At 39.0% G+C, this 144,179-nt stretch overlaps 2 protein-coding genes and 1 pseudogene across 2 annotated transcripts in view; 1 reads left to right on the forward strand and 2 right to left on the reverse strand.

The window, feature by feature from the left end:
- Positions 1-30,460: 30,460 nt before the first annotated feature.
- Positions 30,461-120,586, reverse strand: LOC130024623 (heme oxygenase 1-like). Its single transcript, XM_056115325.1, has 2 exons — positions 120,558-120,586; positions 30,461-30,851 (listed from the first exon to the last, which is right to left on the reverse strand). The coding sequence occupies exons 1-2, from the start codon at positions 120,584-120,586 to the stop codon at positions 30,461-30,463; spliced, it is 420 nt and encodes a 139-aa protein (XP_055971300.1).
- Positions 72,162-72,238, forward strand: LOC130024976 (uncharacterized; annotated as a pseudogene).
- Positions 120,587-137,923: 17,337 nt separating the features above from the next.
- Positions 137,924-144,179, reverse strand: part of WDR72 (WD repeat domain 72) — a 224,983-nt gene continuing 218,727 nt past the window's right edge. The window contains exons 19-20 of the mRNA XM_056115668.1: positions 143,460-143,564; positions 137,924-137,979 (exon numbers count right to left, since the gene is read on the reverse strand). Of these exons, the coding sequence (XP_055971643.1) occupies positions 137,924-137,979; positions 143,460-143,564 (161 nt within the window). The remainder of the gene's footprint in view (positions 137,980-143,459; positions 143,565-144,179) is intronic.

Below are 144,179 nucleotides of genomic sequence, written 5' to 3' on the forward strand. Positions count from 1 at the left end.
AGATCTCCAGCTAGGGAGTTACTAAGAATAGGCTTGGCTGTAACTCATAGGATGGGTTTTCCTACCATCTTATATAGGGCCTTTCCTTGTAAGGTTGTGTCTCCATTTGAGGATTCTGTGTTAATACAGGATTATACTCCCTACTCAGGGCTCCATTACTCCTACAGAACTCTACCACAAATGTACCCTCCTATATAGAATTCTACCCTAGTATAAGGTTCTACCTGCAATGTAGGGTTCTATTCCTATTGTAGAGTTCTGGCATCCCACACAGCAATTTATCTCTCCTTTGATAATTTAATGCTGCTGAGTAAGTTATTTCCAAAACGAGTGATTGCAAATATATTCCCAGTTATATTTTCAAGAACCTGTAGTTTGGATGAAGAATGATGAGTTCAAGTCCATCTCTATTCCAAATGACATCAACTTGGAATCTTGAATCATCTTGAAGCTCTTTCACTCACTCTCGATGCTGAGTGAAGCCTCCATTCTCTCTAAGATAAACTTCTCCATGAGTTCTCTGCACCTAGACTAATTTAGGTTCCTTCATTAAATGATGGTATACTTTCTAATAGTATAGCTAATGCCCCCTAAAAAGTATGGCACTTGAACTTACCTACCATCCTTCCTATCTTACTGTTGGTTGAAGTCATCATAAGTCCTGCCAGGACTTCATATTTAGTGAGATTTGGGTTAAATAAAATCATCAGATAACTAAATGTAATTGGAGATGTTGTTGCATGTAGGAAAATGCCATCTGTCATAATCTTTTTAATGACAAAGTTTACCTTCCGTGCAAACATATTATTCTTCCCAGAAAGCCTTCAAGTCTCATTTCATTGAGGCATCAGTTTCAAGACCAAACTTTCATCATCTGTATTAGATCACAATGAGCAGGTAGCTTTCCTAGTATAGTCTCCTTATTTTCAGCTCTTGGAGCATCATTCCCCTGGAAACAAAGCATTATGAATGAAAGAGATAAAATACCTCTTAGATGGGCATTTTTTCTACTTTTCTTGACATAGCTGGGGTAGCTCTAAGGCTAGGTTCTTGAGTCATATGCAGTATCATTCATTCACATCTCTTATGGGCGTCACTAGACATGGAGATGTGTTTCTCTTCAGTGGGTTTTCCCTGTGGCCCCATTGTCTAATGAATTTGGGCTTCCTTAAAGCATGAGGGTTGCTTTTCTCAAAACAAAACTTAAAACATGAGAAACCTGGAAGTGATTGTTTCTTTGTGAGCTGATATCACAAATCACACACAGAATCTCATTGTTTTCAACAGTCTCAGTGCTGTATGTGTTCAAGTGAGGAGGGTGAGAAGTGGCAGCAGCCTCATCATCACATTGTCAAGAAAGCGAAGTTGGGATGAAGATGTTCAGCTGTGGTCATTTAGGGAAACACAAATAGCTGGAATGGGCTGCTTTGTAAAACAGTGACATTTGAAGTGGGTCATTCATTTAAGTAAAGCTGAATGACCAACACTCCACCATGCTAATCAGAGAGAATTCTACCATAGCTACAAGGTATGAGGAAATTACCCCTGAGGCCTCTTTTGATTCTCAGATTCTATGCATTATATCAAGGTTAATTGAACCTAGGTAATCTGAAGATTTTATGGAGTTAAAGCATATCGCTATGTAAAGGTATACAAAAGGTATACGAAAAGGTACTGGAGAAAGGAATTCTATTGATAAATTGAAATTTGCAAAAATACAGTCAGGACAGCCTGTGTCCAAATGCTTGGACCCTGTCTGCTACCAAGTGTAAAGAGCATTGACCTTAGTTAAGGTTAAGATGTGCATTCAGCAGGCAAATGAGGAAAATTACAGCTTACACAGGAGTTTATATTAAGCCCTCAAAACAAAACAAGGGAATTTCAAAGCATGCATTACAAAAGGGCTTGTAGTTCTGCTATTCCAGAATATAGACACACATACAAAGCTATGAGACTTCAAACGAATAAAAGTTAAATATGACTGTGTTCAAAAAGACTTTACAAGCTATAGAGACATGTCAAAGTTGTTTATTGTGTTGAGACTTCTATCCATATAGAGTCTTTTTGTGTATAAAACTGAACTCTCTCCATATCTCTCCACACATGGATTGCTCAGCCCCTGGCAGATAGGCTTTCTGTAAAGTGGTTTGTTTCTCCGAACTTCCTGTAAGATCCTTTCTTAACTTTCTTCAGTCAATTGCTCAGTTTGGTTAAAATGTTGGCTCAGAACCAATAATTTTGTCAGTGGACTTCAGAGCATGTTGCTTCGAGTCTGCGTGTCGTCTCTTATCATATCCTCCTTGCATCAGTTACTCAACACCGGACACTCCTGCTGCCTGTCACTGGGCTAGCTTCCAGAACTATCCAGCATTGGGACAAAATTATACTGACGAATGAATAATTTAGTACTTTGTACTCTGCATATATTACCCATGGCACCAAATACAGGAATAACACAACAGTGAGCCTTTTGCTTAGAAAGTGTTTTTCCTGAGGGAAGCTAAACATTCAGGACAATTTATAGCTTCTTTGCATAGTAGATAAGTATCATAATAGTCTTTTAATAGATGACTCAACAGAAATACATACATTGTAAAGTCAATGTCAATGCAAATTATTACAACAGGTATAATTCAAGGGTCCTAACTCTCATCTAACTTTTACGACTAGATTATGTATAGTACTTAGTAGGTATTTAAAAATATCTATTGAGCTTTATTATATTATCATAGGCAATTACATAAAATGCAACTTCAAGGCATTTTTAAAAAATCCAATACTGACTTAAGATAAATCCATTCAACTGTTTTGAAAATCCCTGGCAGAATAATAACCATTATTTTTTTATCATTTGATTAAAAATGGCTGCCAGATAATGTCTCACCATAATTTTTAAAAATTTTTAAGTTATAATTATAATTGACCATGTTTTACTTGCTCTTATTAGTCTATTTTAAGATGTAAGAATAAAGCTATAGTGATAAGTATTTAGTTTTCATACCTGAAAGTTAAATATATTTTACAAAGTAGAAATATTCATCAGTCTATTTATTCACAGAACTATCTAGGGTGGGATAGATATTATTAACATTAAGTAGAGAAGACTCAAAAGATTATAAATGTTTCATTGGAAATTAGAGTCAGTTCTCTGACTCAAACACTGTATTACACTGTGATGTTAGCCTAGAAAATAATAACAAGGGACAAGAGACATAAGACATTGAGCAGAGAGCTTGTCTTGCATGTAGCTGACTCGGATCAGATTCCCAGCATTACAAATGGTGTCCCAAACCCTGACAAGAGTGACTCCTGAACATAGAACTAAGATAGGATAAGTCCTGAGCACTGCCAGGTATGACCCAGAAGTCAGATAAAAAAAATAATAACAACTACAATAATATTAACAATTTCTATTTAAGATTTTTTTTGTATTTTAGACTCTGTGCTCAATATTTTACTCACATTGTCTGATGTCATCTTCTGTGATTCCTTCGAAAGGAAACACTATTAGCATCATTTTACAAGTGAGTATATTCAGGCTGAGATGGCTTTGGCTACTTTGTGACAAAGTTCTAAGGTGAGGACTTAAAGGAGATAGAATTTTAAAACTGAACAAAAGTTTACCCTTTGCTATATAATTTCTATGCCAGATACCACAGACAGAACTGGAAGGGGGGAAGAGGAGTGAAAGAATTAGAATATTTAAAAAATAGCACTCTAAATTCTAAAATTAAGATTTAAAATGATATAAATGAAATTATGAATCCCGTGATGTTAAAGTAGCCACCCTGCATTCCCATTAGAGTTACACACCTGCTTATGTTCAAGTAGGAAAGAAAGGGATTCAAAGCGTATTTATATTTTATAAGATGAAATAGGTCGTTTTCATGCCTCACTCACTCAGTACTGTTCTCCTCCTGTCTCCTGGTAACACCTAAGTGTCTGTCTGCTCAAGGATATCATCTCACTTAGACAGACCAGCCTGTGTAACCTAGACTTTCCAGTTGTCTGGTTATCATTACTAATGTATTAGGATGCTCTCTAAGAATTTTTGTACCTCTTTCCAACCAGTGAACCAGAATTTTCCTATTATTCTTATTTCTAGAAATTTAGCCTCTTGTTCGATGTTATTTTTCTTCTGCCTCATGCTGCTCCATCACAGGCATTGCTGTTAATGGGAATAATAAAAAAATGTACACTTGTGTGTATGTATTCTATGTATTTCATATATATTATATATTGCATATATATTCTCTCTATATATATATCACAATCACGATCATCCTGTTGTTCATCGATTGCCTCAAGCAGGCACAGTAACGTCTCCTTCTTCCTTGCCCTGAGATTTTAAAAGAGCTATTTCAATGCTCTTTCAGGATTAGGAGGACGAGACCCATCATTGTTACTGGTATTTGGCATATTGAATACGATAGGGGAAGTTTGCCAGACTCTGCTGTGCGGGCAGGATACTTTTTGTAGCCTGCCAGGATCTCCAAAGGAAAAATAATAAAATGTCCGGGAGCTGGGTTTTATAGTCTCTGCGTCTTGGCCATTGATGGGACCAACCTCGCGCTGGCGGCAGCTGGTGGGTGTGATGCCTACCTACTGGAAGATGGAGGGTCTAGGTGGAGAAGGCCCAGTCCCAATCTGAGTAAGCTTGGAGACCTCAGCCCCGGGACCCGCATGCCTTGCTTCCTCTGCCAGTTCTTTCATGCATGAGGCCATCTGGACATGTGGAGAGTGGTCCCAGCATGGCCGTGGCTGGCTCCGGTGGTCCTCAGCTGCTGGGGCTCTGATTGGGGTGGGGGTGGAGAGAAATTAAACCCTCCCCCCTCCAAGGGGTCCCAGTGAGGACATCCAGGTGCGGGGGCAGGAGATTCTGATATATATATATATTCTATATGTATATATTCTCTATATACATATTCTATACATAGGTTACACCTAACACTACTCAGAGCTTACAACTGTCTGTGCTCAGGAATCATTGGCAGTACTTGAAATGGTGGGGAATCAAAAGTAGGTAGGCAGAATACGAGACAAGCCCCTGGAGAATTCTTAAGAAAGTTTTCACTACAGCTGATTCATCCTGATTTTCTTTAATTAGTCGAAATTTTTATAAATGTCATATGAGTCCATAAATTTAAGTCAGTCTGACTCTGAGAGGAAAACTTTTATACCTTGATCCAAGAATCAAGTCGAGCAACAAATAAACCAGATTCTCGTGTTCTGCCATTATAATACTCTGTCCACCTTAACTTCCTATTATAGTGAGAAAACATTAATTTTAGGAATAGGGCTTTTCACCTCTTCAAATGTCTGATATTTATATCACAGTCTCCATCAAAATTCTAATTTCTTTCTAGCACCATGTGATCAGCCCTCCCTCCTAGTTCCTCTCACCTAACCACGCTAACCATTTACTCTGCTCTCTCAATCATAAGAAATTTCTCATTTACTTCTTTTTGTTTTGTTTCTTTATATTCAGTAAAAATGTAAATCATAGGTCTTTTACTTTCTCCTTCAAATTTATTTCACTTCATATAATCACCTCACATTCCAGGTATGTTTCCACAAATGACAAGATTTAACTTTTTAAAAATTTATATGCCTGAATTGTATTATATTGTGAATGTATACTTAGCATTATTATTCTATTTTGTTATTGGGCACTTAAAATATTTCCATATCTTGGCTGTTGTAAACACTGTCACAATGAAAATAAATGTGCATGCATCTTTGATCTTTTATTAATTAAATAATTTCATTTACAGGGATTGACCAAGACTTCACACAGTAGGGTATCTGCTGAATCACACCTCTAGTTTATATATGTCTATTATAATTTGTGTTATCTTTTTTTTGTATTTCCTCTTACCAATAGGGGCTGTATTGCTTAGTGCTCAATGGGCCTGGAGCTGAGAGACGTGTCTGACAACACTCGGCCCAACACTGTGGCCCTTCTGGCTCAGTGCAACATTCAGTGCCTGGAGAAGCAGGAATGTGGGTCAGGGGCAGACAGTGCTAGGGAGTGAACTCAGAGATTTGCCAGGTATGTGCTACAACACTTGTGCCAAATCTCTCACACTTTTCTTTGTATAGAAACCAAATGTGGAATTGCTAGGTCATGAGGGGTTTTTGGTATTGTTAGATTTGTTCTTTTTTTTCCTCATTTATAAAATTTTGTTTATTTATTTTTAAATTTTATTGAATCACCGTAAGATAGTTACAAGATTTTATGTTTGGGTTACAATCACACAATGATCAAACACCCATCCCTTCACCAGTGCACATTCCCCACCACCAATCTCCCCAATATACCCCCCTTTTCTCACCCTCCCCCTGCCTCTATGGCAGACAACATTCCCCATACTCTCTCTCTCTCTACTTTGAGACATTATGATTTGCAACATAGACACTGAGAGGTTATCATGTTTGGTCCTTTATCTACTTTCTGCACACATCTCCCATCCCTACCGGTTCCTCAAGCCATCATTTTATTAGTGATCACTTCTCTATTCCAGCTGCCTTCTCCCCTTTGCTGATGAGGCAGGCTTCCACCTATGGAGCAAATTTCCTGTCCCATGTATCTACTATCCTTAGGTGTCAGCCTCATGTTATGTTGTTTTATACTCCACAAATGAGTGCAATACTTCTTTGTCTGACCCTCTCTTTCTGACTCACTTTGCTCAGCATGATACTCTCCATGTCTATCCATTTATAACCAAAGTTCATGACTTCATCTCTCCTGACAGCTGCATAGTATTCCAGATTCCTTCATTCTTCTACCATTAAAAGATGCCAGCAACCACAACATCCAAAAGGAGAGAGAGAACAAAATGGAACACCCTGCCACAGAGGCAGGGTGGGATGGGAGGGATGGGGGTGGGAGGGATATTATCCATGGTGGTGGAAAATGGGCACTGGTGGAGGAATGGGTATTTGATCATTGTATAATCAAAACTCAAGCACAAAAAATTATAAATCTACAACTGTACCTCATGGTGTATGGTGTTTCACTAATAAAAAAAAAAAAGATGCCAGCGGGGCTGGAGCAATAGCACAGAGGGCAGGGCGTTTGCTTTGTATACGGCTGACTCGAGTTCGATTCCCAGCATCCCATATGGTTCCCTGAGCACCGCCAGGAGTAATTCCTGAGTGCAGAGCCAGGAATAACCCCTGTGCATTGCCAGGTGTGACCCAAAAAGAAAAAAAATAGAAGATACCAGAAATCTGTGATCCAAAAGAGAATTCTTGTCTGATATGGTGGCAATTGAATCTTGTACTTCCAATAAATTTAGGCCTAAAGAATTATTAGGTGACAAATCTGTACTGTATTAAACCCCTAAGTTTGTATTAATTTGTCATAGCAATTCTGAGTATGCACTAACCCCATAAGCTAATTTAGTGACATTTATGCTTCACTACTGTCTAAGAGAGACTCACCAATATGTTTATGCATTTCCTCCCGACTCTTGTACCATACTGCTGTATAATTCTTGTTCTCTAACATGCCACTCACTGATTCTCTATTTCATTCTGTTCACAGAGCTCTCTGTACTGCCTATCGTAACACAAACAACCTCCCCTAGGTCCTCGCACTCCACTGAGTGCATTCTTTAATTTTTTGCATTACCTGTAAAATGGGCTGGAGCGATAGCACAGAGGGTAGGGTGTTTGCCTTGCATGTGGCAGACCCGGCCAGCCTGGGTTCAATCTTCCACCCATCTCGGAAAGTCTGGCAAACTACTGAGAGTATTTCACCCGCATGGCAAAGTCTGGCAAGCTCCCCGCATCCAATATGCCAAACACAGTAACAACAAGTCTCACCATGGAGATGTTACTGGGCCCACTCGAGCAAATCTATGAACAATGGGAGGACAGTGCTACAGTGCTACAGTGCTTTCCTGAAGACACCAACAACTCTAAAAGTGCTTTAAAAATTGTCTTTATTTTTCTTACATTCCAAATATCTCACTCCCAAATTGCACAGCTTCCCAGATATGATACTCATGTCTTTGTATAAAAGTTCCCATCCTCAAAAAAAAAATACTCATTTGACAAGAGTCAAATATCACTCTTTTAACCTCCTGATTTTAACTTCTTTTATTTACTAAAGATTTTAAACTGCGATCACTTAATTAAGTCTTTGGCCTGAGCTCTCCTATCATTTGAGGATTCTTAAGAATTCTTTGGAACCATTTGTCCTTGTCAGTCCATTTCTTGATCTCTTATAATCTAGTAACATTTACCACTCTTTCGCCATTCATTCCTGAGGGTAATCTGGGCCATTCCACCTCTGTTATTCTGCATTCAAATATCCAGGGGGAAAAGCGTGGGAAAATTTAAGGTAAAATTAAAGACAAAATGACCAGAATGTATTGCTTAGCCCCAAAATATCAGACTCCAAAGGAAACAGTTGTTCTGCCTTGTATGCTCTGCTTAGCACTGTCTGTAGCACTGGCCTCCTGTTGTTCATCGATATTGCTTGAGTGGGCACCAGTAATGTCTCATTGTGAGATTTGTTGTTACTGTTTTTGGCATATCGAATATGCCACAGGGAGCTTCTCAGGCACTACCGTGCGTGCAGGATACTCTTGATAGCTTGCCTGGCTATCTGAGAGGGATGGAGAAACCGAACCTGGTTCAGCGCATGCAAGGTAAATGTCCTACCCACTGAATTATCGCTCCAGCCCATGTTCTGCTTAGTGAAAGTCAATCATGTGTGCTCATGGCAGATACTAGCACTGTCTCTAATTACAAGTTCATTCCCAGTTTCCACCCCCAATCAATTACTATAAACTCCTTTTCCTATCACCTTCTATTTCTGAAGTCTGTTTTTACCTCTCTAGCTCCCATCCCTAGAAAGAATATTTCTTTATTCTGACCTATTATTATTGCATCTGACCTATAATCATTCTTTCCCTAACAAATAATCCCATACCTAACAAACCCAATCCCTTCCATTTTCATGGACATCTTTATTACATGTATGATAATCATGTTTCTTCTCTACTTAAAATTTCTCAAGAGCTTCCCATGGCTTGGGTATTAATGTTTCTCTTAATTTTTCCAATGACCCATTGCTGCTTACCTCGGTAACTTTACCTAGTTCAGATGCCAAATTATTCTTTCTCCCCATTCACCCAACACACATTCATCCTCATGTTGTCCTGACATACTTTGTTTTGAAAATTAATGTTTCCAACGGCTATTATCTCTAGCAATGTCTCACAACTTTATTTACTAGATGATGCAATATATCCTTCACTTGTTAGCTAAACTATTGCTTTTTCTAAAAAATCTTCCTCTGTTTCTCATCTTGCTCCTTTTTCTCATCATTGAGGAAGATTCCCTTTCCACAGAACAATCTGTACTTATGTCTACACTAACATTTGTTACACTCTACAGCAAGGGTCTCTTTAGTGACCTCTTCAGCCACTTTGTAAACTTGAAAAACCTTGACTTTTATTCTTAAAACTTAAAGTCTCAACGCATGAGTTAGCAATTTTTACCAAAGCAACAAAATACTTAACTATACCTTTATGCTCCTAAATCAATCCTCCCTTTCTTTTATATATGTACAAACCCCTTTACATAGAACAAAGAAGTTCCTACCCTTTCCAAATAAAAAAAAAATAACTTCTTTTTCTCTTGAAAAATATACTTCAAGATTCCCTTATGGTATATGCTTTACTGATGGTTGATAAACAACAAATAAACTCTCATAAATTGCTTACTGCTCTAAAATAAATTTATTATTTAATCACACAGATGCAATTTAAATTTTTATTGAAAAAATATAGTACCTATAAGAGCAAGATGTGTGAATCTGAAAACCTATAATAACTGCAATGCCTTTTAGACTTGAGAACAGTCCTCAGTTTGAGAACTCTTTAGTTAGAATACTACCAGGGGGGGGAAACACATTCTACTGCTAAAATTCTCTGATTCTGTTAGTTTTGGTAACTTCTATTCTCTAGACCAGAGACTCTTTTTTTCCTTTTTCCAAATTTTATTTTATTAAACCACTGTGAGTTACAGAGTTATTCATAGTTGTGTTTTTGACATACAATGTTCTAGCACTAATTCTGCCACCCGTCAACTTCCCCCCACCCATGTTCCCAGGCTCCCTCTCCTACATCCCCATCCATCACTCCAGCTCTGGCCTACCATCTTGATAGTCACCTTTCACAATTTGTTACTGAAATTTGGGTTTCATGATTTCAGTGTTGTTGACTCCGTGGTTTGGATAGTTAGCCCTATTATTCCTTAGTAGCACCAATGTACCTGATCCCCTTAACCCCTGCCCCAATTACTTCTAGATGACAGATTCTTACATTCACCAATTCAGCATTTTCTGAGTTGTGTATCATTTGGGATCTAATTGTTGATTGAGTAAATACTGATGTAAAATTTACATAATATTTTCTTCTTGGCAGCTGGAGTGATAGGATGATGGACAGGACACTTACTTTGCTTATGAGCACCTGGGTTCTATTCCTGAACTCCAAATAATCCCAAAAGCCCCACCAAAAGTAAGCCCTAAGCACAGAGCCAGGAGTAAGTCATGAGCACATCAGGTATGGTCCAAAACCATAACTAAATATCTATTTATCTATCTATATACATATACTCAGTGTATATATATACATCTCCAAGAAATATATATATATATATATATATATATATATTTCATGTTGTTTTCTTGGGGATGTCTCAGTCATAATAACTTATTTATTTATGAATCACCATGAGATACAGTTATAGACTTACAAACTTTCATGTTAATGTATGAGTCATACAATGATCAAATACCCATTTCCCCACCAGTGCCACCATAATCACCAATGATCCCAATATCACTCCCGCCACTCCCACCCCTTCCCAGCCTCTCCCTCTGGAACAGGCAACATTGCCTCTTACTCTCTCTCTTTTTGGGTGTTGTACTTTGCAATGCAATATTAAGCGGCCATCATGTTTGGTCCATAGTCTAATTTCAGCACACATCTTCCATCCCGAGCGGGCTCGCCAACCATCATTTACTTAGTGGTCCCTTCTCTCAGCTACTTTTCCTCCAAGCACATGCTACTCTCCATGTCCATCCACTTATATGCAAATTTTATGATTTCATCTCTTCTAACAGCTGCATGGTATTTCGTTGTGTAGATATACCAAAGTTTCTTTAACCAGTCATCTGTTCATATGTGTTCTGCTTTTTTCAGATTCTGGCTATTGTAAATAGTGCTACAGTAAACATACAAGTACAGGTGTCATTTCTACTGTATTTTTTGCATCTCTAGGATATATTCCTAGAAGTGGTATTTCTGGGTCAAATGGGAGCTCAATTTCTAGTTTCTTGAGAAATGTCCATATTGTTTTCCAAAAAGGCTGAACCAGTCATCATTCCCACCAGCAGTGAAGCAGAGTCCCTTTCTCCCCACATCCACGCCAATACCAGTTGCTTTTGTTCTTTTTGGATATGGTCCAGTTTCTGTGGTTTGAGATGATATCTATTGTTGTTTTGATCTGCATCTCCCTGATGGTTAGGATGAAGAGCATTTCTTCATGTGCCTTTTAGCCATTCGGATTTCTTCTTTGAGAAAATTTCTGTTCCTTTCATTGCCCCATTTGCATATAGGATTGGATGTTTTCTTGTAGAATTCAACCAAACCCTTGTATATCCTTGATATTAACCCCTAATCAGAAGGGTATTGGGTGAATATCTTTTCCCATCCTATTGATTGTCTTTGTATTCTGATCACTGTTTCTCTTGAGGTGCAGAAACTTCTTAGTTTAAAATAATCCCATTTGTTTATCTCTGCTTCCACTTGCTTGGCCAATGGCATTTCATCTTTGAAGATACATTTAGCTTCAATGTCATAGAGGACTTTGCTGACCTTTTCTTCAATATCCCTTATGGATTCTGATTTGATGTTGAGGTCTTTAATCCATTTTGATCTGACTTTTGTGTATGGTGTTAGGTAGAGGTCTGAGCCCATTTTTTTGTATGTAGTTGTTCAGTTTTGCCAGCACCATTTGTTAAAGAGGCTTTCCTTGCTCCACTTTTTATTTCTTACTCTCTTGTCAAAGATTAGATGATCATATATTTCAGGGTGTGTTTAAGGTATTCAATCCTATTCCATTGGTTTGCAGATCTGTCTTTGTTCCAATACCATGCTGTTTTAATTGTTATCACGTTGTAGTAGAGTTTAAGGTTGGGGAAGGTCATACCTCCCATATTTTTCCCCCAAGAACTGCTTTAGCTCTCCACGGAGGTGTGTGTGTGGGGGGGGGGGAGGGGGTGTTGTTCCATATCATTTCAAGAGTGTCTGATAAATTTTTTGCAGAATGTCATGGGTATCCTTATAGGGATCACATTGAATCTGTAAATGCTTTGGGAAGTATTGCCATTTTAACAATGCTAATTTTCCCAATCCATGAACAGGAGATATGTTTCCATTTCTTCGTGTCACGAGTCAAGAAATAGTAAAAGAGTCAAGAAATAGTAGGGACATGTTTTTTGGTATTACTTAACTCAACATCTTCAAAAGCTATTTGTCCAAAAAGGTGTTGAATCTCTCCCTATGGGTCACCTATTAACATATCAGAGAGCACTGATCTGAGCAGTTGACAAATACTTCACTTGTGGGTAGGGCATTATCAGCCAAGGGGACAAGAAGTTCAAAATAGCACTTAGCAACATAGCACTGTATCACTGTCCTCCCATTGTTCATCGATTTGCTCAAGTGGGCCCAGTAACATTGTTAGACTTGTTGTTACTGTGCTTGGCATATTAAATATGTCACAGGTAGCTTGCCAAGCTTTGCCATGTGGGCGAGAAACTCTCGGTAGCTTGCCAGGCTCTCCGAGAGGGGTAGATGAATCGAACTCGGGTTGGCCTGGTCTGCTGCGTTCAAGGCAAACTCCCTACCCACTGTGTTATCGCTGTTATTGCAGGCATGAAGTTTTCATCAGACTGAGGGCATCTATAAGTTTTTGATCTGGAGATGTGAGCACCCATACAAATGACATATTCACTGAACCAAATTTGGGATCCTAAAATATTTATTTGACTTTCTGGCTTACAATGCAGTTGCAAATGTTTCTTACCTAAAGATAAAACCATGTGCTACAATTTCTTAGATGCTGACTCCTAAGAAGTGCAATTCACACAAGGATTTTTATGCTACCCTAGAAGAGAGAAATACCACTACTCTAAGAGAATGGCATACTTATCTTTAACTGCAGTGGAGGGAACCTCCTGAACACATACCTGCATCTTTCTTGATATACCAGAAGTATTAATTTACTGAATTTGCTAGACTAAATATGAAGTGCCTCAACCATGTTTCTGGCTTAGCAGACAGCTCAATATCCAAGGGAGTCTGGACAGGAGATGAGGAAACTCTTCTGGGCATACTTGTAAGGTAAACAAATTGGAAAAAAGCCGCAACTCACCCTTGGGAAGGATTACACATGCTGGCATCCTCCAAATTGATTTACCTAGATCAGACCACATGTTAATGAGGCAAGCTAGTTACTATTCTAAATGTAGGGGACTTTCTCCTTAAAGAGGCGGTTCCAGAGATGCAAATGAATGTCACTCACTTGTGGCTTGTCATTAATTCTATATGACCAGTGTCTTCAGAAACATTTGTAATTGCTGTGACCTACACCTCACCAAAAAGGACATTCAAAACTTACAGCTCCCAAGAAAAGAAATAAGTTTTCTTAACCCTCTTACTTTCACCTCTAACAGAAAAGGAAAGGAACTCTCTTAGCTGACACAATGTAAGCACTTATATTTCTTCTGGGTGCAGACATTTCTGAGTACTCAAAGAATTTTTACCATTTGAAGGATCCCCTTGAAAACACCTCACTCACTTTTCAAAGCTGACTCCTCCATAACACTAAAACAACTCGTGCCAAGAATTACAAACTTGTAACAAGAGTTACAGATCTCAAGTTTATTGAAACAATAAATTAGAAAGAAAGATTTTTTTGGTGAATTCACACTAAAGATTAACATTATCTGCATCTAAAGCAATATTTATTGCTAAATTTATTTGATAAATCATACATAGTAATTTGAATAAATATCTAATAAGTATCCCTTATAGATAAAGGGATATATATGTTTACAAACCTGATAGTCAACACTTTTTGGTCTGTTACACATTTTCAACCTGCCATTGTAAGAGAAAGAAAGCTGGAGATATTGGAGATGTGTATGTGGCAACTCTAGATTGTTTATGTGCAATGTCTATGTGAGTGGCAGTATTTCAATAGATTCTTATGTTGGAACAAAACTAAAGCCTTACTTTCACATTTGTCACAAGAATATTCTTTAAGAGAATTTTTGACAAATTAAAGATCCAAAAACTATTCTTAGTTGAAAGGCCATATTTGATTTTTTTGAGGTGTATCTGTGTAGTGGGGAGAGGGTAGGGAGACAAACCCAACTGTGCTGAGCGTTTATTCCTAGCTCCACACTCAGGTATCAATCCTGGCAGTCGTGGGAGACCCTATGGAGTGTCACAAATCAAACCAGGGCCAGTTATCCTATAACTCCTGCCCTGAAGGGCCACGTTTGAATAGGCTAGCTTTTGTGCACTATTCATAGATGACTGACCTCATCTTTTAACCAAAACCTTTAACCTATTGCATACGTTTGATTTTCAAGTTCTTTATCAACAAGAGCTCGTTCCACCTGATTCAATGAGAAGGTCAGTGAAACAAAATTCATGAAGAACAGTTATCACTGTGAGTAAGTAATTATGGTATCTCAAATATATTTTGTCAGAGTTAAAAGAATATCCCAAGAAGAAAAACCAGTAGATATCAACATTGCTTTCCTAACAATGTGCATTCTGAGAAAGATTTTTTGTATTTTTGCAACTCTAGAGTTATTTATTTCCCAGAAGAAGGTATGCTTCGATTAAGAATGAATTGTGATTTTTTTTGCATATGGCAAATCAATATTTATCTTCACTGTTTTAAAAGAAAACCCTCCTAGTAAAACTTACTTCTTCTTAACACAAAGTTATATTTTACTTATTTATATCTGACCTCCTGGAAAATATATCAGAGTCCAGATTTCTGCTAATTCAAGAAGCACTGCTGTTTAAGATCAAGAGATTTTTTTTAAATCTTCTTTCTACAACCATTATAAGTTTTTCTATTGGCAAATCGAATGTCTGGCAATTTGGCTAGAAGCTTACAGTTTAACCCTGCGTGTATTGATTCAGGGAGAAGCCAAGGTCTCTAATTCTAAATATTTGTTGGTAAATGTTGCTCCATCAGCACTTGGAAATCAGTTTCCACCAGATTAGGTAAAGCCAGCTAACCAAACAAACCAGCAACCTGGATTCCAGCCAGAAAACAGCCTCTGCTCTTATTCTTATACTCCTGTGCTTGTGTCGGTTTGTTCCATTTTCCTATCCTCTTCTTCCTTCTGTTAAAAATTCATTGGGTGTGTAAAGCTATACCAATGAGTTTATGACTATGTTTCTAACAAGCTTTCTAAGAGTTGCTAGTTCATATAGGTGCTCATTCTTTGTAAAGGTCCCACCTCTGTGCACCTTAGTCCCTTGGATTGGTGGCTGGTAGCTCAAAGCAGCCCCCTGGAGTTTTCCTTTCATGGGAATATGAACACAAGTAGTGAAGTCATAGACTGACAGTGCTTTCTTAGAGTAAGTGTAGCTCTTTAAAGAAACATAACAATTCTTTGCCTTCACATCCATCTCTCTTGCCCCCAACCCACACCCCCAAAATGAGACAAGCCAGATGTTTGTGAAAACTGCCGTTTCCGCAATCAAAAGTACAACATTTACTATAGCTTTTATCAAAGATTTCAATTCCCCTCATCTTAAGGAAAATGACCCCTTTATTTTGTTGTGGACATAAAATTATGGCTCTGGGAAAATTGGAAGCATTTCTGTTGAAGGAAATCAATTTTCTCACTGCCATATATGATCAACATGTCACAGCCATCACCCAGATAATCATAGTAAAGTACAAGTAAAATGGTTGGTAATACAGCCTTTAAAGGTAGAAAGGGATAGAAGTAAGATAACACTAGCCTCCTCCCTCCCCCGCCCCCCCCACACACCTTTTAAGTATGTTTGCAAAAAGGACAAAAGAACAGAAAAACCTCTCTATGGGTTATTTTTGTTTCTTCACTTTCTTCCTCCACTCCCCACCCGCTTTCCTTTGCCAGCGCTCTCTAAAGTTGAAGGATTTTTATTTTGTATACTAATCCGGCCAAAGCATTAATGAAACTGTAGCAAGATGCGTTCTTCCTGGAAAAGAGTAAGCACTTTATGTGTAAACCACTCTGGCTCCTTTTCAATCATCCTGTTAATGGGTGACTAATTGTCAAAAGATGTGACAAGAGTGAGATGGCCCAAGAGTGTGTTTAGGTGGACAGCAACAGGGAAAGTACAGAAGCAGCTTCTTAATTTGGATCCTGCAAACAAAAGGAAACATCAGATCTGACCTCGCTGCTGGAGTGTTAATGGCTTTCTCCCCCTCGCCCCCTGCCACTTAGCATCTTTTGTGCCCCACCCTGGGAAGCTTCCCGGCAGAAGTATGCATTAGCAGAACTCTACAGTTACAAAATGCTGCTTACTACAGACAAGGAGAAAAAACCTTCAGAGTGATTTAATGTTCTTCAGACAAACACATCCACAGCCATAAAAGTGCCATTTTTTTTGTTTCAGAATCGTTTCTCGGTGAGGTTCTTGCTGGGACCACCAGCATAAAGCAGTATTGTCCCCAGCAAGCAAAAAAAAAAAAAAAAAAAGCAATGGATTCTTTCAAAGAAGATGTGGACATTATCTCTCTTTATGAGAAGGTAGCAGTACGCTGGAATATAGGAATACAGAACAGCAGTAATTCAGGCCCAAAACAGAACTAAAAAAGGACAGAAGAGTTTAACAAAATGTGAAATATTTAAAATGGAATCTTTTGCAGAAACAGCAAACAAAACCAAACCCAATTCACACAAAAGTAAATATGAAAAAAACAAAAGCCAATAATTTATTTTAGAGAAATGAGGGAGAGAAGAGAAGAAATTAACTAGGCTGAGGGAAAAAGTGCACCCTAAGGGAATCTCAGATATGCCCAATGTGTCTGCAGAAAGATGTTAATGGAAGTATTATTTATAATTGAAAATAAGCTACATTCTTAGCAATAAAGGATTTTAAAAGGTAAACTACAGCTTAGTTATTTTATAACATATTTTACAATGCCAGAAATACTAAATTGGAAAAACAAAATAGTGGCTAAAGAAATATGGAAAAGGTATATATCCTACACTCTCATATTTAGTAAAAAATGATAAATTGAAGAAACATTGTTGCGCCTAGTTGTTCTTCATTTTCTTTTGAAGTGATTGGTTATTGTATAATTAAAAAAAATTAAGTCCTATTAAAAACAGGAAGAAATGCTTGAGAGATAATACAACAGAGAGCATGCTTACACTGCTATATGGCCACTGGGGCCCATCAGATTCTCTGAGCACTTGCAGGAGTGATTCCTAAGTGCTTAACCAGAAGCAAGCAATGCTGGGTGTGGTCCCAAAACAAAACAAAAAGTTACACATAAACACATACATAATTAGCAATCTAGAGCATTTGCATGTGCCTTTTGGCCTTTTGTATTTCATCCTTGAGGAAACTTCTGTTTGTTTCTTCTCGCCATTTTTGATGGGGTTGGAGGTCTTTTTTATCTTTATTTTTTTATTTTTTATTAAGTTGTACCTGTATTCTATCTTGGATATTAATCCCTTATCCAATAGGGTATTATTACCCAATACCTAATGGGTTCATGGGGAATAATTGCAATCCCCGATCCTCATCACAAATGGGGTTCAACAGGTTACCCGCACCTGCTGGCGTAGGGTAGGAACACACTGAGCCCAAGCAATAGCACAGTGGTAGGGCGTTTGGCTTGCGCGCAGCTGGCCCAGCAGAGCCGGGTTCGATTCTTCTGCCCCTCTCAGAGAGCCCCGCAAGCTACCGAGAGTATCTCGCCTGCCCAGCAAAGCCTGGCAAGCTCCTCCTGATTTATTCAATATGCCAAACACAGTAACAACAAGTCTCACAATGGAGACATTACTGGGCCCGCTGGAGCAAATCGAGGAACAACCGGAGAACAGGACAGGACCTAATGGGTATTGCGTAAATATTTTTTCCCATTCTGTGGGCTGTCTCTGTATCTTTGTTTCTTTTGAGGTGCAGAAACTTCTTAGTAAAAACAGCAATGAAATATCCCCTTACACCATAGAGACTGACACACAACAAAAAGAATGAAAAACAACCAGCACTGCTGCAGAAAAGGAGAGAAAGGGACTCTCAGTTATTGTTGGTGGGAATGCCAACTGGTCCATCCTTTTTGGTAAATAATATGGGGTTTCCTCAAAAAAACTAGAAACTGAGCTTCTATATGAACCAGCAATACTACTTCTGGAAAGATCCCCAGGGTGCAAAAACACACAGCAGTAAAGACTTTATATGCATTGCAACACTGTTTACAATAGACAGTATCTGGAAATGGCCAGAGTACCCGAGTACAGACAACTGGATAAAGAAACTATTTTACATTTACACAATGGAATACTATGCTGCTGTTAGAAAAAAAAATAAAGTCATGAAATTCACTTGTAAATGGATGGACATGGAGAGTGTGATGCTGAGTGGAATGAGTCAGAAGGAGAGGGACAGACATAGAATGACTGCATTCATTTGTGGGATTAAAAAAAACCAAAACCCCCAAAAGGAGAGAGAACACCCAACACCCAAAAGGAGAGAGAGAACAAAAGGGAATGCCCTGCCACAGAGGCAGGGTGGAATGGGGGGGGATGGGGGTGGGAGGGATATTATCCATGGTGGTGGGAAACGGGCACTGGTGGAGGGATGGGTATTTGATCATTGTATAATTGAAACCCAAGCACAAAAAATTGTAAATCTACAACTGTACCTCATGGTGTTTCACAAAAAAAAAAAAAGTAATGTGACAAAACTGTCCCCAAGAACAGTCCCCAAAGTCCAGGAGTTGGAAGTTTGTTTCTTGGACTGGGGGAGAGAGCAGTTGAAACAGCAGTATTGCAAACCCTAATGCCCAAAGGGGCAGGGGGGGGGGGGAGAGAGAGAGAGAGAGAGAGAGAGAGAGAGAGAGAGAGAGAGAGCATGCCTGTCACAGAGGCAGGCAGGCTGGAGGGTAGGGGGTGGGGGAGGTGGCAAGATGGATATGGGGGATATAGGTGGTGGGAAACATACACTCGTGGAAGTATGGGTATCAGCGGAACATTGTATACCTGAAACCTCATCATAAGAGCTTCCTAAGTGTATCTCACCGTGATTCAATTTAAAAAGAAATACAAGAAATTCATAAAAAAAAAACTGCAAAAGGGATGTTACAATGAAATGCAATTGTATTGCAATTGCAGTATTACGGATGAAATAAGATGCTATTATTTTTTGTTTGTGGCTGCACACAGTAATGCTCAAGGTTTACTGCTGGCTCTGTACTTAGGAATCACTCCTGCAGTGGATGGAGAGCCATATACAGAGCTGGGCATAGAACCTGAGTAGTCTGCATACAAATCAAGTGTCTTACCCACTGTACTATCTTTCGGGCCTCTGTTTCAATTATATAGCAACTCATAGTGGTTTGGATGTTATATCAAATCAAAAGAGAAATAAGCCCTAACAAGCAATCTCCTGCCAGATTTTGTCAGAATTTGTTAATACCACATTTGTTTAGTCTTTAGATGGAAAATTGGGAATAAAATGATGAAGTGGACTCTTTTCAGCTCAAAGGAAACATCGATGCCTCTGCTCAGAACGGCTATGTCTCTGTGCCTTCTCAACTCAGTCTGCAAGTGGCTGTGAATGTCTGTGTTGCTGTGCTATGTTCAAGTGTGGAGCCTGATCTATCTCTGTTCATTTTATAGCCCTTCCTGAAAAGAATTTGTTTTTTTATATACCGGCTATTTAAATAATACACCTATGTCAATTTCTAATCATGTCACTATTTTTTAAATGAAGATTGTTTGAGATACTTATAGCCCAGTCCATCTCCTAATTAAATGATTGAAAATAGGTAAGTTGGCATGAAAGTTCTGCATCCCGAACTGCATGCTGAGACTAATGGTGGACATTTGGGTGTGTTTTGGCCCATTTAGCACTGAGACTTGTTTCTCCAGACAGCAGAATGAACCGTGTGTTGGGAGAGATCAAGCTCAGTGGTTTATTGGAGTGGAATGGTTGGGAGAGAGGTGTTCAAAGAACATTTCCTGTCAGTTAGTAAAAGCACATCAATAAAAATAAATCAATGCCCACTTGTTTTCTAGGAATCTGCTTCATATTCAGCAAAGACTCCTATTACGCTGCATTTATGATCAAGTAGCCCAGAGAAGATGTGTTTTGTGCTAGAGTGAAATATCTTAACTGACAAGATTTATCTGAGAACCGTAATCTCCCATTATGCACCCAAATGTAAAGCACAGATAAACCCAGCTATACCCAAATGAAAATATTATATGTTTTACTGGGAAGAGGGATTGTGAGGGAATTGCCTTGGATTGGATTGGATAACATAATTTTGATTCTTATTCATTGACTTTCTGCATGCCTTTAATTGTCTTCCCTTCTTAGAACCATTATTTCATTAATTGCAAAAAAAAAAAAAAAAAGAAGATTAAGCTAGGGTGAAATTAGATCAGGAGATTCTACATGGCATATACAATGCCACTCACTTTCCAGTACTCTACTAGACTTTCCTAATCATTTAGGATACTTTTCTGCTGAAACTGATTGAGGCCTCAAAAACCTTCATTTGACAGTGTTCCTGGAAATTATTATTAACTGATAACTTAAAATACAATGGATAAAACTTTGCCATTACAGGTCAAAATGTATTCCTAGTTCTCTGACCCTGGATGACCCCATCTGCTCTTTCGTGATATTCGACAAAAGAGAATAAAGGCCTCTTCCATTAGATATCTGGATTCTCAAGTCCATGGACTCTCTTGGGCTCCAGATCAACTTCGCTCCAAAATTACATCTAAGTGAATCTGTCTTTTAAGAATCATTGTGCTGAAAGTGCCAATTTAACCAGATGCTGTTTCCATTTTTAGAAAACCAATTTCTACCTAACACAATAGTAAGTCCTTCTTTGTCTGGCATAAGTACCTGTCATTCCCAGAGCAACTCTCCTATACACTATAGAAAGAAGACATACATCAATTCTTTTCAGTGTTAGGCAATATGTGCTAATTCATAATTTTAATGATTGTCATGCAATGTCAGCAAAGCTTTTATCTATAAATGTAAAAAAAAATTATTAAACCCTCTCCAAAGGTCCAACTTGTGTATTTCAAAATTCAATTGACTGGTGGCTTTATATCGTAAACTCTGAAAATATATATCACATTTCTTTTCTACAACCTCAAGTCAGCCAATCCCTCATTGGGTCTAGTCTTATTGTTTGAAGCCTCATTACTTGTTATTAGTTGGATTCATCTGCATCTCTGCATCTTATGATTTGCTTTCACGTTGTCACACAATGAAAGATACCTGCTTATCTTCTTTCTCTCCCAGCCCAGGATGAAGGTAAGGCGAATGAAGAAACTGGGAGGCGAAACTAAAGAGGCACGTTTTTCAGGGTTGTGTCCCTTTGTACCCCTTCACCCTCCATCTCTCACTTCCTTTATTTAACTTCTGGCCTTGCTTTCTGTATAACATATAAATGATATAACAATTTTTAACTGATTTTCAGTTTTGAAGGTTAATATCCAATGATCTAATTTTTTTCTTCCAGCCTTTGAAAGGTTAGCATTTTCCATTTCTGTAGTCATTCTTTTTTTTTTTGTCCCCGCATGACAGAACCTGGCAAGCTACTCATGACGTATTGGATATGCCAAAAACAGTAATAATAATGGGCCTCATTTTACTGACACTGAAAGAGCCCCCAATACACTATTGGTCTATGCTAGCACGCGACAAATGGAGGGACAAATGGAGATGTTACTGGTGCCCACTCGAGCAAATCGATGAACAACAGGACGACAAGTGATACAAGTGAAGTGATCCTTTTTTTGAACTCAAACAAATCTGAGTTTCAGTAAAGTTCTAATAAGAGAGTGCGAGTTAGATCTTGAGAACCTAAGCAGAATATTCTTTCTAATAAAATGAGACTATAAATCCCTTTTCTGTGCCCCAGTCTAAGGCATGCTCCTTCTCTCTTCAAACTCCACATTTTAATTAACGCTTCAGTTATAATTTGTTCTACAATTTTCATATATTTATCCATTCATTTGTTTTGTATCTCTTTATTTCTCTCCTCCCATGCATTATACTTGCTTTCTTAAGAGAATAGATGATTCTTGGGATATGGAAAAATTTTTTAGAAAATTTCTTGTTTATGGAGCCTAAATTTGCCACTGGACTTTGCTACTGCCAGATTTACATGATAGCAAAGTTTTAATAGATGAGGAAATGGAGATATAAAGAACTTTGATGAAAATTAGCATTTATTGAGGACATCGATGTTGCAAACAAATTAGCATGCAACATTTCCACGCATTTCATAACAACCCAATGAGCTAGTGATTATTATTCACGCTTTAATGTTGATAAAAGGAAACTTTGTGGCAGACCACATTTAAATGTCAGGGTCATGAATTAAAACCTAGGTCTGAGGGACTGGAGTGATAGCACAGTGGGTAGTGCGTTTGCCTTGCACACGGCTAATTCGGGTTCGATTCCCAGCATCCCATATGGTCCCCTGAGCACAGCCAGGAGTAAGTCCTGAGTGCAGAGCCAGGAGTAACCCCTGTGCATCACCAGGTGTGACTCAAAAAGAAAAAAAATTCCTAGGTCTGACTCCTATTGTACATCTCAGTACAATAGTCCAGGACAACAGAACCATTGAGGAGTCAAGTTAAAAGCTGGGTTTAACAGCCCTGACTACACTAGTGCCCCCCTTCATTGCTGTTACCTGCTTTTTACTTTCACAAAATATTATAGACATATAATAATGGGCTGGAGTGATAGTACAGTGGGTACGGCATTTGCCTTGCACACGGCCAACTTGGATGACCTGAGTTCGATTCCTCTGCCCCTCTCGGAGAGCCCGGCAAGCTACCAAGAGTATCTCGCCTGCATGGCAAAGCCTGGCAAGCTGCTCGTGACGTATTCGATATACCAAACACAGTAACAATAAAGTCTCACAATGGGGACATTACTGGGCCCGCTCGAGAAAATTGATGAACAACTGGAGGACAGTGACAGTGATATAATAATATTTTCTTTTTAAGTGAAATATTACATTAAGAATAATTTTAGTTCATGTTTGCCATCATGATTGACACATCATACTTGAAATTAAAGCCCAAGTAGATGTATTTCCAGCCTCAATACCTGTTACTCTTTGTTATGGAATGGCTATAATACAATTAGGGAATGGGGTTATAAAGAATGTACAGTGTAACCATTATGTTTGTGCACTGCAGGTTCATAAGCACAATATAGTCAAGAGGTGGTGAGTTTCTAAGAGTGTAAGGAAAGTGTAGTGAAGGAAAAGGATAGCACAGGGAGAGCAAATAAGCAACAGAACCAAGTTATGCCTGTATTCACTCATATGGGCCTTTAGCCCAGAATTCTGAGCATTTGATCAAGACTGGGTCTAGTTAGGGACATGTTCAACACACTCAATTTTAAACAATTTTTAAAGTCTAGGGAGATAGTACAGGGGTTAAGAACAATCTTGGATCCAGCCAACTCAAGTTCAACCCAAGTTCATTATGCAGCAAGGCAAATGGTCACCTGAAAACTGCCAGGAGTAATTCGTGAAAGAGTTGGATGTTGCACCCCCACCCCAGCTCCCAGAGCTCCAGAAGAGAATTTCAAAAAACCTGGAAGTTCTAATTCTTGGATGAGCAAGCCTCAGCAAAATATTTGACACTAAGGATCCTCTATCAGCTCAGTGCTAAACAGATTTAATTTTAATATCTTTCTTCCCTAGAGTTGTTGTGAGGGGTACAATGAAATCATACAGCACAAGAACTGAATAGCCATTAATTATTCTTGAAAAGAAAGTAAGGACAGGGACTGGGGAGATAGCAGAGTGGGTAGGGCTTTTGCTTTGCACACGGCCAATTCAGGTTCGATTCCCATCATCCCATATGGTCCCCTGAGCACAGCCAGGAGTAACTCCGGAGTTCATGAGCCAGGAGTAAGCCCTGTGCATTGCCGGGTGTGACCCAAAAAGCAAAAAAAAAAAAAAAAAAAAAAAAAAAAAGAAAAGGAGGACAGAGACTTTTTTAATTCCCCCATCACAAAATCACTCAAAAAAAGAAAACTTGTGTGTTTAAAAGTTCAATATCCCTCCCACAAACCTTTACTTTTCTGAGTTTAACCAGAATAATTCTGAACTTTTACAGTTGTTAATGACTATTTTAGACAAAAGCTATTGGATTTGGAATCAGCTAGATCTCTAAATTTGTGTTATATTAAATTTTGTCTAGATTTGCATTATAATTTCTGCCATTTAATTGGAGCTTTGGTATATTGCTTAACCTTCAGAGCTTCAGTTACCTTGTTTATAAAATGAAATAATATTACTTGCACTAAAAAATAATTGTGAGAGTAAAGGAAAACAAGACACCAGAATCATTCAGTGAAGACTCATTGTAGTAATCCCGGCTAAACAGATCTTAGGCCAGCTGTGAGCAGGGCAGAGAAAGGAAGCATTTGGTCGTGACACTGCACTTTGAGCTTGTCCTGTCAGCATGGCCACTGTGCTAGCGGCTGTTTACTGAACTCTCATGGACTGACTTCGCTTTGTCCTTGGCTACTTCCTAGTCCTTGTGCAATACCTCTTGGTCGGAGGCTTGATCCCTGCAGATCACAGAACCTGATCACAGCAGAAGTGGTTATGCTTTAACTCTCTTTTGTACTCAAAGTTATGAGCCATCAAATGGAAAGAAACTGACAGGACAAGGGTAGGGGTCAGAGGAGGAGACTCTCAGAGTTCCTGTTCTACCTGATCCTTAGCATTTGAATCAATAATTATGGATTGCCTGAGCAGATAAATAGGACATATCCCCTGCCTCAGGCAACTTAGAGCCTGATGATGCAGTGACTAAGATTTGATTTACATAAATACACAAAACTTAGTTGGACATAGCCAGTGACACCTTAAAAAAAGTATGAGCTAATGTGTAGATACCAACTTTAAGAAAAATACAAGCATGTTTATTTTTAAAATGTCCCTTTGAATTTGAAAGGGAAAAAATAGATAGTCCATTGAGGAAGAATAGAATTAAAAGCTAAGAGCATATGTGAATTTTGACTTGTATGTGTGTATAACTTTTACTAAAATATATATAAATATGATAAACAAGATATTTGGTGTAGTGTACACATACTTATACATAAACATATATATGCATGTGTACATATATGCATGTAAACATACCGTAGCTGTAGAGCTCGGTGAGCTTTAACCAGTTGGCCATACTTCTACAACCAAAATCAAGATCAAGAAAGAATCTTTCCATATTCAGAAGCTACATACCATATCTCTTCTAGTCCTTACCCCAAGTAACCAAAGTGTTGCAATGACTTACTTTTAAAATAAAATCTGTAGGGTCCAGAGTGATAGTATAATGGGTAAGGTGCTTAACATATGGTCTCCTGAGCCCACCAGGAGTGATCCCTGAACAAAGAGGTTAAGTATAAGCCCTGAGCAGAGCTGGGTATACACCAAGAAAAAAAAAAGATAGGTGTACTTTACACAAATAGAATCATATAGCATAGTATATAGTGTTCGAAGATACTTTCCCATCAAATTTCAATTCATTGTTTGATGGTTACTTTATTAAAGCTGATCCATTCTGAAGCTTAGACTTAGTATAAAGAATTCCCACATCAACATAAAAACCAGGAAGATATTGGCAATTTAGTGGTGGATGTGATATAATAACATTGTACTTCTAAAACATACAGCCACTTATAATCTTCGAACCCTATTGCCTAAAGCATACTACTTTTTATGTCTCCAATTTTTCTACACAGGATTATTCCTTCATACCTGGATATCCCAACCATGGAGTCTACACTTAAGAATGTGAATTCATTCATTAGAAAATGCTTTATTTGCTTGAGGCCAGGTATTTGCTTCCCAGCAACACAGCTTAAGTAAATGCCCAACTCAGACAGTCAACAATACTGTCTCAAAATCTTTCGTTCTGACATATTATCACACATTTGTCATTTGAGAACTGCATATGCACATATGTCCATAAATATTTGGTCTTGGTAGACCCAGATTGACCTGCTTCAGAATTGGGGGGAGGAGGGATATCTTATCTCTGTCCTTGGAAAACATAACAATTAAATGAAGGGAAAGTTTGAATGTGGCCTTTGAGAGACTTTGTTTCCATGAAACAAAAATCATTTTGCTCTAGTCAATCAATAACTTTGCGTGGTAAATGTGAATCTTAGGCTCAGAAAGAGGTTATCAGCCATAACATTTCTTAACACTTTCATAATGTTATCAGGAATTAAAAGGTAACATTTATCAAATATTTACAAGGTGCGTGGGACAGAGTACAGTGTAAACATAGGAATCTGATAATATCCAAGTTGCAGTTTTCAAAGAGATGCAAAAAAAAATCCAAAAATGTTTGCTCATCAATGATGTATTCTCCATCATGTAAAAATTTAACTACTGACATGCTCTAATGACACATGGAATGATCACACACAAGGAGGGACATAACTTCAGTGAAAGGTCAGCATCAACACAGATGAAAGAGATAATGTTAGGCAAGTGCCAACCAGGAAGGACACATTTCCAAATTAACACAGAAAAATATTATATAATGTAAAATATGAGGAAAATAATATTTATTTTAATTAATGATGTATGAAAAAGCATGTACTGAAACATACAAATAAGGAATTGTCTGATATTCCTGGGGTCTGGTTATTTTCTTTTCATTGTCTATCAAGTCTTTTATTCAGAATCTATGGGAGAAGGTATTTGATTTCTCTTTGTTCCTTCTTAGGGACTGGAGCAATAGTACAGTGGTAGGGCGTTTGGGTTCAATTCTTCCGCCCCTCTCAGAGAGCCCGGCAAGCTACCAAGAGTATCTCGCCGTCCCGACAAAACCTGGCAAGCTCCCCGTGATGTATTCTATATGCCAAACACAGTTATAACAAGTCTCACAATGGAGACGTTACTGGGCCCGCTTGAGCAACTCGATGAACAATGGGAGGACAGTGCTAGTGCTACAGTCCTATAATTGTTCCTTCTTATATCTGGGTTCCCTGGCCTCTATAAATGCCTCCCTAATTATTCTACTAATTAATTATGGCAAAGAAGGAGGAGAAAGAAAAAAGAAGCTAGGAGGCAACAACTTAAAGTAGAACAATAGTTTGCAAAGAAGAGTCACACAACTTAATAACCAAATCTTCACATCTTTTCTCTCCCTGAATGGAACATCATGGTCTCACGATACTCCAATTCACTGCTATTTCTACAGTTCTTAACCTCTGTACCAGGACATGGTTAGGACTATAGGGCATTTGTTATTAAAGCCAGCATAGTTTGAGGATTTAGAACAATGAGATAACACTTTGTTAAGAAGAAAATAAAGTATATTTTTGTAGTAGAGCATTTGTTTATTTTTCAGAGTTGACAATGTTTTACATCGTGATTTTCTTAGTCTAAAATATGAGAATTGTATCAAATTCTACCATGATGGTACAGATTTAAACCTGCATTCAAGATTTTATTGAAAAATTTCTTCTTAAAATATAAGTGAGGATTTTTATCAAGTATGAGACAAGGAATTGAGGGGCATAGAGAATCAAAATTTGAATATCAGGAGACATTATGCTTCTATAAAACACTATGTGTATCTTTAAAAATCAGTATTTTGTTGTATATTATAGACATTTCAAATTTTATAATGTGATTTGTTTATTTGCCTTGCATACATGACTACTGAAATAAAGAATATAAGAAGTTTTTTAAATTAAATTGCACAATATAAATCACATACCAACTTTAAACATTGAATCTTTAATTGATATTCACCCAGAATAAATATGGGTGGAAAAAAAGCAAAGCTTTAAAACAAATTGACTTACTGCCCCAGGCACCCAAGCATATTTTCCCAACTCTAGATTTGTTCCCTCCAGGATACTACTGCCAAAATGATCAATACCAGGTCCCAAAATAACAATTTATTTTGCCCAAAGGACATCATGTCCCCAGTCTCCTCACCAGATGAATTGGCACAATTACATCCTTCTTTCTTGCTTTCTCCCTCAGGATATCCTGGGTGTCAGGGCTTTACATGTTATGATGATTCAGTGCAAAAAATCTGCTAAGAGAAAGGACAGGGCTACAAACATCTTCTTAGAATCTTCAGTTCAAACTGATGGGGCGAAACACAAATCCTCCATTGGTTTTCTCCCTTCAAAACTTCACTGCCCCTGAGGCACAGCCACAGATCAAGTGGAGAGCTAAATCCTTTCTTGACTCCTGACACAAATGTATTGGCATTAACCAACAAAGACACCAAATTAGCCAATTTCAAGCAGTCTTCCACCTGCCCCTTTCCCCTCTAGAGTTAGTGACTTAAAGACCATTGTGCAAATACCACTTTAATTTATTGAGAGTTCTCCCTCTGAAACAATAGGATGGAGAGGGAAATGTACACTTATTTCTGCTTTAGGAAAAAAAACTTTTCAACATAATTTCTTCATGACCATCTCTTATTTGTTTTGCTTCTTTTGCCCTAAATCTCTCTTCTCTTAAATCTGTGGTAAAATTTGCACAGAATTGGCTTTTTAAATGATGATTTTTCCTGAGTTGGGTTGACTGAATTATGCATGAAAAAATCCTTTCACCAGGAAACCCCAAAGCTCACCAAAGGGATATTGAGAAGCAAGTGTATTTCTGCTGCAGAAGTTTTTCTTAATGGAACTAAACTCAAGGTGAGATCTTAACAAAGAACTGGGAAAATGAAAGAGGTCTGGGGACCATTTCCTCAGATGCTCAATATTCTGGGGCTGGAGGCCTCCACTACCCACTGCCAACAATTATCATGGTTACTATAATCCGCAAACAGGTTGGCGAATAACCAGTGCTTTCTACTATCAAGAGTATCAAAACCATATTAACTGCTGCCATTTTAAAACAAAAATGTTATTACATGGTAGAAGAGGTCTGGAGAAAAGAAAAGGATGAAGGAAATCATTCTCAACACAAATTTAAAAACTAGCATTTATATTAGAATATTACAGTAGTTCTTTAAGACTAATTAGCATCTTATTTGTTAATATTTTTAAAAAACAGAAATAGGCCATGCCACATTTATTCACTGTACATCATTGGAATACCTACCAATAAAGAAGTACATAGCTTCTATTGCAATATAAATTGTGTGTGTGCATTTTAAAGCCACCTCTGATAATGGCTCAGGTATCACTTCTAGTAGGGCTCAGGGGAATATATGTAGTGCAGGGGTTTGAATCCAGATTGACCACATGCAAGTACCCTACCTACTGTATATTTTAATGAGAATTAATTAGAATTAGTTTGAAGAGTTGCTTTCATTCTCTTTTGAGTTTTTGTGCATTAATTTGTTCAGCAATAATTATTGAATACCAAATCTATATACCCAATGTGGCAGTGAGCCAAAGAACCATAGCAAGCCAAAGAACTATCCCTACTTCTCTATGCACTTGATATAAAGAATGTTAATCATTGAGTTATACAAATAAACATAAAAGTATAAAGACTTCTGGTTGCAAAGACATGGGGTTATTTAAATTGATGGTAGTTGTGTTGAACTAATTAGGAAGATCAGGGAATACTTACTTGAGGAAATGTCCATTGAGTATAAATATGAAGAGTATTCATTAAAACTAAGTGGGAAATAACACACTGGAATGTCAATGGGAGCAGCATGGCTCACTCAAATATCTGAAGGTGTCGCTGAATTGGAAGTAGTATGTCAGGGAGGAAGATGTGGCATAAATAAACTTTTGGGAACAGGATTATGTGGACCTTCATTGCAGGTCATATAGAGGCTTGGGCTTTATTCAAGGAGTACTGAAGAATCACTGAAGGATTTTTATACAGAATAAGGGGTAGGATAGGATAGGGTAGGAGAGGATGGGATAGAGTAGGTTAGGATAGGAAAGAAGATGTGATGTTCTATATGACATAGTCTTATCATGGGGGTTTCTTTGGCTTTATCACATTGATGCTGGCATAAACAGGCAAATTATCAATCTATGCTTTAAAGATATTATAACTAGCCTTTTTACAGATAAATATCCCAAGACAAGTTGACTAAGTGGTTTTAGTTGATAGTTGTAGATAAAATCCTCTCTACAATAGAAGGTATTTTTTTAAAACTTTTTATTTTTTAGGCCAGGCCGTCGCTGTCGCCCAGCAGGTCCAGCACCTTCTGCGTGATCTTGCGCAGGGTCTGGCCCCCGGACAGGTCGCCCAGGTAGCGCGTGTAGGCGTGGGCCACCAGCAGCTCGGGCTCCCGGTGCCCCACCTCATGCAGGCGACGCACATAGTGCCGGGTGGCCGGGGAGGGGGCCATGGCCTCTCGCCAGTCGAGGCCGTACCAGAAGGCCAGGGTGCGTCGCAGGGCCGGGCCGCGGTGCAGCTCCTCGGGGAAGTAGAGGGGTTTGAAGGCAGGGTGGTCCTTGTTGCACTCGATCTCCTCCTCCAGGGCCTCGTAGATGTGGTACAGTGAGGCCATCACTAGCTTAAAGCCCCTGGCAATCTCCTGCCCCCGCGCCTGGCTATTCCTCGCCAGGGCCCCTTGGAGGGGAGCGGGTTGAGCTTTCCTCCCCGCCCCGACCAGGGCCCCGGCAGCCAAAGACCTCCAGGACCAGCCACCACCATGCTGAGACCACTCTCCGCACACCTGAAGGTACTGGCAGAGGGACAAAGCCAAGTGGGTTCCGGGGCCGAGATCTCCAAGCCTACTCGGATTGGAGTCGAGCATCCTCCACCCAGATCCTCCAAATTCCAGTAGGCAGGGGTCACACCCACCAACTGGCCCCCTGGCGCCATGTAATCCCATCAGCGGCCAAGACTCAGAGACTATAAAAACCAGCTCCCGGAACCACGCGGCCACATTTGCGGCCACGCGACATCTTATTATGACATCTCACTCCTACTTTGGACAAACTGGCAGGCTACCGAATGTAGCCTGCCCACACGGCAGTCTGGCAAACTCCCTGTGGCATATCCAATATGCCAAATACCAGTAACAATGATGGGTCTCATTCTCCTAAAGAGCCTTGAATATAATCTCAGGGTTAGGATGAAAGAGATGTTACTGGGGCCTGCTCGAGGCAATCGATGAATAACAGGATGATTTTTTTTTATTTTTTAATGAATCACCATGAGATATAGTTACAGATTTACAAACTTTTGTGCTTACATTTCAGTTATACAATGAAAGAACATACAAAGAAGAACAGAAAACTGGGTTTTAGAGGTTAGTTCAATCAGCATTCATTATGGAACAATGAAATAATTGATAATTATGAGGCAAATCAGATCCAGGTTTTTTCCCTGACTTATTATATAATTCTAGTGAAGCCTATGTAGCTTTCGCCCTTCCCTTTAGAATACCTTCTATTAGAGTAAAAGGGAATGCACCTGTCACAGAGGCGGGGGGGGGGGGGGGGGGAGGGCAGGGAAAATGAGAAAATTGGTGGAGAATGGGCACTGGTGGAGGGATGGGAACTCGATCATTATATGACTGAAATGTAAGCACAAAAGTTTGTAAGTCTGTAACTGTATCTCACGGTGAATCATTTAAAAACAAAAAGTTTTTAAAAAATACCTTCTATTTTATTGTAGAGAGGATTTTATCTACAACTATCAACTAAAACCACTTAGTCAACTTGTCTTGGGATATTTATCTGTTAAAAGGCTAGTTAAAATATCTAGCTTTTCCTCATGGAATTGCTTATTTTATGTTTAATCTGAATCAATCTAAATCAATAGGTGTGAATTTGACTTGTATACTAGAATACATCTGGTGTAAAGAATAATTTTTGTAAACACTGGCTTCACCAAGACAATAATTAGTAATATAAATAGAAGAACAAAATAGAGGCAGGGTTAAGGAAGGAAGTGGGGTGACTTTATCCTAGTAGTGATTGACTATATATCAATCAATCCACATGACAAAGTTTCCTCCTACTCTTTATTTGTTATGATAATGATAATGATAAGAGGATAACTATAATATTCAAACTTATGAAAGCATAGAGTAGAAAGATGGTTAATAGCTTTTTTAAGATGAAGGATTCCTAGCAATCTACAGTTCAGCATAATGCCTATTGTTAGCAAAACCATGTTGCACATTTAAGAATTTTTTCCATAGTGGATGTTAAGTGTTTTCCTCTTTCTTATCAGTTCTAATAGATTAGTACTCTGCCATTGTCATTTTATGTGACTTTAATTACTACTTAGACCCAAATATAGTCATATTCAAAGTTAGGATTCAGATGGGAGTGATAGTTCAGTATTGGTTCTAGTTACATAATATTTTTATTTTTAAATTTTTCTTCAGAGGACAGTGTTTGTTTTAAAATGATTTTATATATGAGATAAAGTGCTTTATAATAATAGCAGTGCTTATGTTTTAGGAGCATAATGTTATAGCAACGTACCCAAATCCTACACTTCCCATTTTTGATATCCTAAATTTGGTCAAAAGTTTAAATTTTTCTATTTATTATACAAGGATTAAATAAGAAACATGCTGTTTTTGGAAAGCAAAAATAAAACCTCCCTCTTTCATATAATATAGAAAGTAAAATCGCAAGAATTCAAAATTATTTTTTCATTTAACCATTCCTACACCTGTTGGTGATCACAAGCTAAAAACTTTAAACTTCATGCCACCAGGTACCACTTTGGTAGCTGCTGATATTTTGAGATATTTTTGCTGTAAGTACTTTACCATTTTTAAGGTATTTTAATTAGCTTTAGTTAATCTATTATACACAAAATGATTTATTTTTAAAATGAACTGGAAGGACATAATGAAACAAAAATTTGATAACTAAATTAAAGTTTTTTTCTTTTTTCTTTTTGTTTTTGTTTTTGGGCCACACCTGGTGAGACATGCTCCCGGGTTACTCCTGGTTCTGCACTCAGGGATCAGGCAGTTTTGCGGGGAGCAAACCCACATTAGCCATGTGAAAGGCAAGTGTCCTATCCTCTGCATTATTTCTCTGGCAATTTTTTCCCTTTTCTGCTGCAATTTAGTCGTCCTCATACAGGTATGAGTCTATAAATATGTTGGATGCAAGTTTGTAAATAAGTGTTTGTTTCTACGCTGTTATATGTTCTTGGCATGTCATATGTCTTTCATCGAAGTAACTGAAACCAGGATCTCTTTCACCTCCAATTTTTGCATTTTGAAATAAGAAATGAACTCTTGGAAGGAAGCTCTATGGTAACGTGAACAGTAGCTGACCAGAACAGTTGCTGACCAAAGCACTATGGTACGTGAACAGTTGCTGAAACTCTAATGTGGTAATATACTTAATGTTTCAGTGTTTCTGTTAAGTTTACCTTTTATTTGATAAATTTGATAGAGAGCATTAGATAAATAAGAGAAAAAGCCATTATATCCTCATTAACTGGAGAATTGATCACTAATGTTCTTGAAGATTATTGTGATTCACTAGTTACCTCTTTTAAAATTGGCATAACCTGGTAAATTTGGGGGTTTTAATGATTGGAAGAGACGGCCATACTCCCTGAAGGATTTGCACATCGGTATGTTCTCATTTACTAGAGTAGTTTGCAATCGGATTCAACACTATTAAGTCACAATTCAAGGGAATCTTTGCATAATATTTACAACCAAATCAGCATACAGTATTGTTATCTTGTTGTACTTAAGATGGCTAGTTCTGCTTTCACTTCGTAGACCAAATTTGAAACAAAATTGTCAAAGCAAACATAACTAATTATTTTTACCATTCATGGAAAAATGTTTCATGGTATGTGGCAAAAGTATCAGTGGTGGGTATGCTCTAGCATTGAACTTAAAGCAAATTAACCAGACACAGCTGTCTGTGCCTCAGTCTCTGGCCTGGCCGGATCTTGGGTACAGTGAGAGGAGACTCTCAGCTGAGGTAGGAAGCTCTGAAGGGGAATGTGGGGAGCATGTTCTTCCTATGCCAAGGTACTGTCAAGGCAGAGGCTCTGGTAAAACTCTTTGAGTAGCTAGAAGCTAAATTTTACCCAAGGGTACCCAGTTTTGAGAGGAAATGCAGAGAAAGAGGGTTTTCATGGAGAATTTCTCCAAGTCATTCAAGGTTGATTTTTGCAATATTTTGTTCCTAACACAGCGGGTAGGGCATCTACCCATGTTTGATTCCTCCTTCCCTCTCGGAGAGCCCGGCAAGCTACCGAGAGAATCCCACCCACATGGCAGAGCCTGGCAAGCTCCCCATGGCATATTCAATATGCCAAAAACAGTAACAACAAGTCTCACAATGAAGAAGTTACTGGTGCCCACTTGAGCAAATCAATGAACAACGGGAGGACTGTGCTACAGTGTAGTGCTACAGTCTACACAGAGAAGTCTTAATATTCTTTTTAAAAGCAATTTTCATAGGCTTGATTTTCTCTATTTTTTTCTTTCTTTTTATATTTTGGGAATCAGACCTGACTGTGCTCTAGATTTACTATTCACTCTGCACTCAGGGATTAATCCTGACTGTGCTTGGAGGACCTTATATGGTCCTTGAATCAAACCAAGCTTCGGTACATGTAAAGCAAACACTTTACCCCACTGCACTATCTCTCTGGCACCCTAACTTGATTTATTTAATAACTTAATTCTCCAATTAATTTCTCCATACCTGTGTAATATTTGGGGAAAACGTTTGCAATTGATGCAACAGACTTCCATAAAGTGTCATAAAAGGGGAATCTATAACTTGTTATGAGAATGCATCGGTTGAATGGTTCATTAAATACCATTTTCATCTTTCTATTCCATATTTCTAGATCCAGTTTAGATATCTGGAAACTGACTTGCCCTTTGAATGATAAGAAGAAAACATGAATATCATTCTATCAATCTGAGTTTGTGTACCAACTGTTCTGCAGTAGAATGGTAAATCAAAGTTAGACCTGAATTCAACAGCTTATATTTCAATAGGTTAACATGTTCTCTCTTAAATTCATCACTAACAGAAAGCTATTTTAATGAAATATGGCTACTAGTGAGTAAATATCTCATGAGATTCTAACGCATCATTTTCCCTTTAATTATTCTCAGATCCAAATTTAATTGAATAGTTTATCTGCACTTGGAGAATTTAGATAAATTAAATAATTTATTATGTATAATATTCTACAAAGATTATATTATTTCCATGTTACAAGTGAGAAAACAAGTCTAGAGAAATTAATGATGATGCCAATTTTATCTATACGATCTATAAATCCACTAAGGACTATGTCTATATATGTTTGTGTTACAACTACACTTCATAGATCTGTCTGCTTGGTATTACTTGTCAAATTACTTAAAAGTAATAATCAAATCTTATAATTCTGTGTTTTTACACTTACGACAACACACATAAGAGTGAGTTATCACTTATTATTCACTAACAGAATTATTTTTATTTATTGCAAAGAAGTTAGTATTGAAACATGGACAATCTTTGCAATATCCATTTGGATATTTCTATTCAAAAATAGAAACAAGAATAACTGAAGAGTTGCTCCCCTCTGCCCTCTCCTCTCTGGAAAGAAAGATGGCAGCCACATGGGAGCCTTGTGGAGAGCAGGTATGAGCCGGGGGTGGGGGCGCGACTGAAACCTCATGGGACGGGGTACGTTCTGGCCCGTCCTTTACGCCCTACCGAGGTCACCAGTTGCCCCCCACGAGCGGCTCTCTGGCACAGCCATGACTCCTGAGCACAGAAACCAATCTCTTAATTATCTGACTCTCAGTAGAAATACTTCCAGGGTTAATAAGTAAAATAGCAGAAATCCAAAACCGCGTGGCCGCAATAGCGGCCATGCGACATCACGACATCATTTAATTCTTGAACCCAGCTGTAGAAAGCAAATCATTTTACAATGCTTTTTCAGTATGGCTGATTTGGGGGGGGGGTAAATGCTAAATAATAATGGTGCAACTTTTATCGAAACAATGAAGCTAGTCAAAGTAGAGAGAGTGTTAACTAGAATTCATCTGCCCCACAGGCATTGGGGGGGGGTTTATTGGGGGTTCTTCGTGGTGAAAAATAAGTACTGGTGAAGGGAAATATGTTTGATGATTGCATGACTGAGACCTAAACCTGAAAGCTTTGTAACTTTTCCCACAGCGATTCAATAAATAAATAAATAAATTTTAAAAAAAGAATAACTGAAGAAAAAAATTTCACAAAATAATAACTAGGGAGTCCTTGGAGTCAAAGAGAAAGTACAGCAGGTAGGAAGCTTGCCTTGTATGCAGCCCACCTGGGTTTAATCCCAGGCACCTAATCTGGCCCCCTGAGCCCACCAGGAGTGATCCCTGGGCACAGAACTGGAGATCGATCACCAGGTCTAGCTAAGACAAACAAACAAAAAAGTAAAAAGAGAAAGAATTAGAGAGTTTTTTCTACCATCTCCCCCAAGAATCTGGGCTCCTAGTATTCTCAAGATTCCTGTCTCTAGGAGTGTTTCCTGAACACAGAGCCAGGACTAAGACCTTGGCAACACTGGGAGTGACCCAACCATCCCCTTGTTGCGGGTAGCAGCCAGATGCATCATGTATCCTTTCTGTGAAGCTTGAATTGTTTCTTGGGTTTCTAAGACTCTATCTCACACCTCACAGAACAGGTACTCATACTTATTGAAGGAACCCAAAGCCAGGGGTAACTGTGGCGTCCCTAGGCACTTTGTGCTAATTTACCTCACATCTAGCTCCATCCACCAATCCCTCAGAAAAACTTTCACACCATGATAGTGATAGTAAAACTCAGATAACCCCAAATTAGGAGAATATAAATTAGAAATATAGAATTAAAAGTGACAAAACCAAAAAGTTTTGTAGGTGAAATTTAAAAAAAAAATTCTCAATGAAAGTGAAACAGACAGACATGTAGATAAGGAAGTTCACCTCCTGCCCCCATGGCAATGAATTCTTGGGGAGGTAATAAAACCAACTAGCCCTAAGGCTGCTAAAAAACCCACCCTGTGAGCACATGAACAAAGGCTTTATCTGCTGCCAGCACTGACCCAGAGAAGGCTGGAGGAAAGGAATTTCAAATAAAACCATCCACTGCTCCCAACTCTACCCCTAAGCAACCACTCAAGCAACAGATTCTTACCTAAGTAGAAAGCGCTGTGTGGGTCAGCTTGGGAAAAACCTATAAAAGACAACTTGAACAAAGGAAGTACATGTTGCCCAAGCTCATGTGCTGCCTGTGGTCATGTGTTGCTGCTGAGCTCATGTGATGCCTGAGCTCGTTTGTCACCAGAGTTTATTTGTTTCCACATCTCCCCTCTTGAGACATGCACTTTCATATTCCCGTATCTAATGTTGGGATATGTGCTAGGGCTCCCTCTCCACTCTGGATAAGCCCTTGCTCTCTGCTAAGCACATTATTTTCCCTTCCATCTTTCCTTCCTTCCTTCCTTCCTTCCTTCCTTCCTTCCTTCCTTCCTTCCTTCCTCCCTCCCTCCCTGCCTCCCTCCCTCCCTCCCTCCCTCCCTCCCTCCCTCCTTCCTTCCTTCCTTCCTTCCTTCCTTCCTTCCTTCCTTCCTTCCTACCTCCTCTCCTCTCTCCCTTCCTCCCTCCCTTCCTTCCTTTCTGCACACCCCACCACAGACACACACACACACACACACACACACACACACACACACACACACACACCCTTTCTCAAAATTTTCAAATAAAATCTTTTTACTTCACTGCTCCTCCTAAAATTCGTTTCTTTGAGGGAAATGAGAAAGGCCCAAAAGATTTTGGTAAGGTCTAGGACTGAGTTTCCTTTCATGCAAAGAACAATTCCTCCCTCCAGCTTGAGTCCACAGTTCTCTGATAAATTGGGTGGTGGAAATTAAGCCTTCTGCAGTGAAGAACAAGTGGATGTCAGGTGAGATGTGATGGCTGCTTACTGGGGAGGGGCGTGAGGACCATGCCATGGTCCTCATTGCAGACTTAAACAGTTCTAGATTTCCCACCCGTTCCCCAGGTAACTAGGTTAATAGCCACCTATCTCCTTCCCACTACACATAAATCACCCAGGACCCCACCAGCATTAAAAGGACTCAGCAGCAGAGATCCTGAGAAAGATTGGTGAACTCTGGGATGAAACGGTGTAAGCCTCTAGGAAACAACAGAAGACAGAAAAATGTCTCAAAATAAATAAACAGCACACCAGAGAACTGTTGAATGAGTTCAAATGGAATAGTGTAAACACTGTGGGCATCTCTGAGAAACAGGAAGGTAAATTCAATGAAGAATCACAAGTCAAAGAAATCATCGAAATCTTACAGAGTTGAGGAGCACATGGAGTCAGATTCAAAGGGCCCTAGAGATACTAGTCAAAACAGACACCAATAAAAACACTCCAAGACACATAGTAATCAGAGTCATGAAAGCAAAGACAGAAACAGAATATTGAAAGTAAGATAAAAGAAGAGACTTATATACAAAGAACCTAACATAAGATTCACTTGATCACTCGACTTTCCGTTAGTGGTCGATTAGCTCGAGCGGGCGACAGTAACATCTCCATTTGTCCCTGTAGCCCAATGGCGTCTGTTCGCTCTAGGAACATGAAGAGCCTCAAACCGTTCGTTTATGATCTTGATGAAGAAGTCTGACCATCTGGTAGGTGGGTGGCCATGTGGTCTTTTGACATCCCGTGGAATCCAGTTGGTAACAGCTCTAGACCAGTGGTCATCTTTAAATCTCATTACATGACCAGCCCATCTGATTTTTGACATCTTGGCAAACGAGACAGCATCCCTGATTCTTGATCGTCGATGGCTGTCAGAACTCCAGATTCTTTCTCTCATTTGAGTGAAACGTGATATTCCAAACATAGATCTTTCAATTCCTCTTTGGGAGACCCGAATAGTTTTCTCATCCTGTTTGCTTAGGGCCCAGGTCTCTGAGGCATATGTTAATGCAGGAAGAACAGTGGAATCAAAGAGATGTGCCCGGACCTGAAGGTTCTTCATCCTCTTAGCTATTTCTTCGACGCTCTTGAAGGCATTCCAAGCCACTCTCTTCCTCCTGTGCAGCTCGGGTGCCAGGTCATTTGTCATGTTGACTTCTCGACCTAGGTACACATAGCTGTTGCATTCAGAGATGGTCGTTCCATTGAGAGCGAATGGGGTGTCAGGAACGAGGCTGTTTCTCATAAACATTGTCTTCGTAAGATTCTGCTGCAGTCCGACCTTTCCACACTCACGGTCGAAGTCGGCCAGCATTTGTACCGCTTGGCTAATGTTTGGTGTTATTAAAATAATGTCATCAGCAAAACGGAGGTGGTGTAGTTGCCGACCATCTATCTTCACTCCCATTCCTTCCCATCCCAGTCGTCGCATGATGTCCTCGAGGGTGGCACTGAAGAGTTTTGGTGAAATAGTATCACCCTGCCGAACCCCTCTCTTGACATCAATGATTACTTCTTTGTAGAATGGTGAGATCCTAGTAGTGACTCCGTAACACAACTCACGGAGGATCTTGATGTATTGAGCTTGAATGCCCTGATTGGCGAGGGCTTCAATGACCGCTTCTGTCTCAACAGAATCAAAGGCCTTCTTTAAATCAATGAACGTTAGACAAAGCGGCATCTTGAACTCCTGAGAAACGTCAATGAGCTTGGTTATGGTGTGGATATGGTCGATGGTGCTGAATTCTTTGCGGAACCCAGCTTGCTCGCATGGTTGTCCTTCATCTAGTGTTCTGCTAATCCTATTTAGGATGACTCGAGTGAACAACTTATAGATGACAGACAATAGGCAGATCAGGCTATAGTTGCCAATGTCATGGATGTCTCCCTTCTTGAACAGTCGTACAGTCCTGCTGGTTTTCCATTGGGACGAAACCTTGCATTCAGACAGGTAGCATGTGAAGGGCTGAGCCAGTGTATTGATGAGTAATGACGGCAGGTTCTTCAGGTGTTCAGGTCTCACCTTTTCTGGGCCAGGTGCTGTTCGTTTCTTTACTGATGAGATGGCGTGCCATATTTTGGAAGGGAGAACATTGGGAATGACATATCCATCCTGTGGAATTTGGTATGTCGGCAAGTGGACATGGCTATCGAAGAGATGTAAGTAGAAGTCATGGATAATATTCTCCATTGCCGTTCGGGAGGATGTGATAGATCCATCAGGATGTCGGAGGGCAGTCATCTTGGTCTTGTAGTTGGCGAAGGACAGGCAGGCGTTACGAATACTTTTCCCGGCTTCTGTCGCATCTACCAGCACTTCTGCTCTTCTCTCTTTGAGGTCTTCCTTGATCGCATCTCTGCACTGCTTTGCGAGCTCGAACGTCAGCTTGCGGTTACCTGAGGCATGCACCAAACCACATTGGCGAATAAGCTCAAGAGTTTTTGAAGACAGGCGGATTTTTTGTGGCTATCTCTCTCTTGGCATTCCTTGCACAATCATGGAGGTGCTGAACCAGTCGATTGTATTCCTCGTCAATGTTGTCAACAATGGCATCTTCCTATGTTGCCGCTATAGTGCCAAAGAGCTCCCAGTTGGTGGTCGTTCTGGGAGTTCTCTTAAACTTTGCAGCCCTTTCTCCCCACTCTGTGAAGTAGAATTTTGCATGAAGGAGACAGTGGTCCGATCCCGTTCGGAATTTTGGGACAACAGTGACATCGGTCAGGCAAAACTGTCGATTGAATATGATGTGGTCTATTTCGTTGTGGAATCGTCCACCAGGAGACTCCCATGTCCAACGTTTAGATTCGGCCTTCTGGAACTGTGAGTTAGCATGGATGGTCTTGGTTGACATGATGAACTCAGAGAGTCTCTCACCCTGCTCATTCCAATCTAGGCCATGGGTCCCGATGTGAAGTTCTTCAGCTGATCTTCTCGGTCCTATCTTGGCATTAAAATCACCCACAATGATCTTGTAGAAGGTGTGGTCTTCTTTATAGAACTTCTCCAGCTCCATGTAGAACTTCTCGATTTCTCCTTCATAATAATTAGATGTTGGTGCATAGAGAACAAAGATAGAAACTGCAGGCAGTGAGCCACATCTATTCAAATGTAAACGTCCGATTCGGGTTGTAGGCATTCGAATGAATCAATGCTCATCGCCAAGTTTGTGTTGACAAGGACAGCGATGCCTCCAACACCTCTTTTATCGCATTTTCTGAGGATCAATTCTTCTCCAGTGTTGAAAACTGCATGATGAGATTGGTGCCTTCTTGTCTCAGTAAGACCAATGATGTCGTACTTGTACCATCAGGTCCTCAATGGATGCATCTGATGCTAACGTATGTGCATTGAAAGTACAGACTATCATTTTTGTCTTCCTTCGTTGTGGCAGCCTAGTTTGGCCTTGAGATTTTATCAGCCTCTCCTTTCTCATCCTTCTTAATGCTGCCATGTTGGTGAAGACTTCAGGGTCAGGTGAATGAGAACCATTGTAATTATTGGTTTTGGCATATCTAATACACAACGGATAGCTTGCCAGGCTCTGCTGTGTGGCCAGAATACTCTTGGTAGCTTGCCAGGCTTTCCGAGAGGGAAAGAGTCTTTTGGGGCAACCTCTAATCGCCCTCGTAGGTGTTACCATATTTTAACCCGATCAAATATGATACAACAATTCCGGAAGATGGGTATTTAGTGTCTTACAATGTGTCGTGCATAAGATTCAAAGTAGATTTATCAAGTGAAGGACAGAAGAAAATGGTGGACTGTAGTAAAAACTATTTTTAATATACTCAATTAAGGGAATGCCTCACCAATAATATTCTACTCAGAGAGATTATTTTTCATATTTGAAAGAATGATACAAAGTTTCAAGGACAAGAAATAACTTTGGAACTTCCAAGCCTTGAAGTGTGTGTGTGTGTGCGGGGGGGTGGGGGGGGGTTGGTGGGGTGGTATAGAATCACCATGAGATACAGTTACAAAGTTTTCATATTTATGTTGCAGTCATACAATGATCCATCAGCCATTCCTCTCCCTCCTCCAGTGCACATTTAGAAGCATTAAAGGGGCTTCTAAGAGCAGAGGTGGAGGAGCGTGGCCTCCGGGGTCTGTGCCAAGCAAGCAGCCACAGTGTCCTGGTAGAGTGTCCTGGTAGTCTCTTTCTCGACTAAGGTGCTCACATGAGCACCTAAGAAAGAGGGGATTCCTGCAGTTTTAGAAATGCCCTGGAAGTAGAGCTCTAAGCCAGGACTGGAACCAACGTGGGCCCTTCCACCAAAAGTACAGTGAGGAGAGGGAGGGGCATGGCCTCCGGGGCAGCCACAGAAAATTTCCCCTTTCATAGAACTTTGGACTCATATCTCAATCTCTGTTACCTAATTTTTACGATGACAGCCTTTCTATCCCAACCACATTAGACCAACAGTCTACTAGACTATTCCCATCAAAATACTCCCTAAGCTCACCAAAATAATGGTGAACACAAGAATCTGAACAAGCCTAATGTAAAAAAATACATCCCCTTAAGCTGCACTAGAGGCCCCACATAAGCCACACAGAGCACCAAAGAGGAAGTTAGTATTCTTGAAGGGGGAAAAAGGAGACCACCATTGATGAAGCTCAACCAGAATCCTCTCTTGCAGTAAGGGAGGGGGGCACTGATAGTGAACTTGAGTGATCCAACTCCATGCTACTGCAGCAACATGAAGAAAAGGTGCAGATCTCCCCTATGGGGACTGTATGAAGAAAAGAGCCCTAAAGCTCAATTACAATCACAAGAGGGAATACCCGCATATACAATCTCTCTGATAAAGAATTCAGAGCTAAAATGTTGAGGATATTTAATATGCTCAAAGAAATGGCAGAATGGACATCCAGAAATTAAAGGAAGACTTGAAATAAATAGTGGAACAGACAACCAATAAAATACAGGAAGAAATGAGAGCAGAAATACAAAAAATACACACAGAAGTGTCAAAATAAAGAATTCAGTCAATAAAATTAAAAACTCAGTGGGTGACATCAACAGTAGGATGCCAGCAGCCAAAGACAGAATCCGTGAGCTTGAAGATGAGCTGCAGAAAGCAAACAGACAACAGCAAACAATGAAAAAATACCTCGAAATAGGACAAGGGCCAGTAAGATACCTAGGGCATGAATTCAAGAGGAACAACATAAAAATCATGAGTACCAGAAAGACAGAGAGGCAACCCCAATGAAGTAGTAACATAAAGATATCATTGCTGAGAAGTTTCCAGGACTGGGTAATGCAGGCATCCAAATCCAAGAAGCCTGGCAGGTGCCAGAAAAAAGAGACCCTAATAAAAAGACTCTGAGACATATCATAATCAGAGTGACAAATACCACATATAGAAACACAATACTGCAAGCGGCAAGGTCAAAGAAAGGAAAGCACATCCAAAGAGCATCTCTTAGATTTACAGAAGGCTTATCAGAGAAAACCATCCAAGCCTGAAGACAATGGTGGGATATAGTAAAACTCAATGAAATGAACACCTCATCAAGAGTACTTTATCTGACTAGAAACTCATTCAGTCTCAACGGAATGATACACTATTTCATTGATAAATAACAACTCAGAAACTTCCTAGATTCAAAAACAAACCTTAAAAGAAGTACAGAATGGATACGGTAAGACAAGACAAAGCCTACAAACACAACAAACCTCTACAGAAAGATGGTACCAAGCCCCATGACAATAATCTCTCTCAATGTCAGTCGTCTAAATGCACCAATTAAAAGACACAGAATGGTAAAATGTACTAACGAAAAAACTGAAGCCAACATTCTATTGCCTACAAGAAACATATCTGAACAGTCAGAGCAAACAAACCCAAAGTCAAAGGATGTAAAACAATCCTTCAAGCAAACAACGTCTCAAAATAGCCGGAGTGGCCATACTAGTATCCAACCAACTAGATTTCAGGCTGAAAAAAGATTAGAAGGGACATAGAAGGGATATTTTTTTACATCAAGGGATATGAAAATCTGGAAGAAATCACACTTCTAAAAATATACATACCCAATGAGGGACCAGCATAATACTTAAAACAACTGCTAATACACTTCAAGGAGGACATTAGTAGAAACACAGTAGTAGTTGGAGACTTCAACACTGCCTTATCACCTCTTGATAGATCAACAAGATTAAAGCTCAGCAAGGAAGTACTGGATTTGATGGAAGAAATGGAAAATAGAGGGCTAATAGATGTATAAAGGGCCTTCTATCCCCCCCACCCCCAAACCAAATACACATTCTTTCCAGTGCACATGGAACATTTTCCAAGATAGAACATATACTGGGCCATAAAACCTACCTCAATAGATTCAGGAAGATATAAATTGTATCAACTATTTTTTTCAGACCATGATATACTGAATAGTAGTTAATAATGTACAAAAATGGAGAATCAAATCAAAGAAGAAAGTGATATGAAAAAACCATCCCATTCACAATCATGCCTCAGAAAATTAAGTACCTCGGAATCAGCTTAATTAAGGAGGTAAAAGAAAACCTGTACAAAGAAAACTACAAAATGCTACTTCAAGACATAAAAGAAGACATGAGGAAATAGAAACATATCCCCTGTTCATGGATTGGGAGAATAACATTGTCAAAAATGATAGTACTCCCCAACGCATTATACAGATTCAATGTGATGACCACTATAAGAATATCTATGATGTTTTTCAAATAAATTAATCAAAAACTCCTGAAATTCATTGAAAACAATAAATCCCCATGAATAGATAAAGCAATTATTGGGGGGAAAAGATGGGAGACATCACCTTCCCCAGCTTCAAACTGTACTACAAAGTGGTAATAATTAAAACAGCATGGTACTGGAATAAAGACAGATCCATTGACCAGTGAATTTGGGTTGAATATACTTACACACATCCTCAAATATGTGATCATTTAATCTTTAATAAGGGAGCAAGAAACACAAATTGGAGCAAGGAAAGCCTCTTTACCAAGTGTTCCTGGCAAAACTGAACAACTATGTGTAATAAAACGGGCTCAGATTTTTACCTAACACCATGAAAAAAGTCAGATCAAAATTGATTGAAAACCTCAATTTCAGACCATAATTCATAAGACACATTGAAAAAAAGGTCTGCAAAAACCTCCACGACATTGAAGCTAACGGTATCTTCAAAGATGACACGCTACTGACCAAGTAAGTGGAAGCAAAGAAAACAAGTGGGATTATCTTAAACTAAGAAGATTCTGATCTCGAAAGAAACAGTGATCAGAATCAAAGACAGCATATGGAATTGGAAAGGATATTCACCCAATATTCTTCTTATAAGGGGTTAATATCAAAGCTATACAAGGCATTGGTTGAACTCTAGAGAAAAAAACATCCAATCCCATGAGAAAGTGGGGTAAAGAAATTAACAGAAACTTTCTCAAAGAAGAAATCATAATTATCAAAGGGCACATAAAAATGTTATTCATCACTAACCATCATGGAGATATAGATTAAAACAACAATGAGATATCATCTCATACCACAGAGACTGGCACACACCCAAAAGAACAAAAACAACCAGTGTTGGTGTGGATGTGGGAGAAAGGGATTCTCCCTCACTGCTGGTGTGAAAACACAGCAGAAACATCATCTTCACCATCTGCAATATAATGTTCACTGAAATACTATTCATCACAACCAGAATTATCAAAACAACCTTAGTGCGCAAGAACAGATGAATAAGCAAAAAAAGGAAAAGAAAAAAGAAAAAACAATGGCACATCTACACAACAGAATACTATACAGATGTTCAAAAAAATTAAGTCATGAAATTTGCCTATAAATGAATGAACATGGAGAGTATCATACTGAATAAAATGAGTCAAAATGAGTGACACAGATGTAGAATAACTGCATTCATTTGTCATATACATATAAATAATATATGGTAGTAGAATAATATTCATAGTCAGGGAAAACAGGAGCTAAGAAAGCTGGTCAATGGTTGGAACTAATTACAAGTGTTTGTGGGGCTGAGGGTAGGTAAGATAGAGAAGAGACCAGTATGACTATAATAGCAGGGAATGATCATGCTGGATAAGAACTGAGGGTTAAAAGTAGGTGAAGGGATATTTGGGAGATAAATAGAGAAACAGACAGGAAGACAGAAAGAAATACACACAGAGAGGGGGAGAGAGAGAGAGAGAGAGAGAGAGAGAGAGAGAGAGAGAGACAGAGACAGAGACAGAGACAGAGAGACAGAGAGCAGAGAGACAGGCATGGGGTGGTGGGGGGGAGTGATGGGAGGGAACCTGGGGACACTGGTGCTGAGAAATGTACACTGGTGGAGGGAGAGTTGTTGGGATATTGCATGACTGAAGTAAAATCATGAACATCTTTGTAAGGGCCTCTCTCACAGTGATTCAATAAAAAAGTAAAAAAAAAGAAAGTGTTCTTAAGGTGCCTGCCATACAGGCAGGCTGGGGATGGAACGTGCAGGAGGAAAACTGAGGACATTGGTGGTGGGAAATGTACACTGGTGGAGGGATGGGTGTTGGAACATTGTATAACTGAAACCTGATAATAAACATCTTTGTAAATATGTATCTTATGGTGATTCAATTTTAAAAAAAACAATTTAAAAAAATAAAAAGAAATAAAGTAAAGAAGCTTCTACTAAAGACAAGAAAAACCTCAGAAACATGTAAAATATCTAAAAATTATCTCAATGAATTTTTTCATCTCAATAATCTAACCTAATATAATGGCCTGAAAATCACCAATCAAGAGACAAAGAGTGGCAGAATTGAACACATCATTAAACCCAAATTTCAGCTACTTACAAGAGACACATCTGGATAGTCAGGCTCAAAATCAAAGGCTAAAAATAATCTTCCAAGTTAATAATTTGCTTTAAAAAGGCTGGAGTGATGACACTTACATAGACAATGTAAACTTCAACATTAAGAGACAATGAGGGTAATTTCTTAATAACCAAGTGATCTCTATATCATGAAGAACTCACACTCCGAAATATTTATGTATCTAAATATGGACTATCAAAATATTTAGAACAATTGTAGTAGACCTGAGACACGCTACTGATAGCAACACAAAAGTGTTCATTACTGTAACATTCCTTGGTTACTGCTGCATAGACGAAGACAGAAAATCTCAACTATGAAACACTGGTTTTGGGAATATGAAGTTAAAGAGACGGGCCTGGCAGACATATCATTCTCTCTTTAGTCCCTCAAAATCAAATACATATTTTTCTGCAGTACACATGGAGCATTCTTCAAGATAGATCACATGCTGGGTCAAAAAAAACTTCATAAAAAGAAAAAAGATAGAAATTATATCAAGAAAATAGAAATTACATCAACTATTCTCTTAGACCACATTGCTTTAAAAATGGAAATGAGCCACAAAGAGAAACTGAGGAAAACTCAAACACTTAGAAATTAACTACCCATGGGTTAAAGAGGAAATCAGTCAAGAAATCAAAATATTTTTGGAAACAAATGAGAATAAGATAAGAGTCGATAGAACACATGGGACACAGCAAAGGTGGTATTATAAAGGAAATTCACAGCAATGTAGCACTCAGTTGAAAGCAAGAAAGGGCCCATATAAATAACCTAACTCATAGTTTAAGCTGCTAGATAAAAATGAACAAAGGGACCCAAACCAAGCAGAAGGTAGAAAATAATTAAACTTAGAGCAGAAATCACTGAAATGGAAACTGAAAAAAAACAATTCAAAAGATCAATGAACCAAGAGCTGTTTTATTAAAAGAATAAACAAGATTGACAAACCATTAGCTAGGTTCAGAAAAAAAAGAGAGAAAACTCTATTAAACCGAATCAGAAATGAAAGGAAGATGTCACAACAAATACTGGAGAAATTCAAAGAATCATCAGGGATTATTATTGAAATCTTTATGCCATGAAATTGGACAGCCTAAAATAAATGGACACTTTTTTGGACTCTTATAACCTTCCAAGTCTGAACCAAAAGGAAAAACACCTGAGAAAACAATTACTGTGAAGAAAATTGAAATGGTAATCAAATATCTCCTCCCAAAACAAAAGTCCAGGCCCAGATCCGTTGTCTTGCACCTTCTTCTAAACTATTAAAGTTAGTTTATACAGTCATTTTGAGGCTCTTCCAGAAAGTCAAACAAACAGGAATCCTCCCAAACTATTTCTAAGAGACAAATATTACCTTATACTAAAAGCACACAGAAATGGCACTAAAACAGAAAAAATATATCCCCGAGAAACATAGATGCTTAATATCCTTAAAAATATCAGCAAACCAAATACATCAGAGTCATACACATGACTAAGAATAATTAATCCTAGGAATGCAAGGATAGTTTAACACATGTCAGTCAATTAATGCAACATATCATATTAATACAAAAAATGAACATATAAATAAATGCCCAAAAATCATTTGATAAGATCTGATTCCCTTTTATGATAGACTATAAATAATGGGAATAGAGGTAACTTTCCTCAATATAGTTAAAGCCATTTACCACAAACCCACAACTAATATCATATTCACCAGTGAAAACCTGAAATCCTTCCCTCTAAAAGACAGAGCATAAGAGAAAGTTTCCCATTCTCACCACTATTGTTTAGTGCACTATTCAAAATACTTGGTGTAGAAATTAGGTAAGAAATTAATATTAAGGGTCTCCAGGTTGGAAAAAAAGTCAAATCATCACTATTTGCATATAGCATGATATTATACTAAGAAAGTCCTAAAATACCAAAAGGAAAACTCTTAGAAACAATAAACTTGTACAGTAACAGGCAGATAGAAAAATAAACAAGCAGAAATCTATGGTGTTCCTCTGTGTAAACAATGAAATAGAAGAGGAATATTTTAAAAATTTCATTCACAATTGTGCCTTGAAAATAATTGAATATCTGAGAATAGGCTTAACAAAGGAGGTAAAATATTCATTTAAATAAAACTATAAAATTACTACTGAAACACAGAAAAGACACAGGTTACTTCAAATCCCTTGTTCATGGACTGAAAGGACTAATATCATCAAAATGACAATTGTACCCTATATAGATTTAATGCATAAAAATAAAATACCCATGACATTTTTTTAATACAGATAAAATGCTGTTAAAGTTTAGATACAGACCCTCATGGCTGATCTTTACAGGTTCATCCTGCGCCACCCACCCCCAGTCTGCAAAAGAATAAATCTGCTGAAAAACCCAGGTATGCGGGACCCATGACTAAAAATGCCAGGACTCAAGGGGTCAGGGCTGGGCTACCCATTCCTACTTCCCAGCCTTTCCAGTGTCCTGGCTGTCCCACCCACAAACTCTCTTTGGGTGCCATTTAAGCGCAGTAGCAACCATGATCCAGAGACTCACAAATGAATTTCGGAATTGAACACCTCACCGCAGAGATGTCTCTGTATCCCAATTAGTTAAAATTTTGGAATTCCAGGAGCATCTCATACTTTTTTTCTACTTTTTTTTTGTTGAATCGCTGTGAGATAGACCCTTACAGACATCCCAAACTATTCATAACAGTGCAATGCAAAATAAATTATCTAGCATCTACCTGTGGGCCAGGCTTGAGTGGTGGTGGACAAATTCGAAATAATGGTCGTGAGAGGGTGTAATGGTGGTGGGATTGGTGTTGAAATATGGAATGTAATCAATTATTGCGAACAACTTTTCAAAAATAAGATTAAAAAATTAAACTAAATTAATTAAAATAATTAAAAAAAATTAAATTAAACTAGGGCTGGAGCGATAGCACAGCTGTAGGGCGTTTGCCTTAGAAGCGGCCAACATGGCCGACCCGAGTTCGATTCCTCCGCCCCTCTTGGAGAGCCCCGCAAGCTACCGAGAGTATCTCGCTGGCAAGGCAGAGCCTGGCAAGCTACCCATGACGTATTCGATATGCCAAACACAGTAACAACAAGTCTCATGATGGAGACATTACTGGGCCCGCTCGAGCAAATCGATGAACAACAGGAGGACCGTGATACCATGAAACTAAATTATATGCAGTTATAGCACACCGAGTAGGGCATTTGCCTTGCACTATGGCTGTCCCGGCCAATCCAGGTTCGATTCCTTCACCCCTCTCAGAGAGTCTGGCAAGCTACCGAGAATAGTATCTTGCCTGCACAGCAAAGCCTGGCAAGCTCTCCATGGCGTATTCGATAAGCCAAACACAGTAACAACAAAATCTCACAATGGAGACGTTATTGGGCCCACTCGAGCAAATTGATGAACAACAGGAGGACAGTTACAGTGCTATAACTGTCCCCAATAGCCAAAAGCAATCCTAAGAGAAAAACAAAATGGGGGTTTTTCTTTTCTGAACTATGAATTATGCTATGAAATTATAATAGTAATCAAGACAGTGTGTTATTGGAATAAAGACTCAAATACTAATGGAATAGAATTAAGAGCCCAGATATAAATCCTCAGGTATATGACAGCTAAACTTTAACAAAGGATCTAAAAGTATAAAGGTAAGCAAGGAACCATCTTTAACAATTAGTATTTGTGGGACTCAAACAAAAGTACAGCAGGTAAAGCACTTGCCTTGGTATGGCTGACACAGGTTTGAGCCCTGATATCCTATATTATCCTCTGAGCACCACTAGACGTAATTCCTGAGTGTCGAGACAGGAGTAAACCCAGAGCATCACCAGGTGTGGCCAACCCCCCATCCTCAAATTGGTATTTGGAAAACCAGCCCATCACCTGTGAAAACAAACTCAGACCCTTGTCTCTCAATATGCATAATATTTAATTTAAAATGAATGAAGATATCAGAGTTGAATCCATAAGTTATACTAAGAAAAACAAGAGAAATTCTTCATGGCATTGCTAGAGGTGTCGTCAATGATTCAATGCCATTGACTAAACAAATGGAAGCAAAGATGAAGAACTGGGACTACATCAAATAAAAAGTTTACAATAAAAAAGTACAATAAAAAGCATGGCTGCAATAAAAGATACCTTATAAACAGGGAAAGAATATTTTCCCAGCATTCATCTCACAAGGATGGATGATGTTAACAAAGGGTTCACGTCCAACATATATAAAGCTCTTGTATAACTTAACAAGAAAAAAAATATCAACCCCATCAAAAACTGAGGAGTAATGAACAGACAATTCCTCAAAGAAGACATACAGATGGCCAAAAGGTATACAAAAATGTTCTGTATCATTAACAATCAGGGAAACACAAATCAAAACAATGAGATATCACTTCACACCAGTGATGGCACACATAAAAAAGAACAAAAACAACCAGTGTTGACCCGGATGTGCAGTTAAAAGAACCCTCATCCACTGCTGGTGGAAATGTCAATGAGTTCAGTCTTTCTGGAAAACAATATGGATGTTTATCAAAAAACTAAGAGCTTCCATTTGACCCAGCAAATCCACTTTTTGGCATTTAAACAAAAGGCTCCAAAACTCTATTCAGAAATGCTATTTGAATTCTTATGTTCATTACTGCACTATTTATAATAACAAATCTGGAAGCAATCCACATATCTAAAACAGAGGTGTGGACACAGAAAGTCACATACATATGTATATATATATACACATATGCACATATATTTATATGTAATGAAATAATACGTGATTAAAGACAATATGAAATCATGCAATTTGTTGCTACATGATTAGAACTGTAAAGTATCATGATGAGTGAAATTAGCTGCATGTAGAGAGACAGATGCAGAATGATCTCTCATATGTGTGATATAAAGAAAGGGATAAGTAATAGAATAAAGCAACATACTCTGAAAACTGGTCTACAGAATATGCTTAATATGTTGGACAGATGGGGATAGGGGTTATTGATAGAGGGGAAAACTGAGAGGGGGTGAAACTCTCTGGTTGTGTTGGAGCATTGCATGTGTGAAACCCTATAATTGACAATATTGTAATTCACAAGACAAAATTTCAAAGAAAAAATTAAAATACATTTTAAAGAACTAGAATTAGGTCATACAAATGAACAACAACAACCAAAAATAAAATGATTCTAAGTCAATTCTTTCATAAACACCCTTGTTCTGCACATCCTCTGTTAATTGAGATTTATATCCTGCCATGGAGCAATCTATCTGTCCCATGTATCTACTATCCTTAGGTGTCAGCCTCATGTTATATTGTTTGATACTCCACAAATGAGTGCAGTCCTTCTATGTCTGTTTCTCTCTTTCTGACTCATTTCACTTAGAATGATACTCTCCACGTCTATCCATTTGTAAGCAAAATTCATGACTTCATCTCTCCTGACAGATGCATAGTATTCCATTGTGTAGATGTATCAAAGTTTCTTTAACCAGTCATCTGCTCTAGAGCACTTGCGTTGTTTCCAGATTTTGGCTATTGTGAACAGTGCTTCAATGAACATATAGGTACAGATGTCATTTCTACTGTGCTTTTTTGCATCCTCATAATATATTCCCAGAAGTGGTATTGCGCATTCATATGGAAGCTCAATTTCTAGTTTTTGAAGGACTGTCCATATTGTTTTCCAGAAAGGCTGGACTAGTGGGAATTCCCACCAACAGTGAAAGAGTGTCCCTTTTCCCCCACATCCACGCCAGCACTGATTGCTTTTGTTCTTTTGAATGTGTGCCGGTCTCTGTGGTGTGAGATGATATCTTGTTGTTTTGATTTCCGTCTCCCTGATGACTAGCAATGTGGAGCATTTTTTCATGTGCCTTATGGCCATTTGTATTTCTTTTTTGAGGAAACTTCTGTTCATTTCTTCTCCCCATTTTTTATGCAGTTGGAGGTTTTTTTCTTGTACAATTCTACTAGTGTCTTATTTATCCTGTGTATTATTAATTCCTTATCAGATGGGTATTGGGTAAATATTCTTTCCTGTTGGAGGGTTCTTTCTGTACTTTGGTCACTGTTTCTTTTGAAGTGCAGAAGCTTCTTAGTTTGATGTACCTCATGAGCAAAGGGGATAAGGCATCTGTAATAGAAAAGGGATCTCTAATAAAATGATGGCTGGAGGAATCGGTCGGAATAAGAGATGTGTGCAGAAATTAGATAAAGGATCAAACATGATAACCTATCAGTGTCTGTATTGCAAACCATGATGCCCAAAAGTAGAGAGAGATTATGAGGAATAATGTCTGCCATGGAGGCAGGAGGAGGGTGGGAATGGGAGGGGGTAAACCAGGGATATTGGTGGTGGGGAATGTGCACTGGTGGAGGGATGGATGTTTGATCATTGTGTGATTCTAACCCAAACATGAAAGCTTGTAACTTTCTCACTGTGATACAATAAAAATAAAAAAGATTTATATCCTGTTTCCTAAATAAGTGGGGTGTCCTTCTTATCATCCACCTTCCTTTGTGAAAGACAAATTTTTATGATCATCTTATAACACCACTCTTGTTCTTATAAAATATATTACAAAGCAGAAATCTTTCACTGGAGGTGACAAAGTCTGACCCCCATTTTAATATTTAGTGATTATCGGTTCAGATTAAGCACCAGGGTAGTATTCAAAAGGCTGCGACTTTTCCTTCAATTTCATGTTGTAGACTGAAAACAAGGTTAGGTTGTTCTCCTTCCGTTCTTTGTAGAAAGAGAAATGATCACTCAAATGATGACAAGTGTTATGTTCATTCTGAAAGTGTTATGTCTGAAGAAGTAAAAATAACTTGACCAGGAGAATGATGAATGTAGGGGCTGGTACCTCATTTCCATTCTCTCATTGCTTCATGAACAGTATATCAATTGCTGTCTATTTTCCAATCACTTCTGTATTAGTAACTAAATTATTCATATTTTCCAAAAAAATCAAACAATTCTACATAATATTGAATACATTAATTATATTAGACATTTTATTTGTAATGCCATATTAGTAAATATTGTTGAAGTGTAATTATTTATATAGGAATTCGTTCATATGATTATGGTGGTCAAAATAATGTGTTTTTTAGGCCAGAGAGATAGTGCAGTAGGTAGGGTGCTTGCCTCCCATGCAGCCGACCAAGGATTCAATCCCTGGTACCATTTATGGTCCACTGAGCCCTACCAGAAGTGATCCTTGAGTGAAGAACCAGAAGTAAGACCTGAGCACTACTGGGGTATCCGTAAAACCAAAAACACAAACCAAAAACAAAACAAAAGGAATGCCCTTTGCAAGCTTAAAATCAGAATTAGTATACTTCCCAGTAGTATGATTTAATCCAAATACAGAGATTGGAAAACGGTGAGAGTAGATCCATGTCCCAGTGCAAGTGTAGCTTCCCTTCCTCCATATTTTTGTTACATTCAGTTTCCAATGGACTACTGATGTGCATCCACACTGGCCAGATTCATCTGATATACTCAGTTCAAATTTAAATACTAAACTCTTCTAGAAACTTTCTCACACACATGTGAAGTAATAATTGTTTTCTGGTCATTGACCCAATCCTTGTCGACAGATAGAATTACTCATCACAATAATATTTCCTCATTGATTCTGAAATATGAGAATATTTACTCCAAAGGAGTGTAGGGATCAATATCCATCTCTCCATCAAAATATTAGAAACAATGAAATTTGCTGCTATGTGGTTGGATCTGAAAAGTGTCATGCTGAGTGAAATTGGGGACAGACACAGAATGATCCCTCTCCTATGTGGGATATAAATAAACAATGTAGGGGTACAACAAATGGAAACAGGTAAATACAATTGAAAACTGGTATTCATTAAGGATCTTATAACAGGGAACACCACTGTAGCATTGTCCTCCCGTTGTTCATCAATTTGCTAGAGAGGACACCAGTAACGTCTCCATTGTGAGACTTGTTACTGTGTTTGGCATATCGAATATGCCACAGGGAGCTTGCCAGGCTCTGCCGTGTGGGCAGGATACTCTCGATAGCTTGCGGGGCTCTCTGAGAGGGACGGAGGAATTGAACCAGGTAGTTCGCGTGGAAGGCAAATGCCCTACCCACTGTGCTTAACAGGGAATAGAGTGGTAAAGACCCCAGGGACACTGGTGGGAAGAAGTGGATATCTGGGTGGAGGCTGTGTCACTGGAATAGTTCATGAAGCCTTACAAATAACAATTTGTGAACTGTGGTGCCAACCATGAATAAATGAATAAGTAAAAACAAAATTAAATTAAGTTTAAAAATTAAAAATTTGTAAAATCTCAAAGATCTTCCCTTGTTGAAATCACAGCAGCCAGTTGGTGTGGCTAGACAACAGAAATTTCACCTACTGCTAAAGTATTTCGAAGAAATAACTTCAAGTTACTTCAGACAAGACCTAGACTTGTAGAAGTGAAAAACTACATGTCCTAGATTGCCCTGTCAGTGTTTCCTAACCTTTTTTCTGATCAAGGCCTCCTTCCTATGTTGTTTATGGCTCTGAATGCCCTGTCATACACATGAACCCCTAATCTCTTGACATGGGCTTCCATTTGTGTGATTTTCACCCATGTCCCTCTTTGAATACTGTGGAGGATGCTGTATGGTTCCTGATTGAAAAGGCTGATCAAGTCTACCTACGAGACAATTTACTTGACTTTCTGAGTTCTCCTTCCTCTTAGAAGTGAGGACTTAAGACATTGCATTAAAATTACTTGTTCATAATATGTTCTTTTTTGACTTTTTTTTTACATAGTGATGATTACATAGTTTATTTTATTGGTAATAAAAATTCAGATTGATGCTCCTATTTCAGTAAGATTCATTTGGGACTATTTTGTTTCTCTCCAGCCTGAACCTCTCCTGGGTTTTTCCAATTACTATGCTCAAACCTGCCTGTTATGTCCTTCTCTCCTAACAGCAGTAGACAGGTAAGGCCATGGCTATGATTCAAAGGACTGGAGCCAAGGACCTGTAACTTGTTCCAAACCAACGGTGGTCCACAGAACACCATTCCTGAGTTTCCAACTGTCAGGTCTACCTGTGTGGGTGAAATAGTCTGAGAGAGATCTCCCAGCATAGCTGAGTATAACCTCTTGGGGAAAAAAAGGATAGTTCTTGAGAGTGAGGAGAGTTTATTGCTAAAGATCTGGTGTTTCCTCTTCCACAGAAGCTGTCACTTCTTATTTCTTTATGATTATTTTTAAGATCTATGATGATTTTTGTGAAAGAGGCTGAGGAAGAGTGGCAAATGTAGGAGAGAGAAAAGAGGAACAGGTTATTATCTTCTAGAGAAAAATGCGTTTTAGGTGTCAGGAGTTGACAGGAAAAAACACACAGACATTCATGGCAAAAGACTTGATGGAAGCTTAAGGGACTAATCCTGATGCTCACTTTATTTACTTTTAAATGGGATGTCAGATATGAAGAATAAACAGCCTTTGCTGAATCCAGAGTTATAAGCACTTATTTGTCTAGATAAAGAACAGAAAAGAAATATCGTGTGCTGTAGCCCATAAGTCATCTTCATGGCTTTTTCAGGTAAACTATCAAGGATTTTTACAGTTCAACTCAGTGGAACACAAACTGGTAAACTGAGAGGTTTATGACCAAAGAAGCAGTTCAGAACTGACATCCAGTTCCAACTTATCTGAAGTGAATGCCTCAGTTCCATACATAAGTGCCTTATTAGAGAATGTCCATGAGAAGGGCACCCTGCATCAGATGCTTTGAGAAAGTAGTATATCCAAGCAATTGGTCTCAACCTTTCAAAGCACTGTTTAAAAAAATTATACCTCTGTTAAAGCAGAATAATATAAATATATTTTATATAATATTACTCTGCTAATATATATTACTCATTTAATATATTATAATATGCATATATTCATCCATATTGTGTATATGTGTATATACATGTATTGCTTTGCTGGGCTGGAGCGATAGCACAGCAGGTAGGGCATTTGCCTTGCACACGGCCAACCCAGTTTTGGTTCCTCCACCCCTCTCAGAGAGCCCAGCAAGCCACTGAGAGTATCTCACCTGCATGGCAGAGCCTGGCAAACTCCCTGTGGTGTATTCAATATGCCAAAAACAGTAACAACAAGTCTCACAATTTGTTGTGAGATATTATTGGTGCCTGCTCAAGCAAATTGATGAAACGATGGGAGGACAGTGCTACAGTGCTACATATATTACTTTGCTAATATAGTTAGCAATGTATACTTTTATTACTCTGATTCAGATTTTCAGTTTGTATCGAAACTTGATGTCATCTTGATGGCAATATTATATGTCTGTATATATATATATGTTATTTCTGATAACACACATGAATGAACAGTTTTGAGCTCATCACCAGCGCCATCTGGAAAATAAGACATCATTATGTGTCCAGTTCTTCTGATTTTCTACGCGTTGGCAAATGAGACAGTGTCCCTGATTCTTGAGTGTTGATGGACGTCTGAACTTTGGATTCTTTCTCTCATTTGAGTGAGTGTGATACTCCAAGCATAGCTCTTTTGATTCCTCTTTGGGAGACCCAAATAGCGTTCTCATCTTGTTTTTGAAGGGCCCAGGTCTCTGAGGTGTATGTTAATGCAGGGAGAACAGTGGAATCAAAGAGATGTGCCCAGAGCTGGAGTTTCTTCATCCTCTTAGCTATTTCTGCGATGCTCTTGAAGATGTTCCAAGCCGCTCTGTTCCTCCTGCACAACTCAGGTGCCAGGTCATTAGTCATGTTGACTTCTCAACCTAGGTACACATAACTGTTGCATTCAGAAATGGTCGTTCCATTGAGAGAAAATGGAAGGTCAGGAACAAGACTGTTTCTCATGAACATTGTCTTTGTGAGATTCAGCTGTAATCCAACCTTTCCATACTCACGATCAAAGTCAGTCAGCATTTGTGCCGCTTGAATAATATTTGGTGTTATTAAAATGATGTCATCAGCAAAGCGGAGGTGGTGTAGTTCCCAACCGTCTATCTTTACTCCCATTCCTTCCCTTTCCAGTCATCGCATGACATTCTCGAGAGTGGCACTGAAAAGTTCGGTGAAATAGTATCACCCTGCCGAACCCCTCTCTTGACATGGATGATCATTCCTTGTAGAATGGTGAGATCCTGGTAGTGAATCTGTAATCCAACTCATGGAGGATCCTGATGTATTGAGTTTGAATGCCCTGTTCTGCTAGGGCTTTGATGACCGTTTCCATCTCAACAGAATCAAAGGCCTTCTTTAAGTCAATGAACATTAGACAGAGCAGCATCTTGAACTCCTGAGAAACCTCAATGAGCTTGGTTATTGTGTCGATATGGTCGATGGTGCTGAATCCTTTTCAGAACCTGGCTTGCTTGCATGGTTGTCCTTTATCTAGTGTTCTGCCAATCCTATTCAGATGAGTCGAGTGAAGAGCTTGTAGATGACAGACAATAGGCAGATCGGGCGATAGTTGCCAATGTCGTGGATGTCTCCCTTCTTGTATAGTAGTACAGTCCTGCTGGTTTTCCTTTGGGATGGATCTTGCATTCAGACAGGTAGCGTGTGAAGAGCTGACTCAGTGTATTGATGACTACTGATGGTAGGTTCTTCAAGTGTTCAGGTCTGATCTTGTCTGGGTCAGCTGCTCTTTGTTTCTTTACCAATGAAATGGTATGTTGGATTTTGGAAGGGAGAACACTGGGAACGACATATCCATCCTGTGGAGTTTGGTATGTTGGCAGGTGGACCTGGCTATTGAAGAGATCTAAGTAGCAGTCATGGATAATCTTCTCCAGTGCCCTTTTGGAAGATGTGATAGATCCATCAGGATGTCGAAGAGCTGTTATGTTGATCTTATAGTTGGTGAAGGACAGGCGGGCACTACGAATGCTTTTGTTGGATTCTGCCACATCTGCCAGCACTGCTGATCTTCTCTCTTTGAGGTCTTCCTTTATTGCTTCTTTGCGAGCTCAGACGTTCTCTTGTGGTTGCCTGAGGCATGCGCCAAGCCACATTGGTGAATAAACTCAAGAGTTTTCGAAGACAGCCTTTTTTTTTCTGGTTATCTCTCTCTCTTGGCGTTCCTCACACAATCATGGAGGTGCTGAATCAGTCAATCATATTCATCGTCAACGTTGTCAACGACGGCATCTTCCCATGTTGCTGCAACAGAGCCAAAGAGCTCCCAGTTGGTGGACGTTCTGGGAGTTCTCTTCTTAAACTTTGCAGTCCTTTCTTCCCGCTCTGTGAAGTAGAATTTTGAATGAAGGAGACAGTGGTCCGATCCTGTCGATCCTGTTTGGAATTTTGGGACAACAGCGACATTGGTCAGGCAAAAACCGTCAATTGAATATGATGTGGTCAATTTCGTTGTGGAACCATCCACCAGGAGACTCCCATGTCCAACATTTAAATATGACCTTCTGGAACTGTGAATTACCATGGATGGTCTTGGTCGACCTGATAAACTCAGACAGTCTGTCACCCTGTTTGTTCCATTCTAGGCCATGGGTCCTGATGTGGAGTTCTTCAGCTGATCTTCTCGGTCCTATCTTGGCATTAAAATCACCGACAATGATCTTGTAGAAGGTGTGATCTTCTTTATAGAACTTCTCAAGCTTCATGTAGAACTTCTCAATTTCTCCTTCATCATAATTGGATGTTGGTGTGTAGACAACGAAGATAGAAACTGCCTGCAGTGAGCCACATCTACTCAAGTGTAATTGTCCAATTTTGGTTGTTAGGCATTCAAATGAATCAATGCTCATGGCTAAGTTTGTTTTGACAAGGAAACAGACATCACCGATGCCTCCTTTTTTGCATGTTCCTAGGAACAGTTCTTCTCCAGTGTCAAAAATGGCATGATGTGATTGATACCTTCTCGCCTCGGTCAGACCATTGATGTCGTACTTGATTTTTAGAGTTCTCGATGGATGCATCTGATGCCAGCATATGTGCATTGAAAATACAGACAGTCATTTTTGTCTTTCTTCGTTTTGGAGCCTAGTTCGGCTTTGAGATTTTTTTCAGCCTCTCCTTCTACATCCTTCTCAACGCTGCCATATTGGTGACTCCTCAGGGTCAGGGGAATGAGATCCATTGTATTTACTGGATTTAGTATATCAAATACACCACACCACGCATGGCTTGCCAGGCTCTGCTGTGCGGGTGGGATTCTCTTGGTAATCTGAAAACACAAATAAACTTTACAGGTGTTCCTATTCAGACATATGTGCTGCTATGATACTCTCAGTAGCCTCTCGGGGTCTCTGAGAGCAAGAACTAGAGAACAAGAAGTCATGCGGCCGCTGCACATTTCCGGGAGCTTGGTGTTAATAGTCTCTGGATCAATTAATTAATCCAAGAAATTAAATGGTAAAAAGTTAGATATGTGGGAGCCACACCCACAAATCACCTCCTGTTGGGCTATACAAGCTTATTTATTGGCCTTATTTCAGAGACCCATAGATAAATCTCGAAAGAGATCAAATGCAATAGTTAGTCTTCGACCCAAGCATGTCTGAACAGACTGGAGTAAATAAGAAGGGGGCCATTTAGCCTGTTGGCTTGCCCAAGCAGAGCCCCCAGCAGCCACTTGCTTCCACAATCCAAAATCACCACCGTACCACAGCCTGACTCCACCATCTCAGTACAGACCTCACTAAAACATAATCTGCTGAAAATTCTGCTATGTGGGTTTTGTGACTGAAATCTCCAGGCTTTCTCAGGATTGGGATTGGCTACCTCTCCTCACGTCTCTTTACTTCTGGAAGCCTCAGCAGTCACATCCACACTCCAAAGCTTCCGCCAAATTGAATAGCTACTCCAGCCTTACCGTCCCTCTAAAAATACTGAATGCCCTGAACAAACATCATGACCTCTCAGCACCTGTATTTCAAATCATAATACATAAAAGGAAAAGGAGAGAGAGAGAAAGAGGGAAAGTGTCTTCCATATAGAAGGCTGGGGGTGGGGGGTTGGGAGTTGGGGAATGGTGATGGGGAAATAGGGGACATTGGTGGTGGGAAATATACACTGGTAGACGTATGGGTGTTGGATCATTGTGTGACTGAAACTCTATTATGAAAGCTTTGTAATGGTCTATCTCACAGATATTCAATTAAAAAATTAAAATAAAAGTAATGTGGAGTTCATGCCCAATCAGCATAATTAGCTGAATAAATAATAATAACAATGATAAATCACACTAAGGCCCTCCCGTTGATCGTCGATTTGCTCGAGCGGGCCCAGTAACGTCTCCATTGGAGACTTTGTTGTTACTGTGTCTGGCATATCGAATACTCTCGGTAGCTTGCCGGGCTCTCCGAGAGGGGCGGAGGAATCGAACTCAGGTCGGCCATGTTGGCTGCGTGCAAGGCAGACGCCCTACCCGCTGTGCTATCGCTCCTATTACATCAATATTTTTAAATTAAATTATCACTACATTCAAAAAAGTACAACTTTATGTTCCCACTTCATGAACAACTCTACTATTATTAAACTGGAGACCCTAGAAGAAATAGATTTCTAGAAGCATGTAACTTCCCAAAACTAAATAAGGAGGAAGAAGAAAACCTGGGCAGGCCAATCACAAGCAAGGAAATTGAAACAGTAATTAAGAATCTCCCCCCAAGAATTGTCTGCCATAGAGGCAGGGGGGATGTGATGGGGAGGGGGGATACTAGGGACATTATAGAGGCAGGGGGAAGAGTGGTATGGGGAGGGGGGATACTGGGGACATTGGTGGTGGAAAATGTGCACTGATGGAGGGATGGGTGTTCGATCATCGTATGACTGAAAGTCAAACATGAAAGCTTTGTAATTTATCTCAACTTGTGTGGCATAAACGGAACCTTCCCAAATTTGTTTCACCAACCTCCCCCTTCTCAAAATAAAAAAATTTTACTCAGAAAATCCAGAAACATATTTTAGATATTGAAGTATATATTTTGCATGTGGCCAACCCCAATTTGATTACTGGCACTACATGGTCCCGAAAGGTACAGGTGTAGCCCTAGAACCCCTCTAGTATTAGTATCATGGACTGGGCAATCCCCAGCACTGCATAGACCAAAAGCACCACATATTAGAGCCCTACATTAAACCACTGACCCAGTGGGCAGAGCATTGATGGAAGGTTTGGAAGTTCCCCAAAAAAGTATTACTGTGCACTCTCCTGAAAATATACCTTATTTACAAATAAAAATACAGAGATAAATATATATTCTTTTCTGTATTTCTACTTATATCTTACAACATAGTAAAGATGTAAAAAAATCAGCTTGAAAATATAAAATAATTTCTAAAAATCAGCTGTAGTCATATTGATATTACAGAAAGATGATGAATAATAATATTAAAGTAAAAATAATAACATTAAAAATAATCAACTAGATTGATGAACATGCATTGCCATCAATCTGTTGATATTTAGCTCTAGTTTTGTCAGTAGCAGTCTTTTTTGTTATTGTTGCTTTCTGGGTCACACCCAGAAATGCTCAGGGGTTACTTCTGGCAGTGCTTGGAGACCATATGGGATGCTAGGGATTGAACCTGGGTCAGCTGTGTGTAAGGCAAACATCCTACCGTCTCTGTGCTGTCACTCCAGCCCCAATCAGTAGCAATCTTTAAATCACTATGATTATTTGAAGTTGGTTTCTTATTTTAGTAAATAGGTTTGTGACTGCACTGAACACATATACCACTAAATATGATGGAAGGAATGCAGTTTTAAAATTTCTGTACCGATGCCCTATCGAGGCCACAAGTTGGCCCCCATGAGCGGCTCTTTGGCACGGCCATGGCACCAGAAGCACACAGACCTAATCCAGAGCCCTGCAGCTTGCAGCAGAAATGTGAATGGACTATGCATTAAACTATGGCTCCATGCCCCCCTGGGAGGGAAAAGGTGTCTGTCTCTTCCACCCACCCCCCACACACACACCGGCGGCATGGTGGCCGCCACCTCAGAGCTTATTGAAAAACCAGATATGAGCTGGTGGTGAAGGGGCAACTGCAGCCTCATGGGATGCGGGGCGGAATCGGCTCATCCTTCACACCCTACTGAGGCCACGAGTTGCCTCCCACAAGCTGCTCTCCAGTATGGCCATGGCACCAGAGGCACAGAAACCAATCTTGTAATTATCTGGCTTTTGGCAGAAATCCCTCCAGACGTAATTAGTAAAATATCAGATATCCAAAATCATGTGGCCACAATAGACATCATATGGATTTCATAACCAGCAATAAAAACCAAATTATTTCACAATGCCTTTTCAGCAGTTCTGATTGTTGAGGGGAAATTCCAAACAATAATTGTGCATCTTTTGTTGAAATTATGAATGCAATCAAAGTAAAGAGAGAGTTAATTAGAAATCATCTGCCTCACAGGCATTGGGAGGGGTTGGAGGGGGGTATATTTGGGTTCTTGGTGGTGAAAAATAATTACTGGTGAAGGGAAGGGTGTTTGATCATTGTATGACCAAGACTTAAACCTGAAAGCTTTGTAACTTTTCTCAAGGTGTTTCAAAAAATAAATTTAACAAAAATAAAAATAAAAACATTTACGCCCCCCAAAAATAAATAAAATTTCTTTACCATAATTCACTATAAACTAAAGGTATCTCATTTTACAGATGACTTCTGTAGCCTTATTTGAACTTACAATCCTTCATTTGTAGTTACTTCTACAGTTCTTTTGAATTTGAAAATTCTTCTTTGTATGTTTTTGAGAAAGTTCAACACACAATCATGTAAATTCAATTTAAGATTATCTTTATTTTTATTTATTTTTTAAAAAAATTTTATTAGTGACTCACCACGTTGGCAGTGTGCAAGGCAAAAGCCCTACCCACTGTGCTATTGCTCCAGTCCGAGTTCAATTCCTCCTTCTCTCTCCGAGAGCCCAGCAAGCTACCGAGAGTATTTTGCCCACATAGCAAAGCCTGGCAAGCTACCTGTGGTGTATTAGGTATGCCAAACACAGTAACAAGTCTTATAATGTTACTGGGCCCACTCGAGCTAATCAATAAACAACAGGAGGACAGTGACGGTGACAGTGATAGTGAATCACCATGACTTGCAGTTACAGACTTACAAACATTGTGCTTGCACCTCAGTCATACAATGATTCAGTACCCATCCCTCCACCAGTGCCCATTCTCCACCACCAATGTTCCCAGCATCCCTCCCACCACCCCCACTCTGTCCCCTCCACCCCACCCCACCCCACCTCTGTGGCAGGGCATTCCCTTTTGTTCTCTCTCTCCTATTTGGCTTGCAATAGAGGCACCAAGTGGCCATCATGTTCGGTCTATAGTTTACTTTCAGCCTGCATCTCCTATCCCGAATGGGCACTGCTAGCATCCTTTACTTGGTGCTCCCTTCTCTATCTGAGCTGCCTTTTCCCCCAGCATGTGAGGAAGGCTTCTAAGCTGTGGAGTAATCCTCCTGGTACTTTTCTTTATTATTCTTGGGTGTTAGCTCCCATTCTTTATATTTCACAAATGAGTGGAATCTTTCTATGTCTGTCCTTCTCTTTCTGACTCATTTCACTTAATATGATACTTTCCATTGTGATTGAAGTCAGAATAGAAAGCCTCCAAGGACTGGTAATAGTTATATGTCTTCATTCTATTTTTAATACTCAATTGGATAAATTCCTCTTATCTTAAATTTCATCTAACAGAAGTTTTGCACAAATGACAAAATTACACCTTTTGTTTTGATTTATTCAGTTCATCACTTGGAGCTATAGATTTATTCTATTAAATTTAGTAAATGTCTGTGAAATAAGCTGTATAATATTTGAAATTAATCAAGCTGGCTCATAAAGTTTCATGTCTGTTTTCTAAAGAACTTTAACACAGAGTCGGTTTATAAAATAGCCAGATAGCACACTTTGATAGCTAACAAACTTTTGTATGTAACAATAAGGGATTGAGTTTATCATTATTTCCATATTGAACGTAACATTAAAACAACCTGTCATTAAATAAACTTCTTCTGGTTTTGTTGATTTCTTTAATGAAATGACATAATGAACATAATGACCTCTAGAGGCATTAATTCAGATTTTTCTACTGAATGTTGATTAAGACATAGTATACACAGAATGCATTCAGAACCACTTAAATAAAAACAAACATAGTAAACCCCTATAACATCCTATCATGATTGGAACACCATCAGTAGCAACTAACAAGATGATTTTTAGAGGAATTTTGTTTTCCTTTAAAAATATCTTCTGGGAGCTAAAGAGATAGTACAATGGTAAGGCACTTGCTTTACATGCAGCCAACCATTTTGATCCCTTGGCACTGCAGTCTGCCATGAATAATCCTGAGTGCAGAGCCAGGTCTAGCCTGGAGCACAGTTTTATGTGGTCCAACCCCCAAAATTAGTAAATAAAAATTTTAAAAGATTAGAACTAATACAGTATGTGTAACATCTATTCTCTTATCAGTTTGCAAATATTTAGCAAATAATAAGATTTCACAATTTTTTCTTTTAAGAACTGTAAGGGCTGGAGCGATAGCACAGTGGTAGGGTGTTCGCCTTACAAGCGGCCAACATGGCCGACCCGAGTTCGATTCCTCCGCCCCTCTCGGAGAGCCCGGCAAGCTACCGAGAGTATTCGATATGCCAGACACAGTAACAACAAAGTCTCCAATGGAGACGTTACTGGGCCCGCTCGAGCAAATCGAAGATCAACGGGAGGGCCTTTACCTTTACCTTTTAAGAACTGTAAATATGTTAAAATAGTACTTTCTTTCCTGAAAAAAATGATTTATCAAGCTGTATCAGTGCTTGATAAATTCATATTTAAATTCATATTACTGTAATGAGTCTTCAGCATCCTGAGCCATTTCATCAATTCTTCTTTGAACTATATTATTACTCAAAGAAAATAATTTGTTAATATTAGATACTGGATACTATATGTTTGTATAACGTAGTGCTATGACCTCATTGTAACTAATAGAATTTGTTTTTTTGAGAATAGTATGCAGTTTTCCCAATCTAGCAATTAGTAATAAGATGTAAGAAGCAAACAATCCATCATCACCTCGTTTAGATTCTATTGAAAAGAATTTTGCCAATGTTGGCTGTTACAAAAATTTTTAAGTTCTTAAAACTTAGTTAAATCCATATAAGCATGAGATTTTTTCAAATGTCCTTGTAGTTCTGAAGACTGCACAGGCAAATAAGGCATATCAGTAATGTGAGTAATGTGACTAATTCTATGCCTGTCTACTTATCTTTGGCTTTTATCTTCTGTTGCTAAAAAGTATATCTTGAGGTAGCTTTCAGATAGAACTTTCTAAATTCATACCTCAAGTTATTTATTGTCTTGGGATTTATAGGTGACTGAATAAAGATCTAATTTAAATATTCAGTACTATATTGTCTACATTTTCTCCCTAGATTTAAATAATTTTGAATATTATATACGTTTAAAATTTTTTATCTATTGTAATGAGCATGCAAAATAATCAAGTTATAATTGAAAAGATAAAATTTTCCTCATCTGAACCAACTTTTTGTAATAGTTGGTATTGGTTGTAATATCATATATGTAGTAATTTTGTGTATAAAATGACAAAAAGAAATGCTAATAACATTAGTAAACTTGGTTGTGTTCTTTGCCCAGCATTATGTACTTTATGTTAAATTCTAAAGTATCAAACTAAATTTCTCAAAGAGTTATTTTAAAAAATACATCACTGTACAATGAAAATAAGTGAAATTTAGATTTAGTTTGCCTTTGCTTAAATAACTATTTCCTTTACTTAAATAACTATTTATTATTAACAAACATCTTATTTACTAATTAAATTAACACATGACTTGGTAAAGGTAAAGGTAAAGGCCCTCCCGTTGATCGTCGATTTGCTCGAGCGGGCCCAGTAACGTCTCCATTGGAGACTTTGTTGTTACTGTGTCTGGCATATTGAATACTCTCGGTAGCTTGCCGGGCTCTCCGAGAGGGGCGGAGGAATCGAACTCTGGTCGGCCATGTTGGCCGCTTGTAAGGTGAACGCCCTACCCGCTGTGCTATTGCTCCAGCCCACATGATTTGGTATATACATTTAAATATTAAAGTTAACAGTTATTTGTAAGTCTACAATTGTACCTCATGGTGTTTCACTAATAAAAATTTTAAAAATGAGTTAACATTTATTTTAAAATTTAATTCCTCTGTTTTTTATAAAAATATGACAAATATATGGAAGGTATACCTCAAATAGTTTTATATTAGCACATGCCTGCTATGATTTTATTATAAGCAAGCACTAGAGCACAAATATATGTGATGGATATTTATGAAAATGTGTAAAAATATTCACAAAAAATTGCTATTTTATTGAAACAACAATAATACAATTTTCTTTGATTGTGGCTTCTAGTCTATAAAGATCAAAGTCATCAAATAAGAGTTAAAATTTTTGCCACTTACTGAACTGCACAATTTTTAACAACCTTTCCTATAATTCAGAAACTCTCTAGATTTCATTCATGTCACTTGCTTGTAGTATCACACTGTAAACAAATCAAACATACAGAATCTTTATGGAGGACTACGGACAGTGTATAATATACTCACTTGCCAACACTTTCTTTTTAAGAACCGTGGGCTGACTTGATCACTGAGTGGTTATAGCTTCCATTTTACGTGTTTATTTGGAAAATAATCACTATGATTAATTTGGTATTATATAACGGAATGTGTCTGAGTGTTTTTTCAAAATTTCTTCTCTTTCTTTATGCCTCCACTTCCCTCTGTTTTTAGTTCGTTGCCCATCTCACCTCAAACATCACAGCACTTCAGGTAGTGATATCATCAAATTTGGGAAGCACTGCAGTAGAAAGTGGCATGCTGAGTGAAGTAAGCAGGAAGATGCATACCTATAACCTTATTCAGAAGTGGCATACAAAGAAACCAAGAAAGGAAATTGTCTACAGCAGTTGTAATCAGGGCTTACGTCTGTTTCTGTTCTCAGGGTTCACTTTGATATTTCTTGGATCATATGTGGTCGTGGGGGATCCAACGCAGGTCAGCTGAGTTCAAGCAAGTACCTTATCTTCAGTAGTATCTCTCTGGCCCCAGATCTGGCATTCTAAAATTTATTTTTAAGGAACACAGTATTCCAACACCAGTCTCACCAAAGGTGTCAAATTCTCTCCATCAATGACCCCCAGGTTCCTTCCCACACCCCAGCCTGCATCCTTAACAGACTTACATTGAAGATAGATATTATATACTTTATGTCTCATGATCAAAGTTTCTCTGGCTTTGTGGTTTAGAGATATAAATATACCTTACCTCTACATCATTGATGTGCCCAAGGTCCCTGTCCTCTGGCACCTTTTTATCTTAATCTCCCTACTCGAATTTTTTCTTCCTAGGGTCAAAGGTAATATAGATATCCCCCCTTTTGATACATTGTGTTCTCTTATCCTGTTATTCTATATATCACAAATACATATGCACACATATATGTGTGTATATATACACACCACACCTCCATCTGTCAATGCTCACCTATTGTTGGACACCTGGGTTGGTTCTGTATCCTACCTACTGCACTACGTGTTGCAATTAATAATTGTGAGCATATGTACTTTTAAATTCATGATTTTCTGTCTTGGGAGTAGATAGATAAGAAGTGGAATTGCTTGGTTGTATGACAGCTCCAGTCTAACTTTTCTGAGGAATCTCCATAGGGGGGATCCTATAGGGGCTGAGTCAGACAACATTCTCACCAGGAGTGGGTGAGAGGGAGATGGCATCCTTCTGTTTTAATATAACAAATTTGTGGGTATAGTAGAGAAATCAGTGGTAAGAATTGGGAATAGTTAAAAATTAATTTAAATTTTTATTATGAGAAAAACTGTTGAGAAATACTGAGGAAAAAACTGTTGAGAAAGACTGAATTCTCTGCAGCTATAATCTGGAGTTAAAGCACCAATGGAAAAGGGAAAGAAAGATCACCATAGAATAGCACACATGTAAAACCTTAATGAACAAAGAAAATGTAAAACAATTTTACCAAATTTCTGACTCTCAGAAAGTTAATATCATGACCTATTACCTATTTCCTATTACCTGTTAAAAGATTAGAAGTTCTCTCTCTCCTATTGGGTGTTCCCCAGATGAATGCAATCTTTCTATGTCTATCTCTTTCTTTCTGAGTCATTTCGCTTAACATGATACTTTCCATGTAGTACCACTTGTATATAAATTTCATGACTTCATCTTTTCTAACAGCTACATAGTACTCCATTGTGTAAATGTACCAAAGTTTCTTTAGCCAGTCATCTGTTCTCGGGCACTCAGGTTTTTTCCAGATTCTGGCTCTTGTAAAGAGTGTTGCAATGAACAAACAAGTGCAGATGTCACTTCGACTATCTTTTTGCCTCTCTGGTATATATTCCCAGGAGTGGTATTGCTGGTCAAATGGGAGCTCAATTTCTAATTTTTTGAGAATCATCCATACTGTTTTCCAAAAGGGCTGAACCAGTCAGCATTCCCACCAGCAGCGAAGGAGTGTCCCTTTCTCGCCACATCTGTGCCAGCACCAGTTGCTTTTGTTCTTGTGGATGTGGGCCAGTCTCTGGGGTGTGAAATGATATCTCATTGTGGTTTTCATCTGCATTCCCCTGATGATTAATGATGTGGAGTATTTTCTCATGTGCCTTTTAGCCATTAGGATTTCTTCAAAAAAATCGCCCCATTTTTTGATGGGGTTGGATGTTTTCTTCTTGTGGAGTTCAACCAGTACTTTATATATCCTTGATATCAACCCCTTGTCGCATGTGTATTCGGCGAATATCTTTTCCCATTCTGTAGACTGTCTCTGTATTTTGGTCACTGTTTCTTTGGAGGTGCAGAAGCTTCTTAGTTTAAGATGGTCCCATTTATCTATCTCTGTTTTCACTTGCTTGGCCAGTGGCGTGACACCTTTGAAGATACCATTAGCTTCAATGACATGGAGGGTTTTGCCAGCTTTGTCTTCAATGTACCTTATGGATTCTGGTCTGATGTTGAGATCTTTAATCCACTTTGATCGTACTTTTGTACATGGCATTAGGCAGAGATCTGAGCCCACTTTTTTGCATGTAGCCATCCAGTTTTGCCAGCACAATTTGTTAAAGAGACTTTCCTTGCTCCATTTCACTTTTCTTGCCCCCTTATAAAAGATTAGATGGTAGTTTGCTTGGGGGGAGATGTCAGTATATTCAACCCTGTTCCATTGGTCTACAGCTCTGCCTTTGTTCCAGTACCATGCTGTTTTAATTATTACTTCTTTGTAGTAGAGTTTGAAGTTAGGGAGGTTGATTCCTCCCATTTTCTTTTTCCCAAGAATTGCTTTAGCTATATACAGTCTACAACTGTACTTCATGGTGTCTCACTAAAAAAAAATTTAAAAAAACCACCTTCTACTGAGCTTGGACCAACAGGATATAAATAGACTTTGCCTACAGGGGAAAAAAAAGATTATAAGTATACATATGTATAAGTTCCAATGGACATTCCTTTCTTGCTAACCTATTAACATATACTTTAAATAGTGTAATGGAAAAAAACTGGAACACAGAGCCAAAAATTCTCATTTCCTCAGACTGTAACCTTGCTGATTATTAACTGTTTGCTTAGTAATCCATATATTCATTCAACCATTACAACAAACATTTCTGAGGGCCTATTTTTGTTCAAGTGTTTATGTGAATTTAAGCAACTCATCTTATACCTCTGGGACTCAGATTACTTTTTACAACAAAGGGGATAGCAATATCCATATTGATAATCATATAAGGCCTCACAGAGAGTCAGAGATGAGAGAGTAAAAAGTAATCGAGCTAAAGATCCTTTTTTCTAGAAAATGAACAGAAGTTTAAACTGATTCTAAGAAATGTGGTCATGAGTTTCTCACTCCTGCTTCAGAAGTAGGCCTTTGATCTTCCTAGTCCCTGTGGAAACCACAAGCAGCATTCAGTTATCACTTCTTTTTATGCACTTTAGGACTATCCTCCTATTGTTCATTGATTTGTTCGAGTGAGCATTATTAACGTCTCACAACAAATTGTGAGACCTGTTACTGGTTTTTTTTTTTTTTGGCATATTGAATACATCACAGGTAGCTTGCCAGGCTTTGCCATGCAGGCGAGATACTCTTGGTAGCTTGCTGGGCTCTCTGAGAGGGGCAGAGGAATCGAACCCGGATTGGTCGCATGCAAGGCAAACGGCCCTATCTGCTATGCTATCGCTCCAGCCCATTTCTTTTTTTAAAGCACACTATATGTGGTTCATTATTTCTTGAAAATGGTTAAATATCCATTGAGATTACCAAGCTACATTTATTTCCTTACCCAATTAAACAGAAAATATCAGGTTTCAGAATGTGTCACCCAAAACAGAATCCTCTGTTCATATAACAGAAGCAGATGGCAGAGGAGGCCACAGCAAACTGTTCCTTGGAGCAGCCAACCTTTTGCAAAGCACAGAAAACCTTAAAAAGTTATACCCAGGCTGATTCAGGGTATACTCTCCTGATTCAACATGCTTTAGGAAGATGTTCTCAAGTTCTTCACTTCAAGACAGAAGAACTGGGTTTTTTGCTTTGTTTTGTTTTGTTTTCCCTCAAAAACGACATGTTGGGTAATTTTTTACTCAACTAAGTAACAGAGAAATATGAGCATATATATATATATATATATATATATATATATATATCTTGCCCAGGAATGGAAGAAGTTTAATTCTCTTACTTTATGATCAGGTGACTGTTTTAAAAATGAGTGAGTTTAAATTCATAACTGCTTCTCTTTCTCCACTAGCTTAGCTTCTCATGCCAAGATAATCTTACTTTTTCATGTAAAGGGCCATTCAGCATATAAGGGAAAAAGTCCAATATGGGTACTGCTAGTTTCCTATTCAGGAAAGTTTATGTCCAGGATGAGGGAGCTAAGTGGTCTCAAGGCTGATTCTCAGGGTGCTCATGGGCTTAAAGACATTGGTTGTTTTAGAACAGTATGACTAGCTTTGTGCTGTGGTATTATTGTAGCCAGTGAGGTTTTTCTGAGGTGTGATTATTGCTAATAAAACAGTATGACCTGCCTGAGCCATGGTGGCCCCTGCCAAGTCTCAGTGCACTGGAATAGAGACCCCATGAGGACCAGGAAAAGAATGACATCTGCTGGGGTCTGCAAATATCAGAGCAGGTTTCCAGTTCCAGATTTTAGTTTGAAACTACTAAACCATGCATCCAGCTCTCCTCTGTCCACAAGACAGGACAGAAACCCAAACAAACTAGCGTCAGGTATCCATGCGACAGAAAGTAGAGTGGCCTATTGACTATTCTGTAGAAGACAAGGGTCTCTTGAAACTCAAGTGCCTCTATCACAAAGGAAATCAGAGTCCAAGTCTAAACAGAGCTGAGAATTATTTCAGGAACTGTTCTGATTGGGACATGTTTGCCTTTTGTGAGAAGAAAAGACAGCTTTCCTTTTGTGAAGACAAAACCCTACTCAAAGAGAAAATGAGCAGGGCAGGAGTCTATTGTCTAGGCATATCTGACACCGGCTGTTTCTCAGGGTTCTATCTGTAAGGAATCTAGCACAGAATCTGGACATCAACAGCTGTCAAGAGTGCTATTTAGTGGGCTTCAATAAGTAAGCTTGATGGGCTTCTGATAAGGAATTAATATCCACGATATATAAGACACTAGTAGAATTATACAAGAAAAAAACCTCCAACCCCATCAAAAAATGGGGACAAGAAATGAACAGAAGCTTCCTCAAAAAAATACAAATGGCCAAAAGGCACGTGAAAAAATGCTCCACATCACTAGTCATCAGGGAGATACAAGTCAAAATAACAATGAGAGATCATCTCATACCACAGAGACTGGCACACATTCAAAAGAACAAAAGCAACCAGTGCTGGTGTGGATGTGGGGGAAAAGGGACACTCTTTCACTCTTGGTAGGAATGCCCACTATCCAGACTTTCTGGAAAACAATATGGACAGTCCTTCAAAAACTAGAAATTGAGCTTCCATATGACCCCATAATACCACTTCTGGGAATATATCCTGAGGATGCAAAAAAGCACAGTAAAAATGACATCTGTACCTATGTGTTCATTTCAGCACTGTTCACAATAGTCAAAATCTGGAAACAACCCAAGTGCCCAAGAACAGACGACTGGTTAAAGAAACTTTGATACATCTACACAATGGAATACCATGTAGCTATTAGGAGAGATAAAGTCATTAAATTTGCTTATAATTTAATGGAGAATATCATGCTATTTGAAATGAGTCAAAAAGAGAAGGACAGACATAGAAGGAATGCACCTATTTGTGGAGTATAAAATAACATGAATCTGACACCCAACAACAGTAGATGTAAGGGTCAGGAAGATTACTGCATAGCTGGAAGCCTGCCTCATGAGCAAAGGAGAGAAGACAACTGGAATAGAGAAGGGATCACTAAGAAAGTGTTGGTTGGATGAATCGTTCGGGATGGGAGATGTGTGCCGAAATCAGATAGAGGACCAAACATAATAACCTCTGAGTATCTGCATTGCAAACCATAATGCCCAAAAGTAGAGAGAGAGTATGGGGGAAATTGTCTGCCATGGAGGCAGGGGGAGGTGGGAAAGGTGAGGGCATACTGAGGAGACTTGTGGTGGAGAATGTGCACTGGTGGAGGGATGGGTGTTTGATCATTGTGTGATTGCAACTCAGACATGAAAGCTTGTAACTACATCTCATGGTGAATCAGTAAAACAACACAAAAAAAAAAAACTTTTAAAGAGAGTGCTATTTGGGGGGCCCAGAGAAGTAGTACAGTGGATAAGACTCTTGCCTTCAATGAATATTGACCTCAGTTTGATCCCCAGCCATTCAGAGATCCCTGCCAGTAGTACTTGGGGCCCAGACCATTTCCTGGTGATTCTCTGCTCTCTAGTGAGGGGTTACATTTTTGTGTTCAATCAGCCTGTGTTGATGTGCTGGGGGCTAGTGAGTGGTGCCTGGAAAAAAAGGAGTCATTGTAGGAGCAGGAAACTAATGCAAATTTAGGTTGTACTTACTACGCCTGAGATATTGTTTCCCAGTTCTCTTTCCCCTCAATTAAAGAAAATAAGAGGTGTTTTCACTTCCAAGTTACTGAGAGTATCTCGCCCGCACAGCAAAGCCTGGCAAGCTACCTGTGATGTATTAGATATGCCAAACACAGTAACAACTGCCACAATGGAGATGTAACTGGGCCCGCTCGAGCAAATTGATGAACAACGGGAGAACAGTGACAGTGACAGTGACAACTGTTTTCGATATATCATTATTTTTCATTTTTTATTAAAGAACTATGTTTTGCAAAGTTATTAATAGTTGCATTTTAGGCATAGGGTATTTCAACACCAATCCCCCTGCCAGTCAACTTCCCTCTGTCAGTGTTCCCAGATTTCCTCCCCCTTCCCACCTGCCAACCTGACAGTCATATTGCAAAGTTTTAGTGGCCGCAGCTTAGATCTCATGTTTTCAGTTTTGCTGAGTCTGTGTTTTGGATATATGGCTGTATCTCTCTATCTCTCTCCCACATCACCGCCCTGATGCCTGTAACCCATTACTTCCTGTTTTCTTCTACCTCTTGATTTATTTCCTCCTCTGCCCTCTTCTCTAAACACTGGGGTCAGGGGTGATATATACCTTCCCCTTTACTACCGTACATTTCCTCATCCATTATTCTATATTCCACAGATAAGTGAGATCATCCTGTGCTTATATTTCTTCTGGCTTACTTCATTCAACATATCTTCCAGTTCCAGCCATGTTACAGCAATTGCATGATTTCATCATTCCTTGCAACTACATGGTTTTCCATAATCCATGCAGTGCATATGCACTACATTTCCATAATTCATTCATCTGTCATTGTATACCTATAGTAATTCCATATCTTAACAATTGTGCTGAGTGCAGCAAGGAATAACGGTTCCTATATTACCTTTTGAGAGAATGTTTTTATGTCCTTGGTGTAGGTGACAAATGTGGAATTGTTGGATCATATGACAGTTCAATTCTAAGTTTACTGAGAACTCTCCATACTGTTTTCCACGGGGGTTGTATCAGACAACATTCTCAGCAGCAGTGGATGAGTTTCTTTTACCCCGTATCCCTATCAACACAAATTGCATCTACTTTTTTTGATAACAGGCTGGAGTGATAGCACAGTGGGTAGGGCATTTACTTTGCATGCAGCCGACCCAGCCAACCCAGGTTCGATTCCTTCGTCCCTCTCAGAGAGCCCGGCAAGCTACCAAGAGTATCTCGCCCGCACGGCAAAGCCTGGCAAGCTACCTGTGACATATCCGATATGCCAAACACAGTAACCAGTGTCACAATGGAGACGTTACTGGGTCCGCTTGAGTAAAATCAATGAACAATGGGAGGACAGTGACAGTGACAGTGATTTTTGATAATGGGCCATTCCCACTGGTGTGATTCCCAATGATGTCTCATTGTTGTATTGATTTGGATTTCTTTGACGATAAGTGATGCTGAGCATTTTTTCCTGTGCCTACTGGCTATTTGCCTGTCTTCCTCTGATAAGTGTCTATTCATTTCCTCTTCCCATTTTGTGATAGAGTTTTTGAATCTTTTTTATATCAAATGTTTTTTTTAAAAAGACATAATCATGTGATATAATTTTAACCACATGAGTAAGATGTCAGTGTGCCTATAAGGTCATATAATTGCCTCACATTCAATGCTGTGTTTTCCTATATCTGGCATTGAACTGTATTGTGGTCTGTTTGAAAGGTAAGTACTTTGAAGCAACCTTAATAGAAATACAATATTTGAAATGTATATCAATCGGGGCTGGATTAGGCCACATCATATTTCAAACATACTGTTAGTTCAGAACAATGATAAATGAACTTTGTGTCCAGTGGTTCATACCTCCACTAGTAGAAAAGAGGGACTTTGGCCTGGGGATGAAGCAATGTAGGGAGAACATGATAACTTGACTTCACCTTCGGAAAGACTGTCAGGGAGGAATCAGATTAGACTCACTTTATGTTCTCCTCCAGGGCTGAACTGGGGTCAGTGGAAGTCACAGAGAGGCAGAGTGGGGTTCCTTGGAAGGAAGGGCTTTCTAAATTATTAAATCACTTGACCTTGGAGAGATTTGCCTCAGGAGATAGGGCTCTCCTAGGTATCAGGAATGTGAACACAAAGGTTAAGCTACATTAGCAAAGCTGTCACTATAGTTGTTCGAGCACTGGAAGGAAATAATATCTCAGAAAACTTTACTCCAGTTGTTTTTGGGTACTCATGCTTTCCTCATGGTAAAGCAGTGTTCTTAGAATTTTTTGGTTTCAGACTATAGAGATGATATAGATGCATATGTGTAAACCATTGTTTTTTAACCAACTTCACCTGCTAACAGGAATTTATGGTGTCTGAAAAATCTCTCTGTGCTTATTCTTAATTACTTATATTCTTCATTTAGGTAGAAGGTAGTTATCCCACAGTGAAAATATAGATATTCTTGAATTTTTTTCATAAATTCTTGAGACCTAAAATAAATGAATCAGTTGCTCTTCTCCTTATAAAGGGTTTTATATTTTTAGATTAGTTTTAGATTCAAAGCAAAAATAAGATCAGTATGTAGAGGTTCCCCACGTACCTTCCCGCCTTCCCCACATATGCATAACCAGCCTCTCCATTATCAAATAGTAATAAATTTGTTATAATTGATGGACTTATGCTGACACATCAGAATTTCCAGAAGCCTATTGTTCAAATTAATGTTCTCTCTTGGTCTTTCACATTCTACGGGCTTGGATAAATGTATAATAATATACATCCATCACAATATTTTTGTACTTTTTATAGAAAGCGTGATGCCATTCTGATGAGGGTTGCTGATAATGGGCCAGGAAATGTAGATGTAAGGGCAGGGAACATATGGGAATATCTGTGCTTCTCTTTTTATTCTGCCATAAACCCCAAAATTAGGTTGAATGAAGTTTCTCTGTATTTTAAGATATTTTTAAAGGGACAAAAATACTGCCAGTTTTCTGAGAAGGGAAGTGTACTGTTTTCATGAATTTTTCATTTTAACAACAAAAAAAGAAATGGCCCACTCAGACTTTATAAATGAGTGTAATGTAAAAAAATATTTTAAAAATATTGATAGAACTTGAGGGAAAAGTTGTACAAGAGGCTGCCAATAAAAGAGGGTGCTGTCATCTCTTTGAAAAAGAAAGAGGCAAGAGCAATTTCAAAAGACCACTAAGAATCTCCATCATGAAAAGATTAAGTGCCTGAAAAGTCCTATCTGGTAGAGAATCCAAGCCAAGTTACCCTGATATGGAGGGATGGAACCAAGAGAAAATACACATCTCTACATTTTTCAATTTTTCCGCATGATCAGGAACAACTAGAAATTATTGGACAAGATATTCACATGGTTACTCTCATAAGGCATAGTGTAGAAAGGAGGAGAGTGGATTGTAGACAGAACAAATGCACAGAACTGTCTTACAGCACCAAACTATGGAAGCAACTTGCTATCTGTGTAGCCTGAAATGCACCACTTCGAGCATTTATTTAGCTAAGACTTATAATTGGCTCTAAATTAGGGCAAAGTTAATCATTATTTTAAAGTTTGATTGTCATGTTTTGAGAACTAGAACTATGTTATTAATAATATTTCACTGGAAATTGTTTGAATTCACTAAAGGTAGAATTTTGTAATAGGAGTTTTTGCTTCTTAAGAGATTTTTAAATCATTTGTTTCACCAAATGCTTTCTCAGAACTGAATGAATCCTCCACTTAAGGCAGCACTGGGCTTCTTCTGATATGTTTCTTCCAATCTATCTGGTCCTGTCTTTTACATGAAATCTGTAATTATATCTTCTATTTCCATTCAGAACTTTCATATCCAATAAGACAGATCATTGAAATCTTCCATTTTACATTAGTAAGAAAGAGAGCTTTAATATTAAATTTGCAGTGTAGCCCATAATACACTGCCAATAGAAAACACACTCTCTTGCTGGGATACGAAATGACATGATGTTGGGGAAAATCAATGAGGTTACTAGTGGAGAAAGGGGGATGGGCTAGCTGGTCATCCCAGATTCTGTGCACATGCTTCCCCTCCTCACCCAAGAGAAATGATCAGAAAGCTAGTTAGCCTGGTATTTAAACACAAATTCATCTGTAATTTGGTGCTTTTCAATGGAGGCTTTCAAAGCTCAATTTCAGTTTCATCACCAAGTGGAATTTCAAAGTTACTTAAAAATAACAGGTTTGCTCTTGAAAAGTCAAGGTAGAAAGTGATGCCTAAATTCCCTCTCCTCACTTACTCTGCTGTGGACATTGAGCCTATTCCAGAGTGAGGAGCATGCTTAGTTTTGATGGAAACCTGGTAAATCTCCTGTGAGAATTACTTTGCTACAGCCCACTATTCACCTTTGCAGAAAGGTCAGAATCTCACTGAGAAATTTGTAGAACTAAAAGCACAAGATATGTAGAAAATAATAGACTATTAGACTTTATAGAATGAAATATTTATTCATTTACTTAACCATCTGAAAACTCAAACATACATTTGAATACAAATAAGCCCTTCAAGAACATGAAAATAGCCTCAGAATCACATATTTTGATTCAGAATTTGTTTAATTTTGAATATAGAAGAGTTTTCCTTTGCCATGCATCTGGTCAGATAGTTGAATTAGACAAGTAAGAGGAAAAATACATGTTGTGCTGTCTCAAACTATAGTTGCAGATGATCATTTGAAAAGAAATTGTACCCAACAATTACCATAAATTCGTCTGTTTTGAGGACCAAGTGGGAAGAAGGCATTTAAGTAATTACACTCTATACAATCTCTTATATTAAGATGAGGATTTCAGAGATATTAACTAGTGCTTTACCATCACTGTCACTGTCCTCCCGTTGACCATCGATTTGCTCAAGCGGGCCCAGTAACATTGTGAGACTTGTTGTTACTGTGTTTGGCTTATAGAAAACAGTAGCATGGTCAGCTTGCCAGGCTTTGCTGTGCATGCGAGATATGCTTGGTAGCTTGCCAGGTTCTCCAACAGGGGTGAAGGAATCAAATTTAGGTCGGCCAGGTTGGCCGCATCAAGGCAAACACCCTACCCACTGGACTATCACTCCAGCCCTCTTTACCATCATTAATGAAAATATATACACTCAAAAATAATTAAATAGTTTTTAATTTGACTCACCCACTGGCCCTGCTCTACAGATTCACAGCTAAATCTCCAAGATGTGTGCCATGCAGCTAAAATTCATGGACACAATGGTTCCTGTGGCTGAAAACTCTGGGGTGCCATTGGGAGGTGGACCAGCTAGAACCTGCCCTGCCAAAGCCTGGGAAGCCTCACTCACACCCCACTGTAGCATCCATACCAAGGGTTGACTCCACCATTTCACTAATGGCCCAGACCATGGACTCCGAACTCTTTAGACTGTGAGGCCATGTGTGTGGCCACGGGGCACCTCCTAATTCCTCAATACTGAAATTCCAGTTGGAGCAACCCAAATTAGATGGGAAAGTAACATACAAGCTGATTAAACTAAACAAACAAAAAACAGTAACACAGAAGGCTCAACTAGCAACCAATAGCCTAGTATATTCTTAGAAAATAACTAATAACCCTATAATAAGATATAACAATTTTCACTGTATCACTGTATCACTGTAATCCTGTTGTTCTATTTACTCGAGCAGGTTCCAGTAATGTCTCTATTCATCCCAGCCCTGAGATTTTAGCAGCCTCTCCTTACTCATCTTTTCCAACAATTGGAGGTTCCTTCAGAGTCAAGGAAATAAGATCTGTGTAGTTACTGGTTTTGGCATATTGAATATGCCATGGGGAGCTTGTCAGGCTCTGCTCTGCCCGTGCGAGCGGGATACTCTCAGTAACTTGCCGGGCTCTCTGATTTGTTGCCGACTGTCTGAACTCCATCAAACATGGTGTGGTAATTATGGAAAATGGGTGGGAAGTGTCTTATGATGTGTCCAGAAAGTGGCCTGGAGCATGGCAGTTGGTTGGGTAGTGGAGGTTGGCTGCTGGGGCTGGGTCCCTTCGGGCAGAGAGGGCTCTAGCCTACCTCCTTCTGGGGTACCCCAAGTGAAAACAGCCTGGCATGGAGTCCAGGTGGCATGGTTATGAGGGCCTCATTTTATACTCCCACCTGGTAGTATAAGCCCCCCCAAAAAAAAAGAAAAAAAATTTTTTTTCACACAAAAAAGAATTTTTATACTTATAGATTTTAATGTTAAATCTATGTTATCCGATAAATTACAACTCTCTAATAGTATCAATATTTGTGTTTTTTGTCTACATAAAAAGGATAATAAAATTTTAAAAAATTGAATATAGACGTTACTGGGCCCGCTCGAACAAATCGATGATCAACGGGAGGGCCTTTACCTTTTACCTTTACCTTATAGTCCTGAGTTCCAAAGGTACCGATTTCAAGCAACTCAAGCACACATAGCAGAGGAATCCTCTATGGAATTACAAGAGGCTCCAACGACAGATATGCAGGATAGATGAGCTTTGAGAAATGGAACTGCATAGATACTAATATGGTGAACACATTATAGCTGCAAGGAATCAGAAAAAAAGGATGAGGGAGGTAACAGAGAACACTTAAGTGGCGCAGATATCCAACTCTATTCCCATCCAGTGAATTGGGAAGCAAGTGACCGAAAACAGGAAGTTCAAGTCACAGCACTGGCCTTTGTCTCTCTTGCTGCTCTCAGTAGAGCTGGAGGAAGCCATTTCTGAGGGGAGTCCTATCGATCCCATACCAATAGCAAATTTATAACTGACAGATACTTGCTTGCCAAGCCAATATTGAGCAGTTTCCAAGCCACTGTTGACTACTACCTGGTAGATCACCTCTTCCAAAGTGTTTTTTAGTTATCAAAGACCTCAAGCTGGATGCATGGACATTCAACTCCTGAAGGAAAATGTAATGCTGGAATTCTCAGCTGCCAATTAAGTCTAAACCACCACACAGGTTATCTATCTGCACAAAGACATGTGAATACAGTGAAGATGAGGTAATGCCAAGGAACAGACACATAGATTCCCCAACTGCCACCAGGCCCATCAACTATAAGTGCTGTTTCAGCATGGGGCATTTATGATCTGAAGACAAGGCCCCCGAGGAACAGATAAGAAGTATCATCACTCAGGTCATCTAGATTTCAATTCAAATGCACTGCCAGACACCGGCCACTCTGGTCCATGTACCAGGTCTATTGGACCCCAGTATATGACTTCTACAGAGTATGTGCAATCACAAATGCCCTGTGAGTATACAGACCCACATAATCTCAGGACCACAGTACTGACAATATTTTATAAGTACAAGCCCTGGTCATCACTCAAGTTAACTTGTATTCGAATCCACTCTTCCCCTCATGTAGCACTAGGCATAATGAAGAAATGGAGAATTTTATCCTTTTGAGTGAAGGGAAACACAAGCCTAGGAAGGTATTCAAACACATCAGAGCATTCAAAGTTCCCCCAAGAGAGACTTCTGAACAATTCTATCACAGTTTAGTAAAATGGAAAACCTGGTTGAAGAGAAAGCAAGAAAAATATCTCAAAAGAGGAAAATAATAAGCTAAAGAGTCTATCAAATGAAGAAAAAAAAGAACTTAGAAATTGAGTGAAAGAAGCCAAAAATGGAATTAGTGACCTCAATAACAAGGCAGATTAAATCATAAAAAGGAAGAGTATGGGGGCTGGAGTAATAGTACAGTGAATAGGGCATTTGCTTTACACATGGTTCAATCCCTGGCATTCCATATGATCTCCCAAGCACTGCTAGGAGTAATTCCTGAGTACAGAACCAGGAGTAACCTGAGTATGCCAGGGGTGACCTCAACAGCCCAACAGGAATAAAAGAGTAAAAGAGAAAAAATAAGAAAACAAAAGAGATTTATGAAATAGCATGAAAAGGAACAAAATTCACATGATGGGAATTCCAGAAGGATAGAAAAAAGAGAAAGGGAAAGAGATGGTAAATCAATAGCTTAGAATTTCCCTCATTTAAGAACACATGTACCTTAATCCAAGAAATCAAAATTCTCCAAATAAAATACACCCAAAAAGAATATCAAGACTCATTGTAATTATATGCAAAAATCCAAGAGAAATAGTCTCCCAAAAACTGCCTAAAAGAGAGCAAAGATTAGCCTAAGATTTCTCAACTGAACCTCTACAGAACGAATGGAATGGTATGCTTTAGACAAAGTCTTGAATGAAAAGAACTTCCAAAAAATAATCCTTAATTAGATATTCACTGCAATTTGAAGGAATGATAACATTTCCAGCCAATCAGAGCTAAAGGTATTTGGTTCTTGTAATCCATACTGTAAGAAACAGTAAATGGAGTTTAATAAAAGGCCAAGAGGATCAGAAAGAGATAATCTAATATGCTCTGTATGTTAGAGGCCTGAAAACCTCCAGATCTCAACCACAGTCATACTCAAGGCTGCACTTCACAGGTTCGAAAGAGCCTCACCCATGAGAGGACCTGCAGAAAAACCCAGGTATGCAGGACCCATGACCAAAACCTCCAACGTTGCTTGGATCAGGACTAGGCCTCCTCCCCACAACTCCCAAGTTTTCTAGTAGCTTGGCAGTCATGCCACAAACTGCCCCGGCGCCATGTAATCTCATCAATGGCTAAAAAGGGAATGGCATAGGTCTTACCCATGAGTGAATCTGCTCTATTATAATATTCTAAATTTCAGAATTCCTGGAGCAACCTCTTATACTCTATCCCATTAGTGTACCAAAAGTAGCACACATTTGTTTGGATTCAGCATACTTGCTTGCAATCTCTTATACAAGGGCTTAACCAACTCCAGGATGAAATACAACAATCTTCACACACTTTCCTCTTATGGTGGTAGGGAGGTATATGGTAGTGGGATTGTTGTTTGAATATGAAATGTAATAAATGTGAACGACTTGATAATAATATAATTAATTAATTTGCTCGAGCGGGCCCAGTAACGTCTCCATTGGAGACTTTATTGTTACTGTGTCTGGCATATCGAATACTCTCGGTAGCTTGCCGGGCTCTCCGAGAGGGGTGGAGGAATCGAACTCGGGTCGGCCATGTTGGCCACTTGTAAGGCGAATGCCCTACCCGCTGTGCTATCGCTAAAAATTGGAAGTAAATGTGAACTTTAGATGTAGTCTACACGGTAATCTTACAGCAAAAAAAAAAAATAGAAAACGTTAACTGAAGAGTGATTTCCACACAAGAGGCTGATATTAAAGGGCAAGCAAAGCAAATTAGAAAAAGCCATAGAAACAAACTGCAAAAACACCCCAAATCACATGATTTATCTAAATGATTTACTCAATGTTAGTGGATTGAACTCCCCAATCAAAAGGCATCAGATTGGCTGAATGGATTAAGAAACAAAAATCTAACATTCTATTGAAAACAACAGATGCTTTTGAAGTTTAATGATTATCAGAGGCTCAGGCAAATGGTAGCCTGGGAATAAAAAAGCAGGGAAGAGCATACAAATATCAGAAAAAAATAAAGCACAAACTATAAAGATAATAAGACACAGGAATAATGCTGCATATTAGTTAAAGGATCAAGAGGACTAATCAACATTTATGTACTCAATAAAGGGAAACAAAGTTCTTAAAACAACAACTTATAGACCTAAGGAGAGATAGCAAAAAAAAACACAAAATAATAGTAGGAGATGTTAACACCCCACTTTCATCATCGGACAGATCTTCCAGACAGAAAATCAATAAGGAAACAACAGTATTAAATGAGGAAGTGGAAGGACTGGGATTAACAGATCTGTACAGAGCTCACCAGCCACAAAACTTTAATACACAGTCTTCTCTGGGAACTCTTTCCAGGACACTTGTTGGAACACAAAACAAGTATCCATAAAGTCACAAAATTTAAAAATCATTTCAAGTTTCTTTTTTTAGACCAGAGGTTATGCAGGTAGAAATTAACTTTAAAAGGAAAACCAAATGAGGCTCATATGTTCAAAGAACAACCAATGGGTCAAAGATAAAATCAAAGAAGAAAAATAAACAAACAAGAGTAACCACAGAAGCTATCAGAATCTAGTTGACGCAGCTAAAGCAAAACCAGGTGGGAAAAATCAGTGATATCTGTTCATCACAACACAGGTTTACATAAGGAAACAAGGAAAAGCTCAAATAAATAACTTAAACTCACACTTTAAGAGACAATAAAAAAGAATGACAAATAATATTCAAAGTAGAAAAGATAAAATAAAATTTAGAGGAAAATAAGTGATACAAAAATTTAAAAACCATAAAGGGCTAATACAAAAGTGTGTTCTTTAATGAACAAACAAACTGTTAAAGCCTTTAGCTAGACTCAAAACAAAGAAAAAAGAGAGGTACTGAAGAGACAGTGGATAGGGCACTTAACCTGAGTTCGATCTCAAGCATCCCATATGGTCTCCCCACACATTGCCAGCAGTAATTCTTGAGAATTACCCCTGAGTATTGTCAGGTGTGGCACAAAAGCAAACCAAAGGAAAGAGGAAAAACACTGGGAGGGGAAGTTAGCTCAGTGGGTATAGTTCAAAGATAGCATGTAAGAGCATGTAAACAGGAGGCCCAGACTCAACCCTTCTCATTGCCCTGAGTACAAAAGACAGCCAACCCCGAACACTAAGTTAAGAGTATTTCCTGTGCACTTGCAGTGTGACTCCAAAGTAAAACACAAAAATAAAATAGAGAAAATTCTAATAAGTAGTGTCAGAAATGAAAGGGAAGAATTTAAAACAGATACCATAGAAACACATAAGTTTCATAAGGATTTTATGTGTTTCAAAAGGATCATAAGTTATTGCTATGAACAATTTTATACCACTAAATTGGAGAACCTAGAGGAAATGGATTAAGCTTTAGAATTGTAAAATTTCCCATGACTGAATCACCAGGAAATAGAAAACCTAAACGATCAATTACTGTAAGAAAATTGAAAGAGTAATAAAAAAAAATCTGCTCCAAAATAAAGGTCAGGTCCAGATCGGTTTATAACCTTTACAACCAAACTTTCAAAGAGGACTTACTCTATCAAACCCTCAAAGAAGATCTCTTCTTTTCAAGGTTTTCCAGAGAAATCAAAGAAAGAGGAATTCTTCCTAAGAGTTTCTATGAGGTGTATATATCCCTAATACTAACAAAACTATTATAAAAATGAAAATTACATATTTTAGACTAATTTCTTTCATTTCTTCTCATTTCTTTATCACATTTTTTCTTCGTTATTTTCTTCATCACAATTCTGCTTAAATTCTCTTGACTTCTGTTGCTGTTAATACATTTCTTCAAATATAAATATCAGTTGCTTTATGTGGTCTTTCATTAGATGCATATCTGTTTAAGAGGGACACAAGGCAGGGGATAGAAGAAATGGGGCCACTCTGAAGGAAAGTGAGGTGTTGAAACACTGACTGTATAAAATATCATCATTAACGGTATTGTAAATCATGGCACCCACAAATTTTTAAATGTTAAATAAATTTATTGATCATTAAGTAATGCCCATTCCTGTCCCTTATTTATGTTGAAGTCTGTTGTCAGATATAAATATTAACACCCAAACCCTTTTTAAAAATTAATTTATTTTTAAATTTTACTTTGTCTATAGCTTCATTGCTGAGAGTAATACATTGACCTTTTTCTCTGATCTCATATCTTCTATCAGTTTTTTTTTAATTGAATTACCATGAGTTACAGTTACAAAGCTTTAACAATTGGCTTTCAGTTACAAAGCTTTCACAATCAGGTTTTAGTCATACAATGCTCCAACATCCATCCCTCCACCAGTGTACATTTGGTATCGCCAATATCCCCAGTATATCCCTCTCATCCCCAACCCCCACCCCCATCCTGCCTCTATGGCAGGCACTTTTTTTTTCTTTTTTGGGTCACACCCCACGATGCACAGGGGATACTCCTGGCTCATGCACTCAGGAATTACCCCTGGCGGTGCTCAGGGAACCATATGGGATGCTGGGAATCAAACCCGCATCAGCCGCGTGCAAGGCAAATGCCCTACCCGCTGTGCAATTGCTCCAGTCCCCATGGCACTTTTCTTCTCTCTCTCTCTCTCTCTCTCTCTCTCTCTCTCTCTCTCTCTCTCTCTCTCTCTCTCCCCCCTCCCCTTCTGGCTATTATGCTTTACAATACAGATACTGAGAGGCCATCATGTTTCGTTCTTTACCCACTTTCAGGACACATTTTCTGTTGAGAGCATTCCCTTCCAACCATCATTGTCGTTATGGTACCTTCTCTATCCCAAATGCCCTCTCCTTCAGCCCTTTGGGCAGACTTCCAACCATGAATCAAGGACCTTGTTTCTACTGTCCTTGAGTGTTAGTCTTATACTAAGTTACTTTTATATCCCACAAATGAATGTAGTCATTCTATGTTCTGTACTTCTTCTGACTCATTGCACTGGGCATGGTACTCTCCATGTTTATCCATTCATAAGCAAATTTCATGACTTCGGTTTTTCTTTTTCTTTTTTGCCTTTTGGGTCACACCCAGTGATGCACAGGGGTCACTCCTGGCTTTGCACTCAGAAATTATCCCTGGAAGTGCTCACGGGACCATATAGGATGCTGGGAATCAAACCTGGGTCAACCATATGCAAGGCAAATGCCCTACCCGCTGTGATATTACTCCAGCCCCAACTTCAGTTTTTCTAACAGCTGAATAATAATACATGGCATAAATGCACCATAGTTTCTTTAACCAATATTCCATTATGTAGATGTACCATAGTCTCTTTAACCAGTGATATGGAACTGTCAGGACCTCAGGTTCCTGAGTTCTTGCTATTGTGAATAGGGCTAGAATGAAAGTGCAGATGTTATTTCTGCTGCGTGGTTTTGCACTCCAGGGACATATTCCCAGATATAGTATTGCTGGTTCATATAGAAGCTTAATTTCTAGTATTTTTAGCAATGCTCATATGGGTTTTCAAAAAAGGTTGCATTGTCAGCATTCCCACAAACAATAAATGAGAGTTCCTTTCTCTCCACATCATGCCAGCACTGGTATATTTAATCACTGTAAGATACTAAGTTCAAAGTTGTTCATGATTGGTTTCAGTCATGCAATGTTCCATCACTTGTCCTTCACCAGTGTACATTTCCCACCTCCAGTGTCCCCCATTTTCTTCCTGCCCCCTATCCCCCAGCATGCCTCTGTGGCAGGCACTTTTCTTCTCTCTTTCTCTTTCTCTCTCTCTGTCTTTCTCTCTCAGTCTCTCTCTGTCTCTCTGTCTTTCTCTTTTTCTCTCTTTTCTTTTGAGCATTCTGGTTTTCAATCACTTCACTTTATCATGTGACATCCCTTTACTCATAGATTTGCTCGAGTGGGTGCCCTTAATGTCTCCATTCGACCCTGTCACATGCTAATATAGCCCAATGGCGTCTGCTAGTTCTAGGAACAAGAACAGCCTCAAACCAATCCTTCAGAGTCTAGACAAAGAAGTCTGACCATCTAATAAGTGGACGGCCACGCGATCTTTTGATGTCCTGTGAAATCCAGTCAGTAATGACTCTATTCCAGAGGTCATCTCTAAATCGCATTACGTATCCAGCCCATTTGATTTTCGATGCATTGGCAAATGAGACAGCGTCCCTAATTCTTAACCATCTACAGAGGTCGGAATTCCGGATTCTTTTTCTCATTAGAGTGAAGCATGATTCTCCAAGCATAGCTCTTTCGATTCCTCTTTGGGAGACCCTAATAGCGTTCTCATCCTGTTTTCGTAGGGCCAGGTCTCTGAGGTGTATGTTAATGCAGGAAGAACAGTGGAATCGAAGAGTTGTGCCCGGAGCCGGAGGTTCTTCGTCCTCTTAGCTATTTCTTCGATGCTCCTGAAGGCATTCCAAGCCGCTCTCTTCCTCCTGTGCAACTCAGGTGCCAGGTCATTCGTCATGTTGATTTCTCGACCTAGGTACATATAACTGTTGCATTCAGAGATGTTCGTTCCATTGAGAGTGAATGGAACATCAGGAATGAGACCGTTACTGACAAACATTGTCTTCATGAGATTCAGCTGTAGTTTGACCTTTCCACACACATGGTCGAAGTCAGCCAGCATTTGTGCTGCTTGGCTGATGTTTGGTGTTATAAGAACTATGTCATCAGCAAAGCAGAGGTAGTGCAGTTGCTGACTGTCTACCTTCACTCCCATTCATTCCCATTCCAGTCACCACATGACGTTCTCGAGGGTGGCACTGAAGAGTTTTGATGAAATGATATCACCCTGCCGAACCCCTCTCTTGATGTCAATGATCACCTCCCTGTAGAATGGTGAGATCCTGGTAGTGACTCCACAATACAGCTCACGGAGGATCCTGATGTACTGAGTTTGAATGCCCTGTTTGGCTAAGGCCTCAATGACTGCTTCAGTCTCAACAGAATCAAAGGCCTTCTTTAAATCAATGAACGTTAGACAGAGCGCCATACTGAACTCCTGAGAACCCTCAATGAGCTTGTTTATCGTGTGGATATGGTCAATTGAGCTGAATCTTTTTCTGAAACTGGCTTGCTCTCCTTATCAACCATCTTGGTTGTCCTTATCTAGTGTTCTGCCAATCCTATTCAGGATGACTCGAGTACACAGCTTGTAGACAACAGACAACAGGCAGATTGGGCAATAGTTGCCAATGTCATGGATGTCTCACTTCTTGTATAGTAGTACAGTCCTGCTGGTTTTCCATTCGGACGGATCCTTGCATTTAGACAGGTAGTGTGTGAAGAGCCGAGTCAGTGTATTGATGAGTACTGATGGCAGGTTCTTCACGTGTTCGGGTCTGAACTTGTCTGGGCTGGGTGCTGTTCATTTCTTTACCGACACAATGGCATGTCGGATTTCGGAAGGGAGAACGTTGGGAACGACATATCCATCCTACAGAATTTGGTATGTGGGAGGTGGATGTAGTTATCGAAGAGATACGAGTAGAAGTCATGAACAATCTTCTCTATTGCCCATCTGGAAGATATGACAGATCCATCAGGACATCGGAGGGCAGTCATCTTGGTCTTGTAGTTGGCAAAGGACAGACAGGCATTGTGAATGCTTTTCCCAGCTTCTGACACGAATCTGCCAGCACTGCTGCTCTTCTCTCTTTGATGTCTTCCTTTATCGCTTCTATTCACTGCTTTGCAAGTTTGGACGTTCACTAGCGGTTGCCTGAGGCTTGCACCAAGTCACGTTGGCGAATGAACTCGAGAGTTTTCGAAGACAGGTGTCTTTCTGTGGCTATGTCTCTCAGCATTCTTCACACAATCATGGAGTTGCTGAACCAGTCAATTGTATTCCTCATCAATGTTGTCAACGACGGCATCTTCCCATGCTTCTGCAATAATGCCAAAGAGCTCCCAGTTGGTGGTTGTTCTGGGAGTTCTCTTCTTAAACTTTGCAGCTCTTTCTCCCCGCTCTGTGGAATAAAATTTAGCATGAAGGAGTCGGTTGTCAGATCCCATTTGGAATTTTGGGACAACAGCAACATAAGTCAGGCAAGACCGTTGATTAAAAATGATGTGGTCAATTTCGTTCTGGAACCATTCACCAGGAGACTCCCATGTCCAACGTTTAGATTCCGCCTTCTGGAATTTTGATTTACCATGGATGGTCTTGGTCGACATGATGAACTCAGACAGTCTCTCACCCTGTTTGTTCCATTGTAGGTCATGGGTCCCGATGTGGAGTTCTTCGGCTGATCTTCTCTTGGCATTAAATTCACCAACAATGTTTTTGTAGAAGGTGTGTTTTTCTTTATAGAACTTCTCCAGCTCCATGTAGAACTTCTCAATTTCTCCTTCAACATAATTAGATGTTGGTGCGTAGACAATGAAGATAGAACCTTCCAGCAGTGAGCCACATCTATTCAAGTGTTATTGTCTGATTCGGGTTGTTAGGCATTCGAATGAATCAATGTTTATGGCCAAGTTTGTGTTGACAAGGACACTGACATCACCAACGTCTCTTTTGTTGCATGTTCTGAAGAACAGTTTTTCGTCAGTGTCGAAAATGGCATGATGTGATTGATGCCTTCTCATCTCAGTCAGACCAATGATGTCATACTTGATCTTTTGCGTTTGCACCATCAGGTCCTCAATGGATGCCTCCGATGCCAGTGTATGTGCATTGAAAGTAGACAGTCATTTTTGTCCTTCTTTGTTTTGGAAGCCTATGTTGGCCCTAAGATTTTATCAGCCTTTCCTGGCTCATCCTTCTTAATGCTCCCTTATTGGGGGCTCTTTCAGGGTCAGGGGGATGAGACCCGTTGTATTTACTGTTTTTGGCATATCGAATACACCATGGATAGCTTGCCAGGCTCTGCCGTGTGGGAAGAACACTCTCCGTAACTTGCCAGGCTCTCCGAGAGTGATAGAGGCTTTTAGGGTGGCCTCTAATCGTCGTTGCAGGTGTTTGCATGGTTCAAACCATATTTGAACCCCATCAAATATGGTGTGGTAATCTTGTATTAAGTGTTTTATGATGTGTCATGCAGCTGTGCGTGATCCTGAAAGCATCCTGGAGTGTGTCAGTGGCTGTGTAGTGGAGGTAGTGGAGGTAATGGAGGTCTGCTGAGCCTGGAGTCAAAGGTCACAGAATTCTGCTTCCCTGGCTTTGTGGGGCTTCACCTGTGCGTGAGTCTTGGCCCAAGTGTCCAGAAAGAATCCTGGAGTGAGTCAGCAGCTGGGTAGTGGAGATAGTTTTCAATACAAGAGCTAAATATCATGTTTCTCCCTTTACCCACTTTCAGCATTCGAGCCCTTCTAAGCCCTTCTAAAGCAAACGTTTACCTATTTGTTGTCTAGCCTATGTCTTTGATCCTATGTTTATCATGTTTGCTCGAATGTGTCTCTTACACTAATTTGTGCCCGTATGTTCATAGTAGCACTATTCACAACAGCGAAGATCTTCATAAAGCACAAGTATCCAAGGACAGATGACTTAATAACAAAATTATGGTATATGTACACAGTGACATACAACTCATCTATAAGAAAAGATGAAATCATGCAATTTGTTGCTTTGTTGATGGAAATGCAGGTCATACTGATGAAAGAAACCATTCAAGTTAATACTCAGAATGATATTTCTATGTGGGATATAAAGAAGCATGTAGCACTGTAGCACTGTCCTCCTGTTATTCATCAATTTGCCCGAGTGGGCCCAGTAACATTGTGAGGCTTATTGTTACTGTGTTTGGCATATCGAATACATCACGGGTAGCTTTCCAGGCTTTGCTGTGCAGGCAAGATACCCTCGACACCTTGCCAAGCTCTCTGAGGGGGGTGGAGGAATCGAACTCTGGTGGGCCACGTCAGCAGCATGCAGCCCTACTCGCTGAATAGCAAATAGTCAAAGGCAATAGAACATGAGAAATGGTCTACAGACTGAATTTACCATGAACAGGGTTAGATGGGAAAGGACCTTAGAACATTGATGAAAGAAATAGGACACCTGGTATTGGAATTTTGTGCATATGAAACTCTATTATTAATTGCACTGTAAATCAAGTCCATCATTGATTTAAGATTTCTCAATAGAAATTTTTTATAGGGGTCAGAGAGATAGGGATATACAATGGATAAGATGCTTGCCTTGCACATGGCTGATAGAGGTTTGATCCGTGGCACCTCATATCTTCCCCCAGAACTGCTAGGAGTGATCTTTGAGCACAGAGCCAGAAATAAGCCCTGAGAACTGCTGGGTGTAGCTGCAATTGTTGGGGTTGGACTGAGCCATCAAGATAAGCCCATATAGACTGCACCATACAACGAGTAGGACCGTGAAAATGGGCGAGATTTCTCGTGTGTCCTGACTGGTTTGGATAAAACTGAACATTTTTTCCTTTAAACTGCCTTCAGTAAATAATCTCATAAATTTCAGTATATTGAAAGAGGCAGTTTTCCTTTTCTCACAAGCCTGGCTGGTCTTTGACATGCAGATCTCAGGTGGAGCTCAGCCTGATCTTTGACATGTAGATTCCAGACTCCAGCCCAGCCTAGTCTTTGGGATGCAAATCCAAGTGCTTATAGCCCAAGAAAGGTTTAGGTTTCAGTTTTGTACCTTTTTCCATAGGCCTAAATCCACTGGCCTGCAAACACAAGGAAACAATACATGCCATGCCTGCCTTAATGTGTTTTCTGTAACTTCTTTTGATAATATCACTGTATTGGGCCCTTTAGATGTAAGATGATCAATAAAAGGAAACCTCAGGACGCTCTGCCTTTTGTCACAGGATCAGGGAGAGTCCAGTGATCCTCCATGAAATAATTTCTCTTGAGTTCCTTATATCAGCACCTCCGACTGAACAAACTTTCACTCAACATGCAAAAAAAAAAAAAACCCTGGGAAAAAAGAAGAATCATAAATCAACATATCTATGAAAATACATGCTAAGGTCCTCAAAAAGAAAAAAATCCTCTTAGTAAAACAAAATTCAACAAAACATCTAAAGGATCTATTATCATGGATGAGAAAGATTCATTATAGGCTGATTCAGATACAGAAATTAATCAATGTGGTACACTACATCAATTAAAGGGAAGGTAAAATCACTGATCATAGCGCTAGATTTAGCACCCATTTATGTAAAATTTCTCAACAAAGAACAGAGTGATAGTATAGGCAATAAGACACTTGCCTTACAGGGAGCCAGCCCCCATTCAGTTTCTAACAATTCATATGGTTCTCCCAGCACCACTAAGAGTGATTCCCCTATACACTGAGCCAGGAATAAGCTTTAAACACTGGCAATTTTGCCACAAACAACTATGATTAGTACAAGTTAGGAATGTTTACTTCCACAACTATTACTCAATATGAAAGAATCCATATTAGGGCATCAAATTTTTGTGTACTTTAGCTAACTTGCAACATTGCTTTCTGTAAAACTGCTTGGCTGCTTTGCACCTGGGGGAGAGGGGACTTGCAAAGTGAACAGGGCATAACTTCTTTCTACAAGATTCCGGTGTATTTACTGTCCCTGAAATGTATTGTCTCAGTAAAGCACCCTGCAGATTTGGGTAAAGGCTAACTCAGGATGCTGGTGGTTGGGGAAATTGCCCTTTCCTGGAATGTATTGTCTCACTAAAGCACCCTGCAGATTTGGGTAACACAAAACGAGGATGGTAAAGGGAGATTACCTAAGGCTTAATGATTCCAGCTATAACCTTGCTTGTGCTGACAATCGATGTACCTAAATACTGATCTTTGAATCTATAGGCTAAGGAGTGAGGTACTTTTAAATGGATTGGTTAAGAAAGTATATGTTGTTACAAATCTATTGGCTATGAAATGCGCGGGCTTTGCTGTAACGGCCAGTGAAGGCCTATATAAGATCCCCTTTGAAGAAGTTCGGGGCTCTCAGCCACTGCCCATTTTTGGGGTATGCTGCGGAGCCCCAGCATGCTGGTCTAAATAAACCCCGTTTTTACTCCTGCAGGAATTGTGTCTATCTGGTCTCTCCGCGCCTCCCAGGGCCAGGGAACTCCCGATCCCAACAAATAAAGTAGTGAAAGTCCTATAAATCACAAGAAAAAGGAAAAAAAAAAGAAGTTAAAAGGGATTCAAATTGGTTTATATATCCTTGATATCAACCCCTTGTCAGATGGGTATTGGACAAATATCCTTTTCTATTCTGTAGACTGTTTTGTCACTGTTTCTTTCTTTTTTTAATTAATTTATTGAATCACCATGAGAAAAGTTCAAAGCTTTCAGGTTTAAGTTTCGGTCATCACTTCACTTAATCACTTAACTTCCCGTAAGTCATTGATTTGCTCGAGCGGGCGCCAGTAACGTCTCCATTTGTCCCTGTCGCGTGCTAGTGTAGCCCAAAGGCATCTGTTTGCTCTGGGAACATGAAGAACCTCAGACCAATCATTCATGATCTTGATGAAGAAGTCTGACCATCTGGTAGGTGGGTGGCCATGCGGTCTTTTGACATCCCGTGGGATCCAGTCGGTAACAGCTCTAGTCCAGCGGTCATCTTTAAATCTCATTATGTGGCCAGCCCATCTGATTTTTGACACCCTGGCAAACAAGACAGCGTCCCTGATTCTTGATTGTTGATGGATGTCAGAACTCCGGATTCTTTCTCTCATTTGAGTGAAACGTGATATTCCAAGTATAGCTCTTTCAATTCCTCCTTGGGAGACCCTAATAGCATTCTCATCCTGTTTACATAGGGCCCAGGTCTCTGAGGCATATGTTAATGCAGGAAGAACAGTGGAATCAAAGAGATGTGCCCAGAGCTGGAGGTTCTTTGTCCTCTTAGCTATTTCTTCGACGTTCTTGAAGGTGTTCCAAGCCACTCTCTTCCTCCTGCGCAGCTTGGGTGCCAGGTCATTTGTCATGTTGACTTCTCGACCTAGGTACACATAGCTGTTGCATTCGGAGATGGTCGTTCCGTTGAGAGCGAATGGGGCATCAGGAACAAGGCTGTTTCTCATAAACATTGTCTTCAAAAGATTCAGCTGTAGTCCTACCTTTCCACACTCATGGTCAAAGTAGGCCAGCATTTGTGCCGCTTGGCTGATGTTTGGTGTTATTAAAACAATGTCATCAGCAAAGCAGAGGTGGTGTAGTTGCCGACCATCTATCTTCACTCCCATTCCTTCCCATTCCAGTCGTCGCATGATGTTCTCAAGGGTGGCACTGAAGAGTTTCAGTGAAATGGTATCACCGTGCCGAACCCCTCTCTTGACATCAATGATTACTTCTTTGTAGAATGGTGAGATCCCCGTCTTCGAAAACTCTTGAGCTTATTCGCCAACATGGTTTGGCGCATGCCTCAGGCAACTGCAAGCTAACGTCCAAGCTCACAAAGCAGTGCAGAGATGCGATCAAGGAAGACCTCAAAGAGAGAAGAGCAGAAGTGCTGGTAGATGCGGCAGAAGCCAGGAAAAGTATTCATAACGCCCGCCTGTCCTTCGCCAACTACAAGACCAAGATGACTGCCCTCCGACATCCTGATGGATCCATCACATGCTCCAGAACGGAAATGGAGAAGATTATCCATGACTTCTACTCAAATCTCTTCGATAGCCATGTCCACTTGCCGACATACCAAATTCCACAAGTCTCGGTCTTACAATGATCAAACACTCTTCCCCTCACCAGTAACTATTTTTAACCACCAAGAATCCAAATATACCCCCCTCCCACCTCTCCAGATGCCTGTGAGGCAGATGATTTCTACTTACCTCTCTCTCTACTTTGAATACATTCATTATTTAGACAAAATATACACCTTTATATTGTTTGGATTCCCCCCCCCCCGCCAACAATCAGAACTGCTGAAAATGCATTGTGAAATAATTTATTTTCTATTGCTGCCTGTGAAAACCCTTTGATATCACAGCCACGTGATTCTGGATTTCTGATACTTTTTTAATTAAATCTGGAGGGATTTCTGCCAAGAGCCGGATAATTATGAGATTGGTTTTTGTGCATCTGATGCCATGGCCATGCCAGAGAGTTACTCATGGGGGGCAACTCATGGCCTCGGTTGGGTGTGAAGGAAAAGCAAGCTCCGCCCCCCTTCCCATGAGGCTGCAATTGCCCCATCACTGCTAGCTCATACCTGGCTTTCCAGTAATCTCTGAGGTGGCGACCATCATGCTCACAGGGAGGGAAAAGATGGAAGAGACAGACACTCTTTCCCTCCCGGGGGACGGGGGGGGGCAGATCGCTGGAGTTTAATGCATAGTCCATTCACATTTCTGCTGCAAGCTGCTGGGCTCTGGATTATTCCATGTGCTTCTGGTGTCATGGTTGTGCCAGAGAGCCACTCGTGGGGGGCAACTCATGGCCTTGGTTGGGCCACTGTTTCTTTTGAGGTACAGAAGCTTCTTAGTTTAAGATAGTCCCTTTGTCTATCTCTGTTTTCACTTGCTTGACCAGTGGCATGTTATCTTTGAATATACTGTTAGCTTCAGTGTCGTGGAGGGTTTTGCCAACCTTGTCTTATGGATTTTGGTCTGATGTTGAGGTCTTTAACCCATTTTGATCTTACTTTTGTAGATGGTGTTAGTCAGAGATCTGAGCCCATTTTTTTGCACGTGGCTGTCCAGTTTTGCCAGCACAATTTGTTAAAGAAGCTTTCCTTGCTCCACTTCCTATTTCTTGCTCCCTTATCAAAGCAGAAAACATCCAAACCCATCAAAAATGGGGTGATGAAATGAAAAAAAACTTTCTCAAAGAAGAAATCCGAATGGCAAAAAGGCACATGAGAAAATTCTCTACATCACTAATCATCAAGGAGATGCAGATCAAAACAACAATGAGGTATCATCTCACACCACAGAGACTGACCCAATCCTAAGGAACAAAAGCAACGAGTGTTCGTGCGGATGTGGCGAGAAAGGGACCCTCCTTCACTGCTGGTGGGAATGCCGACTGGTTTAGCCCTTTTGGAAAACAGTATGGACGATTCTCAAAAAATTAGAAATTGAGCTCCCATTTGACCCAATAATACCACTCCTGGGAATATATCCCGGAGAGGCAAAAAATGGTACAGTCAAAATGACGTCTGCACTTCTATGTTCATTGCTGCACTACTCACAATAGCCAAAATCTGGAAAAAAAAACCCAAGTGCCCAAGAACAGATGACTGGTTAAAGAAACTTTGGTACATCTACACAATGGAGTACTATGTAACTGTTAGAAAAGATGAAGTCATGAAATTTACATACAAGTGGTACTACATGGAAAATATCATGCTAAGTGAAATGAGTCAGAAAGAGAGGGACAGACATCATCTGGGGAATATAAAATAACAAAATAGGAGACTAACACCCAAGAATAGCCAAGATAAGTACCAGGAGTTTCACTCTGTGGCTTGGAGGCCAGCCGCACATGCTGGGGGAAAAGGCAGCTCAGATAGAGAAGGGAGCACCAAATAGAGGGTGTTGGGAGGATCCTCCTAGGATGGGAGATGCATGCTGAAAGTAGACTATAGACCGAAAATGATTGCCACTCAGTGTCTCTTTTGCAAACCACAGCACCCAAAAGGATAGAGAGAGAGAACAAAAGGGAATGCCCTGCCACAGAGACAGGTGGGATGAGAGGATATGGGGGTGGAAGGGATACTGGAATCATTGGTGGTGGAGAATGGGCACTGGTGGAGGGATGGGTACTAGATCACTGTATAACTGAAACCCAAGCAAAAAAATTTGTAAGTCTAGAACTGTACCTCATGGTGTTTCACTAAAAAAAAAAATTTAAAAATAAACAAATAAATAAATAAATGGATTCAAATTGGAAAAGAAAAATTTTACCAATTATTATTTGCGAGATATAAAAAGTATGTTTATAAAAATCTTTATATACAGTACCAGTATCGCTGGAGCGATAGCACAGCGGTAGGGCGTTCGCCTTACAAGCGGCCAACATGGCCGACCCGAGTTCGATTCCTCCTCCCCTCTCGGAGAGCCCGGCAAGCTACCGAGAGTATTCGATATGCCAGACACAGTAACAACAAAGTCTCCAATGGAGACGTTACTGGGCCCGCTCAAGCAAATCTACAATCAACGGGAGGGCCTTTACCTTTTTACCTTACAGTACCAGAAAGATAGTACAGTAACTCCTACCTTGCACATTGTTAACCAATGTTTGAACCCCCAAACTCCATAGCATCCCCTGAACCCTGTTCAGGAGTGTTCCCTGAGTTCAGAGCCAGGAGCAAGCCCTGAACACAGCCAAGTATGGCCCCCAAACGAAATTTAGAAATCAAAATAAATCTGTGTTTATAAGAACTATATGAATACAACAAGCTAGAAGATAATTTAATTTAAATTTATATCTTATTTAAAATTATGTCCATAAGCATCAGTTACCTAGGAATCAACTTCACAAAGGACAAAAGGCATCCACTGGAAAATATGAGCCATATTAAAAGAAACAGATGATGACATAAGAAAGTATAAAATAGTCTATTTTATATACTGTAATAAAATCATTAAAATGATCATCCTATCAAATCATTATAGAGATTCAATAAAATTCCTATCAAAATTCCCATGTAATTCTTTAAGAACATTAAACAAATGCTATTAAAATTTTTATGAAATCAGAAAGCTCCCAATTAGTCAAATCAATTCTGAGGGGTGGGGATGTGTATTGGAAGGGAGGCAGTGTGGGAAGTATTACATTTCCTGACTTAATACCAGAAATCCATAGTAACAAAAATTATGTGTAGTAGAATAAAATTGGTATTTCAAAGCAACTGAATAAAACTGGGAGCTGAGTAAACCCTTTGATAAATGGATAGTCAATTTACAACAAATTTACAACAGTAACATTAAGTGGAGGAAGTAAGCCTCTTCAACAAATGGTACTGGGAGAACTAAGTAGCTCATACATAAAAATGCAATTGGACCCCATCTCTCACACACAGAAGTTCATTCAAAACAGATCACAGTATCAGATATTAGACCCAAATCACTAAAACTCTTTGAGAAAAACAAGTGACATGATATTGACTTCAAAGTTTTCTTTAATTATTTTACTCTAACGACAAAGAAAAGGAAAGGAAAATGAACACATGGAACTAAACCAAAACAAACTTCTCCACTACAAAACATATAACTAAAATAAAAAGCACATCTTACTGAAAATATTCACACGTCATACATATGATTAATGGCAACATATAAAGCACACACAAAACTCAACAAGCAAAGAATCTCATCAAAAATGGGGAGAAAATCGAACAGATACTTAAAGATTAACAGACTTATAACAAACTTCATCATCACTAATTATCAGGGAAACATAAATGCAAATGACAATAAGATAACACGTCACATTGCTGATAATGATTTGGAGAAATCAATCAAAAGAACATTTTCAATTTAAATAGTGAAAAATTACCTATTGGTCTAATAACGGGGTTGAGGAAAAGGAGAATTCAGAATATAATGTATTTTATCCCAATCTTGTACCACTATATCTTGGGAGACAGCTTATTCAGTTTCTTTACAATAGAGTTGGCTTGAAAAGCAACATAAAACCTTCACTATATCATGTGCATTTTGTACATTTTACAATGTTTTGGTAATAAAAATATGGAAAGGGTTTGTCACAGTGTGAAGATGACAAATGATTGTATATAAATTCACTCTAATGTTTCAGGAGGGAACGGAAACAGAAAATGGTATATGGTGGTCATAGGTTCTCTAAAATTCTTGCACCACTTGACAAATAAGATCAGAAATTGCTCTGTTTACTCCTTTTCCCCAAAGTTGCTCCTTATCAAGAGAAGAAAACATAACAAAAAAGTTAGCAATGAACAAAGAACAGAATTTCTGCATTTTGATGTGTAGATTTCCTTTCAAAATCTTAAAGATGTAGTCAGGGCAGAGATGGGGCAATTTGGGGGTAATCTGTCATATTTGTTATATGGGAGTAAAACACCAAAAGTCTCATTATGGCTCAAGACGTTCCTTATTAAAAAATTAATATTTAATATTTAGTATAGTACAATGATACAATACTGCCTTATATCTGCAGTACTAATACACCGTGCCCACAGCAGAGAGGCAGGATCATTTTGATTTAGTTTTATTTAGTTTTCACCGGGGCACTCCAGATGGAGCAGGTGCAGTCTCCCCTCCTACTCCAGATGGAATCCTGGTGACCAAGAGCTTCCACAAGCAAGGCCCAGGTAGGTGGGTTCCAAGCACAGCGGGTAGGGCGTTCGCCTTACAAGCGGCCAACATGGCCGACCCGAGTTCAATTCCTCCGTCCCTCTCGGAGAGCCCGGCAAGCTACCGAGAGTATTCGATATGCCAGACACAGTAACAACAAAGTCTCCAATGGAGACGTTACTGGGCCCGCTCAAGCAAATCGACGATCAACAGGAGGGCCTTTACCTTTACCTTTACCTTTACCTTTATTTAGTTTTAAACAATGATTTTAATGGTGTTGATGTATACAGTTACTTCACAACACCATCAACAAAGTGCTTTCCACCACTGTCTCTCTATTTCTTCCAGTCCATTTCTTCATCAACACCTTCACATTGCCCCTTCTCTATTTGGTATTCTTTTTTATTTAATTTAGGTCCAAGGGTTTTTATTATTTGATACTGTCTGTTATCTTGTTTTGTTCCTCCATGTAACAAAGATGAATGGGATCATGTAGTATCCCATTGTCTTTCTTTTTCTGATTTATTTTGCTTAACCAGATAGCCTCCAGTTCCAGCCAAGTTTAGCAAATTACATTATTTCAATCTTATAACTGCAGAGCATGCTTAATCACTTAATCACTTAACTTCCCGTTAGTCATCGATTTGCTCGAGCGGGCACCAGTAACGTCTCCATTTGTCCCTGTTGCGTGCTAGTGTAGCCCAATGGCATCTGTTCGCTCCGGGAACATGAAGGGCCTCAAACCGATCGTTCATGATCTTGATGAAGAAGTCTGACCATCTGGAAGGTGGGCGGCCACGCGGTCTTTTGACATCCCCTGGAATCCAGTCGGTAACAGCTCTAGTCCAGCGGTCGTCTTTAAATCTCATTACGTGACCAGCCCATCTGATTTTCGACACCTTGGCAAATGAGACAGCGTCCCTGATTCTTGATCGTCAACGGATGTCAGAACTCCGGATTCTTTCTCTCATTTGAGTGAAACGTGATATTCCTAGCATAGCTCTTTCTATTCTTCTTTGGGAGACCTGAATAGCGTTCTCATCTTGTTTGCACAGGGCCCAGGTCTCTGAGGCATATGTTAATGCAGGAAGAACAGTGGAATCAAAGAGATGTGCCCGGAGCCAGAGGTTCTTCGTCCTCTTAGCTATTTCTTCGACGTTCTTGAAGGCATTCCAAGCCGCTCTCTTCCTCCTGCGCAGCTCGGGTGCCAGGACACTACTTCCACTACCCAGCCGTCACCACACTCCAGGACGCTTTCCGGACCCGCGTGGCAGCTCCGGCCGAGACCCACGCACGACTGAAGACCCACAGAACAAGATAAGCGGAACTCTTGAGACCTTGGACTCCAGGCTCGGAGGACCCAGGGACAGAGCTTCTCTGCTTACTCCCACCACCACAGGTGACAAAGGGATTCTAATCAGGAGCCCCACCCTACCCTGCCCTGTCTGCTTCCATCAACCACCCAGGGATCGAATTGCGCACAGGAGACCCACCCTACCCAGATAAATACCCCACTGGCAGACTTCCACTCTCCACACTACTTCCACCACCCAGCCGTCACCACACTCCAGGACTCTTTCTGGACCCGCGCGGCCGCAAGCGGCCGCTTGCACATCATAAGACACTAAATACCCATCTTCCGGAATTATCGTACCATATTTGATAGGGTTCAAATATGGTAACACCTACAAGGGTGATTAGAGGTCGCCCCAAAAGCCTCTATCCCTCTCGGAAAGACTGGCAAGCTACTGAGAGTATTCCGCCCGCACGGAAGAGCCTGGCAAGCTATCCGCTGTGTTTTCGATACGCCAAAACCAGTAACTACAACTGGTCTCATTCACCTGACCCTGAAGGCTTCACCGACATGGCAGCACTGAGAAGGATGAGAAAGGAGAGGCAGAGCATGCTATTATGTATTTTTACCATGACTTCGCTACCTATTTATCTGCCCTTAGAAATTTTTTTTCCATATTCTGACCATTGAATTAAACTGCAAAGAACACAGGTGTGCATACATATTTTGTATTAGTTATTCTTTTTGTTTGGGGAGTAAAGAGCTTCATTGTTTTAACATTCTTCGATAATTTCCCACCATTTGAACGTGACATTATTAACATTCCACAAAACATATGAGACATTTCACAATCTGATCCTTGCCTACTTCTATCATTCTGATGCCCGTATATTTACCTTTTTCCACAGATGTATCTCAATTAACTATTATAGCTCCAAAATGAACTACATCCATAAGTTCCCCCTGGAAAAGAACTCTGGGTGTACCTCCTGCTAAGAACCAGACACTGAGGCATTACCTAAGAGTAAATGATGAGTAAAGCCCACATGATCCCAGGACTCATGGAATCTCTGATCTTAGACAAGATAGGAAAACACCACCCCTATGCTGAAAGTAAATAAATAAATGGGAGACTCACAAATAAATCTCTTGGATTTCTGATTTATTTTGCTTAACCAGATAAGCAACACGAAAGCAACATGCTGCAGGGATGCCTCTGGAACCCATGCCAGACTCTTTCATCCAGGCCAACCTGGAGTGGGATGAGTAAGACCCCACCTGTCCCAACAGAGCCCCAGCAGCAGAAAATCTCCAGAACTCAACCATCATGCTCCTGGCCGATTTCCCCAGGTTCAGAGGAACCTCATGCATGAGTGAATCTGCTGAAAATCCCAGGTATGTGGGACTTGTTACTGAAATCACCAGGCTTGCCTGGAGTCAGAAATGATAATCTCCTCACATCTCCCTGTGCTTCCGGCAGCCTGGCAGTCATGCCCATGAACTACCTCTAGAAACATATAAGCTCACTAACGAACATGATCCAGAGACTCACAAATAAATCTCTCGGATGAGAGCAACACACTGCAAAGATGCCTCCAGACCCCAAAGTCACCATCCAGTTAAAAGAGAAAAAAATTAAATTAAGCTCAGCTGTAAAATTAAAATTTTAGAATTCTTGAAGTGACATCTCATACTCTGCAGCACTGATGTTCTAAGACAACAACTTAATGGCTCCAAAGTGAAAGACAACAATCTTCGCACACTTTCCTCTAAGGAAACTCTTTTGGATCATTTTTAGCAGATTATTCAAAACAAGCAATACAAAATAAATTATTTAGGGCCTGCTTTGGGGGCAGGCTTTGGGGGTCAGGGTGGAAAAATTCAAAATATGGTGGTGGGAAGGTATAATGGTGGTGGGATTGATATTGAAATATTAAATATAATAATTTATTGTGAAGAACGTTATGAAAATAAAATAAATTAATAAATAAAATAATTATAGATTGTGCTAAGAACACTGAGGAAAAAGAGAGAATTCCAGGTTTGATGTAGAGACCGAAAGGAAAGAACTGGTCTTCATTAAGAATGAAAGACGGAAGCTGTAGTGACCTGATGCCTGATGAGTGCCTGCCAAAGGCCTCCAGCCAATATTTTCAGACAGAAAAAGCAACATATTCAAATTCAAATGATGGGAGGCCTGATTATACGCAAGAAGTTACAGAAAATCTGGTGTGGTTGGAGAGTACAAAGTGTGAGAGGTACAGCCAAGTCTCAGGTAAAGGGGTCACCAAACACCTGGCGCTATAGCTCACAGAAAGAAGTTTTATTCCAAGTGCAAGTTATTTATTGAATTTAAGCATATTTTCAATTTTATTTATTTATTGGGTTGGAGCGATAGCACAGCAGTAGGGCGTTACAAGCGGCCAACATGGCCGACCCGAGTTCGATTCCTCCGCCCCTCTAGGAGAGCCCAGCAAGCTACCGAGAGTATTCGATATGCCAGACACAGTAACAACAAAGTCTCCAATGGAGACGTTACTGGGCCCGCCCGCTCGAGCAAATTGACGATCAACGGGAGGGCCTTTTATTGGGTTTTGAGTCAAACCTAGCAACTCTCAGAACTAACTCCTAGCTTGCACTCAGAAGTCACTCCTGGTGGGGTTCAGGGGTCTGTCTAACCTAGGTTGGCTGGATGCAAGGTAAGCACTTTACCCACTGTACTATCACTCAAGACCCTCAATAGATATTTTTCCACAAAAAGTGTTTTGTTTATCTTTGCTTCTACTTATTCGGTCATTGACATTTTAGAGTTTCCCTATATTTCTCTCTATGTAATTAATGGATTCAGTCCTGATATCTAGGTCTTTAATGCATTTTTGATATGACTTTAGTGCATAGCAAAAAACTAGGGATTAAACTTTCATTTTAACCCTGCATTAACTTCTGGGAAAACACCCAAAGGTGCAAAGGCACAAATCAGAAAAGAGATATACACTCTTATGTTCATTGCAGCACTATATATTATAGCCCAAATTTGGAAGCAACCCAAATACCCATAAACAGATGAGTGGATAAAGAAACTAGGGTACACATACAATAAAATACTAATTGGCTGTAAGAAAAGATAAAGTCATGCTAGTTACTACAAGTAGACGGATCTTGAGAGTATCATGTTGGGTGAAATAAGTCAAAAGGAGAATGTTTGCTCTCAGATGTTGGATATAAAGAAATCTTATAGGGAAATATCAAACCCTCAAAGGCAATAGATATGAAGAACAGGAGAACTTGTCTTCAGTAGGAAGCTTGCCACTTAGCCAGGTGTTATAGGGAGGATAATTTAGGGAAGGGAACACTAGCACAATGGGGAGGGGAAAAGAACCTACCCCAGAAGCAAGATGGGGTCTGGGGGTGGGAAACTGAGGAGAATGGTGGAAGTAATGGAACTGGTGAAGGGAGTGGTATTGTATGCACCTGAAACTCAGTCATAAACATCTTTAAAACTCTGAAGTTCATGAGGATTCAACAAAAAAAAATGTAAACAACTGTTCTGTCACTTGTGTGACTAATTAGAGTAAGACAAGAAAGTGATGATACACTTATTTAGGAATTATTCTTTAAAGCTAGCAAAGAGTAATATCACACAAATTGAGAAGATTCTCAGGGGACAAAATAATAGTACAATTGAGGTTCTGTCATCTGACTAATTCTTACTACCTGAAACTCATGAACCCTTCTCTTTATACATTCCTTTTAGAACATCTTCCAATGCCCAAAGTTAGAGACAAATCTCCTATTCTCTAAGTAGTCAGTCCAAAATGTGAAATACCATGAGATTGACCTAGTTGTCAGCTTTCCATAGGACTATGGATATGTTTTTAGAACAGTGACTGTTCAATGTCCTTTTCTTTTCTATATCCTTGACCAGAGCATTGAGTCTGATGCATAAGAGGTGCTCAAGAGATGTCAAATGTGTGAGAGAATCATGTCCTCTGAACTGTTGGATAGCTCTTCATGTGGCACGAAACACTGAATGGGAGTCAGATCTGGGGGGTTTGGATTGATTTTGAGCTTGAAAGGGCAATGAAAAGGCCACTATGGACAGAGGACACCTGCAACTGTTAGAAGTGACTGAGAAATCTCAGGAAGGAAGTCAAATTGATTTTTATGAGGCCATTTCAGAGGAAGGAGTTCTTGACTAAGGTAGACTCTCTCCAAAGTACTTCAAGTTCCATTTCTAAACCCTGCTGTGACAATTACAGTTCAGAAATACTTGCTGGAAACATATAGCTTAGCAGACACTGTCATTTTTGACAAGGGGTTTGCATTTATCAGTTTTGAGTCTGGGAACCACTGGACAGAAATCATAACTAAGCTGTCACCTTGGTCTCCCATTACCTTCGAGAAGATTCATTTTCATTTACCTCCATAAGATTTAAGTGCCTAGCAAGCACCAGGTGTTGTGCCTGGCTGTTAGGTTGTTTGTGGATGTCAAAATGTTTGCAAAAGTCTTCTGTTCTTAAGTAACTCACAGACACTCCTGTGGAGCAATTGATAAAAAGAACATTGCAACTGAAGATGCTGAGATATAATATGTATATATCATGTATATACTTGGTGGAAGAAAACATTATAGAAACTTGTATTAATTATTCTGACAAGAGTTAGACTATTTGATTGTAAATTAGCTTAATTTGAGCTTCTTTTTTTTAATTGTCTATTTCCCAAAAGGTTGAAGTATAGGCTTAAACGTATTGCCTCAAGGCTGGTCTGGGTCCAAATCAGTCCTGTTTATGATATGTTGTATTTATGCCAGATTAGTTGCCAGCCTTTCACCTCACTCAGCTTACTCAACTGTTAGCACTGTCCTCCCGTTGTTCATCGACTTGCTCAAGCGGGCACCGGTAACATCTCCAATGTGAGACTTGTTGTTACTATTTTTGGTTTATCAAATATGCCACAGGAAGCTTGTCAGGTTCTGCCCTGCGGGCGGGATACTCTCGGTAGCTTGCCAGGCTCTCTGAGAGGGACGGAGGAATCCAACTCAGGTCAGCCTCATGCAAGGCAAACACCCTACCCACTGTTCTATCACTCCAGCCCCGCACAACTGTTTAAGAGCATAATGATACCAGATAGCCACAGTGTTACTGTGAGGATTAGATAGTTTATACATACGAACATTAAAATGTCATGGCAGAGGAAATCATATGAGCAAAGGCAACAGATATCCAGAGGATGTCAAGAAAGTGCAAACCTCTGTGAGGAACCGAGTACAGGGTGAGCCTTGAGGGGGAACTCTAAGGAGAGATTTGGAGGAAGTCTATCGTCCATATCCTGAAGAGAGATGAGGAATGTGTTTAGGTAATGAGGTAATGAAGAATTACTAACAATTTCCAACACTGTAGTATTGTGACCAGTTCTGTATCTTATAGAAATTCTTCTGGCAAGAGTGACAATGTTGACTGGAAGATAAATAGGTTACAAGAGGCAGAATCAACCCAGGTGATCCACTGTGATGATTTAAAACTTGGACAGGGATGGTAGCAAAATGACAAGAACAAACTGCTCTATTTAAGTCCCCTGAGCATTCTGATCATGGACCTTATTGTCATTGTTTAATAGTTCACAAATTCTTCAAGACTTGGTTACGCTAGTTCAACATCTACTCATTACTCATTACTGTTGTTTTATTTCATTTCTTTACACTCATATGCATATTTGTGTTTTCTTTCCTAATACCCAACAGGAATTATAGGAATTATGCTCACAGAGGTACTTATAAATTATCTGATGAGGAACAACTTAGAAGATAAAGAAATGAGAATTCTATGGAAACCCATTTTCTGCTGAGTTCTTGAGTTTATGCTCCATCATGAAGTGCTCCCCACCTCTGCTTAAGAAGCCTTGTGGGAAAAAAAGCAGAACGGTAAAAATTGTATTTGGGAAATAACAATCTGTTGATGCCATATGTTTTAGTTGAATGAGGGAAAAAATTATGATCTGAGACTTATAATTTTCTTGCCAATATAAACTCTAAAACCTTTAGAATATGCCAGTTATTGTTTTAACAACTAGACACATGAATAAACAAAAACATATTACATTGCATCTCTGCATATATAAACACGATACTTTTCTATGGTTTCTGGTGAGGAGCTTCTGAGAAAGAAAGAGAGAAAAAATAGAAGTGGTCACTCCCAGTGACTCTCAGCTGGGCTGGCAACTCAGAGAACAGAGAACGTGTTCTTCAGACCATGTAGTACTGGAGATAGCTATCACTGTCCCGGCAATGTTTAAAGGGCTATGTGATGACTGGGATCAAACTGGGGTTAGCCACCTGCAAGAACCTGAACTATCTCTCTGGTCAACACACTCATTTTCATATTATACACACTGCTAATATTATTTTATTTTATAAGTAACAAAGCTAGCACAGAGCAAAATTAATAGTATCAAGAGCTGAAATTGATAATTTATCAAATGTAAGTGAATGTAAGGGTTATGAATTGACTACAATGAAGGAACTAGAGATTGATAGTAAACTTTAGAAAAGTAAGAGAGATCAGAGATAAAGTCTAGGGGTAAGATTTTCCTTGTGTGCAGTCATCCACAGTTCTATTCCTGAAGCTGCATATGATCTCCTAACCACCGCCAGGACCGATCCCTGAGCACAGAACCAGGAGTAATACCTGAGCTCTGTCAGGCATGGCACACACAAACACACACACACACACACACACAAAACAAATAAAGAGAGAAAAAATAGAAGAAATTATGCTTTCAGCTTAAAGGTACCATTAGAAGCCAAAAGGGGGGAGAGGGAGGTCCCACGTTAACCCCAGTGTATTCAAAAGAAATTGCTCTCCAAATGAGAGTGATTGAAGTAGAGGTAGTAAAGAAAAGGAGAGTTAAATTTACTCAAGATTACAGAAAATAAGGGACACTGGGAAAGTTAATATCTTTTCTCCTCTGTCAAGATCAAGCACTTGTATTATTATTACCTCTTTAAAGTATTTGAAACAGATATCATTTCAACTACAGAGTTTGCTGAGTGAGATCCAAGAAACGTTTTCAATCTGCCGGATTCTGTGACCTTGAGAATGGAAATGGCATGTGTGTTACAGAATGTGTCTTGCAGAAGGCATAGTGACACAATTCTACATAAAAGAGCAGTCCTTCCCTGAGCCTGTCAAGAAGATCTTACTCTGTTTCTAAGTACATTTCCCTGTGCTAGGAATTATGAACACTATTATCCATCAATAAACATTTCCAGATTACAGCCTGCTCTTAAGAATCCAAAACAGATAACATAAAACAGCTAAATATAAAATCCTCCTAATAAATTTGAAAGGAGATAATACAATTATACATTCATAGGTAGGTTTATAAATATTCATTTCTAAAAGGATATGCCAAATTAATTATAGAGCAAAGATAATTTTTGAATTATATGTGATCAAAACTACAAAGCAAATTTGAGTAAACTCAGTAGGGATTTAAAACTAGGGAAAGAACTTATGGTGAGTGTAGGCTAAGTGATGAATAATGATTAAGGAGAACATTTCAGGAAATAGAAAGCAATAGTATATAATGCTGTCAAAATATTTGGAGCAGGGGCTGGAGCAATAGCACAGCGGGTAGGGCATTTGCCTTGCACGCGGCCAACCCGGGTTCAATTCCCAGCATCCCATATGGTCCCCTGAGCACCGCCAGGGTTAATTCCTGAGCGCAGAGCCAGGAGGAACCCCTGTGCATTGCCGGGTGTGATGCAAAAAGCAAAAAAAAAAAAAATATTTGGAGCAGTACAAAATGATTCTTTCAAAATAAAGTTTATGGGTTTCTCTATTGGGGAAGAATTTCACTGACATTTAATATAAAATTAACTTCTCAAGAATATAAACTATAAACTACAAACTACAAACTATTAAATCTTCCTAAAGAGTTCACTTTTAAATTTTATCTTATTTCACTGCCAATTTTTCTGCTTTGGGGTTCTTTGGCTTTCAGAGACCCTCTTGGGCATCTAATTCTATTGTTTGCAAAGTTTGCAGTAGTGGACTTTCTAATTCATTGTGCTGACAATGTAGAGACTCTATCTTCTTACTGGTTCAGAACTCAGTTCTTCTCTAACCTATCTTTGACCCCAAATGAGGCACAGTTGAGCACCTATCCAACTAGGCTCATTCTTATGCTAAAAAGGTAGGCCCTAGCAAGCATCATCTCAATGTTGTACTTTTATGAGTGTGCAACTCATATGTCACAGCAGGTGTGGCACTGACATATAGCAAACCTTGATTTCCATCAATTTACTCCAGAAAGATCTACCTAACCACCACAAGATATCACTTTGGGACTGACATGTTTGGGGCCCAGTACCAACTACAAATGTGAGTCACCTAGAGATGACAGTCTGATCAAAATGCATGATGGATAGAATCTAACCATAATCTCATCACTCATGAGCAAAAGAGGTAAAACTTGTCAAAGTAGGAGTGTCAGGTGTGGGGAAGGTAATTTCTGACAGGTGATTAATGCCAAGAAGTCAGAAATCATCTAAGTGCTGCCAATAGGAATGGGCAGTTATACATTTTTTTCTGTGACAATTTTTCTATGCCTCTCATCCCCACTCTTGAGCTCTGACTTTTCAGAACACTGCAGAGAAAATTCACATCGAATTTTTTTCCTTCCCAAATTCTAAGTTTTTATTCCACACCAAAGTCTAGAGATTATACACTTATTTCACACACACACACACACACACACACACACACACACACACACACACACTTATAGAACATGCCATTTTATTTAAAGCTACATAGCCCCGTCATCTTTGGAAAAGCAACAAAAATACTCCTAGTCTCTGCTACTGTAATTGTCACTAAGGAAGTCATAGAGCATATGACCTTTTTGTGGTGGTGTCTTTTTTCTCTCTCAGAGAAACATTTCACTTCACTACTGTTGCTCACATGATTTCTGAGAAGTCGGGTATAACCATACTAACCTTATGGTAAGATGTGTTTTTCCTTCTGGCTTCTTTTATGATTTTTTCCTTTGATATTGTTGAATGTAATAAAAATAATGTAAAAGGAGAGAGAGAGAGAGAGAGAGAGAGAGAGAGGAAAAGTGTTTGTCATAGAGGCAGATGTGCGGGGGGGGGGGGGGACAGAGGAAGGAAAACTGGGGACATTGGTGATCTGAAATACACACTGGTGAAAGGCTCCGTGTTGGAACATTGTATGACTGAAACCCTCCCCCCCCCCAAATTAATTTTTTTGGCTTTTTGGGTCACACCTGGCAATGCACAGGGGTTACTCCTGGCTCTGCACTCAGGAATTACCTCTGGTGGTGCCCAGGGGATCATATGGGATGTTGGAAATCGAACCCGGGTTGGCCGTGTGCAAAGCAAATGCCCTACCTGCTGTGCTATTGCTCCAGTCCCCCCAATTAATTTTAATAAAAAATCATGTACTTGGGTTTAGTTTTTGCCATTCAATCTTCTTGGTGTTCAACCTTCTTGGTATTCTCTGAGTTTCTTGGAATTGTGAAATTAGTACTGTATTGACTTGCATCTCCCTGATGGCTAGCAATGTGGAGCATTTTTTCATGTCCTTTTTGGCCATTTGTATTTCTTTTTTGAGGAAACTTCTGTTCATTTCTTCTCCCTATTTTTTGATGTGGTTGGAGGTTTTTCTTGTACAATTCTACTAGTGTCTTGTATATCCTGGATATTAATCCCTTATCAGATGGGTATTGGGTAAATATTCTTTCCCATTCTGTGGGCTCTTTCTATATTCCCATTCTGTGGGCTCTTTCTATATTTTGGTCACTATTTCTTTTGAAGTGCAGAAGCTTCTTAGTTTGATGTAGTCCCATTTGTTTATGTTTGTTTCAACTTTCATGGTCAGTGCTGTTTCATCCTCAAAGATGCTTTTAGCTTCAACGTCGTGGAGAGTTCTGCCTACATTTTTCTCTATGTACCTTATGGATTCATGTCTGATATTGAGGTCTTTAATCAACTTTGATATGATTTTTGTGTCTGGCATCAGAAAGAGGTCAGAGTTCATTTTTTTGCAGGTAGTTATCCAGTTATCCCAGCATCACTTGTTGAAGAGGCTTTCCTTTTTCCACTTCACATTCCTTGCTCCTTTGTCAAAGATGAAGTGGTCATATATTTGGGGGTCTGTGACAGAATATTCAACTATGTTCCATTGGTCTGGAGGTCTGTTTCTAGCCCATGACCAGCTGTTTTAATTACTACTACTTTGTAGTACAGTTTGAAGTTGGGGAGGGTGATGCCACCCATCGTCTTTTTCCCAAGGATTGCTTTAGCTATTTGTGGGGGGTTATTGTTCCAAATGATAACCTCTCAGTGTGTGTATTGCAAACCATAATGCCCAGATGCAAAATTTATAAAAATTCAAATAGTAAAAAAAGTAGACTTTTTGAATAATTGACCATTTTCAAAGCTCATGCCTTTTATAATTATGTCGTATCTTCTCTACCTTTTAGCATAACTATATATCTATGTGCATCTTTTGCTTGGAGAATAGTTGTTTTTTCTTTTCAACTTTATTACATAGTATATATTAAAGAATATATTAACTGAATATCTTTTAGTTTTATATATGAATAAGACATTGTCAACACTGTACCTGGTATGTCTTTAGTAAATGAAGGGCATGGGTTCAAATTGAGAAGATCTACTTAGGTGCAATATTTTCCAAATAACTTTAGTTGACCACCCACATATTTGGATGTTGGTGGGAAAAAAGACAATAGGTTAAATTGGGGGTGTCACAGTTATGCAAAATGTTTCTACTGTTGAACTAAGAGGTAATAAGGGGACTGAGAACCCCCAATCCTAATGTTTAAGGTAAACTGTACTGTAGAGACTATAAAAATAGGTGATTCATTCTCTATTTGTTTCTACATCACTCTAAATATTGACACTGAGGCATAGAGAAAGCTACTTTTAAGGTTGCTATTTATTATGTTCCTTTCCAATTGTTGCTTTCACATTTCCCCCCAAAATTGGTCTTGATCAACAGCCATAACCAGAATAATGTTGCATTATCTTTACAAAGCATTTCTTACTGAGGAAGTAGAGTTATATTACAACCACTGTTCAATTTATTCAGAGTTGTTAGCAAAGACAGTAGTGGATATTAGTTTTCTCTTTTAGAAGACAGGGTTAATTGTAGGCATCAAATAACTGACACACCCATAGATTATTAGATAACATTCCTTATTCCTAATACATAACATTACCATTACTAAAGTTAAGTTCGCTATTAAGAATAATATGACTTACTTCATAACTCTTCCCACCATGATTTAATCAGCAAAACATAGATGACTTCCTATAGATAAAGATTATAGAAAATGATGGAAAATATATTTATTCTGCATCTATACTATTCTGACTATTCAGAAAGTCATATTAAATGTAGAAGTTTGTCTTGAAATGTGTATTATAATCTCCCTGTTTGTATAAAGCAAATTAGTTTTTATTCAAAGAAACTTAGAGAGATGTAAAGAAGAGAGAGGGATTAGGATGAGAGATGATATAGAATTAAAGAGAACACAGGCCTGAAAGAGTAAGCCAAATAGATACCTATTCAAGAGAGAATACCTAGGGCCGGCGTGATAGTAAAGCATATCGGGCACTAGCCTTTCATGCAACCAAACCCAATATGATCCATTGCATCCTATATGATCCACCCAGCACTGCCAGTAATAATACCTGAATGTAGAGTCAGGAGTGATCCCTAAACATTGCTGGTGTGACCCCAAAGCCTCCACAGAGAGAATGAAAGAAAGAAAGAACGAAAGTAAGAAAGAAAGAAAGAACGAAAGTAAGAAAGAAAGAAAGAAAGAAAGAAAGAAAGAAAGAAAGAAAGAAAGAAAGAAAGAAAGAAGGGAGGGAGGGAGGGAGGGAGGGAGGGAGGGAGGGAGGGAAGGAAGGAAGGAAGGAAGGAAGGAAGGAAGGAAGGAAGGAAGGAAGGAAGGATAAAAATTAGGCCTGGAAGTGAAAAGCTTTTTCTGGCCCAAAGAGGAGAGATGATTTAAGGAAATGTGAAAATAATGGCCATAGCATACGCTTCTCTTCCTTTGTTTGGCATACTGAAGAAAGTGTTGGTTTTTGTTTTTACTAGCCACCTATAAAGACATGTTCAAAGCTGACACTTTTAGTGTCGGGTTTTCTTAAAGAGATGTTGTCTCATGGGTTCACAGCAATAGTTTGATTCACTCACTGTCAGTCTGGTTACTGGAGGACATAGATGGAGCTAGTTTTATCTGGAGAGATGAACCCAACTATAAACTCCATTAAATTTAACAGCAGTTGGAGTGCTTAAGATAACTGGTAAGACCCTTCCATAAACGAGGTAAGTGGTCAGCGAGGGATCCAGAGAATCTCCATCTTTAAGGATGAGGCTGAGCTGCTTCAAACCTACAGTTAGAAAGTAGAAGAAGTAGATGTTAAAAATTCTTTATATTTTCAAGGCATTTCTACTGTCATTGTCTTTTAATGTTCTTGACCTCCTTTATCAATGAGAAATAACATTTCAATATATTAAAAATAACACTTAATATTATTAAATAGAGATTATACTCAATATAGAGAGGTTATATATTCAATGGAGGTCAGATTATTACTCGAGTTCTTTCTGAAGTTCAAGAATCAACCTTCCCACTGAATAGAAAAGTGGGAAAGAGAAGAGTATACCATTTGGTCTTACATGCTGGATATATGAAATTCGAGTGTAAACCAAATAGGTTCTGAAGAAGCTTGTAGAGTAAAGCATGCTTCTTTATTCTTCCTTCTCTCCAAAGTTAATAAGATGATATAATATTACCTATATGAAAGTTTTATCACTTTGTTCCAGAGAGAGCACTGATAAAGAAACATTAGTGGTGGAAGATATCCTAAGATACTTGACATGGCACTTTGGGATTCTTAGAGATTAAAGGTCCTGTATATATGTCAGATATGATGCAGTTATAAAACTTACTTGTATGGACTCACAGGTTTCCACTTACTTGAATGGACTCTCTGTCGAACCGTTTAGAGATGGTAGCTATTGCTGTTAATAGCAGTCAAAATAGCAGTGTGAATTGCCTTTTGCTGTACTTCACTACACACTTTGACGTGCATTTTTTTTCTTTTTGCTTTATGATCCAGAATGGCCTAAAACAAGAAATATACTAGCTAGCAAAACAGAATAATAATAGAATAATTTCTCATTTTTATCAAAGTTAGAGAAAGGAAGACATTTGCTTGAATATATAATAAAATTATTTTATAAGGAAAAATGTTATAATTAAAATTTACGTTTCTCAAATGCATAGTATAAATGTTATTATCTTAGATAATGTGCTTAAATGCATCTCATTTATGTTTCCAATTTAATTTTGAAATATTTTAGGACAATCATCTGGGTCATAAATTATTTGGCTTGGTCAACTGTACTGGCCACCTGTGACCATTGTCTTCCTGTCTTATTCAAGTTTAAAAAAGAAGCTACTAGAATAATAGGTCATCACCTTCTCCTGTGGTCACTGAACACTTCTATAATCAGCTAGAGTTCAGTTGAGAAAATAGTAAAATGCTGGGAATCAAAATATCCTGATACTTTTTACTCTAAACAACTTATATTTCTCATCTAGTAATATGAAATTTTTATATAGCACTAGAATAAGATTTCCCTTTATCTTTCAGATTTGACAAAGCTTGTTTATTTTATATGGACTAGCTATAATTTTTGATGTGATAAATTTTAAAATACAGAAACACATAGTTGCCAAAATCTGTTCAATTCAGCATAAGAAAATTTAATGCAGATAATTTAAATAAGTTCCCCAAATATACAAATATAGTTAGAACTCAATTTCAAGCTTCAATCTTCTGTTTCAAATGAATAGCTTTTGCACACTTTTAGTAAAACTAGTTAGTAAATATTTTCAGTAAATATTTACTTGGAGAGAAAAATCATTTAAAAAATAAGAAAGCAAATGGCATTCACCAATAAAACTTTATTTCCAGATGAGTAGTTTACCAACCACTGTTTTGTACATTTTCTCCCATATAATTATACTTCACTGGGATTTTTTTTATTAATTCTGTTTTGGAAAAGTTTCAAAAAAAATTGTGCCTATTAGGAAAGAAAGGAAAGGAAGTTCTGTGCTGATTCCTAACTTATTAGGGTGATAAAATTCATCAGTCTATTAATAGAGTACAAACAGCACAACACTAATCTTAGGTTCAAAGACTTGAGTCTATCTGAGCTCAGATACCTGGTGGCCTACAGGAAATAATTAATTCTGAGATCCAGACATGCTTTTAGCAGCCATTTAAAAGGATGCTCCCATATGATGTATGTGGCAGTGACTGACAACTACACATATAGTATTCCCTCAATAAAGACTTGAATCTTTTTAGACACAAGAGCATTTTGCTTTAAAATTCTCAAGGTTTTGTCAAGAATTGGGACTGATATCAATGAAGTCATTCTGTGTATCTTTGTTGAAATGCTTTTTTAAAAAACTAATCTCACTAATTGGGGTCAAGAACTGGGATTGATATCAATCATGTCGTTTCACGTATGATTGTTGAACAGTTAGGTTATAAACCACAAATGGAGTTTGAGGCTGTAAAAGGCATATCTTAATAGTATTTTGAGGTTATTGACATTACTATACTTTCAATACAAACAGGGTTTCAGATGCTGATTTTAATCAGAGATGTGGAAGCCCTGTGGTTGGTTTCATGATCATCTATCCTACTATCAATGATTAATCTATACCAGAATTTCCCAAAGTGGGCAGTACTGCCTCCTACAGAATGCTTGGTGGAGTAAGGCCAGTCGCAAGCATTGGGTGTAACTGGAGGTATTTTCTTCTTGCTTAAAAGAGATTTATTTTTCGAGGTCCCTTCTTTTTCCTCCTGCTCCTGCTCCTCTCCCTCTTCCTCTTTTTCTTCCTCCTCTTCCTTCTTCCCCTTTCTCTCCCTTTCTTCATTCCTTTCTTTCTCTTCTTTCTCCGACTCCTTCTCTTCTTTCTCCTCTTTTCTCTCCTTCCCCCTCATTCTCCTCACCCCTCCTTCCTCTTCCCATCTTCTGCTGTATCCTTTGACTTTCTCCCACCATCCCAAAAAAGATTTCTAGGGAATATCTGAAAAATTAATTTTTCTGAAAAGAGTGTGGTAGGCCAAATTCATTTGTGTGTTTGTTCTAGACCAGTGTTTCTCAACCCTTTCCTACTATGGTTCCCTACCAACCTATTTCCTCCCTATAAATAGCCTGTCCTACCAGGTGTACCCCTTTATCTCATGACATACTCCCCCATTTACTCAAGTTTTACCTGTTATATCCTTAGAATATTCTGAGCTCCAAAGTGGGGCCATACAGTTTCCCCTCCCATTGAGAAACATTGATCTAGAAGATCTAAAGTTTCTGATTAGAGCTTTACTAATAGAAATTTAAGGTTCGTTACCATTATTGTAATTTTTGCCATCTAGAAACATGATATATCTAATAGTTCTTTCAATATGTTTTATTTCAGTCAATGAAATTTATGGCTTTATGTTAAATAATTTATATATGCTTTCATTAAGTTTTGTTTTAGTTTAGTTTCTTTGTAAATTTTGGCAATGTAAATGGATTCCTTTTTGTTCTGTTTTATAGCTATTTGGAGAAGCTGCTGTTCTCAACCTTTATTTTGCACTTGCTTATGTTTTTTTACATTTTGTGTTTGTATTATGTTTATTTTGAATTTTACCATTTTAATGGGCTGAAGCAATAACACAGAGGGTAGGGCGTTTGCCTTGCATGCAACTGACCCGGGTTCGATTCTCCAACCCTCTCAGAGAGCCTGGCAAGCTACTGAGAGTATTCCACCAGCATGGCAAACCCTGGAAAGCTCCCTGTGGCATATTCAATATGCCAAAAACTGTAACAACGAGTCTCACAATGGAGATGTTACTGGTGTCCACTCAAGCAACTTGATGAACAAGGGGACAACAGTGCTACAGTGCAGTACTACCATGCTGGTAAATTTGGTTTGCCAAAGGAAGTATACTCCTTCCAATTAAAGATTTGTTTTCTTAAAAATTGTTATATGTGTTTTCATTGTTTTTAATTTTAAACTAGGAATGGATTTGGAGGTTCAATACCCATAGTCATCTCTGAATAGAATCAGTCATTTGTTTTCTTAAATTACTGCAGATGTATATAATTTGTCTGTTCTATAAAGTTATAGTATTACATTACACATTGTGAAGAAACAGGAAACCAGAACCTCAGCATCAGTGTCCTGTGGTTCCTTTTTTTGTTGGAGGTTAAGAGTGGCAGGGAAGATGGCTATTTTTCAAAACTGAGTCCATGCTCAAGCTATTGACTGAGAAATTGAAATTGGGTTGCCAGTTTCTGTTAGTGCTATTCTCTTCTCTCCTATTTGCGTGCAGTAGTTAGAGAATCTTAGAATTGAGCATATTCATTTCTGTTGCCTATTTTTAACATTTGGTTTTCAATAGAAGCTTTATTGACATGTTTTTGTCCTGATCTCTTTATAGATCTTGACATAATGGATCCCTCATTCTTTAAGTCCTGCCAAAGCTGAGACTTTTAAAACAGATTTCACTCGCTCTCTTTATCACAATTGAATTTTGCTGATCACCACAGGTTACCTATGACAATCCAGGTCTACTGATGTGTGAAATCCAATATAATTCCACCTTTAATCCTGTAGTAAGAATTCTCCAGAGAAACAGAACCAATAGAGTAGATTGATAGATGATAGAAAGAGAAATATCTCAAGGATTTTATTCATGCAATTCCAGGGTGTGTGTGTGTGGGGGGGGAGTTTGAAGTCTAAAAACCACTAGGACAGAACTCACAACTCAGTGTTCATAAGTTAAAAATCTTAAAATTCCTGAATTTAGGAAGCCTCAGTTTTTACTCTTAACACATTCAACTCATTAGTACAAAATCACCCATCTTTTGGAAGGCATAACTCTACTCAGCATCCACTAATGTGTCAAATATTAATCATATCTAAAAAATACCTATTCAGAAATGTCAACCTGGTGTTTGAATATATGAAATGGATACAATTTCATAGGAAGAGATGTGACATTAATAATGAAAATTCCCATATTCATTGGTACAGCCCTGGAAATAATTTGCCTTCAGTAAATGAAAAACAAAACTTAATATGCTGCAGACTTGTCAAGAAATTAGATGCAATAGTTTCTGAGTTTCTTATACCCTTTGCATCATCCTTATTGCCAGCAGTATTTATTTCTTTTGAAGGAAAATGACAAGACATACAAACGAAGGAAAACCTTTTTGGGTTTGAATAAGGCTTTAACACTTTAAAATTCCTAGCCTTATAATACTAGAATATCATGCCTATGTCACAAACAGAAGATCTGGGAAAATAACAACAACAAAATCATCCTATATCACTCTAGGAAAGATGGAAAGAGTACAAGGATAGGGTTTTAAAAGAGAAAGGAACAACCTGATTTAGGTAGTTTCCTACAAAGGCAATCCTGTGTCTTGTCATCACTGTATCACTGTCATCCTGTTGTTTATCGATTTACTCCAGCGGGCACCAGTGGGCACCAGTAACCTCTCCATTTGTCCCATCCCTGAGATTCTAGCAGTCTCTCCCTGCTCATCTTTCCCAATGCTGCCATATTGGAGGCTCTTTCAGGGTCAGGGGAATGAGACCCATTATAGTTACTGTTTTTGACATATTGAATATGCTACGGGTAGCTTGCCAGGCTCTACCGTGCAGACAGGATACTCTTAGTAGCTTGCTGGTCTCTCTGAAATATATATATATATATGATGTATATCATAAAGAGAAATATATACACATTTCCCTCTATGATGTGTTGTCTATTGTCTGAACCCCATCAAATATGGTGTGGTAATTATGGAAAATGGGTAGGGAGTGTCTTATGATGTGCCACGGCCGTGTGGTCCAAGAATATGTTCACTCATATGTGAGGCTTGCCCGAGCATGTGGAAAGCAGCCTGCAGCGTGGCGTTGGTTGGGTAGTGGAGGTCCGCTGCTAGGTCTGGGTCCCTTGGGGCAGGGAGGGCTCTCACCCGCCCCTTCTGGGGAGCCCTAAGTGACTTATTAATATTGTTTTTTAATTAGGGAGGAAATGAAGAATAGAAAAAAGATATAATCCCGGAGTTCAAATCAGTGAAGTTTCATCTGTATACAATCATAGGCTGAGTTACAGTACAGTGGGTAGATCTCTTACCTTGTACCCGGCGGATCAAGATTCAATCTCCAGCATCCCATACAGTTCCCCAAGCACCACCAGGAGTAATTCCTGAGTGCAGGGCAAGAAGTAAGTCCTGAGCATCAATGAGTGTGGCTCCCAAAGAAAACAAAATTAAAACAAAAAACTACAAGCTCCACAGAATGTTCCCTCTTGTAGAATGACACAGATATGGTTGGGTAGGAATGTCTGGATTAATCATGCTCCACAAGGAAAGAGCAAATCCTTTCTGTGCACTTCAGGTGGACCTGAAAGGCCTTAAAGTAAATCAGTCGAGAGATACCTATACCCAGAATAGACTGTGTATCTAACAATTTATCTAGACATGTCCAAAGACCAGATAGGAATGAGTAGAACATTTCCCCTGTATGAACACTGCTGTAGGTGGATATAGTGTTATCTGTCCATCTAACATGATTCCTACTTTGTGGCCCAGACACCCATACTCTTTGACTTCAAGCCTGACATTACTATGTGAATGGGAATCATGAATCTCTATTTTCTTTGAATATTTGTGATTTACACAGACTGCCTCATGAGTGGGCTGGAGCTATAGCACAGCGGTAGGGCGTTTACCTTACAAGCGGCCAACATGGCCGACTCGAGTTTGATTCCTCCGCCCCTCTCGGAGAGCCTGGCAAGCTACCGAGAGTATCTCACCTGCATGGCAGAGCCTGGCAAGCTACTCGTGACGTATTCGGTATGCCAAACACAGTAACAACAGAGTCTCGCGATGGAGACGTTACTGGGCCCGCTAGAGCAAATCGATGAGCAATGGGAGGACCTGTGACCTGTGACCTGTGCCTCATGAGTAACTATAATTATTAATAGTGGTTTCTTTTACACTAGAAAGTATACAATTCTGAGCTAAACACAACTTGGTGACCTAACTAAACTTTCAAATCTTAGGTACAATCTGAGAAAAAGTGGAAAGTTTGAACCAATTAAGTATCTTCTATCTGTAAAAATGATTAGAAAAATCTGAAAATAAAAATTATACTTATCTATTTAAAAATATGATTTTTATGTACTTAAGACTATAGTCTTACCTTTTTAAATTTACATCATTCAAGTCCATTGTGCTACAAGTAAAATTGTTTTTACAAATAAAATATTTGCAATAAATTTATTCCATAATAAGATTATCCCTGCTGGAACTCTATGAGTGATTCCTGCTGGACATCGCCGGCTGTTTTGCAAGATTCAGACAGAATGGCATTGGTGGAGCATGGAGAAACCGAGGTGGTGGCTGCAGCGTCACCGCCTGCCCCGGCTGGGCTGAGTTGCAGCACTGTTGAGAGGGAGTCGTGGCAGCAGTGTGCACAGTGGCTCATCCACGGCAAGGTGCTGTCCACCAACCACCGGGTGACCTGGGAATCACCGCAGGTGTTAGACCTGGCACAGATCCTCTGCAATGGGGTCCTGCTCTGCCAGCTGCTCAACAACTTCCAGGCACGCTCCATCACACTCAAGGAGATCAACCTGAAGCTGCAGATGTTCCAGGTGCTGCCCAAAGACACAGGCAGGTGAATGTTTGTCAGTGTGTGTATCATTACAACAAGCCAGCCAACCAAAACCTTGCATTGGGCAGACTAGGAATACCAATGAAAGTGATTTGAGGTCGCCGCAAAAGCCTCCTACTCTCTCGGAGAGTATGGCGAGTTTCTGAGGGTATCCTGCCTGGATGGCAGAGCCTAGAAAGCTCCCCGTGGCATATTCAATATGCCAAAAACAGTAACAATAACGGGCCTCATTCCCCTGACCCTGAAAGAGCCTCCAATACAGCAGTGTTGGGAAGGACGAGTAAGGAGAGTTTGCTAAAATCTCAGGGCTGGGACAAATGGAGACATTATGGTGCCTGCTCAAGCAGATCGATGAACAATGGGACTACCGTGATACAGTGAATAAGATTATTTACAAAAATAATTTGTAACAATTATTTCTTGAATACAATAGATTTAATATTCTATGTATTTGATATATGGTTCAAGTAAAATGTCATCCTCAATAATTAGTATAAGAAGATAGAAAGCAAGGGTTACTTTAGGAAGGGCATTGCAAACCTTGCTAAGCAGGATTGGACTGCATTCAAGTCAGTGAAAGAATGGCTTTGGTGTTTAAGGAGATACCAGTGCAATGATGGACTGGAAGTAAAAAGACTGTTGCATGACTGTAACATTGAAACTGAAAGCCTTGTAAATGTATCTCCAACAAAATCCAACACTGAGACTCAAAGTGTTGTAACTGTATCTCATGGTAATTCAATAATCATAATAAAAAAGACTATTGTGGAGTTTCCCGTTGTATTTTTGTATATATATTTCTTATTTTTATTAGTGAAACACCATGAGGTACAGTTGTAGACTTACAAAGTCTTGTGCTTGGGTTTCAGTTATACAATGATAGAGTACCCATCCCTCCACCAGTGCACATTCTCCACCACCCCTAATCCCAGTATCCCTCCCACCCACCATCCCCCCCCCCCATTCCACCCTGCCTCTGTGGCAGGGCATTACCTTTTATTCTCTCTCTCTCCCATTGTATTTTAAGTAAAGGAAGAGTCAAACTGAGGAAGTGACAGTGGGAATGATTGAATGATAGACTAAGGGCTACTTAGGAAATCAAACAGAATATTCTTGGAAACCACGTTTCTACTGAGAGTGAAGAAAAAGACACTTTGGGAAAGCAGAGCAGAGTTCAATGCAGGGCATATGGGGCTCAAGCTTCCTATGGAATGCTGACAGATTTCACTTATGAATTTTTTGGTTAGAGTCTAATGTGAATAAGAGCATGAGGAACGTGTGTCTTGGAGGTACCAGGTTAAAAGAGAGTTACTAAGCACTGGGAAAAGAGGGAAGAGGAAACACTATAGGAATAACTTTTTCTCAATCTCTCCATAGATTTTGAACTATAATCTGAGTCTTACGTTGAAGCCAAGCTAGGAAGCATTCTTCTAAAATACAGAAAGAATTTTATCTTAAATCAATGTTCTCTGGGTAATTTTGTTTCCCTGGGAGTTAATTAGAAATATCTAGAGATATCTTTGATTGTCATAACTGGAGGGTGGTATGAACCACTGTTACTAGAATCTACAGCTGGGACCAGGGATGCTACTAAATATCCTCCAATTCACAGTGAAGACCCCACCAACAAAGGATCATCTGGCCCCAAATGTCAGTAGTGCCAAGGTTGAGAGATCTCCGCCTTAGACAGTTGAGCTAACAATTTTGTTGTAAGAGCTGAAATCACTCTTAAATTGTTTTTCTGATCAAGAAACACCACAGTAAGATTCCAGTGTAATGCTTTAAAGGACTTTGATATTCCAGCCAGGAATTTCATTCTGATTAGCTTTTCTCATTCAAAAGGTCACTTATCTGGTCAAAAGCCCTTGTGAGGGTGTGGAGGAATAGCACAGTGGGTACTGGGGTTCAATTCCCAGCATCCCATATGGTCCCCTGAACACTGTCAGGGGTAATTCCTGAGTGCAGAGCCAGGAGTAACCCCTGTGCACTGCCAGGTGTGACCCAAAAAAGCAAAAAAAAAAAAAAGCCCTTTTGAGCAGAGTACCCTGCCACACAGCACACTGAAGACTCCAAGAAAGTTAATTGCTATTACCAGATGAGCTCTATTGCACAACCAGATCCTTAATGTCAGTTAGCAGTTGATTCAGAAAACTGCAAGGGATAGATGGGAAAGCATCCTTAACGAATGCCAAAGACATCTGAAATATGGGAGCGTAAGAATGAGCTCCGTATTTCCCTGTTCATTTTCAAATATAAAGACAAAGGTATTGAGTGGTCAGCAATAGGACTGTGTGAAGAGCACTTATTACTGAAGACCAGTTGAGTGAGCTTACAAAACTCCTACTCCAATTCTGTAATCTTAAGAAAATTGCTTATGTTATCATGTATGGTATCATTTTAAAAATCTATAAAATAGAAGATAAAATTAAAAAGAATACTTCAAATAGCTGTTATTGGGCACAAATAACACATAAAGCGTCTTGTGGGCTGGAGCGATAGCACAGCGGGTAGGGCGCTTGCCTTGCACGTGCAGACCTGGGTTCAATCTCCGGCATCCCATATGGTCCCCCAAGCACCGCCAGGAGTAATTCCTGATTGCAGAGCCAGGAATAACCCCTGAGCATCGCTGGGTGTGACCCAAAAAGCAAAATTAAATAAAATAAAGTGCTATCTTGGGGCTTGATAGTACAGAGTAATAGTACAGTGGGAAAGGCATTTGCCTTGCACACGACTGACCCAGATTCGAGTCTCAGCATCCCCTATGGTCCCACCCTCGCCCCCAGCACTGCCAGGAGTAATTTCTGAGTGCAAAGCCAGGAGTAACTCCTGTACATCACTGGATATGACGCAAAAGAAAAAAAAGTACTAGCATTAAAGCAGAAGACAGAATCAGACTTCTGAGGTTGAAGAGATAGTACAGCAGGTACTTCACTTGTGTTAACCCAGTTTCCATCTACGGTACACCATATGGTCTCCTGGGCACGTCAGATCCCTGAGCACAGAACCATGAGAAATCCCTGAACACAGCCGGTGTAGCCCAAAACCCAAAGTAAAATAAAACAAGTAAGAACCAAACTACTGCTTCCATAGTGACCCTCTATTAAGGGTTTTTAATCAGTTGTCATATATTTATGTTTAATGTTGGGAATATCATAATACTTAGTGTTTTATTTTTAAATTATATTAAAAATTTACTGATAAACACTCATTCAAAGTGTGACATTCATGCTGTTAATATTAGTTTCTACATAACAAGGGGGGAAAGATGAAAAAGATTTATACTTTTAAATTATAGTTTTCATATCCATAATAAAAAAAGGAACTCACGGGTAAGGCAGTCAGTTACTCTGAAGGATATCAAAGAATCTGACACAAAAACTACTTGCTCACAAACTAAATATTAAAATTACTTTAAATTATTATGTATTTTTTGTGAATTATTTAACCTTTCTGTATTTTTTCTTATCCTTATTCCTATCCTTATTCATAAGAATAAAACATACCTAAAATTGCTATGAATATTAAATAAAATATTTAGCCTAACATACCCAAAAATGTTCAATAAAAGGTAGCTATTAATATTTTTATCTTAGCAAATATAAATGTATGCATATGCACATTGTAATTGGGTTTCTAGTCTACTATGAAGTTAGAGAATAGTTTTGGTTGCTAATTTTAAATGCAATCAAAGAAAATTATATATTTTTAGCTAACTTATTATTTCATTTCACTTGGCTCCACTCATTAATTATACTTTGAGTTCATTAATCATGTTACAAAGGAGAATCATTACTATGGCCAGATGTATAGAAACATTCCTTCCCATGAACCATACCTGCCAGCTAACTTTTCAGCCTGAATTGAAGCCAACTGTGTAAGAAAGTATCATACTTCCAATGATACAGATATATATGTATATGTATATATATATCACTTAATCACTTAACTTCCCGTTAGTCGTCAATTTGCTCGAGCGGGCACCAGTAACGTCTCCATTTGTCCCTGTCGCGTGCTAGTGTAGCCCAATGGCATCTGTTCGCTCTGGGAACATGAAGGGCCTCAAACCGATCGTTCATGATCTTGACGAAGAAGTTTGACCATCTGGTAGGTGGGCGGCCACGCGGTCTTTTGACATCCCGTGGAATCCAATCAGTAACAGCTCTAGTCCAGCGGTCGTCTTTAAATCTCATTACGTGACCAGCCCATCTGATTTTCGACACCTTGGCATATGAGACAGCGTCCCTGATCCTTGATCGTCGACGGATGTCAGAACTCCGGATTCGTTCTCTCATTTGAGTGAAACGTGATATTCCAAGCATAGCTCTTTCTATTCTTCTTTGGGAGACCTGAATAGCGTTCTCATCTTGTTTGCGTAGGGCCCAGGTCTCTGAGGCATATGTTAATGCAGGAAGAACAGTGGAATCAAAGAGATGTGCCCGGAGCCAGAGGTTCTTCGTCCTCTTAGCTATTTCTTGGACGTTCTTGAAGGCGTTCCAAGCCGCTCTCTTCCTCCTGCGCAGCTCGGGTGCCAGGTCATTTGTCATGTTGACCTCTCGACCTAGGTACACATAGCTGTTGCATTCGGAGATGATCGTTCCATTGAGAGCAAATGGGGCGTCAGGAACAAGGCTGTTTCTCATAAACATTGTCTTCGTAAGATTCAGCTGTAGTTCTACCTTTCCACACTCATGGTCAAAGTCGGCCAGCATTTGTGCCGCTTGGCTGATGTTTGGTATTATTAAAACAATGTCATCAGCAAAACAGAGGTGGTGTAGTTTCCGACCATCTATCTTCACTCCCATTCCTTCCCATTCCAGTCATCGCATGATGTTCTCGAGGGTGGCACTGAAGAGTTTCGGTGAAATGGTATCACCCTGCCGCACCCCTCTCTTGACATCAACGATCACTTCTTTGTAGAATGGTGAGATCCTGGTAGTGAATCCGCAATACAGCTCACGGAGGATCCTGATGTATTGGGCTTGAATGCCCTGATTGGCTAGGGCTTCAATGACCGCTTCCATCTCAACAGAATCAAAGGCCTTCTTTAAATCAATGAACGTTAAACAGAGCGGCATCTTGAACTCCCGAGAAACCTCAATGAGCTTGGTTATCGTGAGGATATGGTCGATCGTGCTGAATCCTTTGCGGAACCTGGCTTGCTCGCATGGTTGTCCTTCATCTAGTGTTCTGCCAATCCTATTTAGGATGACTCGAGTGAACAACTTGTAGATGACAGACAATAGGCAGATCGGGCGATAGTTGCCAATGTCATGGATGTCTCCCTTCTTGAACAGTAGTATGGTCCTGCTGGTTTTACACTGGGACGGGACCTTGCATTCAGACAGGTAGCGAGTGAAGAGCCGAGCCAGTGTATTGATGAGTACTGACGGCAGGTTCTTCAGGTGTTCAGGTCTGACCTTGTCTGGGCCGGGTGCTGTTTGTTTCTTTACCGACGAAATGGCATGTTGGATTTCGGAAGGGAGAACGTTGGGAACGACATATCCATCCTGTGGAATTTGTATGTTAGCAAGTGGACATGGCTATCGAAGAGATTTGAGTAGAAGTCATGGATAATCTTCTCCATTGCCGTTCTGGAGGATGTTATGGATGCCTCAGGACGTCGGAGGGCAGTCATCTTGGTCTTATAGTTGGCGAAGGACAGGCGGGCGTTACGAATACTTTTCCCGGCTTCTGCCGCATCTACCAGTACTTCTGCTCTTCTCTCTTTGAGGTCTTCCTTGATTGCATCTCTGCACTGCTTTGCGAGCTCGGACGTTAGCTTGCGGTTGCCTGAGGCATGCGCCAAACCACGCTGGCGAATTAGCTCAAGAGTTTTCGAAGATAGGCGATTTTTTGTGGCTATCTCTCTCTTGGCGTTCCTCGCACATTCATGGAGGTGCTGAACCAGTCGATCATATTCCTCGTCAATGTTGTCAACAATGGCATCTTCCCATGTTGCCACAATAGTACCATACCATATACTTTATGAGTATATATATATATATATATATATATATATATGAATATATGTGTGTGTGTTTTGGTGCACACCTGGCAGCATTCAGGGCTTATTATTGGCTCTGTACTAGGGAATTATTACTGGTGGTTCTCAGGGTACCGTATGGAGTATCAGGAATTAAACCCGGTTTTGCCACTGCAAAGCAAACACCCTACACCCTGTATTCTTTCTCCGATCTCAATCTCACTGATATTTTTATCTTAATTTTCTATTTTTCTTATTGCTTCTCTTGTTTATTTTTTTAAATTGCTACCTTTTGAGTATGTTCATCTTTTACTTACTTCTGCATGGTAGAGACTGAAGTCAAAGAAGTAAAAAAATTAAAAAATACTTGCTGAATTGGAGAAATGGATGCAATCACAATTTTAGGTATCTGAAGTTTCTTAGAAACAGTTTTGTTTCTTGAAAGTAATTTCATCTTACCTCTTTGATCCCATTAATTACCCATGACTGGGGTGCAGGTTCTGGTTTTGTTTTCTTCATTGTTTTGGTCTTTTTCTTTTGAAGCTTTTGTAATCCTTGACTTTCCAACTAGTGAGACAAATATGCTCCTGATCAGCCTAGCATTCACACCCAGAGACTTATCTGCTTATGTTCACTGGGGAGTGGTCACATGTTACTTGAGTTGTCACATGTTTTAAAAATTTAATTGTGTTCAAATATATGTGAAATTTATAGCATAAATAGCATACAATATATGAATTTCACCACTAACTTATGTAGTTTTGTTGTGTTACGTATATTCACATTGCCATATGACAAGTGTAATCTATTTTATTTTGCAGAACTGAAACTCCATACCTCTTACACAAGACTTTGTTCATCCCTCTTTTCCCACCCAACTCCTGGTATCTTCTACTCTAGTTTCTGTCTCTATGCGTTTAACTACTAAAGACACTTCACACAGTAGGAACATATGATGTTGTCATATTGACTAACTTAACATAATGTGTTCAAGTTTTATCCATATTGGGAAAGGGAGCATTCCCGGCTCGTCCTTCAACGCCCTACCGAGGTCATGAGTTGCCCCCCACGAGTGGGTCTCCGGCACAGCCATGGTTCCAGAGGCACAGGGACTTAATGCCGAGCCAGGCAGCCTGTGGCAGAAAAATGAATGGACTAAGCATTAATCCACAGTACCGTGCCTCTCCGGGAGGGAAGGGGTGTTGCTCCCTTCCGCCTCTTTCCCCCTGGGCAGCAAGATGGTGGCTGCCTCGGACTTTTTGAAAAGCCAGGCATGAAAGCCAGGTATGAGCCTGCGGTAATGGGGCAACTGCAACCTCATGGGAAGGGGGTCATTCCTGGCTTGCCCTTCATGCCCTACCAAGGTCATGAGTTGCCCCCCACAAGCGGCTCTCCAGCACGGCCATGGCTCCAGAGCTACAGAAACCATTATCTGGCTCTTGGCAGAAATCTCTCCAGACTTCATAAGTAAAATATCAGACATCCAAAATCATGTGGACGCTATTGGGGCCACGAGACATCATATGGTTCTGATAACCAGCTGTAGAAACAAATTATTTCACAATGCCTTTTCAGCAGTTCTGATTGTTGGGTGTAAACTCTAAACAATGGTGCATCTTTTGTCAAAATAATGAATGTAATCAAAGTAGATAGAGAATTAAGTAGAATTCATCTGCCTCACAGGTATTTGGAGGGGTGGGGGGGTATATTGGGGTTCTTGGTGGCAAAAAATAAGTACTGGTAAAGGGAAAGGTGTTTGATCACTGCATGACCGAGATTTAAACCTGAAAGCTTTGTAACTTTTCCCACAATGATTTAATAAATAAATTTTAAAAAAAGTTTTATCCATATTGTAGCTTGAGTTAGAAACTCGGTGAGAAGAGAGTTATTTTGTTAAGACACCATACCTATCAGTGTTCACAGACTCCTCCAGCCGCAGTACTCAGCTAGATGTTTTGGGTATAATGCTGTGCAGAGCTCTAGGTGGAATAATTATACTTTAGTCCTTTGAACTACTCTTGTGGCCATATTTTAGATCCTAGATTCTGGCATATGTCATTTCCAGTTATACATGTTATATACACATATGTGTATTCCTAGAAGATATGGTCATTTAATTATTGAATCATTCATTTTTTGAGACATTACCATAATGTTTTTACCTTTCAATTATTGTGCACAGGAGTCAAAGTTTCCAACCTTTTAATATTTTCACCAATACTTGTCATTTATTGCTTTGCGTTAACTTCATATAGATTATGGTATCACTGTCATCACGTTGTTCATCGATTTTCTTGAGCAGGCGCCAGAAACATCTCCATTCATCCTAGCACTGAGAGTTTAGCAGCCTCTCTTTACTCGTCTTTCCCAGTGGAGCTGCATTGGAGGCTCTTTCAGGGTCAGGGGAATGATACTCATTATTGTTACTGTTTTTGGCATATCGAATATGCCACAGGGAGCTTGCCAGGATCTGCCATGTGGGCAGGATACTCTCAGTAGCTTGCTGGGTTCTCCGAGAGTGAAAACTAGACTATAAGAGGTCGCACAGTCGGGAGCTTTGTTTTATTGTCTCTGGATCTTGGGTGTTGATGGGATTACATGGCGCCTGGGAGCAGTCTGTGGGTGTGACTGCCTAGCTACTGGAAAATGAGGAATCTAGGTGGAGGAGGCCTAGTCCTGATCCAAGCAGGTTTGGAGATCTCAGTCCCTGGTCCGGTCCTGCACACCTGGGTTCCTCTGCCAATTCCTTCATGCGTAAGGAGAATGGCCTTGAGTATGGCTGTGGCTGGGTTCTGGAGGTTTTTGGCTGCCGGGGTTCTGCTTGGGGCAGGCAGGGAAACTCAACCCGTCCCCCTCTGAGAGGCCCTGGTGAAGAAGACAGTGAGGCTTGGGGACAGGAGACATATATATATATATATATATATATATATATAATAGTATGTATGTATTAGTCATTATAATGGGTTTATGGTAGTAATTTATGGTTTTGGTTTTCTTTTCACAGTGATAGTGTTACAGGAATCTCTTCATGTGCTTGTTGGTCTGAAACTGGTTGTTTTATTGGAAAGAAATATCTGCCTCTTGTCTTGGGTTAATAAGATTGGTTATAATTTTTCAGAGAAGCATAAGAGACTCCATTCCTTATTTTCACAATGAGATCCCTGCCCTCAATGGGTCATAGTATCCTGAACTTAGAATTTTTCCTATTCAAACTGTTCAAGGAAGAAGCTGAAAAATGTCAGCTGGAGAAGGGAAAGGGATGAAAATCAAAGGAGATTAACTATTTCTATTAAACGGTTTTCCCGTTCCAGCCTGTACTGTACCCCAGCTTTCAGAGGTCACACTTGACTCCAGTGTGAAGCTTTAAGCAGGGCTACCACATTGAGTAACTCACTTCTCAGCAGCATCTCCAATGACACTGATTTATTTTCTTGTACTCCTTTTTTCAATTTCCATTTTCCTCCTGGGTTTATGTATTTTATTCCATTATTTCAATGGGCTAATGGAGAGGACTAGATGGATGTGTCCATTTTAATTGAAATCCTGTACACATTTATTATTGTTATTATTATTATTAATTCCTAATCAATACTTTCTTTTCATTTAGATAAGGGGAAAGAAAAAGAGGCAGATAAGGGTCCTCAGACACTTCACCAAGCTTTATCAAAGTTAAGGATGACCACTCCTTTCACAGTACATTCTGTGAGTGTTTGATGGCAAAGACCCATTTTAACCCTCTGGTGACTCATATTTTTTCCCCCTCACTCTCTGTCACATAGTTTTAACCCAGTTCATTTATGTTCAAATATTTTACAAGAGGAAAATATCTCTATTGTATACTACCTATCCTCAGTGGGAAAATCTAATCTGATAGGTGTTTTTTTTGCTTTATACACTATCATTTTTGATTTTACTATCTAAGTTTGTGGCACTACTAAGATGTACTTCTGTTTTCAGCTTGCTCTCATCATCAGCTTTATTTAAAACTATAGATAAACAGTTTTTAGTTGCATCTTGTTAATGAAGACTGATAGATGTCAGAGGGTAGATGCTTGTTGATTTGTTCAACCTTAGGCAAATCATCAGCATAACCATCAGAAAAATCCCTCGCAGAGGATCGGCTCAAAAGATCAGAAGAGGACAGTACCAAGAACAGTGGATAGGGTGTTTGCCTTGCATATGGGTTGGATTCCCATACCACAGGTGCTCCCCTGAGCCCACCAGAAGTGATCTCTGAGTGAAGAGCCAGGAGTCAGCTCTGAGCATAGCTCGGTGTGGTCCATAAATCAAAATAACAAGCAAAACAAAACCCAGAAAAGAATCATTTGCTGTCATTATTATACTATGAGTTAGGAAATCAAGCCTTAATCTTTAAATAAATTTTCAAAAATTTAAAACTAGTCTTTGGTTCTATGAGTATTCCGCTAGAATCATGGAACATTTTAAAAACAGAAACATCAAAATCACTGATTTAGCTCACCTATGTTCAAACTGTTCATCCTATTTGGAGTTTTAAAGCTCACTTAATTATTAGACTATCATCATGGTTGCTTATAATTAAGGTTATCACCAAAAAGTAGATGTGGTCATTTCAATAGCTTTTTATATTATATTCAAGACTAGTACATGCATGGGCTGGAGTGATAGCACAGTGGGTAGGGCGTTTGCCATGCACGTGGCCGACCCAGGTTCAATTCCTCTGTTCCTCTCGGAGAGCCTGGCAAGCTGCCAAGAGTATCCTGCCTGCACGGCAAAGTCTGGCAAACTACCCATGACATGTTCGATATGCCAAAAACAGTAACAACAAGTCTCACAATGGAGAGGTTACTGGTGCCCACTCAAGCAAATCAATGAACAATGGGAGGACAGTGCTACAGTGTAGTACATGCATATGGTATCTAAAAGATTGGAAATAATAATCCCAATGTATAGATGAGAAAACGTGAGAATCAGTGTATTACACTATTTTTCTAATGTCAGACAGGTAGCTAAAAAAGTGAAGGAACTAAGACATGATGCCAAATTGTATATGCCATTTTCAATGCCTGCAATAATATACATTGCTATACAAGAACAGTGATCAAGGATTTTAAGAAAAAGGAAAAGTGAGAAGCAGTAAAATTTAGATAAAAAACATTTGATATTTCCTTTCCTTAGTGCTAAATGTCCTCCTCATTTCCAGGGACTTGGTGCTTTTTTTACTTGTGCTTAAAATTGTGTATATTTGCTTGCTATTTTGGCATGTTGACTCATCCTACGTAAAAAGAAATTCTCAAAATTCCTTTGCAGAGCCGCATTTGCTATACATGTCTCGGTTCTAGCAAAATGCCACGAATTGGAGAAACTTTCTCTAATCACCACTCCAATACTAAGGCAGAGCAGATTTGATTACCTAAAGGTTGGCTTCTGGATTTTATTTCTAGCTGCGTTTTTCCAGGCAGTGGTGCAGCCCTCAGCATCAGCCTGCATGTCCACTTTGTATTCTGCTCCCTTCGGGTGCTCTGGGCTTCTCTGCTTAGATGGAGGCATCATTTGATTTGCACTTCTAACTAACCTGAATGCAATCATGTCTCGTTAGGACAATCAAAGAAAATGGCTTCATCTGAGGACTGAAGAAAAAATTCCCCCACATTTGCTAAATGATGTAGCTCTAGATGATTGTAAAGGGGGTGTGGGGAAGGCTGGGGGGGCAGGGGGACAACCGTGGAGGTGGGACAGGCATTCCATTAACAAAAAAATACTTATGTGGTAGGAGAATAAAACAGAATTTTCTTCCTTTTTCTTTACAGAGAGGTTCTAGCAAGAGAGAAAGTAAAGAACCAATATCCCAGTAAATAAAGAAACAGAAACCTAATACTCTCCACACGGAGGAGAGCAGAATATGACTTCTGTATTAGGGGAAATGATGAATGTTTTCACATTATGGGAACCGCTTTAGCACAACCTTAAAATAGTGTTTTAGAGATGTGTGAGGACATGGAGAAATTTGTCTCTACATTTTAAGCCTTTTCTCTTCCACAAGGATTTTCAGTCCGGGTGCACTTTGCACTTGAGCTAGGGAATGCAAGAGAGTTTCTCTCCTTGAGTGCTACTGCCACCTACATGGCAGGAGCTCTGCAGACCAGCCCACTGCAGGGCTCCTGCACCTCCCAGGACCCAGTGACAGCAGGCTTCTGTCTATGAAAGCACGCTGTAACAGCTCCAAACTGCCTTCTTCCCTGGGCTACACCAATGACAAAGAGGAATTGCAGGATTTGTTCTTTTCCACAGATAAAAAGGCGTCCCAAATTCTCGCAGAATACAGACCACCTGGTTTTGCTTAGATTGACAGGATATTCTAGTATTCTAGTAGCATGAAATATTCTAATAAGTTGAAATAAAGACTGAACCCAGGAAATATTCTTCAGCCTGAAAACAATCTCAGGTGCAGAGTTACTCCAACTACCCCAGGGAGAAACAAAAGATTCATGTTTCTTGCTAAAGATTTTTTTTGGGGGGGGGCACTTGGGGCTGGGGGGGTAGGAGGCAGACACTGAGACACAGGAAAATAAAATAAACAAAACATGGTGCACAGTTGAGTGTAGCTACACAGTTTACATTGATGCAAATGTAGATAACGCTGATGAAAGAGCTACTGGTACAGAAGATAGTGTTTCAAATGGGAACTCTATTGCCATGGCAGAATTTACAGGAAGTCTCAAAAAGTCTAAAGGAAAAATCAAGGATGCACCAAAATGTCTTTTTAGCTAGCATCATCACGGCAACAATGCTCAGTGACAGAGCTGTGTGAAAACGCTGTCTCCCTAGAAAATATACCACAAGATCGAAAAGCTGATTGATGAATTCACAGATAATTCAATGAAAATTATTGCAAAGTAAATAAATAAGTTTTATAGTATGCACCAACCTATTATTACTATTTCATACAGTTATGAAATTTGACATTTTGCTGGCATTTGACACTTGCAGATTTTGGGACAGTGTTGTACTGAATGTAAGCTAATTTTCTTTGGTGTTAAAAAAATCTGTATCTTGAATAAGGAAAATTTCTTTGGTGCCTTTTCAATTAGTGACATGTTCTAGATAGAAAGGATCCCTAAAACTAATATCGGAAAAGTGGAAGGTACAAATGAAAGAAAGAACAAAAGAGAGAAGAAAAGAAGAGAGAATGTGTTTGGAGAAATACCCATAGGAAGAATCCTATATACTCAACATTCCACCTACCACATACATCACTAAAAGAAAGTTATTTCAAACATTTTCAATAGGCTTTAATTTTCATAGATACTAAAATAATTGTTTCTTATGCAAATATCACAATATGTTTACTTCACTATACTTTCCTGAGATAAAGATGAAGTTGTTACTATTCTGATGAGCAGGGCCTAAGATTAGAAGGCAACAAAACTCCCTCAATAATCAAAATATATTATTTTACTATGTGTTTATCAAAATCAAAAGGATGCAAAGAATCTGTAATATCAAAATTTTATTGATAGATGATATCTAAGAAGTTCAGGATGAGGTGACAGGCAGGACTGAGGAGATGGAATTGTGGAGGACAGACCTCACCATGTCATGCCAGTGAAATCCAATAACACAGGAAGTCACAGGTTCTTTTGCTGGGAGACCTGCTCATTTCCTGTTGACATTTTCCTTCTACATGCCATTTGTGGAGTGCTTGCTGATAGATAACAGTACGAAGATGTCTGAGACCAATATACAGGAAGTCACATAAATATAAATTCACCTGAAGATATCTTCCTTGAGTACTTTTCAATTTTCACTTGCTTTGGTCAAGATTAATTCTGAAAGTAATTCATAATGCTAGTTATATACACCTTAGAAAACCAATATATTTATTATGAAACTAGACACAACTTTTAGCAGTTTATAGGTGACACAATATTTATGAAGAACCAGAGTATGTAGCACTGCCTTAAAGTAACCAAGTAATTAAAATTCATGCAATATAAACATTTTTTAAGTTAGATCAATGAATCCATTTTGTGAAAATAAGATTTTAAAATCAATTGAAATTAATGTATTCTGAGCCTTCATCTTAAACACATAGAATAAAAAACTTGATTTAAAAAATCAATTATTATAATGCACCTTCTAAAGATTAAAGAGAAACTCTATAGTTTCTAAATTGTTCGTCTGAATAATTATTTAAAAATTAAATATCAAATATTGTAAGAAAATATGTAAAGAAGTAAACAAAAATCATCCCAAGTGCAATCTCTGTCAGTGTTGATAATTAACAAAATCATTTCTGATCATTTTTCTAATAGTCTCACATTCTAAGCAGCCAAAATTTCATTTCTAAATTAGCAACAAAATGTTTCAGGTCCAAGGCCACCTGTGTGTTTGTGATACATATTTTGCCTTTTATTTGAGGAGCCTGTGTTGTACAGATTCCTTCCATACATTGTGTAGAGCACATTTAGGTGAGCGCTGTGGAGGAGCATTCTGACAGGTTCAGGGTGCCGCAGACTCTGAGAAGCACAGCAAGGAGGTGCTGCTCAGATCTGACACATGGAAGTGACACTTCTGTCCTGTCAATCCTAAATCCATTCCAGGGCAATAGAGCTCCTGTGGAACTTCACAATGAGTGAAGGAATCTCAGCTGGCAAATCCTTAGAGTGGGAATATATTGCCACAAATGTCACCAAGATAGAAATATCACCGACAATGAAATGCAAAACTTTTTACATAAATTATTTATTGAAATGACAAGGAAGACATTGGATACAAACACGGTTGTTCCTTCTTACAGTCACTCCACTTGCTACCTAAGACTGGATGTGCAAAAGGACAAACACCTAATCAGAAAGCAGTGAACCCGAGTTTATAGCAATGGTACCAAGGTCACCACATGGTTGATTCAGTTAATTGTGTGGCAACTTACTCTCTCAAGTTCTCCTCACTCCAAGAACTACTGAAATGGTCATATAAGTCAGTATGAATTAAAGAAATCATTTTAAAACATGAGTGGGTTTTGCCATAAATATACTTGCACGTGTATATTAGGCAGCATTATTTACATGAATGTGACGAATGCTCTCCCTCTTAGGAATTAAAAGGCTTTAATAGTTAATGGTGCTGACCTCCAGGATTCTTACCTATTCAAAAGATTCTAATTAGTCATTTAATAAAGATTTTCAAATCTAGCAGCCGTAAGATATAATACCAATAATGTCTTGTAGACCTCAGTTAGTAATATCAAGGTAATGCCAATTATATTTAATTTTCCTACACTTGTCACATCATACAATATTTATCAAGGATTCAGTATTGGTTTTCTCAGATTTGATAAAAAAAATGCTAGTTAGGGGAATTACTTAAACTTATTTTTATTCTTCTTCGAAAATGGAAAATAAGACATAAATCTAAACACAAAGAAAGTCATTATTACCAAACACCAGAATTTGAGCAACAGATGTATTTTTTTATTTAAAACTCTGTATGAGAGAACATACACTTATTTCATATTGCCATCATTAAAATCGCTCAGAATACAAGTGCTTAGTTTCCCTCCTTTCTTTATTTTGAAATATTTTCCAAGTAAATTTTGGCCACTTCAAAGGTTGGGAAGTTTGTATATTGATTTTTAAAAAATAGCAATTTCCCATAGTTATTTAAAATGACAATATGTTACTATATCAAGGTACAACACAAAACTAATTTCAAGCAATAACGTCATATATTAGGAGAAGAAAACGAATATGTATTCCTGTCTTCTGTGTAGAAGTCACAATATTTGATATCTATGTTCTGGTTTAATCATTTAAATCAAACCACTAATTCTAGCATTTTGAGTACTGATAAACTACTTATTATGTAGTTATTTTGTCTAATCTTCCCTCCCATTAGTTGTTTGCTTTCTGATGCTGGTTTTCTACAAAATATTTAAATTAAAGTGATGCAACGTCTCTATTAGATAGAAAGGTCATATTATTAACACTTTGTTTTCATTTTTATGAATTAGTATTGGTATTCATATGCATACAAATAATCTTTTTGATCATTTTTTCTATAAATACAGGAGCCTAAATATCAATCATAGCAAATAAATTACATCACTAAAGTCATTCATAGATTATCATTTCATATCTATTTCTATTTATGTTACTCTGCATGTTTTAGTTTAAGAATTCCTGCTAGTCAAGTTATTTTCTGGGAAAATAGCTATAAGACCAGATAAGGATTGTTATGTACTATAAGTTGTTTTTATATTTCAAGTTTATATCTTTGGCCAACAAGATAAACATTTAGCTAAAGACATTAGCTTCTGTGTCATTAAAGCCTAAATTAACTTAGCCACATAAGATTGGTTCCTGTTATATTGGATATCATTTATTTGAACTGTGTGGAATGGGGTGTTGGTTGACAACATTTCATGCTTATGTTTAGAGATGAGTTTATTGTAGGGTGACAGCTAAGAGTTAAATTTCTACCAAAAGAATACTCTAATGTTCACAGACCAAACACATTTGATAAACCTTCAGCTTAAATACATTGAACCAATATTAAAAGCACTTGTGTTACATTCTTTAAAAGCAATGCAGTTTTAATGTTACACATTATGTAATTTGGCAACTATAAAGAGGGGAGAAGGGAATTAAAAGTGTGTTAAATTTGTGTCTTAGGCCTATATTCCTTTTTGGAACTATTAGAAAAACTACAAGTATAAAAAGATTTAGACACTGATTTTCTAAAATTAGATTCATTTGCATATTTACATAAGTACTTATATTTTAATTACACTATAGCTAAAGCACTAATGAATTTATTACAGTCACAAGTCATGGTCAATAACAACAGAGCCTATAAACAGTAATAAGCATCTGACATACTGGTGGTTTCTTAATTTGTCCAAATCCAATTTCTATAGATGATATTCCATTCAGCACACCTTACAGAAGCACACCTTTGCTATCCATGAATGATGCCTTGACTCACCTAAAACAAAACAGAATATTTTGGGTTAAGTGTGAAATATAGAAAGAAAGCAGGAAGGAAATGAAAAAGTCAGGAAGAGAGTCAAGGAGCAAACTACTTATAATTTCTATATTTCTCACTTATCCATGAAACAAAGCTAAATATTCTCATCTAGTAAGTGAAGTCCCATATATTTTATTATACATTTTTAACAAGACTGCCTTTAAACTTCCAGTACAGATGAAAATTTTCTACACACGAATTTGAAATTAGTAAACAACCATAAATTTCAAGCAGCTTCACTCTCCTAGTGAAATCAGAAATTAGTTTTAAAATGTAATATACTTTACTGAAACATGGTTTGAGTTATAGAATTAAAATCATGAATGTTCCAGCTGAAGGCATGTTTTTCAATGTAGGCTAAAGTATCACTTAGTTAAACTATCAAACTTGTTGGAGCTGAGCTTGGTTAACTGCTTCTTATGCTTTTTAACAAATGATGTGGCCACATATATAGTAACTCACCATTCCTACTGGCAAAACTCAAGAAGCTGATTACTTGGTTTAGTTATAATATCAAATATTACACATACAACTTATAGGCTTGAAAAGTATATGCCCAAAAAAGTCTCTCTTGGTAAAGGAGACTTCAAAAACACTGACATTGTTAAATATAACTAGCAGAAAAAAATAAACATTTTACTACTGAAATTATTCTTTTAGGAATTTTTCGCATTAACCATTAGGAGCACTCTTCATGGCTATGACTGATGAGATACTCACACATTCCACATTTTTTCTGCTTCATGCATCATCATCAGCCATCTCCAACACTCCAGCCCTGAATCTGTCCTACTTTCTGCTACCTGGTATTTGCTGGTGATTCATGAGCCAGCATAGTAAAAGAAAAGGGGGAAAAAAAATCTACTTTGCCTTTCCACAATGCAGTATCTCCTGGAAACTGTGAGAAATCTAGTTTTGTTCATCAGATTTACACAAATGCAATATTGACAGTGATGTACATAGATCCATACACATAACATGCTGTATAAAAACCACTCAAATGTTCTATTAATGGAAGAATGCATCTGATTATAAACTACTTCAAATGACATGAAAATGCTTAACTGAATGCCCTTTTAAAAATTATTTCCAAACTTGCTCCTGTCACTATTTTCAGCTGAAGCTATATTTAATGGTACGGCTGTTCCTTGTGTATTAAAAAGTAAATTTCTTAATTTTCTGGGCCAATATGGTAATTAACATATTATGATCTCTTATTAGTAGTTAGATAAGATTCATGAAAGTCACATTAAAAATTTTTAATATCATGAGTATAAAGATGAGGGGAAGAACTATATTTTATTATATCCTGTACTCTAATTTTCATTAAGAACAGTGAACAAAAGTCAAATAGCAAAAGATGAATCTGAACTATTTTTGTGATACCTTCATTCAGGTTCAGAAGAGACCTTCGGACCAAGTGATAGTACAGTGAGTAGGGTATTTGCCTTGCATGCAACAGACCCCGGTTTAATATCTAGCACCCCATATGGAGCTCTGAGCCCTCCAGAAATGATCCCTGAGTGCAGAGACAGGAGTAAGCCCTGAGCACTAACAGATGTGGTCCAAACACCAGAGAGAGAAAGGGAAAGAGAGAAAAGATCAAGGGGGAGAAAAAACATAATGAGTCCTAAAATATACTTTTTTAATTCTGTCATTCACAGTGGTGTCTCCATACTTCTATTACCAGACATCAGTCATTCTCAGAGTTTTCTGGAATGTTTAAATACCTATGGAGCAGCTGCAGATTTCAGATCTAAGCCAGTGGCTTCAATCTGGGATTCACCTGTGCTTCAAACTCCTTGCTAATAAATTATACCAAAGAAAAGCACAGCTTGAGAGACCTTCACCAATAAAACAAGACCTCCAGGGTCAAAGGAATAAGAATGCTTGGATCTGAAGTTCCTTTGCCAGCCTTAATGGACTAAAGACACCTAGATATACAGACCAAAACAACAGAGAGCTCACAATGGCATGATGAATAAAGTTGTGTGCTCTAGAGGCCAGAACTGCCCCAGCAGGCATCTGTTTGTATGGTGACTTAGAAACATACCTCAGCCCAAGTTAAATGAACTGTCCTCTTCAACTCAGTGCTTCAGTACAGGAGATGCAGGATGTCAATGTAAAATAATCATCTCCATGCTGAATCCCAATCCTCTCCATTCAAAGATGATCAATTAACAGTCAATCTTATATTTTCATTTTTTTCATATAAATCTATATTTTATATTCATATAAATTTATATTTTCATATAAATCTAAAAAGCTGATCTTTAAAAAACTTGATGCACTTTCAACTTTACCTTTTAAAGAAAATGTTTTAGCTATTCTATGCTTTTGAGTTCTCTGCATATGTAAATGACTGGTATTAACAATAGAAAACCTGAGATATGAAGAAAATGATGTTTAGGAGACATTCAAAGAAAATAATTTTATATGTAGAGTATGGCTTACGAAGCAATATTCTTGAACATTGATTGAACGGGAAAATGATATTTTGTCACATTTTCTATATGCTATTCAAACAAACAGGACTATTTATTCAAAATGATAATAAACATATTACGCATTTTAAGAGCATAGATAAAACTATGTAAGGTCAATATCCATTATAGCTAAAAGACTGAGTAAAATCAACTTTACAAAGGGAGGGGATTCTGCATATATGTATAAAAAATATTACAAGGAGTTTAAGATTAGTTACAATATTCTAGATGAAATGTAAGAATGATGTATTTAAACACAGATTTAAACACTCTTTCCAAGAAAGGAGTAAGGGGTGGTATAGAATATTGCAAATCTAAGTTTAATTATTGAAACATCGCTATAAGTTGAGACATCTTCCCAAGCTTATCTTTTATGAAACCCAAAGTTTATTTTTTTCACTTCTAACAAAGGCTGATAACATTACTCATACGTGACAAATAGGGATAACTAAGGTAATTATAAGTCACCAAAATAATATCTAGGGTCTTGGAGTTCCTACATTGGAATGGTTCAATGCTTCAAAGTTAATTTGGCCACATTGAAAAGTGGACATTTCACACAGTTCAAGAAAGGCCCTTAGTACCATCCATTGCATATATCTTCTTTGTTTCCAGTTTTAAGAATTTTTGCCTCTCAAATGCTTATACTTCAAGGAAACATGTGCTTTCATCAAAATATTTCTAACTAAACAAGCACCCCTGTCAGAAGTGTCTTAATTTCTTATCACAGAATTTTATCCACACAAGGAGCGATAAATAATTCATGTCACTGCCTCTTTGTTGTGTGTCCCTGAACTGCACAGAGCTGGAAGGCTGACAGCTGTGTCAGAACAAGCACCAAAGATCTGATATGACAAGTGAGTAACAAGTTTCTTTCAGTTCATCGTGAAAGAAGACAATGGCCCAAAGTGCAAAAAGAAATCCTGAAACAAAATAATACTGCTTCTTTCTTTTTACCTAAGTGTTTGCTATGAGCTTATTTCCAACCCACAAGCCCTGGTCATTTTATAGGCCTGCCCAGCCCCCTTTATTCCTCACACTCGCTTGGCCATTTACGCCTGGCCACGGATCAATATGAGCAATTCTTGGAGAAATACGATGTCTCCATGACAACCAAGCCACAAATTCTCAGTGGAAGGCAGCGAGACCAGGAGAGAACTCTCTAGAGGTTTCTAGGCCTATAAGGCTCGATGTCTTAAAATGCAGGAATGGACAGAGGAAAAAACCAGAGTAATTCATTCTTTATTACCAGTTTAATGATGTTCAACGTATAGAACAGTACTCACTTTTTAACTTAGGATTCCTAATCAGTAATTGTACTTTCTAACTAATCTTAATTTTGGGATACATCCATTTGTTTATAGTCGTCAGTATTGTATTTGAACTCACTACAATTTCACTCACATTGAGGCAGAATGAAATTTTTTCTACTTCTGGAATGGTATAAAGTTGATATGTTCTTGCCAAATATAAGAAACACTTAGGTAAAAACCTGCCTCCCGGATTTATCTGCCTGACAGTTAGATAAGTGAATATTAGAAAGCATTTATTATTCAATAAACGGTTTAAAAAATCTTTATTAGAAGTAGGAAATTTTGGTCAAAGATAAAGGTAATTTAAAAATAAATTTTAAGAGAAACTTGATGACACCACTACTCTCTCCCTTTTTGAGTGGGTCAAACCCACATTTGTCTTTTAGATATTATGACAGGCAATGGAGCTAATGCGTTGGAAGAGATTTCTGTCATGACGGAAGATGCCATTTCTCCATTCCCTGGGATGCTAAAGCAAAATTGTGACTGGGAAAGAACACGCAGCCCCCACTTCATCTCTCAAAGCATCTTGGTGTAGTGAAGGGGACTGAAATACAACGCCATCGCCACTGGCTCTAGTGGGGTTCGGAGATGACTTAGGGGACTTGACATAGATTGCAGACTGCACCTTTCACTGAAAATTAAATCTCAGTCGCTCTCCTCAGGGAAGGATCAGGGGACTGTTTGCAGCTGCCCCCTGTCAGCGAAGACTACAAGATTTGGAAATCTCTTAACTAAGCTGACAGGCCACAGAAAGGATGAATCAAAAATCAGATACATAGAGCAGCACGCAAAAATGCAAGAGGATGGACGGTACACAGTGGCCTGAATATGGGGAAGAAACACATGCAGTGTGATGAAATAGTTAACTCATTGATGGGAAGAAGGTCACTTCTAGCATCTTATGATTGCTATACATGTCCATTCAACTTTGACAAGATATTTTTCCTTTTTAATTAGCTAGCTGCAAAGACTAGCATGCTCCCCTCCCCCCCCCCCAAAAAAAACTAAAAGAGAATCAGAAATCTATACTGAGTAATTTCTGGCTATTTACTTTCGATACATTTTAATCTACTCTTTCTAGAGAGAAAATACCAAGAAACACAACTTGGCAATGTTAACTGAACAAAGTAGAACAAGTAGTTCCATTTGTTTTATTTTGGTCTAAATCATTGAAAAAGGCCAATCAATCATTACTGTTAGGCTTAGAAAAGTAAGTAGAACATGAGGACGACAATATATTTCCTCTCCAATTCTCCACTTTCATTTCATAAGATTACACAAAATATTTCAAAGGTTGCCATTTCTCCAGTTTCCAATCTCTGCCCCTGTTAACCAGTTTAGCCTAAAGTTAATGATAATGAACTAATATAATAATGCCAGCTTTTCTTCTCAGTCATAAAGCCTTTGTACTTCCTCTAACTGAATTCTTGATGAAAGAGGAAAAGATAACAGCTCCACATGGTGACCCCTGGAGGTGATCATTAATTTGACAGAGCAGCTGCTAAGAGAAAGCTGTGTTACAATATCATCTCCGTCCACCCCCATCACAATATCATCTCTGTCCACCCCCTTCCAAGGACCCCAAAGTGTGTCAAACTTATCATTTAATATTTGACTATTTTCAAATGGCTTTCACCTGGACTCCTGGACTCCTCCAAGACACATCTGTCAGGCATGTCCTCGGTCTCTTGGAAGTTTGCCGAGGTTGAGTTGTTGTCATGCTTCACTGGACTGACTGGAGCTATGAGAGAGAGAGAGAGAGAGAGAGAGAGAGAGAGAGAGAGAGAGAGAGAGAGAGAGAGAACACAAGGGATGAAAAAGTAGTAATAAGCAGCATTAAAACATTTCCTTTCAGGTCCACAGATAGTTAGAGGGACATACTATGCAAACACAAATAATAAATTGCAATAAAATGTATCCTCTAAGTATGTATTGGCAGACATGTAATTAGTTGAAAAATCTATAGATGAGACTTTATCTTAGAAGAAAAATAAGTTCAGGCATCAGCTTAAAAGCTACAAAGTAACAAAGTGATCGCTTCGAAGTAGAAATCGTATTTTTAATGCATAAATCTAAAACAATATAGTCAATTAATGGCAACAGGACACAGACTTCTGTCTAGTCATCAGCCTAGTCAATTAGGAAGACAACTTGGAAGCTGGTGCAGTGGTTTCTCCCTTGTCTCACAAATCACAGCTGATAAATTCTTTGCGTGCATTTTGATCCTCTTTCATTCAGTTAAATCTAAGTATCAAATACCAAAACCATCTCCTTGATAGAGACCATAAAAGGAAGTGTATAAACACCAACAAATACACCCCCACACCACAGGCAATGACACCTGGGGTTTGGGATG

This window comes from Sorex fumeus, unplaced genomic scaffold, assembly GCF_029834395.1.
Source record: "Sorex fumeus unplaced genomic scaffold, SorFum_2.1 ptg000029l, whole genome shotgun sequence".
Taxonomy (NCBI): Eukaryota; Metazoa; Chordata; class Mammalia; order Eulipotyphla; family Soricidae; genus Sorex; species Sorex fumeus.

Excerpts from the sequence above, each read along its gene's own strand:
- LOC130024623 (XM_056115325.1), bottom strand. The coding sequence starts at position 120,586 with ATGGACTTGAATGATGTAAATTTAAAAAG. Across the intron at positions 30,852-120,557 it reads AATGATGTAAATTTAAAAAG|CCAGGCGCGGGGGCAGGAGA; the intron begins GTAAGACTATAG and ends GGCGAGGAATAG.